Below are 144,179 nucleotides of genomic sequence, written 5' to 3' on the forward strand. Positions count from 1 at the left end.
CTGAGCTGCAGTAAGCACCGACAGCCTGCGACCGGCCCTGGGCGCTGCTGCGGATAAGGCCATGGCCACTGTGACCTACAAGCCTTTAGCAGCGCTCCCGCCGCCTACAGACACGAACAGCCGCTTGGAGGCAGATGTGACTCAGCTTCCCAGGGCTTCAGGCCACGGCCACAGCCACAGCCACGCTGCGAGACCCCTGCCGACAAAGCGGCAGGAAGGACCCGGTAATTTAGATCCAGAGCCCAGGAGCCCCACGCCGCAGCAGCGCCGCTCGTCGGACTCACAACTTCCACCGCGGCGAAGAACAGACTCTCCGCGCCCTGATTGGACAAACACCCTCCAGGGCTCCCCGCGCCCCGATTGGACGAACTGCCACGAAGGGGCGGGGGTGCCTCACGTGAGCAAGGATGATGGCCTCCCCTGCCCGCTGGCGCCCCCTGGGGGCTGCTGGAACCTTTCGCCACCTCTTGCCGCGCTGGCATGGAGCGGAGCTGTGCAGTGTCTGGCAGCGGGGCCGCCGCGGCCCCGGCCCCATCCCCGTCCCCGGAGAGTGAGAGCTGCGCAGGCCTGTGGGAGCTGCCTGTGGAGCACAGCGAGAAGAGACCGGAGTGCCCGCGCTGCAGGTGACGCGCGGAACCCATCCGCCCCGGAGCCACCAGGCCCTGCGATCCTCCCCGCCCCGCCCCCGGCTGCTGGAGGCTGCGCTCAGGCGCCGGGCCGGCGGGGCGAGGTGATGGAGGGGTGGGGGCCGGTGCAGTGGAGAGCTCATCATGAGCGTGCTCCACTTGCGTAGTAGCAGGTCTGGCAGGGTACATTCAGAAAGAAGGGAAGAAGTGAGACATAGACGTAGAAGCTGGAGTTTGGCGGAGCGCTGGCGCATTTCTGTGTGAGACGCGCTGTGTCTGTGGCCGAGGAAACAAGACTCGGCGAGACGTGTGTCCGTCCCTCGGAGGCGGAGCTGGCGGTAGACTAGAGTTGCGGGCACTTGCTGGCAGTTTGGTCCGAAGGGCCCCCCTGTATTTCGCGGGGCGGTGAGAGCGCTTCATCAGTGCTGGGCGGTGAAGATGGTGGGCAGCGGGCAGGTGGGGAGTGCTTGGGGGGTATCTTGTAGAGACCAACAACCACTTCATATAAAGTTGTGGGACTTGGTTTTGCTAGGAGACTCAGGTTGTCATCAGGCGTGTGAATGTAGCCGCACTGGGTTAGAGCTCAAGCCTGTCTTTGCAAGCCCAGCCTGCCTCTGCGGCACTGGACTAGGTGTGAACTGTTCCCTGGAAGCTATGGAAGGTGGAGGGTACAGTGTGCCCTAAGTGCCGTGCGGAGATCCTGCGAACTCACTACGGCTTTGGTGCTTTGTGGAAGGAAAACAAGAAACGAAGAAGCTCATCCAGCAGCTGTCCAGAGAATGTTGAAATACGTTCGAGCCCTGGGGAATGGAGAGAGTAACGCAACTCGATGTTAACCTCGGGGTGCCTTTTTAGAGCAGCCTGCGAGTTTGGTCAAAAGAGAACTTCTTGAAACCTGCTTTTCTGTAGATACCTCTCCTGCCAATAGAGTGAGATGACAGTCAGTTCTTGAAAGGTTTGTGCAGAACTGCCCCCAAACGGAGTCTCCTACGAAGGTGATTTGCAGGATAGTCATCTCCTTGCTTGCTTTCTTAGTAACACCTGAGAGAAAGCATTCCCTCAGCTCCTCACCACGATGTTTTATTAAAACACGTGCTTCTTGGAGAGCGCTAAATGACTTGCACTTGGTGTGAGAAGCATGGGTACAGCAAGAGCAGACACTGAAAGGCCATATAGGGGGCAGAGAAACTAAGAAGTTCAAAAGGATTGCATTCTTTTAAGAAAGAAGAAATGTGTCAGTGTTTTCATAATGGAAATTCTGATGGCAGATTCTGATGCAAGAGTGAATTGTGCACTTGGTCTGTTTTTGCAATTTATCCTGTCCCTTCTTCAGGAATGGAGCTGAGTTGTGCTTGTCACTAAACACATCATTCTGTGGTGTGACTTGCAGTGCAAGTGAGTCATTGAATGACAGAGTACATATGTGAAGCAAATTGATGAAGCTTGGTCCTTACCCTGGACGTTGTCTCCTGTTGACGTTGGTGGGTGGCAGGTGTCTTTACGTGAGTTCCGTGATTTTCTCAAGTGCAGAGCAGATTTTTACTGCAAAGCACCCTGATGAGTATGATTGTGAAGTATTTGTAATAGTTCCGAATTCAGTAAAAAAGCACAGAAGAACGAATTCTCCTTACCATCATCTGGTGATTCCTCATGGGAACCTACAAGGTTTTGTTTTGTTTTTTTTTTTTAAAATGGCAAGCTAGCTGATTTGACAGCTAACAGGTATTCACTAAAGATAAGAAAAAAAATGTGGGAGTAAGGTGAATAAGTCTTAATTTTGGATAATGTGGATGACTTGAGTGTCCTGAGGGAGTGGAATGTTTCTGTTACATGTTTGAGATGTAATGGTGCATGTATAGTGCATGAAGCAACTGTAAGCATGTGCAGTAGCTTGTGGTGGACAACTTGGAGGTAGTAATATAAAGCAGTTTTACATTGTGAAGGTTTTTGTGTATAAGTGCTAGTTTAAACAAAAAGGTGGGAAACAATCCTCACATTTGGTGTTTGAGTTGGCAAATGGCTGATGCAAATGTAGTACATACAGTTGACTTGCTGCTGTTTTATTCCTGAGGCCATGGTTTAATATGCATTCTGTTTTTCTGCCCAAGGTTAATGGTGTTAAATTTTGTATCACTGTTGGTGATTTGAACAGTTCTTAAGGCATGGCATTCTCAGCTGGCTTAAATGCTTAACTTCCTCTGAGAGTTTAAAGCCCAACACTGAACATTAAAATTGGAGAATAAGCTGAAGGTAGTGCTGAAGTTGCTGTTAGCATGGAAAACAAAAGGAACAGGCCCCACAGCTGCAGCCTTATAGGACAGCAATTTAATTTTGTGGTGTTACACTCTTGGAACAATACAGCACATGGAGTTTGTGTCCTTATGTAGGTCAGAGTTGAAAAAGCCTTTTTGGCAGTACCAAAGCAGTTAGTGCTCAACGATCAGAGCTATTGACTCTGCACGTGCATAGTGTTCCTGTAGCAGGAGAACTGCCAAGGAATGTTTTCAGGAAGAACTGAGGTTTTTAACTGAGAATCATTTCTAATCTATGAATATTGCTCAGTCCCGTGTGGGCTGTCACAGATCTGCACTGGAGACAGTACTCTACTTTGGGAGGATTAATTTGTGTGGTAACATTAGAGGAAGAGGTCCCTTCCGACCTAAACTACTCTATGATAAGAGCCTCTGGTGGGTGCTGTTACAGGGCATTTGTGTTTTAAGAGTGAAAAGCTAGGGAAGGAGTAGCTTTAATCCTTGAATACCAATGCTGCCTTTGCCTATATCAAGGATATTAGATACTCTGCTTAATCTGGGTACTGAGTGCTCATGATTAAGAGGTTGATGATGGCACATGATAGCATCCTGCTGCTTCTTTTGCAGAAAAATACCTTATAAAGGCTGAGTCTGAGGACACAGTGTTGTTTACCTGGTGAGACCTCATCTGGAATACTGTGTTCAGTTTTGGGTTCCCCAGTTCAAGAGGGACAGGGATCTGCTGGAGGGGATCCAGCGAAGGGCTACGAGGATGATTAGGGGACTGGAGCTGGAGGGCATGGCTTATGAGGAGAGGCTGAGGGACGTGGGACTTTTTAGTCTGGAGAAGAGAAGACTGAGAAGGGATTTAATAGATGTTTATAAACATCTGAGGACTGGTGAGGAGGGGGTGGACAGGCTCTTCTCACTTGCTCCCTGTGATAGGACAAGAAGCAATGGATGTAAGCTGCAGCACAAGAGGTTCCACCTCAACAGAAGAGAGGCCTTCTTTACTCTAAGGGTCACAGAGCACTGCAACAGGCTTCCTAGAGAGGTTGTGGAGTCTCCTTCCCTGGAGACTCTCAATGTCTGTCTGGGCATGTATTCCTCTGTGATCTGTGCTAGATTGGGTGATCCTGCTCTGGCAGGGGGGTTGGACTTGATGATCTCCTTGGGTCCCTTCCAATCCCTAACATCCTGTGATAGAGAGATGCTTCATAACCACATTGGCATTGTACTGAAGCACGAATGTGAATTTTAATGTTTAGCTATTGGAGAGTGTGATAACAAGCATGCATTAATTCTTTTAGCAACGCCTGATACAAGGTGATAGCTTCATAGCCTTTGATTTATTTGATATTCTTAAAGATCAGTTCTAGGCTTTTGTTTTCACTGCTGTAAGTGTATTGAAGTTTTTCAGTACTTTCCCTGACAGTATTTATTCGTTATCACTGCTTAAATGAACTTCTGTGACTATATTGCCCTGTGGTTCATGTCTTGTAAGAGCTTACAGACTGTTCTGTAGGATATTAAAAAAACCCTCAACTTTCCCACTTTTCCTATTACATTTGCATTGAAGAAAGGAAAAAAATACCACAAGGCTAGGTGACAGGCATCACTTGAGAGAATGTTACTCCAGGTTCGTAAGTGGGGTATCTAACTTTTTTTTTTAGGAATTGTATTAGAAGGTTTAAAGACTACTGAATGAGAGTGATATTTTTGCTGAATTTATTAGTTTTCATTGAAGTGAAATGCATAGAGTTGGTTTACAAGTGTATCAAACCCCCAGAAACTTAACTGATAGACAGCTCAATTCCTGCCTTTAATGGTACAAAAGACCCAACAACTTTGTGACTTACTGATATTTAGTTCTTAGACTTGTCTGTTTGTGAAATATCAGAATAAACAAGCTTTCAAAACTCCCAGCTTTTACAGCAGCAAAAAAGCTTATTTATTTCAAAAGACAGCTAGAAATTTCTTAAGGGCCACAACTTCAGGAATTGTCACTGGCAGCCGTGTACAGAATGTTTTTAATGTCCGGACCAGATCTCACAGGTCCCAAGCCCACTGCATGGACTATTTCTCGCTTGATCTGATCAAAGGCTGCTTGTTGTTCAGGTCCCCACTCGAAATTGTTTCTCTTACGAGTCACATCATGCAGAGGTTTGACAATCTGACTGAAACCAGGAATGTGTAGTCTCCAAAATCCCACCACACCAAGAAAAGAAAGTGTGTCCTTCTTACTGGTGGGAACTGCCATGGTAGAGACTTTGTTGATCACATCCTGAGGAATGTAACGGCAACCATCCTGCCACCGCACTCCCAGAAACTGAATTTCTTTGGCAGGTCCTTTGACCTTGTCTCTCTTAATGGCAAAACCTGCTTGCAACAGAATGTCAATGATTTTGTTACCTTTCTCGAAGACTTCCTCAGCAGTTTGGCCCCACACAATGATGTCGTCGATGTACTGGATGTGCTCTGGAGCTTTACCTTTCTCCAGTGCATTGTGGATGACTGAGTGACAGATGGTTGAGCTGTGTTTCCACCCCTGAGGCAAACGGTTGAACTGGTACTGGATTCCTCTCCAGGTGAATGCAAACTGAGGCCTGCACTCCTTTGCTATGGGAATAGAGAAGAAAGCATTAGCAATGTCTATGGTTGCATACCATTTAGCCTCCTTCGATTCCAGCTCGTACTGGAGTTCCAGCATGTCCGGCACAGCTGCACTCATGGGTGGCGTCACCTCGTTGAGGGCACGAAAGTCAACTGTCAGTCTCCAGTCGCCCGTAGGCTTACGCACAGGCCAGATGGGACTGTTGAAAGGTGAATGAGCTTTCTCGATGACAGCCTGACTCTCCAATTGACGAATCAGCTGATGAATGGGCAACAAAGAGTCACGGTTAGTTCTGTACTGCCTATGATGAACAGTTTGAGTTGCAATTGGCACTTCCAGGTCCTCTATGTCATGATGTCCCACAACTGCAGATTCATCAGAAAGTTCAGGTCTAATGGACAATTTCAATTTATCATCCTCAATCTCTACAGATGCTATTCCAAAAGCCCATTTGTGACCCTTAGGATCTTTGAAACAACCTTGTCTCAAAAAGTCAATTCCCAAAATGCAAGGCGCATCAGGACCAGTTACAATAGTATGTGTCTTCCACTCTTTACCAGTTAAACTGATCTCAGCCTGTATCTTAGTTAACTCTTGAGATCCACCAGTGATTCCAAAGATAGAAATTGACTCTGTCCCTTTGCAATTAGATGGCAATAAAGTACACTGAGCACCTGTGTCAACTAAAGCCCTGTATTTCCGAACTCTTGAACTGCCAGGCCACCTAATGAATACATTCCAATAGATTCGGTTCTCTCCACTATCCCTTTCCTCCTCCTGGCTGGAGGCAGGGCACCCCTAATGCTGAACATGGCATGTAGGGTGTACACAGTGATTGGTGTTGTTGTGAGAGGAACTGCAACTGTTGGATTTCCATGTAGGCAAGTGTTTGCACACTCAAGAAGTGTAGTCTGAATGGTCAGGGAGTGAGGTGGATCGTGAAGTACTTGAAGGCAAGAGGTTGGAATGTTATGGTCAATAAGACAGAGTCTAGTTGGAGGCCTGTATCCAGTGCAGTCCCTCAGGGGTCAGTTCTGGGACCAGTACTATTCAATATATTCATTAATAGTGTGGATGAGGGCACAGAGTGCACTGTCAGCAAGTTTACTGATGACACACAACTAGGAGGAGAGGCTGACACCAGAAGTCTGTGCTGCCATTCAGCAAGACTTGGACAGGCTAGAGAGTTGGGTGGGGAGAAATCTAATGAAATATAACAAGTGTAAGGTCCTGCATATATGAAGGAACAACCCCTTCTCCTTACACAGTGTAGTCTGGGGATTGATCTGTTGTAGGGCAACTCTGAGGCAAAGGACATGGGGGTCCTGGTGGATGGAATGATGACCATGATCCAGCAATGCCAAGAAGGCCAGTGCCATTCTGGTGTGTATTAGAAGGGCTATGGTTAGTAGGTTGAGAGAGGTTCTCCTCCCCCTCTGTTTTGCCCTGGTGAAGCCACATCTGGCATATTGTGTACAGTTTTGGGCCCCTGAGTTCAAGGAAAACTGGGAACTACTTGAAAGAGGCTTGTACAGAACCACAAACATGATTAGGAGAGTGAAACATCTCCCTTATGAGGAAAGGCTGAAGCCATGGCAGTCTGGTGAAGTCTCCACTGGCTGGAAAAAGGAAACATAACTCCTATTTTCAAAAAGGGTAGGAAGAAGGAGCCAGGGAACTCCAGGCCAGTCAGTCTCACCTCGGTGCCCAGTAAGATCATGGAGCAAATCCTCCTGCAGGCACTACTGAGACAGAAGAATAGTGGGGGAGGGTGACTGGCTACAATCAGCATGGCTTCACCAAGAGCAAATCCTGCCTGACAAACCTGGTGGCCTTCTATGAACAGGTCACAACATTCATAGATGAGGGGCAGGCAACTGATGTAATTTTCCTGGACCTGAGCAAGGCCTTTGACACTGTCCCACACCACATCCTGGTCTCCATGCTGGTGAAACATGGGTTTGGTGGGTGGACCACTAGATGGGTGCAGCCATCAAGCCAGTTCTGTATCCAAAGAGTGGCTGTCAGCGGGTCCATGTCCAAGTGGAGGCCAGTGACAAGTAGAGTCCCTCAGGGATCAGTCTTGGGACCAGTCTTGTTCAACATTGTTGTCGGTGACATGGATAGAGGCATTGAGTGCACCCTTAGCAAGTTTGGTGATGACACCAAGCAGTCACACTGGACGGAAGAGATGCAATCCAGAGGGACCTGGACAGGCTGGAGAAGTGGGCACAAGCCAACCTCATGAGGTTCAACAAGACCAATTGCAAGGTCCTGCATCTGGTTCAAGGCAATCCCAAGCACAAATCCAGGCTGGGCAGTGACTGGCTGAAGAGCATTCCTGAGGAGAGGGACTTGAGGGAGATGGTGGGTGAGAAGTTCAGCATGAGTCAGCAGTGTGCACTTACAGCTCAAAAGGCCAACCAGATCCTGGTCTGCATCAGAAGTGTGGCTAGCAGTTTGAGGAAGGTGATTCTCCCACTCTACTCTGCTTTCATGAGAGACCCCACCTGGAGTACTGCCTCCTGTTCTGGAGCCTCTATTGCAAGCGGGATGTGCTGGAGCGTGCCCAGAGAAGGGCAATGAGGATGATCAGAGGGTTGGAGCACCTCTCCTATGGGGACAGAATGAAAGAGTCAGGCTTTTCAGTCTGGAGAAGGCTCTGAGGTGTCCTTGTGGCCTTTCAGTATCTGAAGGGGGCCTACAAAAAAAACTGGGGAGGGACTTTTGTTTTAGGAAGTGACAGGACTAGTGGGAATGGAGTGAAGCTGGAGATGAGTAGGTTCAGGCTGGATGTGAGGAGGAAGTTCTTCACCATGAGAGTGATGAGAGCCTGCAATGGGTTACCCAGGGAGGTGGTTGAGGCCCTATCCCTGCAGGTGTTTAAGGCCAGGCTGGATGGGGATCTGGCCAGCCTGATCTAGGGTAGGATGTCCCTGCCCATGGCAGGGGGATTGGAACTAGATAATCCTTGTGGTCCCTTCCAACCCTGACTGATTCTATGATTCTTTAGCTTGGAGGAGACAGAGGGGTGGCCTCATTAATGTTTATAAATCTGTAAAGGGCAAGTGTCAGGAAGATGGAGCCAAGCATTTCCTCAGTGATGTCCAGTGATAGGACAAAGGGCAGTGGATGCAAGCTGCAGCACAGGAGGGTTGACACAAACTTAAGGAAAAACTTGTTCAATGTAAGAGTGACAGAATACTGGAATAAGCCTCCCAGAGAGATTGTGGAGTCTCCTTCTCTGAAGACATTCAAAACTTGCCTGGACATGTTCCTGTGTGACCTAGTCTAGGTGATCCTGTTCTGGCAGAGGGGTTGGACTACATGATCTTTTGAGGTCCTTTCTAACTCTTAATATTCTGTGATTCTGAGATATTTTTCACAAGCAGTGAACAAAATCCTGCAAATAGAATTGGCTCAAAACAAATGAAAAGCTGTAGATATTTGCCTTTTCAACTGCAGAAGTTAAACCCTGACAAGGAGGAGTTTTACTTTGGCAGCATGTGGTGTGTCCTTCCACAATTCTTCCTTATAGCTTTAGCAGAAAAAGTCTTTTTTTCTGGTCTTCAACTCTGTCTAAGGGTTCTGAGTGCATCTAGGGGCTGAGAAAGTGCTTGGGGATGGGCTGCCAGAACTTCCTGGGAGAGGTTCAAAGACAGGTTGGGATAGGGCAGTCTGGTCTAGTGAAGGGTGTTCCTGCTCATAGCAGGGAGGCTTGAACTGGATGATCTTTGAGATCCCTTCCAACCCAAACCATTCTATGAATCTGAGAGCCTACATGTCAAAATTATGTGGTGTGGCAGGTTAGAGCAGATCTCTCCCCCAGAAGAGTAAGTTCACTACAACTCAAAATTTCAAAAGTTAAAAAAAAAAAAAAGTGTAATTTTTTACAGTTTAGTTATAACAATATAAAGGGAATAAACTACTACAGAACATAATAAAGAAGATGGGGATGGGGTCAGGTGACAGTGAAGCAGCAAAGCAGTAGCCAAAAGAGTGGCGGGGGAGGGTAGTGGTGGGTGCAGTAGAAGCAGCAAAGGGGAAGATATGAGCTGTGCTTCTGGAAATAAAGCTTTTGTTGCTCTGATGAAATTATATTAACTTGTCCATTATTGCTATTTTATGATCTATCTCTGGAACGTTTACCTCTTCATTCAGAGACTCCAATCCCATTTTTTGGATGTCTGAGCTAGAAAACTAGCTCAAATGGCCACACATGGATAAATGAGGTTATTCTGCAGAATATAGGAACTAGCTGTTCAAGGCAAGGTTGGACGTGGCACTTGGTGCCATGGTCTAGCCTTGAGCTCTGTGGTAAAGGGTTGGACTTGGTGATCTGTGAGGTCTCTTCCAACCTGATGATACTGTGATACTGTGATACTTTTGTGTCAGAAAGGAAAAAGCTGAGCAGATGAAACAAAGATCAATTCACCTGCATGTTAAGTTTGACAGTAGCAAAAACCAGGTTGTGCCAGTAACAGTTTTCCTTCAGCAGGAGAGGTGGTTTCACTGTGTGACTGGAAAGACTCTTACTCTTCCAGGGTTTTGGGCAGGAGTAGCTGTCTCATCATTAGGGATCAGCATGCACATGAGGGGCACTGCTGTGGAGTGTAACTATCATGTGGTCTGTGGGCATCTCTGTTATTTGCAGTTGATGCAAAATGATAACAAGACAGCAGTAATATACCTTCTTCTCCAGGTAAGTGGTGAAGCGGAGCACTATTTCTGTCTCATATTTTGCGGTATTTTTTTTCCACTATAGGTGTTTTGTCTTGCTATGTCAAGAGAAATACATGCTTCTTATCTGGACAGAATTGTCAATAACCACTCTCACAGTCTGGCCAGGGTAGGGTTGTCAGCTCTGGCTGGAGTCACTGTCACATCACGGAATGAAAGCATGGGTGAGGTTGGGAGGGAACTCTTGACAATCATCTAGTCCAGAGTTCTGCTCAGACAGGGTCAGAGCAGGTCCCCAGGACTGTGTCCAGTTGATGGTTTTTTTTTGTCCTTTCTCCAAGGACAGTGACACCACAACCAGTCTGAGTTCTTCTTCCAGTGTTTGACCAGTTACAAGGTGTTTTCCTATATTCAGGTGTAGTTTAATGTGTTTTGCCTGTGCTCATTGCCTTTTACTGTAATAGCAGTTGATTCTGAGTGGCGTCTGGCTCACATTTCCTCTGTGATGGTTTTGGGGCCTACGTTCCTTTAAAAAGACCAGCAGGACAAAGTCCTCCAAAAAGAGATAGAGTCCCAGGGGACAGACCTGGTCGTCCCAGGGTACTGTTACTCTATTCCACTTCTGGTATCATAGCTCATAAAGCAATGCCTAGCTGGTAACCGTTGCCTTCTGCTGCCTTCACTTCTTTCTGTCTGGGAAGAGACTGTGTCCCTACTTACTTCATGGTTTGTGTGATGGCTTCTAGCCATCAGGGAATGTTGAGATGCATCATGTGGCCTGCTGGAGGGCAGTTTTGGCTTACTCTTGGGCCTCCTGAGGTTGAATGGGGTGAAGGATTATAGAAGGTTTTAGTCTGATAGACTTGGCCTAGTTTATGAATGTATTCATTTTACCTGAGTGCCTTCTATACATATGTACTTATAAATAGAATCTCCCTTTAAACTTCCAATCAGTGTGCAACATTTTCATTTTTATTCCCCAAAAGGAGTAAATATAATCTGTTCCCTCCAGTCCTGGGCAGCTCATGATCTTAAACTGGGACACCTTCCTAAAAGGGAATTAATACATGTGGATAAGGTCCTCCTCAGCCTTCACTTTTCCAGGCTGAAGAATGCCATCTCAGCTTTTTCTTACACATGCTCCAAATCCTTAATGACCTCTATGTGCTGGACACCCTCCATTAAGTTTGCCTTCTGCTGAGAAGCTCAGAACTGGATCCAGCACTCCTGACATGACCTTACCAATGCTGAGCAGAGAGGAAGGATCATCTGCCTTAACCTCTAGGCAGTTCCTCCATCACCATGCCAGGAATTTGTCATCAGTGTACTCAGGTCTTCTAGACTGCTCGAGCTCTGCCATGTTATCAAGTCCTGTGAACATAAAACTTCTTAAAGCTTTTTGAGGAAAGCTTCACCTACTTCAACCTTATCCAGAGGTCTGAAGCAGATATTCATGGTTGATATCCACCCTTGTTGATCTGGCTGCTGATCTTGACACATATACTCTCATGTGATTCCTGCTCTGTTCCAAGGCTGTGCTCAAGGCATTTCAACTGGTGTCCCACCTAAAGGGGAGCTTGCCTTCCTTGGCTTTTGAGCATGTCCATCCTAAAAAGCCCATATTCCTCCATCACAGGACGCCAGTCATGTAAGATATTACACTATTTCTCTGTGATGCCAGTGAGGCTGTAGTCTTGTAACTGCAGACCGACTTCTTTCTCTCCTACCAGCAGATCTAGGGAGGTGATCATTCCTCTCAACTCAGCACTGGTGATGTTTGTTGCCAGAATCTAGAAGCATTCCAGAGAGGTGCCTGAGTGTGCTGATTTCCCTGTACAGACCCGTCAGCCTGACCTCAGTGCCAGGGAAACTGATGGAGCAGGTTCTCTTGGGGCCAATAACTGCGCACCTGAGGGATGGCAAAGATCTCAGGTCCAGCCAGCATGGGTTTAGGAAGGGCAGATCCTGCCTTTCTAACCTGATCTCCTTCTATGATCAGGTGACCCGCTTGGTGGATGTGGGGAGGCCTGTGGATGTAGTCTATCTGGACTTCAGCAAGGCCTTTGACACTGTCCCCCACAGCAAACTGCTGGCTAAGCTGTCAGCCCGCGGCTTGGATGGTAACACTCTGTGCTGGGTTAGGAACTGGCTGGAGGGCCGGACCCAGAGAGTGGTGGTGAATGGTGCCACATCCAGCTGGCGGCCAGTCACTAGTGGTGTCCCTCAGGGATCAGTGCTGGGCCCCATCCTCTTTAACATCTTCATAGATGATCTGGATGAGGGCATGGAGTCAGTCATCAGCAAGTTTGCAGATGACACTAAGCTGGGGGCAGAAGTGACTGAGCTGGAGGGCAGAAGGGCTCTGCAGCGGGACCTTGACCGCCTGGACAGATGGGCAGAGGCCAATGGGATGGGGTTCAATAGCTCAAAGTGCAGGGTGCTGCACTTTGGCCACAACAACCCCATGCAGAGATACAGGCTGGGGTCGGAGTGGCTGGAGAGCAGCCAGACAGAGAGGGATCTGGGGGTACTGATTGATACCCGCCTGAACATGAGCCAGCAGTGTGCCCAGGTGGCCAAGAGGGCCAGTGGCATCCTGGCCTGCATCAGGAATGGTGTGGTCAGCAGGAGCAGGGAGGTCATTCTGCCCCTGTACTCTGCACTGGTCAGACCACACCTCGAGTACTGCGTTCAGTTCTGGGCCCCCCAGTTTAGGAGGGACATCGAAATGCTTGAGCGTGTCCAGAGAAGGGCGACGAGGCTGGTGAGAGACCTCGAGCACAAGCCCTACGAGGAGAGGCTGAGGGAGCTGGGGTTGTTTAGCCTGGAGAAGAGGAGGCTCAGGGGTGACCTTATTGCTGTCTACAACTACCTGAAGGGTGGTTGTGGCCAGGAGGAGGTTGCTCTCTTCTCTCAGGTGGCCAGCTCCAGAACAAGAGGACACAGCCTCAGGCTGCGCCAGGGGAAATTTCGGCTCGAGGTGAGGAGAAAGTTCTTCACTGAGAGAGTCATTGGGCACTGGAATGGGCTGCCTGGGGAGGTGGTGGAGTCGTCGTCCCTGGGGCAGTTCAAGGCAAGGTTGGATGTGGCACTTGGTGCCATGGTCTAGCCTTGGGCACTGTGGTAAAGGGTTGGACTTGATGATCTGTGAGGTCTCTTCCAACCTTGGTGATACTGTGATACTGTGACTCAAGAGCCCTTCTTCGTATTAGGCTGTTCTGCAGGCATCTTCTACTTCCCATGCCTGTCCTCACTTCAGGATTGGGTTTTTTGGTTGCTATATCCCTTCTGTTCCCATCACTGTAAGGCTTGCCTGCCCAAATTCATTACTTGTTTTTGAGGAATCAGTCACTAGCCTGTAATTTCTAGTTTAAGGCTCTCCCTAGCACTGATTTGGTCAGCCTGCTGGTAAAGATAATTTGCCTCATTTAGTGAATAGGTCCTATTTCTTTCAAGTAGTTATTGACTCTCAAAGAGGATTCCATTCTTGTAGAAACAAAAATCCTGCTCCTAACAGCAGCTGCACAACCCATTGATAACCTGTAGGGTCCATGGAATCCTTCTGAGACCCTTCTCCTTCACACCTGCAAGATTGGCAGGAACACTACCTGTTCCCTAGACTGCTGTACTCAGAACTGGAGAATTGATGAGACTTTCGTAAGATGCCTCCAGCATAGGTGAACCTGTTAAAACAGCTATAGGCCTTATTACCTTCAAGTTGTATTTCTTCAGAAAGTAATGAGAAGCATTGGCAAAGATTTCTTATCTCCTTACTCTGAGTGTAAAGTGTTTACTTCTGACATTTAGTCATTTTGATAGAAATAGTTTCAGATGTAATTTAGTCCAGAAGGGTAATGATGTAAACATATTTCAGTTTCCCGAAGTGTAGGTAAATAGGCAGCTGAGAAGGTAAGAGAGATGTTGGTTTCATTCCAGTGTCTGACCCCATTTTAGGTCTTTGTCAACCTTGCAATAAACATGAGTGGCATGTGAGGAAGATTATTGTTGCTAAGACTGTATTCTTTTGATGCTTTATTGCTGTGTCCATAGCCCGCTTACATGTCGGTGTATTTGCATGGAGAGATCTGAAGCGGGGCCTTTAGTAAGGCAGAAAGTGAATTAAGTTCTTAAGCAAGAAGGTACTATCGATGTGCCAGCCCCTGGATTTGGAGTTGGTTGTACTTTGCTGCCCAGCCACAAGACCACATAACAAATTATTATTGTGAATTGTATGTTTAAACACATGTGCATCAGGGGAAATCTCATACTGACCTTTTAAGTTTCACAGTATCACCAAGGTTGGAAGAGACCTCATAGATCATCAAGTCCAACCCTTTACCACAGAGCTCAAGGCTAGACCATGGCACCAAGTGCCACATCCAAGCCTGCCTTGAACAGCTCAAGGGACAGTGTCTCCACCACCTCCCTGGGCAGCCCATTCCAGTGTCCAATGACTCTCTCAGTGAAGAACTTTCTCCTCACCTCAAGCCTACATTTCCCCTGGCATAGCTTGAGGCTGTGTCCTCTTGTTCTGGTACTGGCCACCTGAGAGAAGAGAGCAACCTCCTCCTGGCCACAACCTCCCCTCAGGTAGTTGTAGACAGTGTCATGGAGGCAATAAGGTCTCCCCTGAGCCTCCTCTTCTCCAGGCTAAACAATCCCAGCTCCCTCAGCCTCTCCTCGTAGGGCTTGTGTTTGCAGCCTAATGCAGAGATGTTTCTTAATAAGTGCTTATTTTGGCAACTGCAAGAAGTTATTTTAGAAACTGTGAAAATTTATTTTAGTATTAAGTAATTATGTGGATTTTTCTGCCATACCAACAGTGATATTTATGCAGTAAGGTGCCAGCCCTTCTGAGGATGCTAAGGAGTTATAGTAGGGCTGAAGGTGTGGTAAGCAAGAGTCTGGAAGACTGGCATTTGAGAATTACCTTTTCCAAAGACATATATGATTTGTGAGTTTTATTTTCAGTAGAAGATTTTCAAGGAGTTTTAAAGAATGTTGAGAGGAGCTCATGAAACTATACTTAATAGTTAAATAGATGCAGAACACACCGGTTACACTAAATTCTGTGGCTTCTTTTGGTTAAAATTATAAACATGAAGCAAAATATTGGCTAGTAGTTTTCAGTTATGTAACTACATTTAGCAGTTAATGTATCCAGAGCAGTTTCTCATGTTGTTGTTTCTTGGACATGTATTAGGAGTAGTGAGTGGTGCCAAAACTGTGGGTGAATTAAAAATTGTAATGATTTGTATGTTACTTTTTTTTACTGGGCTAACTATCAGAGGAACTTGTTCGTTTCCTGTTATATTGTTATTACATTAGTGAGTAGTGGCCTTTTTAGGCTACTTATTTTGTGCTTGAATGAGTTGGTTCTCATTCATTTTGATCTACTGGCATTACAGTTGCAAAAAAAAACCCAAACCCAACAACAACAAAAATAAACAAAAAAACAACCCCAAAACAATGGTTTATCAGGCTGGCCACATCATTTTGACTATGGACAGTTAGTAGCCTAGAAGGAGCATAACCACAGATGGAGTACAGCACAGAATGATCTTGCTGATTGAAGCAGCTGTAGTACATTTGGCCTGCTTTTCTGTAACTGTGCTAAATACAACTTGGCCTTGGGGAGAGTAGGGTATTATAAGAGAAGCCAGAGATGCCTCAACATTCATCAAACCTTCCCAGTTTAATCACAGAGAATGCCCACAGTACCAATAGTTACTTTACAAGAATTTCTGTTCACTTTTATAAACATAACACAAAGCAAATGTGAACCAGAAAAAAAACCCAACAAACTTCTCACTTCTCATGCTGCGATTGTTACAGAAGTAAATGAGAGGTGAAGTCTGTTACCCACAAACCCAAATAAGAGTTGGTTTAACAGAGCCAATCCTGCATTTTTTCTTATTTCTAAAGTTTGCATCAGAGATTGGCACAGGTGAGTTTTACCTGGACTCTGGTGCTGTGAAAGGGAACCACTTTGGCTTGCAAGGAAAGGCAGCCTTGGTATATCCCAGAGTTGTCAGTGACCTGGAAGTACTCAGATGATGCTTCTTCAGCTGGCTGTGTGCAAGGCTGGTGAACATGTTTCTAGTGATCATATTGCTGGGGTGGAAGGCATACACCAGAAGCAGGTGGCACCATTGTGGAGGCAGCAGCTGTTTTAATACAGGAGGACAGAGCTACCATTCAGAGGGATGTTGACAAACCGTCTTGTCATTAGGAATCTAATAAAATGCAGAGAATTCCAAGTCGTGTACCCAGGGCTGACCATGCCCTGGCAGCACTGCAAGCCTGTGTACTGGCCTGCAGTGGAGCAATTGTAGCAAAGAACAAGGGCACCAAGGTAGAGGGCAGGCTGAACAGGGGCTGCCAGCATGCCATGGTGGCAGAAGAGGTCCAGTAAGTCGTGGCTACTTCAGCAAGAGCATTGAGGCTCTTTGAAAGAGTGGTTAAACGCTAGAGCTGGTTGCCTAGTGAAGCCATGTAGCCTCTGTCCTTGCAGGTGATAGGGTCAGGTTGTTCAAGGCTTTTGAAGTTGTTCCTGCTTTGAGCAGGAGGCTGGCCTAAATGTCTTCTGGAGGTCCCTTCCAATCTCAGTTACATGATGAGTCAGTTTATATCTTTGTACTCTGGTGCTGTGGCTGAGTTAATAGCAGAGGTCTCAGACCAGGCAGTGATAGCGTTCTCAGTGCAAAATCTTGCTGTTGTGATCCATCTCATTCTCTTAATGAGGCACTCAGGTGCAATCTGACCTTGTTTTTCTTATTTTTTATTAGTGTACTTGCCAAATTAGTGCAGAACTGGTGTTTTAAAGTTAGGCAGGAAAGGCTTATCTATGAAACTGACTTCTATCTTATTCAAAAGCAATTATTATTGTAAGGTATATTTCCTAAGAAATGCTTTCTGCAGAGCATCTTGAATGGCCATTACATACAGGTCAGTATGGTTCTGGGGTTTGAAATGGTCTCTTCTACATCCAGTATTTAAAAGGCTTTTTGCTTCATTGTGTGTGTAAGAAACAGCATCTTACAATATCCCAAAAGTAATGAACTTGGTGCCTGATTAAAGAAAGAAAATATTCTGTGGTGAGTAGAAGTCAGAGTATTTCAAGGAAGCATAATAACTGTTTGCAGTTTAATAGCAGGTATACTTTAAAAAAGAATACGTTCTTTCAGCATTATATGAGAAGACAGGTTGGCTGCTTTTTAATAAAGTTGATGCCAGATCCAACCCAAAATTAAAGTCTGACAGTGATATCTGCTATTCAGAGAAAGGACGCTAGAGTGTAGTGTAGCCTTACGCTTAAACCTGAGACTTGAGGAAGTCTTCTGAGCTTTGTACACTGCCCTTTTTCATACGGTTTTGCAATGTTGAGTTGCAGTGAAGTTCTCTGTAAAAACATGACTCTCTTCTTCCCCCATCAATGGCAGAAGGAGTTAATAATATACTAGAATACTTAGTTGAAGATTCTGTTTAATACTTCACCATTCTCCTGATGCTGGCGGTTCATCGTATGAAGTTTTGTTAACTGTATTTTTTGCTGGCACTTAACTGAAGACAAACTGTAGAGAGTGGTATATTTTTCTTTAACAGGAATATATGATCTTTAAAGAAGTTTTGTCTGGTAAAAAACTTTTGTGTTAATGCTAAATAGAGACTAGAATGCTCTTTATGTTGTGATTTTATCTATATTACCTACTAAAGGTGATGCCTTTGTTTCATACAGGTTTTTTTTTTTTTTTCTTTTTTTTTATTATATGTGAAAGGAAGAGAGGTTGAATTCCTTATTCTAAGTGACAGGATGTGACATTGTTGCCTGTAGGGATAGATACAAAAACTTAGCTCTTCTAAATTCTGAAAGATGTGCTGGTATTGAACCTGCTTTCATTAGCAGTCAATGTCAGAATTCACTTCTGACTTCATCTGGAGCAGAAATGAGCTTGTAGTTTAACTCCTCTTTTTCATCTGCTTATTTCAAACTGGAATGCAGACTTGGTTTGCCTTAAGCAAGTAAAGTATATCTGTCAATGGTCTCTGTCTTTCAAATACTGTATTGAGGAAAAGTTGCACAGGTATATCTAAATTTCAAGTATTGAAATACCTGTGTGGAGAGAAGTCTGGTTTGTTGATACTTGGTCTGTGTTTTTGGAGGAGGAGAATACTGTAGTTGTGACAAATTAGCTTCAGTTCAAAACCAGAAAAAATCATAAGCTGTGACATGGAAAGATAATGTTAGAAGTTCGTATTCTTGGAAGGTTACACTCAGTGAGAAGTTGCAATTACCTTTTTTTCTTTTTTTAATAAAAAAAACTAACAATGCATAAAGCTTTTGTGCAATTCAACTTCAGATTTGTAGACCACATTTACAGAGCTTCAGTTGCTGTTTAAACCTCTGAATGCAGCTCAAAGGTACTGTCACTAGCTCCAACTAGCAGTGTCTTAATCCCTCAGCTTCATAAGATGCCTTTCCTCATTCCCTCGTTATCCCACATGGGGTGCAAAAGAGCCTGTGTTCTCTCATACCAGTGTATGAGACTGGGAAGGAGAGAAGCAGTTTCTGAGAGTCCTGCAGAAAGCAGTTTTGGGAAGGCATTCAGGGAGCTAGGACGTCTACCAGACCTGAAGGCTGAAGAAAGCACACTGCTCACTAGTCCTGGCAGGTTGGAAAAGGTCATCTGCTGTACGGAAGTCCAGGCTCCATGTGTAATAGTGTATTTTTGATCCTTTCCATGCGATAATAGAAGCTTGGTGCTAGCACAGAATCAGACCTTTTTGCTTTGGAAGAATGCTGCCATTCTGCTGAAAACAGGCTGAGTTAGGAGGCAGAAGCAAACTTCTTTTAGGCTGTGCTTATGCTCTAATTTACCAGTAATGTATGTTCTTGTGTGTGGAAATACAGATGTTAACAATGCACTGGAATGATTTGTATTGTAAATATGTGTAAAAAATGTGATAAAAATTGTCACAATTGAAGCTGGTAAAATGATTTATCATTAAGCTAAAATGAAGCTAAAAATACTACATATTAATGCTAAAACTAATTTATTAATGCTTGCTAAAATGTGATTCCTTAGTATTAAATAATGTGGTGTTTTTTTTTTTTTTTTTTTTTTTTTTTTTTAAAGTTTGGAATTAAGTTTTTTTTATCTGGAAATGCTGAAATGGGAGCATCTGAGGGGTGGTGCATCAGTGAGAGCCTGTCAGTGGTGGTGGATGGCTGGGTTCTGCCTAGTGAGGGCACCCACCACTTAGCAGCAGCAGCCCTTGCTGAGTGCCAGCTTTGTGGTACTTAATAGTTGCAGCAGTTCCAGTCCATGCCTATGAGATAACTTTTAGCTTTTTGGTTTCAGTTCTAGTCAAGAAAGTAAGATAATGGAAGTGTTTTGGACCGGATCAGAACAGATCTTCCTATGTACATGATGTTGCAGATAAGCAGGAAACAACTCTAATTCTAGTCAAGTAATTACACATTTTATCCTTTGTTGTATATAAACTTTTATGAAGTGGAGTAGGTCAGATTGTATAACTGGATTTTGTAAAATCATCCCTACACAAAGTTGAAACTTTGTGTCCAATAAAAATCAGTGGAGAGATGAATTAAGCTATGGTTAGAGATGAAAACATCAAGAGAGTCTCTTTGATAGTTTATATGCACTTTGGCTTGTTGTGTTTGAAATGGTTTGATGTAGCATTTGCAGATGCAGACACTTTTTAACCTACAAGCTGCTTGTCAACTCCAATAAACTGCAGCTGGACTTCACTTTAACACATAAGGCCAAAGGCACAGTTTTGTAATTATTATTTCAAAACCTGAAATAGTAACAAGCATTTGGGGAAAGAGGACTTCAATTTGAGGCAAACATTTAAACAAATGTACTTCTGTAGTGTCGCAGGTGAAGTTTATACTCAGCCAAGAACATCCACAGACCTTCTTTTAAGTTAAATACTAATTTAGGAAATTCATATGCTCTTAAGTTTATACTTGTTAATTCCATTAACTGGAGTGTTGTTCTTTGAATATATACAAAAGGATGAAAGAATCAAGGTGCTGTTTCTGTTTTGCTAGAATTTTGTCCTTGTCTGTCTCTTTTTTCCCTTCTTGGATTTGTGGATACTTCTATTCCCCAGGAAATTCTGAGCTGGTCCAGAAGACATTTTTGGTTATAGAAGTTTTTGATTTGTGTGACAGCTGCTAAACTTCTGAGGGATATTGGGAATTACAAAGCTGGCAATGTAAAATTTCATAGAATCTCATACGATAGAATCAACCAGGTTGGAGGAGACCTCCAAGATCATCCAGTCCAACCTAGCACCCAGCCCTATCCAATCAACTAGACCATGGCACTAAGTGCCTCATCCAGTCTTTTCCTGAACACCTCCAGGGGCCGTGACTCCACCACTTCCCCTAGTCTCTGCTATAAAAACTCTGATGCCATCCTTTATCTCTGTACCTAAAGACAGCATGAAAGAACTGAAGGAGAATCTCAGAAACATTACCAATCTGGTAAAGGATACCATTCCTGCATCATCTGAATGGGTGCATGTTTCTGCCATCAGGAACAGACGCCCACCTCCTGCAAGGCAATTCCAGCCCAGGAGTAGACAAATTCCACCCAGACATCAGCAATCACGTGCGTCACTGTGGATACTTCTGCGTGACAAGTACGATGAGAATATGAACAAATGGGATGGTCAACCTACTTCAGCTCTTTCAAAGAGAGTCAGGGAACTGCAGAGTGGCAGAAACAGAGGCATTGCTGCCTCTGTTTCTAATAAAGTATGTGGTGGTTTAGGTGTTCCCCGCCCCCCCACACTTTAGAAGGTACCCAAACTAGACTCAGCCGGTTCTGGGAATATAAATGAAGCTGTTTATTTACAGCTAGCACAATATACAAGCAGATGTTTACAGTATATATACAGAAATACACAAAAATATACAAGGTAAAATGTAATACAGAAACACAACTCCCCTCCCAGAAACCTGAGTCCCCAGGAGGGGCTCTCAACCACCCCTGCACCTTCCCCCTGCCGCTCTCAACCTTACCTCAGTCCTAAGGAAGAATAGAGGTGCAGCCAAGAGGTTAAGAAGCAAAGGTGAGTGGCAGGAGAAGTTAGGGAGATGCAGCTCAGCCGAAGCCCAGCCCAAAAGTAAAGACAAAATGGTGAATGTGTTATCTAGTGTTTACCCTTCTTGTTCCCATACATCTCAGCGAAACTCTGAAGGAAGGAGACATCACCAGTGTTTTCCTTTCATAGCCTATCATCTAGTCCTTTTCACCAAAACATTCTAGCCTGCTTCAAACTAGCACATTTACCATTTCACCTTCTTCAACAAAACTAAAGCTTTGCTGACTGTCTGGCATCAAGCTGGACAGAGTGCCAGGTATTTTGCCAGACTGTAGAGCCAAAATGCATGAAAATGTCAGCAATCTCAGGCTCATTAGCTTTTGGCTTTCCTGGCCTTTTTGTAATGACTGCAGTGCTGCGTACTCTAAATGCTGGTAGATTTTTAAATTTACTTCTGTTAGTTACAGTGGAAACTAGGGCCAGCTTCAATGTAAACAGTTGAAATAGTTGAATAAGTCTTCTCTATTGATTTGTTAATGCCAATTATTTGAAAGAAAAGATGCTTGCTAAGATCTCCTTCTATGTAACAACTTAGAAATTATACAAAGTAGATAATTTCTTCTTATTATTTTTTTCTTTTCTTTGTATCTTTTCATCTTTTATAGAACTGGAAGATACTTCATGGTTTTAATAGGTTCAGATTATCCTCATCAAGCTGCCATGAACATTCCAGACTAAAAAATCCCCAAGCTTGTTTATTCATATGACTTAATTGGTTAGACAGGAGGTTGCTTGCCTTGGGAAATGGTTGTGTGAGAAGGCTGCACGACTTGGGCTTTTAATAAAGGCAGAGTGGATCTTGCCTGCATTTGGAAATATTTTTATATATATACTTCTACATGAAAATATGTAAAAGAACACTTTTTGAGGACAGCTTGCACTTAACATATGGCATTCATACAGGTGCTGTGCTAATGAAGTGACTAACTTGGTTGGGTAATGTTACCTTCTAATGTCAAAGTTGAAGAATATGTCCAAATTAATTTAAAATACTTCAAATGTAATTGCATGTCACTGTAGTGTTATAAACTTCTCTGTAAAAGCTGCTTCACCTTTAGGTGGTAATTATTAATGATATAATTATTTTTTTCAGCTAATAACAATAATAATTCTGTTTTGCTAATTACTCATAATTGATAAGCAGTGTGAAAAAAATGATAATGCAGAATAGAAAGGAAGCGTGGAACAATACATAAACTGCCATACAAATGAAAGGGAAGTTTTTAGATCTTTTTACAAATACACATTTTCTGGAAAAAAATATATGTATATGTTTATTTAGTTGCTTAATAGTTCAAGAAACATGCCAGCTGATGTAATTTTCCAGAAGACGGGAATGCTGTCCTTAAGGAGAACTCTAGTATCATCATGAAATAAGTGTCTGCTTCCATCCCTTACCTCCAGAAAGTTGCCCTTTTTTGTGTCCCATTTCAGTGTTAAATCTAGGAAGAATGACATCTTGTAATCTTTTAGTAAAGCTTTTTAGAGGTTTTGTTCACATCCAGACTGTTTGACCTTTGAAGATCGTTACAACGTGATGGCTGTTTGGTGCTTTAAAAGAAAGGGTTTGATCGTGTAAAAGTCCCTTTTCCAGTGTCTGGGTGTCAACAGCAGAAAACTCCAAGCTGAAAATCAGCACTAACACAACATCTTCTGTAAGAGTTGCATTGAGGTTAGTTTTGATGATTTTGCTTTTTGAGATACATTTTGCAGCTTGTTTTCAGTAACAGCTTGGGACGTAATTCCTGAAATGTATTACGTTACTCTGAAAACAAGTATTAACATGGCACCACGTGTAGCATGTGCTCTTGTTAACACTTATTTTTGTTTTCTTCCATTGAGTGCAAGAGCTGGATATGATCTGTTACTTCAGTTTTCTTGAAATCTGTGGCTCAGCAACTTTCTTGTATAGTTCAGTAACAGTAGGACAGGTACTCATGCTTAGCGTGAAACACATGAGAGCTGCTTGCAGCTGTATAGCTTTATTTTGGATAGTGCTTTATGCCAGCAAATCATTCTCAGAGCAGATATGTCAGATCTGAGGTTTGTGTAATGGAGAGTTCAACAGTGATGAGCAACAGGTGCCTGGGAATCAGCATGAGTACAGGACAGCTGTGAAGTGGTGTACTTCCTCTCGGCAGATGTTGCTTGATGACTCTGTCAGTTAATCACCTTATTCTTTGGGTTTTCTTAATTCTGTTGCCCTGGGAAAAGGTCCAGGATTGTTTCCAGATTTGCAAGACAGCAATAGTTTTCCAATTGATGGAGAAATCTTGATTCGGTATGATGGAAAGTACAGTCAAGATTGTATTCAGGAGGGTTGTAGCCCTCATTACTGAGTGTGGAAAATGGAAAGAAGAGCAAAAGATGTGTCTTCTCACCATAACATGTAGGAGCAGGAGAACTGCTGAGACCTGGTGCCCGCAGACTAAATGTTGATAAACACAGCTGTGATCTTTTAGGTGCTCACTGATAGTGCATACTTTGTTATGTAGGAAGGGAGATGGCTCTGCCAGCTTTCAGAATTTCTTTCTGTACCTCCTCTGTGATGTATCTCAGACCCCATCCCGTTGCTGCGTCCCCTGCTGTGGATAGTTCCAGCCGTAGAGTTGATTCAAAGGCAAATTTTGCCTAAAAATATTGTATTCCATTTTGAGTGCCTCTGTTATATGTCATGCCTGTTGTCACGCTGGAATATCTGTTCCTCTTGTCTTGCGGCAGGAGGAACAGATGCTACATAGTGTCCGCTCTACAACTATCAGACAAGTCCTCTGCAAACTAACTTGTCAAATACAATGGTAACCTGGTTTTAACAGGTCACTTTTATGGTCATATTAGTCTGGACATTTTTGGTACTGCCTTGAATCTCTTCTGGTACAAAATCCTAAACCTAGTTTGGTGTATTTTAGTGAATTTTAAAAAATGTAGTGCTGTGGTGTCTTTTTCCTGGGACTAGATGGAAACATTTTGAAACTTGTAACAGGTTTTAGTCGATGCAGTGCATGTTTCTGGGAGGATGTTTCTCTGGTTCTGCCTAGCACTGTGGAGCAGTGAAAGGAGGAAGCTCAGTGCCTCCAGCTCATCGGTCCAGTTCAGATTCCATGTGTACTGGTAAATGATCTCCCACAGGGTATAGACACCAAATGACTTCATAGCTTACTCGATGTAGTGGTAGAGTTTGTATGGATTAGGACAAGTATTGTAGATTTCTGATAAACCTGGTTAATTTGTTCCTGTGTCGCATTTCTTGAGGTTGCTGTCTTCAAATGTGTTGAAAAGGGTACAGAAACCTTTGTGCAGAATAACTAAGATTTCTTCAAATACCTCTTGACACCTAAAGGCAGTTTGTTTGGAAAGTAGTTGATGCATTTTGCCAGGTAACATAGAAATATGTTGTGTTGTTGTGTTTTTTTTTTTTTTTTTTCCAATTTTCCCTGTTGTGTGTTTGAACAAAATATCTTTTCTGTGCATATTTTTACAGTGGAGATTAGCAGAATAATTAATCTTGTGCTCTTTAAATGCTTGTAATGATGAAGAGGTTGAGGTGCTGGGGATTAGAAAATGTTTTTGTGTGATTTTTCAGACATACAGGCTGACAGTGGGTGTCATCCGTTTTGATAGCTATGTTTTATTAATTAATATGCATATAAAGATCACCCTTTAAGTGATACACTTCAAATCCAAAAGGCAAAATTAGTGTTCACTATAATTTGTATTAGATGCTTCTCTATTTAAATTTGGCATTTGAGTCAACAAACTGAGATGTATTCCATTATATTCACTGGCTGCACAAGAAAATCCCTAAACAAAACAGACAACCAAAGAAAAAGACCCCAAACAACCAATCAAAACCCAAACCCACCCAACCAGAAGAACCCCAAACAACAAAACTCAAGGAAAAAAAAAAAACAGAAAAGCAAAATAAATTCCCGAAGTCCAAACTGTGCATTTATTTTATTCCCATTTCTTGTGGCAAGCAAAACTTTGATTTTCTTTTGCTTGCCAGGAGGCTGGTGCTACACACATTACCATGTGGAAAAGTGTTTGCTGATTGTTCTCAAGAGTCTCTCCACCTGATACTGTGTTTTTAATTTATATGGCTGTTGATGAATTTAATAAAAAAATAAATCTTTGTGTCATGGACAATGAGATCCAGAGTCTTTTGAAAGATACTGGAGGAAGGGATGGAAGCTGGAACAAGACGGAGTCAAAATAATCTTCTATGTCTATACTTATGCTTCCATACCATGGAACTTGTGTAAGGAATGTTTAAAATGAGCTTGGAAGAAATCTAAGCAGTGCTGATGGCTCCTTGAGTTTCTCTGCTTTTCCTGAGAGTCATAGCATTTCTCAGAAAGATAACTGTGCAAAGCTTACTTTAAGAGAACTTGAAGAGCTGATATGCATGCAATTAGAAAGCTGAGGCTAGAGCAAGATGAGCTTCTGTCATGTTTTATTTATGATAACTTTTTGTTTCTTGTCTGTGGGAGTCAGTCTTTTGTAGGCTAGATGATTTGAGTGGATAGAAGTATAGTGGTAGACTTCTTAAAAGTAAAGCAATGAAAACAGGAGAATGAAAACCACAAAATATGATGACCACGACTTTGATAATTAAATCTGAAATACAGCAGGCATGCTTTCAGCCACATTACCTACAAACTACCTGCTACTGAGAGAATAAGAGCAGCTTGTATTAGTTGAAGGTAAGGGCTGAATTGGCTCATCCTGTTCAATTTTAAAACAAGAGGGAGAACACCAAGTAGTTACTTCATTTATTTTATTTTATTTTATTTTATTTTATTTTATTTTATTTTATTTTATTTTATTTTATTTTATTTTATTTTATTTTATTTTATTTTATTTTATTTTTATTTTATTTTTATTTTTATTTTATTTTATTTTATTTTATTTTTTATTTTTTATTTTTTAATTTATTTATTTTATTTTATTTTATTTTATTTTATTATTTTTTAAATTTTTTTATTTTTTATTTTTTATTTTTTAAATTTTTTTGTTTTATTTTATTTTATTTTATTTTATTTTATTTTATTTTATTTTATTTTATTTTATTTCAATGTTACAGTTCACAGTTTTTGTCTTGCTCATTGGTATAAAAGCATGTGTGATCTTCAGTTAATAAAGCAGATCACAGAGCTAGTATTTTTGGGAAATCAGTTGTGGAGTTCCTACTTTACATACGACTCTCATTTACTAGGATAAGAGAATGGGCAAGTTTTCAGAAATCTCAAGTTTCCTTTGTAGACATAGCTAGAGTGAATGTTCGGCCTGTCTTTAGCATGTGGTTTATCTGGTGACCACGTTAGTTTTGGCTGCTCTTGTAGGATCTATGTATTATCAGCATAGCTACAGAAAATACACATCTTCCTCCTGGCTTGCTCTGGTTCTGGGGTTGCCAGATGGACCGTGGTTCTGTAGAGGATGAGGTAATGCATTACTTCTTTTCCGTGCAAGATAGAGAGGTTTTCATTTAATAAAGATGGCTTCTTCCATGAAAGTTGTAGCAGTTGCATCAGGTCACATACTGTGTAGCCACAGGGCAAGGGAAAGCAGAAACACTCAGCAGTTTATTTTTATGGTGTTGCTAAGGTCTGTCAGTAACAGAAGGCTACCCAAAGGAGCTGCAAGGTTTTGCAGAAATACACAGAAGTACATACAGAAACCTTTGAGATCTAAAATTTTTAAAGATGGAAAATTACAGCTCGGTGATCTCAAGCCAGGGCAATTGAGATTCTATACATTCATTTTAGATGGTGCAGAATGACTTAGAAGAATGGCCATACTATAGCATATCAAGTGTCCATTTGCACAGCATGCTGTCATCAGCCATGAATGGATGTAGCGAGTGTATAGGTATATCTAAAGAAGAAAGATTAAGCATGGTGCTTCTTTATCCATCTGCCTTTAGCTTGGGGGACTCTCTGAGCTGGCTGTGGCTTGGTATCTTCAGTGACAGTGCTTCCATGTCTGATGGATTTTGATTTCACAACATTGTACAGTTTTGCTTGAACCTGTGTAAAGTTCATGTATTTGTAGCATTGGTCAGCAAGGAGATCTGTGACTCTTAGTGTGAGAAATTTCTCCTTGTGTTTGACCTGGCTTCTCCAATCTTTCTAATTTTTTTTTTTTTTTTAAGAGTGTAAATGGAAGGTTTATGTATTGGCATAGTAATGTTCCCTGTTCAATTCTTTCATCTTTGACCTGTGTAGCACTTAGCATCTGATCAGCATTTTTGACAAGTGCCAGGCATTAAACTGCCATTTTCACAGAACTGTTGATCACATTCATGTGTCTTGTATGCTTGGCCGTATTAAACTCAGTCTGAAGGTTTTCTGTATGTTGGGTTAGGATTGTTCCTTCCTAAGTGCATCTTTTTATCTGTGTTTGATTTAATCCACTCATTACTTTAAGACCTTTTCATCGCTGTACTGGTTAAGTTGGAAGATGCAAAATGTAATTATGAAGCCATTTTCAATTTGTCCTGCAACATAAAACTAACAAAAATAACGTGTTTTTTTTCTCTTAGATTTTGTAACATGTCTGGGCTTGTACCTTTAAACTTCCAACACAGCTTTGTAAAACTCCTGAATGTTGTTTTAATGCATGTGTGTAATCAACTTGTGTTAATACAAAGTATACATTAAAACTTTAGTATAAAAGTAACATATGGTAACTTTCTGGCTTTTCTCCAGATTTCTCAGGTGGGTTTTGACCTTTAAACCTTTGGTGTTCGGACTTAAACAGTGAAGAAATCTAATTTACTTGAAGCAGACATTACTGTTTGGGCAGGAATGTTTCTTTTCAAATGTTGCTATAAGTGAGAGCAGTTTCAACTTCCTCTTTGTTATAACCCTACAAGCATTGTTTCTAAAATCCATGTTTGGAATGCTTAGCCTCTTTTTGTAGAAGTGTCTACAAATGCTGAGTGTGAAATGGTGACACTGTTGGATTTTGGTAACTCTGGGTTTCAATCCCAGAATTATCTATCTTTTAGTTTTCTGAATATGGGTGTAAGAGTACACTCCTCATTCTGGAATAATGCCTGTTGTCAGAGGCCTGTGGGACATCTTGTAAGAACCTAAACTCCTGGAGCAAGTGAGGCCATTTGTATTTGTAGGAGCATCATCCAGATCCTTTGGAAAGATTTTCATAACTGGCTCACTGTTTTCCAAGCTGCTGCCTATTCACTTTTAGAATGTCTCTGCCCAGAAATTAATAATTGCATTAAACCTTGCCCCACAGTACATGCAGCATAGACCACAGCCTAGATTAAGTTCTGCCAGGAACACCAGCTCTGGTGTTATTCTGAATATGAGCATCCATAGTTTAGATGTGGATAACAGAAAGAAAGCTATGAGAAGTCTGTGCATGAGCCTGGCTGTCCTTTGCATGTGGAACACTTTTGCAAGGCATGCATGGAATGAATTTTGAATTCTTTCTTCTTTTTTTCCAATCCCACCTATGACAGATTACTTTGGTTCCTTTTTCATAAGTTGTTAAGATGGCAATGCTGTATTGAGAAACATGAGAAACCACTGGGTAGCTTTGTGGTGAAATTGCATATAGGCAAATATAATACTGTAAAAATGATTTCTCAAATCCTAATTCCTATCCACAAACCTTTTCCTTTGATATTCTGAATACTACTGCTCCTGCCTGGAGCAGATTGCTACTTTTTGCTACTTTTATGTCCAGAAATAGGAGAAAATTGATGTTCATCATTAAGTTCCCTGATGTTGCCCCTGCTCTTCTCTATCATCAATGCCTATGTAGGGCAAGACTGCAGCAGATTCTCTAAACAAAAAGAAAAGACAAAAAGCCTTTTCTACCTAGGTGGCCTATCTCTGAGCAAAGGTAACTTTTGTAGTGGTTGAACAGAACTGCTCTTGTTCTGCAGTGCTTCCTGTGCAGCTGACGTGATGGTCATGGCAGTTTCATGTAGGAATAACTTTTTTTTTTCCTTAGCACAATAACCATTTTGTACCAAAGTGAAACTACAGAAAAAAAGTCCTGTGCCCTCAGGATGGGCTGTAAAAGTATGCATTCACTGTAATTAGGTACCTGATTGGGTGCTGAAAGTTAAGTGATGTACATACTTAAGTACTTATATTGGAAAGTATTTTATTTGTCATGGTTTGTGCTCTGCTGCATACAAATCAAATTATAGGTTGAGTTTATTCTGTAATAGTTTTACAATGCTTGCTTTCTGGGTAATTTTTTTGTTTGGTTTTGTGGGCTTTTTTTTTTTTTTTTGGGTGGGGGGAGGTTAACAAAGCTTAAAAAACTACCCATGCAAAATCCAAGCTGGTATGGAGAATGAAAAAAAAAAAAAAAAGGCATGCAATACGAAGCCTCAAAAATAAGTTAATTCTATCTAGACAACTTTGTTAAACACCCTGAGGTCAGAAATCTCTGGGAACTGTTGCCTGCTGCTTATAAAACCTAGCGAACAGTACAGCTCTTTGGATTGAAGTCAGCAGCTCACTGTTTTGGAACAGCTTTTTGTAGTAGATTTTCATGCCTTAATCTCTCAGCAGAAGAAAACGCCATAGTGGGGAGAACATCAACTTCTCTTGTTAGTGAAACCAGCCGTTTAATAATGGGGAGAGGCTGAGGAATTGCACTTAGTGCAAAATTGAGTTTCCACTGAATCCAGTGATTAAAAAGAGAATTAGACTCTACTTAACAATCAGGACACAGGCAACAAATAGCCTCTGGGGGTATTTGCTGTTTCTAGGTTGTTAACAAAACTGTTTTCAGAAATTTCTGCTTAAATTAGTTACATGTGAGGAAGTTTTGGGGAAAAAAAAGAAAATGGTACAGTGCTGGAGACCTTCTGAAATAGGACCTGCCAGACCTGGAAGTGAGGTTGCTTTCAGTTCATTCACAGTGAAGGTCTCTCGAATAGCCCACTGAATAGTGAAATTAATAGCTGCTTACTTTAAATGCAGGTCTTCTGCTAGTCATTTTAAGAGCTATATGCAGGACACCAAAACATTATTTTTTTCCCCCCAGACTTAAAATAGAAGACCCTGATAAGGACTTACTGTTTTTGTACTCCATGTCTGGCACATATTTCAGTGTAGATGTATGAAAAAATGAACTCAATCATAAATACAGTATATCTGGGGTAAATACAGTATATCTGGGGTTTTGAGTGTATGTACTTATAAAATTGTCTATTGTAATTAGTCTATTATTACATAATTATATTTTTGTGTTATTTTATACAATATTATAAAATTATATTAGAATATTTTGTCAGCCTGTTAAAGCACTTACTTGCCGTGAAAAGCAGTAGCAGACATCTATGATTGAGGTATAGATACTAATATGTTGCCACTCTTGCAGGTGATGAAAGGACTTGATAGTGCTTCACCAAACTACAAGAGGGGTCTGACCACTGTTCTCAAAACTGCATTTCGTTGAAAATCTTGCTGCTTTATTTTTAGAAATAGAAGGAATTTCAAGGAAAATTTTGTAAGGGGATATAACGGATTCACAGTGTGTGTCTTGGGTTGCAGTGTGTATTTGTGCAAGTTATTGATACCATCTTTCATAAATTGTTGACTACTTTTGTTGTTCTCTTGCTCCTTTTTGTCGTGTAGCCGTCCTCAAAAGGTGTGTTTATGTCCATTCCTGCCAATACATCCGCTCAAGGTCTCCACCTGCTTGTATATAATTCAGCATCCGGCAGAGGTGAGTAAGGCTGTGGTTAATTACTGCAGTTTAGCTAGAATCTTAATGCAATAAGTGTAGGCAAGAGGAAACAGCTGTGTTAACATCATAAAATGATACTTCCTTTTAAACTTGATTGAAATTCCAGTGCACCTGAGTTATTGTGTCTTTTATTCTGTTTGTCTGAATTATTCTGTCTTCTGAAATCACACCTTACTTCTACAGCTCCCATGCATATGACATCTTGTCTAAATAGTCCTGCTAAAATCTGAACTCCACTTGAGAACAATGCATCTGACAGGAAAGATTTAACTGGCTATACATGGGCACTTGACTTATCAGAGATAAATTTAAACAAATGGTGGGAAGCTAAGAATATCTTACAGTGATCTTTGAAAGTGTTTGTTAGATATCACAGGTGATGAGTTTGACTCCAGAACAGCAAAGGCAAACATGTAAAAAAAAGATAAGTTCCATTACTGTAGCTGCTCATACTTGAAATACCATTAGACTCGAAAGCAGATAAGCCTTTTGGACTGTATCTGATCCTTCAGTCTGCCACTGCATTACAGATACAGCCTTAGAGTCTGTTCCTAGAGTATCTCATTAAGCTAAACAGATAGTGAATGTCTTTCACTGCTGCACATCACTGCCTGCTGGCATCCTCCATGTGCTTCATTATTTATTGTCTTTGGAAGTCCACAGTGTGGTGAAGTAAGCCACCAACTATGGTCAGATGATACTGATGAGACTTGTAGTAGTGCAGGAAGTCAGGAGCAACATTTTCTGTGCTCTGTTTAATGTGACAATGTCTCTGCATTCTTACTATCCAGAGGCCATACTGCCAGATAGACCTGTGCAGGTATCAGGTACTTTGAAAAGGAGAGGAATCATTTAATGCAAGCAATGGATGCCAGGTGAGGAATCCCACCATCCCACTTCCATTTTGCACAATAGGTCCGTGAATTAATTAGCTTTTATTTTGTGAAAGAATGCAAAAAGAATTCAGCATTCTGTGTCAAGGGATAAAGACTGGTTTTTTGAATGCTGTTACTATACCATTGTTCATAAGGAGAGGGATTTAAAAATTAAGAATAGAATTCCAGTATACTAAATTTAGCATCAGGATTGATGCAGAGGTGAAGGAGTCGTTTGTCTAGAATAATTTATTTTGCTTCTTTGAATATAGATATATCTAAAAGTGAATAAAATCTTCTTGTTTTTCTGTCCATGTATGCCTGCTGTGATGAACCTCAGGTCAGACTAGTGGCAGAGCTGTATGAACAAACTCACACACACGTTTATTTTACCTTTGCTTTTTATCATCCTGGATCTCCAGCAGACTGTAGGCCATTATGTACTTTTCAAAATCTGATCTGTATAAACTCAGGACAGAACTCTGAAAGCATAACAGAGGTTTATCTGTCGAGGATAAATATTTGTCTGTTCTTAAGAGACATGCTGCTGCAATGTAAAGTGGTAGTGGATATAGCAGAACAACTTATTTTTTCAGTTCTGTGGTGTTTTATAGAAGGTCAGTAAATATGGATAAGAAAAAGTAAAAGTGTTTTAGGCAGTGGTGATAAAAGTTTTCACAGAACTAACTTCAAAGTGGTTTGGTAGCAAGACAATGTGAGAACTGCAGGTAGCTGCACATTCATCCTAGTGTAAGGAAACAGCCATCTAGAGAAAGCTGTGAGCTAATCAAAGTCTTGTATATTCACAAATCCTGAGTTGTTTCTATATGGCTCATGAATCAAGAGACAGATCAACCTCCTTCTGGGTTTTCATTAATTAATCCCACTGTTTTAGAGATTGATCTTTGAATTTTCATTGTCTGCATCATGAAATATCCAGGTGAGAATACTGTAAGAACTCATTTCTTACTGGGCTTTTGTAATACTGGCCTCTAGTGTCTTGCCTCCTGCCAGATACAGCTAATTAACTTCCCTTGTTTCTCTTGTGATAAACAAATAAACTGAAACTTTCTTTCAGATTTCAGTCTTGGCTTGCTGTCTTCATTAAATACGAGATAAATTTATACTCTCTTTTTACCTTGATGGGAGAACAGAAATTGCCATCGTAAACATTTAATCCCAATTTGGTATACTCGTTTAGACAAAAACTAGTGTTCCCAGATGTGTTAAATAAAGGCCAGAAACACATTTGTGTGTTTGAGTAGGTGGTTTGTTACAGCTGGCAGTACTTCCCTCTGCCTTCGCTTTCTGAATGTCTGCTTTCTTTAATGCTCTTTGAGATCTGAAGAGCCGTTTATTCTCGACTGAGGTCATCTTCCTCACCTGTTGCACAAAGCTGTAAGCAAATGCCTGGTCAACAGCAGTTCCCTTGTCCTGGTCACTCAAAGTGACAGCAGAGTGGAGGTGTTTGTATTTCACTCTGCTCAGATACACATGCGGTGCTTCTATTTGTAGCACTTTGTTGTGGAAATCAAGCCCTGCCCTCATTTTCCAGTATAGAGACATTAGCTCCCCAACCGGTAAGGTTCATGCTCGTGCTGTTTTTTTTTTACCTGCCCCACCCCACCATTGCTGATTATTCTGAGAAGCTTTGATGATGTTTTTATACTGATAGCCTAGTTCAAATTTATGTTGATGATTATAAGTTAGCAAAGACTAAGATCAGTATTGCCAACCAAACCAGTACAATTTAAATCCATTGAAACTGGATATGTTTTCTGTTAGTTCTGTTTTGATGTTGCCTGGTAAGATTTTTTTTTTTGTTTGTTTTTTTTTTTTGTTGGTTTTTTTTTTTTGCATCTGTAGTCAAAAGAGCTTGAAAGCAAGTGGACACATTAACAATTCATAGAAGATCTCCTTGATGGTATTCAAAAATGACTTTTTTTTTTTACAGGAAAGCCGAGTGTTGAGGACAGTGCCTTTGCTGGCAGCTTGCCTCCCTCCAGACAAGTGTAAAATTCTGGTTGGTCGACGTTTCAGTGAGGACAGGTGAGCAGGCTTGCCTATGGTCCTCTAAATGTTGGACCTTTTTTTTTGTGTCCTTATTAATAGCTAAGTGTTCTTAATTTTTGTTTGAAGTGCACACATTCACTTAATGTGCACTGATTTCTAGCTAAAATAAATTATAATAGTCAGAAAACCCTAATATGTCTTCATCTAGATTGTTTTACTGCCTCAATTTTGTAGGCTTGGAAAGTTCAGGTGGTCACTGCAACTTTTAGCTTTCTGTGGTTCTGTCCTTAGCTGGTACTAGCTTTGTCTTGCTGTTCTCTCATTCTTTTTGCATTTGCTTTGTCTAACAAACACTTTGGTGTTACTGAAACGTAAGTTATAGTTATCACTTTGGTGGGGAGGTTGTGCTTGAGAAGGAAGTCCAGGGGTGAAAAATCATAGAGACTGTGTTTTTTAAAATCCTTTCCTCTTTTCTCTTAATGTTAATTCTAGGAATGCATAGCTTTCAGATTGAAAAAAAAAAAATCCTCCTTTTATTTCTCCCCCACAATGTCTTTAATTTTCATTAGATGAAGCTAAGTCTTAAAAACCAATTCTTAACAGAAATGCCAATGAAATTTTATTACATACCTTTTCAATAAAAGCAAATAAAAATAATGAATACTGATGAAGGAAATTAATTCTAAAATTGAGTTTAATCTTTGGAGAAAACGTTTTTGTGGAGTTCAATGAGGAAAAATATCACAAGGTGATTCGAAATGGTACTCCCACACCTTTGTGATGTCAGTATAGTAACTAGAGCATATTAGAAATACATTGCTTCGCTATTAGTCTTCTATGATAATAACTGTAATAATTATCTAAGAAGTTTCAGGCTGCAGGAAAATAGTTGTACTGTCTTCCCATTAAATCTGAAAATAGTACTACTTTTCATACTGATGTGCAAAGGGTGGAACACTATCAGTACAGTCTGCTTCTAGTATAAATCTCCTTAGAATTAAAGAAATAAAAGCTTATTTCAAGTTTGAATCTGGATATATTTCTGTAACCTAAAGGATCCTCTTTAGGTGAAAATCAGTTTTGGAACATGTCAGTCTCAAGATAGTTGAAATAGATTCTTAATTACCTAGTTCCTGAGGGTGTTTATGTTTTGTTTTGTTTTGTTTTTTTTCCATAAAACATACTGAAAATGGTGGGAAAAACAAGGAAGCTTTCCTTAGGTGGGTACACTGCTAAGAGTACTTAAGTAATAGGCATGTCGTGATACAAAGTATCTTCAGTGTGCCAGCTTTGTCCTGCGAATGGGAGACTGCAGAAATAGGGAGTGCTGTCGTGGGGTTCATTCTTACTTTCTTAGGAGGAGGAATGGTGAGAAGGGGAGAAAATTTAGTTTACAGCTGTGCAATGTGATATTTTTATGTTTGGGTTGGGTTTGGGTTTTTGTTTGTTCATGGGGAGTTTTTTGTGGGTTGTTTGTGGTTTTTTTTTTTTTTTTTTTTTTCTTTTCTGGAATTAGGTTACTTGCACATTCTGCCAATGTTTTAATACCTATTCCTCATTTGTCTTAGCATTTCGTACTTGAATAGCTGGTTAGAGGACCATATCACTATTATTTTGGGCTGGAATTATTTCAAGCTATAACCTATGTAGATGCATTCAGAGAGCTCATGTGAATCACCTGGAATGACTTAAGTTTCTTCTCTGTTTCGGAGATATTCTGCAAACAGCATCTGCAGACAGGAATAGAAACATCCCAGCTTTCATTGTGATTTGACAGTGATGTACTAATCCCTGCCCTCTTAGGGTAAAAATCTGTATTAATGGAACTTCTAAAACCTTGTAAATTGTGGTGGTTCAAGCTTATGCTTTGTGGCATATTTGAAAAGGGCTTGCTTTTTTTTTTTTTTAAATTTGTTGTTTGGGCGTTGTTGTTGTTTTTTTCCCTCCCCTGGTTTTATTGAAAGCCACGCTTTGTAAGCAATTTGGTGCTCTGCAAGCAATTTGACCAACATTGGCCCATGTTGGGAGATGACTTCTGTCTTTGTTACTTTGAAGAAATAAGTGATGAAAGAGTGCTTGTTGATATGTGTTAGAAGTATTGTTGTTTAGAAGTGTGTTAAGGCTGTATCTTTGCTTTTTCTTGAAATTATGTGATATTAGTTACATCCTTTGCATCTTCCACCAGAAGTGCATGAGGTGGAAGGGAACAGAAACAGTACAGATTTGTGCTTGCACTGGTGTTGCCTGTGAACAGTGTGTGCATTCCTTTTCTGCTTACAGCTGGAACCCTACCGTGTGACAGATGTGGGAGAGTGATGCCCTTGATGGTTGCTACGTTTGTAAATGATCAGACCAGAATGGGGTACTGGGCATATTTGTATTATCACAAGGTCCAACAGCTCTTGGAAACACTTTTCAATACTTTACCCTCACTCAGGTAGCATAAATAATTGTCCTTACGGGTTTGAGTGAAAATCAAGCACCCATAGCAGCTTACAGTGTTTTCAGGTTTCCATCACAACAGCTCTGACAGTGGTATACTAACCAGCAATCTGACAGTTGTTAGTTTGTAGCCGTCAGAAGAGGTCTTACTTTCAGGTGAGAGTGAATACACCATCTGAGCTGGGTAGCCTCTTAGAGCCTCCAGTGCTGCTCTCTGGAAGGGGAAGGCAAGGCTATTACCCAAGTGTATGTAGATTATTTTTCCTCATACAGTGCTACAGAATTTATTTTTTCCTGTGCTTCATCACTGGCATCCAGAACTAATGAAGAGCACAGAGGAATTTCTTAAGGAACTCCACAGAGAATTGTGTGCTGCAGAGTAACTGGGTTGATTTGAAAGCTTAACATTTAGGCCTCTGATGGTCATCACAGTACAACTGAAAATCAGGACTTGTATTGATTTATTTATTTTTAACTTGCATTTGGGTGAAGGAGTAAACATAAAGGAAATTCTGTTTTTGTTGATTTTTGCTCTATCCAGTTGTGCTTTCCTGGGTCACCTTTTGTTGTGGTGGAAAACTGATGAACAAACTCTGTAGACTACATTTACCTTCATCTGACCTGCATTGCAAAAAAAACCCCAAAAAAACAAACCAACAAAAAACCAAAGGATCAGCTTTCAGGAGTCTTTCCAGAAACAAACGGTTAACCAAACCTTATGAATCATAGAATCAATCAGGGTTGGAAGGGACCACAAGCATCATCTAGTTCCAAACCCCCTGCCATAGGCAGGGACACCTTACCCTAGATTAGGCTGGACAGAGCCTCATCCAGCCTGGCCTTAAACACCTCCAGAGGTAGAGCCTCAACCTCCTCCCTGGGCAACCCATTCTAGGCTCTCATCACTCTCATGGTGAAGAACTTCCTCCTCATGTCCACTCTGAATCTCCCCATCTCCAGCTTTAATCCATTCCCCCTAGTCCTGTCTGATTTGATATCCTAAAAAGTCCCTCCCCAGCTTTTTCATAGGCCCCCTTCAGATGCTGAAAGGCCTCAATAAGGTCTCCTTTTCTCCAGACTGAAAAGCCACAACTCTTTCAGTCTGTCCTCATATGAGAGGTGCTCCAGCCCTCTGATCATCCTCATGGCCCTTCTCTGGACACACTCCAGCATCTCCACATCCTTCTTTGTAATAGGGGCTCCAGAACTGGATTGAGTACTTCAGGTGGGGTTTCATGAGAGCAGAGTAGAGTGGGAGAATCACTTCCCTCGACCTGCTGGCCACACTTCTCCTGATACAGCCCAGGATCTGGTTGGCCCTAGAGTCATAAAATCGGTCAGGGTTGGAAGGGACCACAATGGTCATCTCGTTCCAACCCCCCTTCTATGGGCAGGGACACCCTACCCTCGATCAGGCTGGCCAGAGCCTCATCCAGCCTGGCCTTAAACTCTCTCTGGGCTGCAAGTACATGCTGCTGGCTCATGCTGAGCTTCTCATCCATCATCACCCTCAAGCCTCTCTCCTCAGGGCTGCTCTCCAGCCAGTCACTGCCCAGCCTGGATTTGTGCTTGGGATTGCCTCGACCCAGATGCAGGACCTTGCACTTGGTCATGTTGAATCTCATGAAGTTGGCTTGTGCCCACCTCTCCAGCCTGTCCAAGTCCCTCTGGATGGATCCATTCCCTCCAGCCTGTCTGCTGCTCCACACAGCTTGATGTTGTCAGCAAACTTGCTGAGGCTGCACTCAATGCCCCTATCCATGTCATTGACAAGGATGCTGAACAAGACTGGTCCCAGGACTGATCCCTGAGGGACTCTGCTTGTTGCTGGCCTCCACTTGGACATGGACCCACTGACAGCCACTCTTTGGGTGTGGTCATTAAGCCAGTTCTTTATCCATCTCGTGGTCCACCCACCAAACCCATGTTTCACCAGCATGGAGACCAAGATGTGGTGTGGGACAGTGCCAGAGGCCTTGCTCAGGTCCAGGAAAATGACATCAGTTGCTTGCCCCTCATCTATGAATGTTGTGACCTGTTCATAGAAGGCCACCAGGTTTGTCAGGCAGGATTTGCTCTTGATGAAGCCATGCTGATTGTAGCCAGTCACCCTCCCTCACTATTCTTCTGTCTCAGTAGTGCCTGCAGGAGGATTTGCTCCATGATCTTACTGGGCACCGAGGTGAGACTGACTGGCCTGGAGTTCCCTGGCTCCTTCTTCCTACTCTTTTGAAAATGGGAGTTATGTTTCCCCTTTTACCAGCCAGTGGAGACTTCACCAGACTGCCATGACTTTTGGGATATAATAGAGAGGGGTTTAGCAACCTCATCTGCCAGTTCTCTCCATACCCGTGAGTGTGTCTTGTCGAGTCCCATGGACAGGAACACCTTCAGGTTCTTCAGGTGATCCTTCCAATCCTTGCTTGGGCATCTTCCTTATACACCCCCCAATTCTAGCTGTCCTTTCTTCCATTCCTTGTAGACTTGTTATCTTCAGCATATAATTGGCTGAGTAATGATAAGATGAGAAGTGATTAATCCAGTTGCTTTTAAGTGCTAATTTTTTATTTTTCCCAGTCTTCTCCATTCTCACTGTAAGTTGGCATTTGATTTTACTGTAAGTCAGTCGTGTTTCCATGGTGACTTTATTCATCTGATGACACTCCTGAATTAAGAGACCAGTCCTGTTTATCTGTGTTGTTTTGTGTTTGTTTGGTGTTTTGTTGTTTTTTTCCACAAGTACTCAGAGACTGGTGGCTTTTTTTTATATTGTCAGATGTTAGGGTTATCTTTAATGTGCATGAAAAATTAAGCTAGAAGTGAAGAATTTGGCATGAGAATGGTGGTATTGTAAAAATTAAGGCTATTGTGGCTTGTTAGTATTTTCTGTGCAATTCTTTGTGTAGATTTCCAATGAGCTCAGTGTCTTAGTAGATCATCAGACAGGGCTGAGGGAGTGTGGGGTTAACATCGCTGCCAGATTGAGGATTGAATTTTATGTAAAAGTGTAAAATACTGAATTGTGTGTCTGATGTACCTTAGTATAGATGCTGAGCCTGTTAAATACAGGCACCTTATAGACCTCTACTAACAGGACAGCAGAAGCATGCAGAGGGCTTTTCAAATCTTTCCTGCAAAGCAAGCTTTCTTCCTTGCAGGAGTTTTCGTGTCTGATATTGTGAAGGGACCGCGTGTTTATGTAGCAGATACAGAAGCATTTACTGTTGAAGGATGTCTGTTATGATGCTCTATAAAAGGGGAAGAGTTGGAGGAATGTGCTAATGTCTTTTCATAGCAACTTCAGAGGACCATATTGCAGGATGTTCTTTGAGCAGTAGGTTTGCTCTTCACAGGAAAATACTAGAGGAAAAACATCTGTGGTCTTATATTCATGAAGAACATATAGCTTAGGGGATTCATACTATTTTTAGGCTACTAATAAACTTTTTGCAGGCAATTGGTTTCGATTAGTAATACTGTTTGGTCTGCTCCAGAGGAATTTCTACATGTATTGAGCAGAAGTAGCAACTGTCTCCAGACTAACATGTCAAAAATGCAAACTATTTTAATTTCCTGTTATATTAACAGCCTTGTCATGGTTGTTTTTAAGTTTCGTTTTGTAGTTTCTGACAGTTTGTGAAGAGTGATTTTGCTTTTATTTTGTTTTCTGAAAAGATGATCTTATTCTCAGAACCTCCCTCTTTGCAAATATTCACACTTTGGTAGTTTGCTGATTTTGTACACTAAGGTAAAACTGTGTACTCCAGTGAATGGTTACTAGCACGACCATATATGTGAATATTTCTGCATCCAGCACCTTGATATTTAGGACAGTGAGGAAGCAATTTCAAGTTTATTTGTACTACTCTCTGAAATTGAGCTACACAAATCTCCAGGTCGTTGTGTGCAGTCTAATTGCTGGCTCTGCTTCAGTTCAGTAGTCTAGATCAGAAATTAATTGGGAAGCTTGGGAGAATTTGTAACCAAATGCAGCTTATTTCTCTTAATTCTATAAAGCTGTTTGTGGTGGTTACATACAGCTTCTGTGTCAGTTTTCTGATGCTTGCTCCCGAATAAAATACACTAAGTGTATCAAATATCAACTAACTGAGTTTCACCAGTTACTAAATAATTTAAAACTATTTATGAGATACGATTCTTTATTCAGATAAGTTTCTTGTAAGTTTTTGCCATGGTCTTCAAAGTTTCTTATTTTGAGTTTGTGCCTTTCCTACTTCTTGTCACAATCAGCAATGAGCAGATGCAGCTAGAGATCAGCCTGTCAATTGGTTCTGTGTGTGAAAGTAATTAATGGTAACTAAGTAATGTATTCTTATTTACATCTCAAACTGTATTAAATTTCAGATTCCTCACCATAATTTGGGTAGCATCTTATCTGGCTACTTTTTTAAATTATTGGTTTTTTTTAAATGTTGCAGCCCTCAGCATTGCAATCAGTCTATAGCAGTTCCTCTCTACCAGTCCTCCTCACGCTTCTCTCCTGTTTCAGGACAGATCCTTTCCACTGCTCACACTTCCCTTCAAGGTTTATCTACAAGGAGCAATGCCTGCAGCTCCCTCTCTACTAAAACCTTTTCACGGGAACCCATGGGATCCTTCTGTCAATGTTTCTGTTCTTAAAAGTTAATAGTAGTAGAAGAGAAAGATTTTATATTATGAGCATTTTGTTTTCAGTGAGTACTTCTGCTTCTTGCAGGGAAGGAGATGTGCAAGTGAATGTGGTGACAAATGTCTGCAGCTCAGCAGCTGTGTCAGAATAATGCAGTTGTGTGGATTTGCTTCAGCACAATGATTCTTCTCAGCCTATCTCAGCATCAGCATTGTGAACTAGCACTGGAACTTGCACTGGAAATGTCTCTCTTTTTTTTTTTTTGTTTTCCACATGGAGTAAAAAAGTATCACAGTATCACAGTATCATCAGGGTTGGAAGAGACCTCACAGATCATCAAGTCCAACCCTTTACCACAGAGCTCAAGGCTAGACCATGGCACCAAGTGCCACATCCAACCTTGCCTTGAAGTGCCCCAGGGACGGCGACTCCACCACCTCCCCGGGCAGCCCATTCCAGTGTCCAATGACTCTCTCAGTGAAGAACTTTCTCCTCACCTCAAGCCTAAATCTCCCCTGGCGCAGCCTGAGGCTGTGTCCTCTCGTTCTGGTGCTGGCCACCTGAGAGAAGAGAGCAACCTCCTCCTGGCCACAACCACCCCTCAGGTAGTTGTAGACAGCAATAAGGTCACCCCTGAGCCTCCTCTTCTCCAGGCTAAACAATCCCAGCTCCCTCAGCCTCTCCTCGTAGGGCTTGTGCTCAAGGCCTCTCACCATCCTCGTCGCCCTTCTCTGGACACGCTCAAGCATCTCAACGTCCCTCCTAAACTGGGGGGCCCAGAACTGAACACAGTACTCAAGGTGTGGTCTAACCAGTGCAGAGTACAGGGGCAGAATGACCTCCCTGCTCCTGCTGACCACACCATTCCTGATGCAGGCCAGGATGCCACTGGCTCTCTTGGCCACCTGGGCACACTGCCGGCTCATGTTCAGGCGGGTATCAATCAGCACCCCCAGGTCCCTCTCTGTCTGGCTGCTCTCCAGCCACTCTGACCCCAGCCTGTATCTCTGCATGGGGTTGTTGTGGCCAAAGTGCAGCACCCTGCACTTGGAGCTATTGAACCCCATCCCATTGGACTCTGCCCATCTGTCCAGGCGGTCAAGGTCTCGCTGCAGACCCGTTCTGCTCTCCAACCCAGCCACATCTGCCCCCAGCTTGGTGTCATCTGCAAACTTGCTGATGACTGACTCGATGCCCTCATCCAGATCATCTATGAAGATGTTAAAGAGGATGGGGCCCAGCACTGATCCCTGAGGGACACCACTAGTGACTGGCTGCCAGCTGGATGTGGTACCATTCACCACCACTCTCTGGGTCCGGCCCTCCAGCCAGTTCCTAACCTACCACAGAGTGTTGCCATCCAAGCCATGGGCTGACAGCTTAGCCAGCAGTTTGCTGTGGGGGACAGTGTCAAAGGCCTTGCTGAAGTCCAGATAGACCACATCCACAGGCCTCCCCACATCCACAAAGCGGGTCACCTGATCATAGAAGGAGATCAGGTTAGAAAGGCAGGATCTGCCCTTCCTAAACCCATGCTGGCTGGACCTGAGCCCTTTGCCATCCCTTAAGTGCGCTCTTATCACCCCCAAGATAACCTGCTCCATCAGTTTCCCTGGCACTGAGGTCAGGCTGACAGGTCTGTAGAGTTATCTGGTACTAGTAATTTCTGGTAGAAGTAGTTTTGCTTGGTAATCATCTGTTGTGAATGCTTCATGGTACTAGTGAAATAAGTTGCATTATCCCAAGTTACAGATGAGAAGCAGGAGCATTACTTTCTTGACCACATTTTGTAGAGAAATGGTAATATATGCTCTTTATGTTGGAGGGATATGGCATTTCTCGATAGACTCATAGCTGTTGCTATTTCTAATATGTGTTTAATTTCCTGGTCTTTGGTTTCAGATTCGTTTGGATATTTTGTTATTCAAAAGTTTTCTTCTGAAGTCTTTTCTCTGTAGAATGCTCTGCTTTGTCTTCTTATTGTAACTTGAGATAGAATTAAGATGTGGTGTGACTTTTTCCTGCTATTCTGGGACTGTAGCTTTCTCTCCCCTCCTACTGCCTGGACATAGGAAGGGAAGAAAATTTTTGCCTCTGGTGGTGACACCAAGAATTCATCAGTTTTGTTTCTCCTATTTCAACTTTGTTCCCCTTCTCCGTGAAACAAGCACTTTGAAGAAGCTTTTAGAATAAATGTTGTTAGTATCCTAAATGATAGCAAACAAGTTATAAATAATGCAATATATTACTATGTGGGGAAGTACAGGCTGGATGTTAGGAAGAAGTTCTTCACAGAGAGAGTGATTTCCCGTTGGAATGGGCTGCCCAGGGAGGTGGTGGAGGCACCGTCCCTGGAGGTGTTCAAGAAAAGCCTGGATGAGGCACTTAGTGCCATGGTCTAGTTGACTGTCTAGGGCTGGGTGCTAGGTTGGACTGGATGATCTTGGAGGTCTCTTCCAACCTAGATGATTCTATGATTCTATATGTAGTACAAAAACATTGCTGCTTTCACTTTCTGGGTATCTCTTATGATTCAGTTCTGAACCTAAGGAACTATTTCTGATTGTGGACAGCATCAAAGTTTGGGGTTTTTTTTTCCTTCATTAGTTTTATTACCTTGCAGGAATTATTTGGATTACTATTCCTACAATCTTCCAGGTGTGTTAGTACTAATATAGGTACAGCCCCATGCTTATGACTAAGTTGTAATAGTAAAAAGGCTGAGAAGAACTCAGAAGCCCCCATTAAACTGATGGCTTTCCACAGATAAAAAGTTAGCATTTGTTCTATAATGCTTACACTGTCTGCTACTAAATGACAGTGTGGGATTTAAAAAATTTGAACACCTGCCTTTTGCGCTGACAAAGTTTAATAGATCCCTGTTGACTTAAAACTGCTTAGAGAGTGTGAGAGAAAGCGAGTGTAGAAGTGTAATAAAAATGTTTATGATAAAAAAACCTAGAATATAATGAGACAAGGTAGTGCTTAAATTACACATTTAAAGAGCATGCATCCCAAAAACGACAGAATGCTACTTGTTCTTACTACCAGCATGAGAAGGTATAAATCTGCAATGGCAAAGTGGTTGGGTACACTTCAGGCAGAAATGAAAGATCCAAACTGTTCTGCTTAGCGGAGTTTATTGACAGACTATCTAGGTTGTACAGGCCTGCAGTGCTTGCTGCATACTAAAATTAATGCTGTATGAGAACCAAATACTGCAGGTATTTCTCTTACAGAGATCAAAACCGTAGTTGCACCTTAAAATATATATTCATCATCTTTCTGAGTGTTACACTAGCTGACAGTCATGGAAAGATGGTTAACAGAGAAGATGATTTCTATTGTATTTATAGAAAGTGATTATATTCAATGTTATTTTTAATTGTGAAATTAAATTTAACAAATGTTTTCTAGACTGAGGTGGAACACTGCAACTGTAAATGATACAGATTTACTTTTCTTGGACATTTGCTGAAGCCCACAAGCTGCTAATGAAGACACAGAACAAGTAATATGTGGAAATACAGGAGATACAGCACCAGGAATGAATACTCCTAGGAAAATCATGTGTCATTTAGTGTGTGGAAACATCAACATGTCTGTAGAGATAATATTATGTAAGAGTAGTTCTGTTGCTCAAAGTTATTATATTTAAGAATAAGGTCAACTAAGAGACCAGTGTTGGCATTTCGTATTGACTATATTACATGTAATACATATACACATCATCTTAATAATACATATAAACACACATTACATTCATATTCATTACATTGCATGTAATACATATATATAGATAGATATATACACACGCATATATATGTATCTTAGTGCAGTTGGAGAAATAGGAATGGAAAGATTCTGTAGCTGCCACTGTTACTCCACTATGACAGTGAAATCAGGTCCATGTAGTCATGGTATTAGTACCACGTACAGGAGAGTCTGCAGAATTCTCAGCTGGTGAGGGGCCTGGAACACAAACCCTATGAGGAGAGACTGAGGGAGCTGGGGTTGTTTAGCCTGGAGAAGAAGAGGCTCAGGGGTGACCTCATTGTTGTCTACAACTACCTGAAGGGACATTGTAGCCAGGTGGGAGTTGGCCTTTTCTCCCAGGCAATCAGCAACAGAACAAGGGGACACAGTCTCAAGTTGCGCCGGGGAAAGTATAGGCTGGATGTTAGGAGGAAGTTCTTCACAGAGAGAGTGATTTCCCATTGGAATGGGCTGCCCAGGAAGGTGGTGGAGTCACCATCCCTGGAGGTGTTCAAGAAAAGACTGGATGAGGCACTTAGTGCCATGGTCTAGTTGATTTGATAGGTCTGGGGGATAGGTTGGACTGGATGATCTTGGAGGTCTCTTCCAACCTGGTTGATTCTATGATAATTCTATGACTTACTGCTATTAGAAAACTTAGGAGATTTTGTCCTTGTTTAGCTTGAACCTTTATTACACACTTATACTTGTCTTTGTGGACATAAAGAATAGGTTATTTTCTTCCTCCTGTGGTTTTGGAGACTGTTAACTGTGTTTAACTTTGGCCTTCTTTTCTCTAAATCTTGCAAACTCAGTTTATTCAGTTCCTTAGTGAAGACTTTTATCCATCTTGCTGTTCATGTCAGAAGACCTTTTCATCTAGTTGACAACTCTGTTTCTATATTTGTGGGTTTCCCATTTTTATTTTAGTTTAATTTTTAATGTAAGAAGGGGCACTGTGTTTTAACTGCAGCAGAGAACTTTCTGAGGTAGCCTGTAGTCTAGTCTAAGAGCTGACTGTCTTGTTGGCACTGGTTGTATCACCCACATTATTCCATTTGAAAGGTCAGCTGTGAAATTCAATTTTTGAAGTTTTACTCATTCTTAATTTTATTACTAGGTTTTTGTTTGGATTGCAGACCAGTATGGTCACTCGTGGTTGTTGGAGTTTTTTTTTTTGCTTCTGGTTTTGATTGTTCTGCTTATTTTTTACCTAGTTCTCACTCACTTGTGCTATACTTGTTTAATCATCCTTAGTATCTGTTGTGTCTATATTCATGTTTGCTTATGCTTCTTATATTTCATACTGTTTATGACATCAGTGAAGTGTTCAGTATTTGGCAAAATTTCTCATTGCATTTCTTTCTCACCCTCTGCATTTTGTCCCCTTAATTTGTTGTACTTTCTTTTGTGGAAATAGTATTTTAATTTTTTTTTTTTCCTTTCCTCATCTTTTCATACTTACTATTGCCCATTTTTTCTGTGAACACTTTTTTTTTTCTAAAATTCTCCTGTCTTTGTTTGGAAAGCTTGTTGAAGCATCTCTGTGAGTTTTTAGCCATGTAGAAACGGTTAGAAAAGAAAACACAAAGCCATCTGATTCTTTGTGTGCCTCCACTTTATTCTTTTCCTCTATATTTTTGCCTTGGAGGGCCACAGAGCAAAGAAGAGATCTTGCTCTGCCTTGCAGGCTTCAAAGAAAGTAACACCTGTTTTCACCTGAGTGTATTTTTGAAGCAACTTCTTTTTCTAGTAACCTGTAGCACACACAAATTTAATGCTCTTTTGTTTCCCGTTGTCACTTTTATCACAAAAAATGCACTTTATATTGCTTATTACTCATTTTATAGTCATCCACAAACCTAAATCAGGCATTATAGGCAGCCAAGGCATGTTCATTATCAGATTCTTTCTGATCAACTAAAAATTGTTATGTAAACTGTTACAGTTATAATATCTCCAAAAGGAAAAATTAAGCCTCCTCCTATCAATACCAATTAAGAATTCAGTGAAATGATTGACTTGAATAGGATGGAGAGTTAAAATCTGCACAACCTTTGTCCTTGTTGGGTATATATGAGTAAATTGTGTATATTCATAAATTCATCAGAGATTAAAATATTCTTTTTACTTAAGGATTGAGATTCATGGCTTGGGAGTCCTAATCATGACAGATCTACAGGCAGCTTTGGCTAACTGCTGTCAGTATTGCATGAATTCATCTGATGTGAAATAGGTGGAGAATTTGCTTATTTGATTGTCTTCATGGCTGTGGAATTGATCTACAGCAATTTTGTACTGGAAATTCTTTAACAAGTCCACTTTAGGATTAAGAAAAGTTGTTCATGAAGTACCACGCAAAGCAAAGTAATTCTAAAGCCTAGTAAATCTGATAGTATACTGTGGTGTACCATACCTACATTTAGAAGTAGGTTCTCTTCGCTTGAAGTTTACACCTTTATTTTGCAGGGTCTTTGAGAAAGTCTGAGGAGGAGCAAACTTGAAGAATTTTTTTTCATATGTATCAATGTTATCTTTCTTTTTTACGTCACTGACACGGAGTTGTGAATTCTTTAGAAGTTGACTTCTGATCTGCCTTCTTTTGAAATGTGGTGGCTTCAGCGTCTGCCACCGTCGTGTCTTTTCTAACTGAAATGAAAGGTAAAATTAAGGTCCATGTTAATTCTGTGATGTTTGTCATGCCTCATACTGTGAAAAGTTTCTGCAGAAGTGCTCTGTGAAGATCCGGGACTATGGTGTGGAACTTAAAAGTAGGTTCCTACACTGACTAGCAACCACATTGGTCTTCACCTTCTTACCCTCCCAGTTTAGCAACTTGGGCTCACTACTGTTCCCCTTTACCGTGCTCAGCTTTGGTATTGTCTTTCACACTTCTGCTCCTATTGGGCCACAGTCAGGTTCAACTATTTGCAGGTGAGGTTGAGGCTTCAAAGATGTCAGGAAATGTCAATGTTCTGAACACTTGTGGGAATAGAGACAATTCAAGAGGAAGCTTCTTTAGTGGAATCTTTCTTGAATTCAAGTTGTCATAAACTAGTGGGCAAAATAATTTATGGAGACACGTCATCAGCAAAGCTTCGTTGTGTGGCATGCAGTCCAGCCATCTCATCTGCTGTAACTGTTGCTCTCAGCACAAACATCCACCCTCATTCTGCATCCTTACTGACACAAGACATGTCTTAGTGACGGGCATGTATTTCACCGTGTTTGAAGTAAAAAATGCTGTGAAGCTGTGTACTGCTGTGTCACAAGATGGCAAGAAAAGCAAGACCACATTTCTGATGGTGAGCAGGTGCTGTGTGAAATTCTGTGGTCAACTATTCCTTCACTAGCTTGAACTAGTTTGTTCTGGTGCGACTGCTGGTGCTCGTCTTCCTACCTTGCCCTTGTGCTTACCCTAACTCAGCCTTCTGCACTGATGATTTACCTCTCTGTTTCTGTTGGGTTTAATTTCCCCACATAGACAAGTCTAGCTGAATTACAGAATTGTGTTCCTCACTTTAAGTATAAGCTGTCTGAACTTAAAACGAGCAATAAAAGAAAAAAAACAAACCAAAACTCACACCTAAGGCACAAAGAGCTGGCAGAAGAGTGGCTACAAGCCTGGCAAGACCTACCAAATTCCTCTCTCAGCTTTTAGCAATTTGAAGGACTTGGAATCAGAGATATGTCTTGCTGAGGAATTGCTTGCCTGCGAGCCAGTGCAGTGGTCTAGTGTGTGGCCAGAAATTCCTGTCTAGTCATTCTAAAGAAGGTGGGTGGACTGACAGCTGACCTGGTACTGAGATTTTGACTACTCTACCCTTGTTACTGCAGAGAAAATTTAGGCAGGGATCAAAAGCAAAAATACGTTTTCCTGGATAGCATAGGATTGAACATGGAGCTTCTGCTGTGGCTCTGAGGACAGTTTCAAAACTGCCATATATCCTTCAGTATTTCAGGAGTTGTCCTTAATACAAATATCAGCCTTAATGAACTTGTCTCCTGTATTTTTAATAAGCCATACTATTTGTCTGAAATCACTGTTGTACTTAAACAATTGAATAATTTATTGGCATTAAAAAAAACAAAACATTATAACATTGAGTGTGTAAAGTATGTGCTTTTAGAAGTAAAGCTGTGTGGAGATGAGATCTAATTCCTAGTCCTTTTACTTATTTGCTGTAGTATGCTTCAATATGAGAGCTTCTATTGAAAAAGCAGTTGTACCTTTGAATACAAGTCAGGTTTTCTGAAGAACTCAGCAGACAACAGGTCTGTTTCAGCATTACAGTGAAGTAGCTACTCTTCCATCACTGATCCTGTAAGTTTCATTTAAAAACATTTGACTGTTGTAGAGAAAAATCCTACCTTAATGAAGTATTGTAGAGCAGGGTGTGATTAAATGCATTGTATTTGTAACATTTACTCAAAGCAAGAACATCAGAAGCATCTTCTTGCTAAATAACTGTCAAAAATGGTACTGCCGATACAAAGTTACCTTTTAAATGCTCTGTCAATTTGTTCAGTTGACAGATTAATTTTTATTTACCAGAACAAATTCAGTCTTTTACTGAGACTTTTATTTTAAAGATCTGATTAAATGCAGCTGAAGGATGCACATACAAACAGTTTTGGGGGACAGATTCTTAGTGGTGGTAGTGTGTGTGAATGGAGAAAGTCCAATTGCATGATGTGTCAGCAGCAAACTAACAAGAGACAAAGTCTTATACTGCAGGAAATACAAAACCTGCAGTGACATTCAGAGGATGTGCCTGTCTAGAAATTCAGTCCAAAATTGTTTTGAACTTGTCTGCTACAGACTGTGTCCCTTTTTGAGCAAATAAATGGCTGATTATGTTTATATCATGCCTCCTGTGCTGTTCTAAGGAAGAAAGAATAAGTGTGATTTATGACTGCAAGACATTTTGATAAAGCTACTAATGAGGTCTGTGACTGTCAGTATGAACTGTCCCTGGAGGTGTTCAAGAAAAGACTGAATGAGTGCCATGGTCTAGATGATTGGATAGGGCTGGGTGATAGGTTGGACTCGATGATCTTGGAGGTCTCTTCCAACCTGGCTGATTCTATGATTCTATGAACCATAACCTAGAATGGTTGTGCAGAGTCTATTTCTGAGAACCTGTCTTTATGAAAGAGAGGAGTACCTTATCTCCATGTACTCTATCACTCTAGGATGAAGTCTATGGATAGAAAAGTCTTTGAAGACAGCAGCAATTCCTGGTAGTTTGTAAAGTGTCATGAGTTCTTACAACAGTGAATGCATAGTCAGCCCTCAAATTCTAAGTCGAATTTGCTGGGACAAATTTACAAAATCTGTTTGAACAACTGCCTTGCCTTAGCTTCTGCATACAAACTGCTGTAAACTGAATTGACTGGAATTCTTGGATGTTTGTACACTGAAGACCATGGTTTTCAAGTGAATCATGTTTGGAAAGGTAAGGCTGCAGTTGTAGTTTATAGCATGACCTTTTGGTGTTTCGAAACCATTACAGTTTTAGGTTAGTTTTAAGAATTCATTGCTGTGTCTTTTTTTTTTTTTAGACATCTAAGAGACATTAACAATTTAACAAGTCTGCTGTCCCAGACAGCTATTCAAGAAGATGGGTTCTTAAGACAAACATCTGAGAACAGTGGCTGATTTTCTAGATTTAACTCTTGAGTGTTAGGTAGCCAGTAGAAACAAATCCACTTACAAACAAATCCACTTACTTTTTGAGCTTGTGTAACATGATTCTTGATTAAACTAAAATGATACCAAAATACCATAATGTAAGTCATATTTACAAAAATAGTGGGCAGAGCAGATTCCATCTATTTCTATTTGCCACAGCCTTACCTTATGGGTTTTGTCATAAATAACAGGCATAAACTTGCGTTCATGCAAGTTAAGGCTTTAATAGAGTTGCAGGAATCAAGCAATGTACAGGCCTGGGTGCGTGGGGAGGCTCTGCTCTGCCCTAACGCACACCTTCTGTTTTCAGTCTTCTCTTTTTATATCCTATTCTATTACATATTCATTACTAATTCTAAGAAAAGGTTGGGTTTTGCTTATCAGTTCTAAGAATGGGAGGTGTCTCTTCCACGCATGTCTCTTTTTACTCGGTGGTCCCTCTGGTGGTCTTCAGGGATGAAGTAAGGGGTCTTCAGTGATGAAGTAAGGGATCTTCCTCAAGTGTCCGCTCCTTGAACTCCAAACTAGTCCTCTGTTTGCTCATGCACAAAGGCTGTCTCTTCCACCTGCCTCACTCCTCCACCAAGCTTTCTAGCTTCTAATTATTTATTGCTGTTATCTTAAGCCAAGTGTATGCTTCTGTGATGGTTGTTCAAGGAGGAGTGCAGCTCCATTCAAACCCCTCCTTCCTTCCTGTCTGTGGCCTCTTGCCACAAATCAAATATATATTTCTCACAATCCCCCATTTGCTTTTTGATCAGATTGATTCGTGTCTTAGTTTCAAATCGGGCAATTACTTGCTCTAGAGAGTTTAACTCACTATCTTTTATCCTTTCTTTTGTCGCCTCAATAATCATTATAGGTTGGAGTTTGGTTTTCTCTTCTGGGTTATTAGGTACAATGGTTACTTGCATCCCTTGCACAACCATCGTGATTAGTCTTACAAAACATGGAATGAGACAGGGTACAATTAATACCACAATCAACGCTCCGCCTCCCACCAAAGCCAGTTTAGTAAACCAATCACTTACTCCCAAGTTATTCCACCAGTTCCCTAAGTTTACCCCATTCCAGGTTTGTACCGGAACGTGAGCAGTTTTCTTCATCTCTTTTACCAGTTGGTTAACAGCATTTCCTTCATCATCTATTTCCAGGCAGCAGTTGGTTAGGTTGAATTTCCCACACACACCCCCTTAATGAGCTAGTAAATAGTCTAATGCTAATCTATTTTGATATATAGCAGTTCTCATTTGAGTATTTTGCTTCGCTACCAGGTTCAAGGCATCTCCAGTTTTGTTTACAATTAGTTCTACTACTGCTTGCAGTCTAATTATCCTATTAAGCATATATATTGGAGTTCGATAACCCCAAGATCCATCTTCTGCCCATGTTGCAGGATCATAATAGGCAATAATTCTTTCGGGAGGCCACTCGTTGTCTTTCCAATTTCCTACTTGGAGATCCCTTCTGGCCCTTAGCTCATCAGTCTCAGTGTACAGCTGTACGCCTAACCTTTCTCCCTTGGAGATAGGCAACAGGATGAAGCTGAGTCTAACTGTTCCCAATACACATGATCCTACCCAATTTTTTGGTAGGTGAGCATATGCTATTCTCCCACATATCCAATAATATCCACTCGGGGCTGGCCACCCATTTATGATTGTGCTACCATTAGTCCAGTTTCTCAATTGGAATGGCACTTCCAAAGGAGTGCCCCATCTTTCCCATGTATTTTTAGTTTCATTCCACTCATAACCGCCTTCACATTCCAAATTCCCTACAAATTGACCATCACCCAGTCTCTGCCAACAACTCCTTCCAATTATACTGGTTTGTAGGACCCACTGCTGCTCTCTGTGACCTCTCTCCACTTTCCAGGTGTTAGGATCAGAGATATTCGCTTCCATTGATTCCCAGGGCCATCAATCTCCTTGATTGGTACCTCCACAGACATAACAATTGGTTACATTCAATGATTTTGCAATATTCTCAGCCAAATTTACAAAAAGATTTTTAGCAACTGTTGGAATTTCATACTTAACTCCTGATTCCATCTCATGATAAAATGAATGAAATACTAAATGTTGTGATTTCCCTTCTCTACCCTTTTGTAGGACTTTTACATCAAGCATCACCCCTGGGTCTGACCCCTTTCCTGCAATCCTGACTCCATATCTCGTGTATTTTGCTTTTTCCCATTTTCCTATGTCATATATTGTTAGATTCACTGGATTACAGGTTTCAGCAGTGCAATTTGCTGATGGGATTCCCCTTTTTACTTCTGCTCTTAGGCCTACACACGAATTTGGTCCCTTCTTCCAGGTGGCCCAACACACACAATTCCACCATGTCTCCCCACAATGGTACTGGGCTCTTTCCTGAGCTGACACCCAAGGTGCTTCCACTACATATACAGGTGAATTATGATACTGGCGGCATTGGCCAGGATCCTCTGGGCAAATATATTTTTCTTGCCTAGTAACGTCTCCACCCCATATTCCCACAAGTTGAAGCACCATTGTTGTCAATAGCCTGGCAAGCGTCAAAGGTTACCCACAGGGGCTGACTGCGGTTGGTGATCATTTGGCTTCTTCCTAACAATTTCCCTTTCCCATCATTTGCCCTTATTTCTACCCACCATAGATAGGGAACTTCCTTTGGATCATCCCTCCTCATTACATCTGGCATATTCTGTTTGGTTGTGGTAACAGGGATCTAACTTCTGACCTTTACACTCATAAATTGTATGGTATACCAATGTTTGAGACACTCTTTTTCCCCTCCGAGTTGCAGTGGTACAGTCACTGCAATTCTGCGCTTGTCCCAGGGCCAAGAGACTTAACCCAAATATGCACAGCAGAGGTCTGGTCGGGGCCATGTTACTCGGCGATCACAGCCCAGAGGGGTTTCAGCCCTTGGCAGACCTTCTTCAGCCGCAGCACTGGTTCTCACTCTGGTCTTGCCCTCTTTTTATTTCCTTTGGGTGCCTCTCACTGCCCTTTTGATTTTTCTGAAATATGTGTCTCAAATTAAAATAAAATCTTAAACCAAACAACCAAACAACAAAACCAAACAAACAACACAAAAAAACCCACAAAAAAGCCTATACCAAACCAAACCAAAATCCTCCAAATTTTCCCCACTAAACAATCCCTCTTGTTTTTAACAATTTCAACACCTTTTGTCAGTTTTTAGTACTGGTTCTGAAGCCCCAATTAGTCCCCTAGGAGTGATAAGTGCTTAGAAATTCCACCAGTGCTTATCTTATTGCCTCTTTAGTGTCACTTTTGTTTCTCCTGGGTCCAAAGTCACTTGCCACTCCTGGACAGGTGCTTTTACTCGTGAGACGTGTGTTCATCCTTCTTCTGCTGTTCTGATGGCCGTTTCTGTGGTGAGCAACACAAGAAAAGGGCCTTTCCACATAGTTAACAAAGTTTCTTCTTTCCAAGTCTTTATCAGTACCTTATCACCAGGTTTAATTTTATGGATTGCAAACCCCAGAGGTGGAGTTTGATCTAGCATCCCCCTATTTCTGGATGTTCTTGTCATTCGTTCAACCTTCCCTGAGCTCTGGGGGTGCCCCCCTTCCTCCCTGTCTGTGGCCTCTTGCCACAAATTGATCGGATCAAATATATATTTCTCACAGTTTCCTGTCTATGTTTACACTTTTTTGCTGTTTGTTTTGGAGGGGAAGATCATGACTCTCTTTCAGTGAATGGTGTTGACTGCAATTAACCATGTAGTGTTGAATCAGTTTGCATTTGGAGAATAAGTTTTCTGAAGAGTGACTGAGGGAGCTGGGGCTGTTTAATTTGAGGAAGAGGACACTGTCTACAGCTACCTGGAAGGACATTGTGGAAGGGCTGCTGCTGATCTCTTCTCAAAGACAATTGGTGATGGAACTAGAGAGAATGGTGTCAAACTGCAACTGGGTAGGTTTAGATTGGACATTAGGAAAAAAGTATTTCACAGAAATAGTGGTCAGGCATTGGAAAGGGCCACCCAGGGAGATGGTTGAGTCACTGACTCTGGATGTGTTTAAAAGTCATTTGGATATGATGCTTGGGAATATGATTTAAGGTGAACCTTGTAGAGTAGGGATATTGGCTGGACTTGATGATTCTGAGGGTCTTTTCCAACCAGAATATTTCTATGATTCTGTGATTGTTTGCTTTTGGGGGCAGGCGTGATCAGATACTGAAATACTAGTTCTGGGCTTGGTGATACCCTGAATTCAGTTCCTCTTTCATTTCAGACATTTCCTATATGGTCCTTTATGAGTCTGAAGCTCAGGATCTCAATGGCTTAGGCACTGCAATTCTGTCTGAGCCTATTGCTGATGAAGTTCTATTTTCACATATAATTTCAGAGAGGTATAATGGAGTCCACAGATTGGAAGTAAATCTAATATATGTCAGCTCAAAGCCCACTATTAACCATTTCATTCTTCTCTATTTTTCTTTTTTTCTTTTCTTAAGAAAGGAGATTTTTGCATAAGTTTTGGAGGAGTGGCGAAGTTGCCCAACTCCTGGGGCTTAAAAGACGACATTAGGAAGTTTTCTGTGTGAATTTACTGCTTGTGTCTGTGCCAGTGATTTTACACTGGGGGGTTCTTGGTAGGTAGCATGAAGATCTCACTTTGTGTGCTAGCTATTGTGAGCCTTGTTCTGATACACATTATTTTCTCTATAAGCTGTACTGGTTTTCCTTTCCACTTCAGAGCACAAATAATTCTGTGCTGTTTCAGGTAACTCTTACCAGTTACTCTGTATAATTTCTGAGGTACTATGCTGAAACAATATCTTACTCTTTTTGACATGCTCCATGCAGTCAGCTCTTGCTTTGTGTTTATTCCTACTTCCTGGTTGAGACAGTTCTTAAGACTTGCATGATGGTGCTGCTGAAACTGCTTCAGGACAAGTGATGCAGTCTTTGTTACAAGGCCAGCTTTTAATCAGATTCTCCCTCACTAGTCTAATTAACTAGTGGTTAGTTTTTTGAGGCTTCCAATACTGCCTAATGCATTTCATAGATCTTTGTAAAATAACTTAGAGATGGTGACTGCACAAATGTCAGGAATTTCTGTGTACGTGAGGTGATTACTTATGAGTCAATAGTCCTTTTATTGCTCTGGTGCCACTACAGATGTGAAAGCCAAGGGGACAGAAGAAGAGATGTACAAGTTTGTGAACTGTAACTGTAGTAGTGGTAATTTATAAAAAATATAAACTGGGATGGCAGCATGTTCAGAAATGCCCTGCAAATGTGGGCTGTGAATTGGCCTTTATATATACAAGGTTCAGAATGGGATGATCGCAGTATTTTGGTGCCAAGTGCTTGAACAAATTTCGCTACTGAAGTATGTTAAATTTTGGTGAACAATTTGGAACATTTTTGCTTTAATTAGGTGTTAGAAATGTACTGATTAAAGAATTAGAAAACACTCCTGATATCAAGCTTTCATTGATTACTCTTGTGAGTGGGCTTTCCTCTCTGCCTTCAAGGGAAATTTTCAAGATGTTGGTAGCTGAGCAGAGGACTTTCTTGGAAATTTAAGTACAATTTGGAGATGAGTGGGAATTAGTAACTTGGAACATCTGGCAGCATGCATTTGTCATGAAAAATGTTAATAGTTATTGTAATTTTCTGTATCTGTGCCTTGAAGGTATCCTGAATTAGCAACTGTGTGCAGAAATCCTGGTACACTAGTTTTGTATCCTGGAGCTGAAGCAACTAACTTGGAAGAAGTAGCTGTGATGTCTTCTAGTCCATCTTTTATCATCATCATCGATGGAACATGGAGTCAGGCTAAAGATATATTTTACAAAAATTCTCTCTTCCGGCTTCCTAAGCAGGTGAGTTATAATAGGTGAAATACAGGTGTTAAGTGGTTCTCTTAGATGCTGCCTTCTAGCCATCCAGAAGGGAGTGGGTTGGTTGATTGTTTTTTTTCCTGAAGGATGAAAGTCACTGAAATAATTTCTTTCTTTCTCAGCTGCACTGTCAAGTTAAGGAAAACTTGATCAATTAAATAAGACAACCTCAAGTACTGTGAGCAAGATTAATGTAATTATTGGGGATTTTCACTTTGTCACTTAAAATGTTTTATTTTGCTTGTTTTGAGTTAATGCATCTAACTTCACAGTGGGCGATTGTTCTGCAAAATGTGGAAGTGATCTGTGTAGAAAACACTTGCTTGTTGCCTAACATATGTAGAACATATGCAATAAAAAGTAAGCATTTTCTCCCCTCTGTAAGTATTTTCCATTGCAGTAATCATAACGCTGAAAGTAGCATTTTGTACCCTCTTTACTAAAGTGTTACACGCCTTCCTTCTGACAAACATGTCTTTGAATTCATGTAAAGCAAATACTGGCCATATGTGATTTTGAGGGTTTGTTAGCATTTTATTTGGTCTGTTTTGGGGTTTTGTTTTTTTGTCACATAAGCACAGCAGGGGTAATTTCTTCATATACTACAATGGTGCGTCTGAGTTAAATGCTCCAATCACAGATTTTATAGACAGTGCTTCCATTTTGCACACTGCAGTTTTGTAACTGCATTGGGCATCATTTGTAACCAATTTACAAATCCAGAAGTTGGAAAATGTTACTAGTTAGGGTTTTTTTCTACGGCTTTGAAAGGAAACTTAACTTTATGGGTTTGTGATTTTGTTACATGCTTGTCAATGGGCCATGGAAGAACTGGTCCAACATTTGTCTTTTGTCTGTGGGTGGAAATTGGCTGTAATACCCTAAGGTTGAATTTGTTTGGAAGTCAAATTGATGTCTGCAGTTTAGTACTGCCATTGCTTTAGATTTTCTTTTGTGTTGGTTCTAACAACTAGATTCTTCATTCTGGTCTGACCAGTTGCCCTGCAATCATACTGATAGGGAGATGAGGTGTGACAGAGCACACCGCTCCTGGAAGGATGCAGGGCCCCAGGCCCTTCTGAAAGAAGAGATGTGTGCATCCTTGAGCTGTCAAATGCAATGAACACAGCTCTTGTGTAAGTAGCTGTCTTAACTCCAGTCTTTGTTATAGTTTACAACTACTTTGTAGTTCCTCGTTTATTGTGGTTTGTGACTGGAGACTTTTGGTGTGAATTCCCAAATGAGTATTCTGAAATACTTGTTTCCATCAGCTGGTTTCATTTAAGTGTCTAGAATCACACATAGGAGTAGTTTTGCTACAGATCATAATGGGACAGAATTTTGTCGTGACCACTTAAGTTCTTGTAGATGGCTTCATGTCCTCTCAGGTACTTCTGACTGTTTATTGTTTTAGTAATATGTCTTAGAGGAAACTTTCTCAATGTGTATTGAAAACTCCTGCCCACTGGGTGGCAGAAACAAGAGTTGTGTTCCGATTTCTGAAGTCTAGGAGTATTTGTCCAGACACAGTGTGTTGACAAAGCTGCTGTTGTCTTTCAGGGACATTACTGGAATTATGTTGCAGAAAATGTACTACTGCTAATAGTTTTACTAATGGAAAAAAATCAGTTCATCATTGGATCACCTTTTGTTCAGTGAAAGGATGACTGCTTCTTCAGGAGAGGAGAGGAAATGTCATTTTGCAAACTTGGAAGTCATGCCCTTATGACTAGGATGTTGAATAGTTTAAAAGAAGTGCTGTTAGTCAACATACTGCTGTTTCAAGAGCTGCTGTACATTGTAGAAGTAGTTTGCTTTAGGGGATGAAATCTGTTTTATATCAAAACTGAGAGCTGCTTTTAGGCTTTTATCATAGTGTAGCAATTGGGTTATACTGGTGTAAGTGAAATCGAAGAGTAGATTCTATGTTGGAGTCAGAGGCTTTTGGCCCTCAAAGGAAGATGATAACGTAGATTGCATTTATGTCTAGGAATTCGACTTACTTTTAAGGGAGAAAGTGTTTCCATTAATAATCTCTTTAGTTGGGCCCTACCATATTTTATAGAAAATGTAAAACATCACAAATTCTGTAAACTGGCTCTTCTCTGTGGCAGTGTATACTCCCAAGTTAGAAAAAGCAGAAGAAATGCTCTCCTAATCACCTGTTCACTTGGATGGTAAAAAAAAATGGATCACCATTCCTATCTGTTACTTTAAAAACTTGTGAAAGTTGTTTTACCTATATTAGCCAAAGCCATCAATTATTTAAACATTCCTATTATTTTTCAGCTTTTTTCCCCTCTCTCTACTTTTTTTTAATTTGAGAGAAACAGATTCATGTCTTCAAAGATGAAGTTCAGTGGTCACAGCTAAATTCCAGCTCAGTATTCCATAACATCTCTTTTCTATTAATTTGTACTGTGATTAGTGTTCCTTTCTGGAAAATCAGCTTGGCAAGTAGCTTAGGTGTTTTAGTTGGCCTTCCATTTTGCTTCTTTTTTTTTTCTGTACTTGCTGATGACAGAACATCCTCTCCATGGGTACATGTAAGACAAGTAATCTCTGCAGAACCAGGAGCAGAGAGGAGGGTGTTGCACATTTTCGGAAGGCTTTTTGCTCAGTCGTTTTGGAATGGACAGATTATTTATTTCTGTTTGTGTAATTGTGCTAGTTTGAGGCAAATTGGAATATTTTAGTGAGAAAAACCAGATTATAGGCTGTGAAAAGAAAACAGTGGTGATGTCTGCTTCACTCATAAGCTTGCTGAGATGAATAACAACAAGAACACAAACATAGATAAGACAGTGTGTGTGTGTCTGTCGGAGTCTGTGTTTCTTCCTGGGCTGATTCTGTGTAACTTAATCCTTCTGCTTCTGATCCCCCTTGCTGATCCTCCAAACTCACTTTGTGTGTAAGGTATACTCTGGGATAAGGTAGAGGGGTGGAGAGAAGGTGGAGGGTGGCTGGGACTCCCCCTTTTGGGGACTCTGATTTCTGGGAGGGGTGTTGTGTTTCTGTATTACCTTTAAGTTGTATATTTCTATATATATCTGTAAATATTGCAAATATCTGCTTGTATGTTGTGCTAAGCTATAAATATAAAGCTTAACTTGCATCCAGCTGGGTCTAGTCTGTGTGATTTCATAAGAGGTTTGGGGCAGGTAACTCCGAAAGCATCACAGTAATTCATTGTAAGTTCATTCCCCCCTTTCTTTGTAAAACTGAGACTTCATCATTGCTTTGGCTTTTTTTCTGCTGACAAGGTGTCTTCAGCAGTGGATTTTTTGGTTATTGCAGCATATTCCAGGTGATTACTGCTTTATAGTACTTAACCACTGCTTCTGCCTGACTGTAGTTGTTTTTGGCAGAAAAGGTTAAGAAGCCTTACAATTTGAAAGAGGACTGTGTAGACATCCATTTTGTTGTGTCTGATGTATCTGCGAAAAAATGCAACCTGCTGAGTACTTGTCATCCAAATTCTCAGAAAAGCCTCAGCTATTTCTGATTGCAGTAAGTGTGAGAGGACAGAAGTGAAGTCACTGACTGGTGTGTACATTATCATGATGAAAGAGTTCATTGTTAAACATAAATTCCTTAAAATTACTTTATTTTCAAATTCCAAATAATTTAAACTTTCTACTTTTTGGGTGAAAGTACAAAATGTTCTGTTAGGTCTTTTGGGTGATTTGATCTTATGCTAAGCATGATAGAATCTGTGTGTGATGTTTTAGGTCTAATAAAAGAGAATTATAGAATGGTTTAGGTTGGAAGAGACCTCAGGGATCATCAAGTTCCAACCCCCTGCCATAGACAGGGATACCTCCCACTAGAACAGGTTGCTCAAGGCCTCATCCAGCCTGGCCTTGAACACCTCCAGGGATGGAGCATCCGCAACCTCCCTGGGCAACCTGGTCCAGTGTCTCACCACCCTCACTGTTTGAATCTCCCATCTTCCAGTTTAGACCCATTACCCCTTTTCCTGTCGTTACAAGACCTGGTGAATAGTTCCTCCACAGCCTTCCTGTCGGCCCCCTGCAGATACTGGAAGGCCACTACAAGGTCTCCTTGAAGCCTTCTCTTCTCCAGGCTGAAGGGCCCCAACTCTTGTAGCCTGTCCTCATAGCAGAGGTGCTTTAGCCCTCTGATCATCTTTGAGACTCTCCTCTGGATTCGCTCTAATGGTTTGTTGTCCTTGTGCTGGGGCCTCCAAAACTGCACACAGTACTCCAGGTGGGGTCTGATGAGAGCAAAGTAAAGGGGGAGAATCCCTCCCTTGCCCTGCTGGCCACACTGGTCTTGATGCAGTCCAGGACATGGTTGCTGTCTGGGCTGTGCACGCACACTGCCAGCTCATGTTGATCTTTTCATCAACCCAGACCCCCAGGTCCTTTTCCTAAGGGCTACTCTCCAGGCATTGGCCACCCAACCTGGATTTGTGCTTGGGATTGCACCGACCCAGGTGCAGGACCTTACACTTGGCCTTGTTGAATGTCATGAGGTTGGCCTGAGCCCACCTCTACAGCTTGTCCTCATCCCTCTGGATGGATTCCTGCTCTCTAGCAAGTCAACTTGCATGTGCCATGCAGCTTGGTGTCATCTGCAAACTTGCTGAGGGTGCACTCAATTCCTCTGTCCATATTGCTGACAAAGATGTTAAACAGCACTGGTGCCAGCAACTGACCCCTGAGGGATGCCACTTGCCACTGGTCTGCAGGTGGATGTTGTGCCATTGATCCCATCCCATCAAGTCTGTGTTTTTCCAGTTTGGTGACCAGGGTGTCATGTGGGACAGAGTCAAATGCCTTGCTCAGGTCCAGTTAGATGATGTCAGTTGCCCTTCCCTTGTCTGCTGTTGCTGTGGCTTCATCATAAAAAGCCACTAAATTTGTCAGGCATGATTTGCCCTTGGTGAAGCCATTGCTGGTTACCACCAATCATCTCTGCTTTGTTTCCCATTTGCCTTAGCAGAGCCTTCAGGAGGATGTTCTCCATGATCTTGCCAGGCACAGAGGTGAAACCCCTGAGAGGGTTGTTTTCCTGATTGTCCCTGAGGTATTTTTGAAGCAACTGATGTGTCTGACACAGATCTCAGTAGCCATTTTACCACAGCAGTGTGTGGTGACACATCGTGTGCTTTGTAAACATGATTACAATCCTGATAAACAGTGTCTGAATCCAGTGCTGGTAATCACTGCATGGAACCCAGCTCATTAAATGCTCTTACAGCCTGAGCACTTACTGAAAACTAAAGGATTTGGACTATGTACGCCTGTGTTTCAGCGTTTTCCCTGCCTACATTCTGTTTAGCCTTGTAGTGGGGTGTAAAATGTAATTAGTGTGCTTGAGGCTATTAAAAATGTATGCTTTAATAAAGTAATGGACAGAAAAATTCTGGGTCATCTAGCATAGAAATGATTCTTTTAGAATTCTGAAATCCTACTTAATACAAAATGGAACTGAAAAAGATTTTGAAGTGGTAGGATGATTAACAGTAATTAATGCATTTAAAGTAAGGTACTGACCAAGGAACTCTTGGGAGAGTGAGTAACAGTATTGGCTGAGCTGCACAAAACATTGTGTGCTGTTTAGATAGTACCAGTAAATAGTGATAGAGACAAACTTCAGTGTGCAAAACTGAAACATGAAACATTTGCTGGGTGTTCTTATCAATCCCACTGTGGCTGATGCCTGTATTTGTTCCAACACACCTGCTTGGATACATTTTTTTTCCTTAAAATGATAATAGAACATATATATTTGTTAAAGACCATGAACTGCTTTTTAAGAGTGGAATGATATTAATGATAAAATGACAGGCAGAGAGAGACTGTTAACATTTTGCATGCTTAGACTTGGTGTTCTGAAAAAGTCCAGCTTTCTAATTTGGTTTTGTGGGTGTGAGTGGAATGTGTTTTTTCCACTTCATAAGAATTGCTAGTATTTAGTCAGTATTGTAAAAGTCCATTTAAAGACAGTTTATTACTTTACCTTACATTTAGTTTACTGTAGATTTCACTAAGATGTTAAAACTTGTTTTTGTATGGTGGGAGATGAAAAAATGTTTGCTGTTTGCAAGCAAATCTGCTCTTAGGGTAGGAGGTTATTATATGAGAAGGAATAGCTATAAACCACATCTGCATGTGATTTTGTAGAAATTTAATTTGCCCATCATTTTCCGGATTTTAAAACAGTTTCTTTTGTATGAGTTTTGTAGATGTAGGAGCAGAGGTAACTGTGGCAATGTTAATCTGGAGCACCCTGAACATGAACATGAATAAAAACATGTAATTACTTGACAGCTTTAAAGTAAAGGACTGGTTTTCCAGATGCTGTTTGTTAGCAGGGTGCTGCTTGCCTTCACTCCCTTGCAGCACGCACCTCTGGAAAGGGTTTTAGCCTTTGCTAAAGTGAACTACAAGATACGGTTTATCACTGGAGTGAGTCACAGACTTTCTTCCTGAAGCAGTTCCAAGGCACTGAGTTTGAAGCAGTGATGCAAATGGTCATGCTCTGGGCTCCTGGGGAAAAATACAGCAGGAAGCAGAATTATCAAAACCCTTCCTAGCAGATTTGCTTCTTTGTGTGTACTTACTCTGAATTGCACAGATCATAGCCTTTAACAGTCACAGTTACAGCCTGTCTGAATTAACACTCTGTACTTTGATCTTTTTTTTAAATGAAAAAAAAATGTTCATCTGTCCCTGCCCTGGCTGAAAAAATGCCTGCCAGAAAGGGGCTTGGGGTTTGTAATAGACAGGCAGCTGAATATGAGCCAGCAGTGTGCCCAGGCAGCCAAGAAGGCCAATGACGTGTATTAACAATGCTGTGTCCAGGAGAAGTAGGGGGGATTATTGGCCCCTTGAACTTGGCTTTGGTGATGCCACACCTTGAGTATTGTGTTGAGGTTTGGGCACTGCAATACATGAGAGATGTGAAGGTGCTGGAGTGGGTCCAGAGGAGGGCAACAAAGCTGCTGAAGGCCTAGAGAATAAATCTTATGAGAAGTGACTGAGTCACTGCAGGATCTGAGACTGTTTAGTTTGAAAAACAGGAGGCTGAGGGGAGATCTTATTGCTGTCTACAGCTACATGAAGGGACATTGTGGAGAAGCTGGTTGTGCTGGTGTGAAGCTAGTTGGAATATTTTGGTGAGAAGAGCAAGATTATGGGCTGTTGCGGAGGGGAAATTAATGGATGTGAGATGGTATTTTCCAAAGTTACTATTGTTTATTGGTTTTGCTATTCAGAACTCTCACCACCCCCCACCACTAATTTTAATAATATTTTGGTTCTTACACAGTCATGGAAACGTTCTATGGATAATATCTACATCTAATATAACCAGCAAAATATATAAACATTAATTGAACTGGAAGAGACTATGCCTGTGGTCAAATGTCATTCGCCCAGTAGCTGGACCCAAGCTCTTTCTGCTCTATGACAGAAGGCAGTAGAGAACTACAAAGAAGCATTTAAGCATTTACTCACAGATTGTTAGTATTATCCTCACAGGGGCTGGCCACAGTCCAATCAGTGCCCAGATGCTTTCAGGGGACTCTGTCTTATTGGATGTTGAAGCTTGAATCTTCCTGGCTTCTGAGGAAAGGGCAGAGACAATCTCTGACCTTGCTCTCCTGGCTTCTTCTGGATGATCTGTGTATATGTCCAGGGATTCTAGGCAGGACCTTCAGGTACAGAAGGCAGATGTTGTGCAGTCTCAGCATGATGTCACGGTGGCTACACAGGCTGATTGTGTGCAGACATCAGGGTCTGCTTCTGGTAACTCATGGCAGTGGAGTTTCCCAGGCCAGCAGTAAGGCAGTGTGCAATAGCAGCAGGGCTGGGCACAGCAGAGAGATCACAGCAAAGAGCAGGGAAGCAAAGCAGGGAAGCAAAAGGACATTGCTCACCTGCGTATCTCCTCTTATCAATGTGGGCCAAGATTACCTGCCCCTTAGCCACAAGAATAGCCAATCAGGATGGCAGTTAGCCAAACCATACCATATTAGGCTAAGGCACAGGCTCACTTTTCCCTAATTTGGGAAAAGCACAGGCCTTGCAATGGGCAGGCACAAGCTAAGTGTGTGTACCTTACACCACAGGACCCTGGGCAGGCCAGACTCTCTGGCTTCAGGTTTTGTGTCTGTTTCCCATGCTTGCCTCTCTGGTGGAGCAGAAAACCACACCTAGGCAAGGCAGGACATGTACAAGCCTATTTTGAGCCTACCACAACATAGGCTGTGAAAAGGAAACAGTGATATCTTCTTCACTCACAGGGTTGCTGAGATGTATGAAAACAAGAACACAAACATAGGTAACAGAGTTACTCTCTGGCTCTGATGGCCTGCACTTTTCTCCCTAACCTGCTGTCTAACTAATCCTGCTTTCTAACCCCGCTGGCCAGTTCTCTAAACTCACTTTGAACATAAGGCAAAGTCTTGGGTAAGGTAGAGAAGCGGAAAGGAGGTGGAAGGGTGGTTGGGAGCTCCTCCTGGGGACTCTAGTTTCTGGGAGGGCTGTTGTATTTCTGTATTACTTTTTAACTTGGGTATATCTGTATATATTGTAAATATCTGCTTGTGCTAAGCTGCAAATATAAAGCTTCATTCTTTATTTTCCAGCTTGACTGAGTCTAGTCTGGGTGATTTCCTAAGAGTGGGGTGGGTAACACCCAAACCGTCACACTGGTACTGGTCTTTTCTCACAGGTAATTGGAGACAGAACAAGGAGAAATGTCCTCAAGCTGAGACTGGGTTGGTTTAGATTGGACATTAGGAGAAAGTTTTTCACAGAGAGAGTGGTCAGGCACTGAAATGAGCTGCCCAGGGAGGCGGTGGAGTCTCTGACCCTGGATGTGTTTAAGAATTGTTTGGATGTGAAGCTTAGGGATATGGTTTAAGGTGAATCTTGTTGAATAGGGCTATAGGTTGGACTTGGTAATTTTGAAAGTCTTTTCCAACCTGGATGTTTCTGTGATTCTTTGTGACTCTGTGAAATGCTTTTGGATTCTTAGTGAAAATGAAAACCACAGTGACTCTTGAATTATTAATACCTGTATGAAAATATTTTTTTTTCAACTGTGATGGATAGTTTGGTTGTTACTAAATGTACCAGAGCTAAAATGACTATTTGGTTTGATGTTTATTTTGTATGTTAATTGATTCTTGGTTTTATTCAAATCAGGTGAAGCTGTTTCAATGATAGTATTGGACGTAGAAATAGCTTCCTGCAGGGAAGAGATGTTTTACCGTGTTGAAGTGTGACTTAAGTGGCTTTAGTCACTTAGATGAAGTTTTTATCTACTGTATTTAGTAGTTTGAGTGTTATTTCAGCTTTCCTTGTGCCACCCTGGTAGTACACTCGTGAGTCAGAACTTGAGATGTAACTGCAAGCAGCGTCTGTAAGACAGGTGGTGCTCAGTGAAGACATCAGCTGAGCATGAAGCTGTGCAAAGGCTACATGGAAGTGCTGTGTACATAGGTGAGAATTGAGCTAAGTTTGCTGTTTCTGTACTGAAATGAGCTAAAGGTACTTGTGCAATCCACTGTAACTTGTAAATAGTTAGAATTATCAGTGAAGTGATAGAGGATTGTAACAGAACTCTCTGTAAATGAACACCAGCACCCTTAGGGATTAAATTTTGTTCACGTTGTGGCTCTGTTCTGTTTAATCTTTCCTACTGACCCAGTCAGCATGGGGTCTAGTAGGGGGCTTTTTCCAATTTCTGCATTTTTCCCTGTTTCAAACACCATGGTTCTAATTTAAATACTTTGTAAATGGTTGTGTTTCTGAATAAGGAGGTTTTGTTTCACATTTTGAAAGTCTGGCTTGATAATGCAGTTTTGCAAGATCAAGATGAGGGCAATGTCCTATTTGGAATTGAAAAAGGCATTGTTTTAGTCCCAGAAAGACAATGAGGTAGGCATGACAATATTTAAAGAAAGGTGATCTCAAAGGAAAAGAGGACATTATTGCTTCAGACAGTAACTTTAAATGAAAGAGGAACTGTTGCAACTAAAATTATTCAATGAATGGTGATTTTTAGTTTTTAATCAACGTTCTGTAGGTGGAAAAGGGCTATTTCAGTGATGATGCGATTAGCCATTGATACTACGAAGATGTAATCCTTTGGAGATACTAGAAGATTATGTTTAATTGTGTTCCTTCACAGCTTCATTGATTTTGGATTATACAGATTGCTATATTGAACAATTTTTAAGATTACTGTTGGATATTTCAATATTTTTTTTGTTGGTTTAAATCACTATCAAAATCTAAATAACAAAAAACCATGTATCTATTAAAAAGGTTTAAATTCGTGTGTTGATCCAGAATCAGTCTTATTGTCTGGAATTTTAACAAATCAGGGAACTTGGACAAGCTTTATAGCAGAAACTGATAAGATGCGTGGCTTAAGGTGACTTCAGTAGTTTTCAGTATGTTTACACTGATAAAGTACTCCACAAACTTGCATATCCCAGGGTGTTCTGTGTGGCTGCAACTGAGGAAGAGGCCACAAGCATGAGAGTATGCATTCTTGCAACAGATGTTGTGGTTTGCAAAGGTGATACAGAAAGAGTATTCCTTTCACGTGGAGCAGTGGATGCAATTAGTTTCAAGGGAAAAATGAGCTGGTTTGCACAGCAGGCAGGCTTGGCAGAGTTGGTCTGGTGGTACATTTAACAAAGCAATCCCAGAGCACTGTGGGTGAAGCTGCTTCTGTTCAGGAGGAAATAAACGTAGCGTTGTGGGAACAGATGGTTAGAGAAAAAAATTGACCTTCTACTCCTGCAGCACTAAAAGAAGACTGAAAAAAAATAATGTAGTGACAAACACACATAAATGTAGGAAGGCTGTCCTGAATGCTTCTGTCTTCTCAGAAGTGAATTGGTTTTATTTATTTATAAGTGGTTTGGGGCCCCTCTTGTAAATCCAAGCATCTGCTATCCAAAACCTGAATGGATTATTTCTAACACTTGATATCTTGTTTTCCTGATATCCAAAACCTGAATGGATTATTTCTAACACTTGATATCTTGTTTTCCTGCTATCCAAAACCTGAATGGATTATTTCTAACACTTGATGTCTTGTTTTCCTTTTTGACATAGACAATAAAAATCTCCTTGGGATCATTATGCTTATCCTGTGTACTTGTGGAAAGAAAATAATTATCCATCCCTTAAAAATGTTGAAGAGTGCTACACATTTGATTATAAGAGTGGAGGAGGAATTTGTATGCTGGTGTTAAGTATCAAAACATAATTTAAACCGAGTGTGAAAACTGAATGTTTTCTTGTAATTTTAAGCTGACACCAATCTAGACAGAAGGCAAGAGGAATGTGACTGCAGGCAACCAGGAAATGGGCATAAGGTGTTGTTCACTTTTAAGTTGTTTTTTCTTCCTGCATTGTTATGTTTAATGTTTATATGTAATAAGCTGTAATTCCTTGACATTTTGTAGTCACAAAACACTGTGCTCTCCTGACAGAGACAGTTAGAAAGTATGTTTTCATAAGGTCATAGTATTCCAGTTGTGATGTTACTGTTTGCATGGGTTGCATAAATTTTTGCTTCTACCCATGTCCCATGTAAATATGAGTGGTGTGTCTGCTTGTGCATGACTGGGCACAGTTGGAGGCTGAAGTAGCTTCATGTTCACTTTGACTCTGTCATTCTTTGTTGATGCTCTACTCTGCTACTTAATGGGCATAATAATGTCAGCAGCATAATGGCAACAAATCATCCTGTCTATTCATACATTCATCACAGCACTGCTGTTATTCAAATACTCAACACTTCATTTTCTCTTCCCATCATGCCATCACAATTTCTTGACACTTCTAATTTGTTTTCCTTATACTTTCTTTGTTATCTGAAAATTGGTATCCTCAGCTAGAATCTGGTTTCTCACAGCCAACATTTAACCCGTGAGGTTTGCCATTCAGTTCAGCTTGCACTGCTTACTAAAATCTTCTTGAACAATGGTGTGAGCATATGCTTGCACTGGTGCAGTTTTTTGGTGCATATTTTGATGTCTGACTTAAAGTTATGCTTTGATCTCATTTGCTCATCCTTTCTCTCCCTCCTCGTCCTTCCATCCCTGAGATGGGATTTATTTTCTTTACCAGCTCCTTGGTTCCCAGAATGTGACTTTTAAAAGGTCTGCATGCAGTCGTAGTTTGACTTTTTCAAATATGAATAGATAGCTTTGGAATCAGGAAATCATTGGCAAATTTGACTGTTCAATGCCGTAACAGTTAAAAATTATTTGTGTATTTTGTTTCATGCAGGAGAAGTGAGTACTTAACACCTACTTCACAATATATGGTAGGAACAGCATGAAATCACAAGAAAGCCTGCACAGACTCTCTTGTTCATTAGTTTCAGTGAATATTTAGAAATTTTGGAGTCCAGAGATTTCATTCAGTCCCGAGACCATCTATTTGCAGTAAGGCTTGGAGAAGAGTAACTTAATAGTCACAGCAAAGAAGGCCCTCTATGAGCATTTTGTTCTCCAGGCCCCTTGCTGCACTCTATGCTTGGCCCTTTCAGTGAGGGGAGAGATGGTGCAGGAGGATGGGGTCAGTGTGTGGTGATTTCTCTGCAGGTGACAGTCCCTTCAGCACCCCAACACCTCAACCTCTGCTTGTGTGATTGCTGCTTTGGCAGAGGAGTAGTAAGATCAGCCTGTACTACCATCAGGATCCCATCTTTGCCCATCCCAAGTGTTGGGGTGTCTATCTGGGAGAGTCACCCCTTTCTCTGGCAGCACCCTTCCACCTCCACAGGTTTGGCAGCCGCTTCTCATATGATCCAGCACTGCTGGCTGGGTCCCTTCCAAGCTGGTCCTGCTCCTTCAGCAAAGACTGTTGATTGGACTCCCCAGCTCTGCTAAGTGGTCCTAACCTCCCACAATGATGGTCCAGGCTACCACCAGGGCATTGTCTTGAAGCATTACCCATCCACTGTGGAGCTGTCTGGGACCAGCTATGCTGGAATTAGCAGTATGAAATGGGTGGCATGCATAGTTGAGAGAAACTGAAATTAATTCTGGTTTGGGGTTTTTTTGCTAATTATGGGTACAGTCATAAATGAGTCAATGGACAATCTGTAATAGTTAAAGGTATTTGAGCAGCTCCATTAATGTGTTTTTTTGACAGAAAGTGGGGCTTGTGGTCAGTCAAGTCCTCTGCTATCTAAAACTTTATTTAGGAATTAATTGTTTTCAAGCCTAGAGGGTTAAAGGGGGAAGAGCAGTTTGTTACTGAAAACAAGTCCAAAAATGAGAAGAATTTCTTTGCTGGTAGATTTTTAGATAAATTTCTTCAGGGGGAGGTTAAAAACTTCTTTCTAGTGCTCACAGATAGAAGTGTGAAACAGTTTAAAACAGGCAACTCTCAAAACACCCTGAGAGAGTATTGCATTTATTGTAAAAATAATAAAAAGAGAAGCATGTATTCATCTGCCTATAAAGAAGAGCCAGAACAAAAGAGTAAGCAAAATGGGAAGAATCACTACTGTCATCTGGCTGTATCTGTTTACTTCTGTTCTGATGTTTTTTCTCAAGTAAGTTTTACAAAGTCTGCCTATTCATTGAGCCAAGGAGATGCCAAGAAAGATACATTCTTTTGTCCTCCACAGTGGTGGGACTTAGGTAAGTGCATGTGTGAGGCCCAAGTAGTAACTAATGTCAGGCAGTAATTAGAGAATCACAGAGCAGAGACCTCCTGAGATCATCTGATGCAACCCCATGCTAAAGCAGTTTCACCTAGAGAAGGTTGTACAGCAATGCATCCAGGTGTACTTTGAGTATCTCCAGAGAAGGAGACTCCAGTGTCTGTAGGCTGCACTTCTCTCTCTAACCTAACCTGCCATCTGTGTGACTAGTTCATCTGCTTCCTAACCCCCCCGGCTGACCCTCCAAACTACCTTGAGAATAAGGTAAAGTCCTGGGTAAGGTAGAAGGGTGGGAGAAAGGTGGAAGGGTGGTTGAGAGCCCCTCCTGGGGACTCAGGTTTCTGGGAGGGCTGTTGTGTTTCTGTATTACTTTTTAACTTGTATATTTCTGTATATATTGTAAATATCTGCTTGTATACTGTCCTAAGCTGTAAATATAAAGCTTCGTTCAATTTCCAGAGCCTCTGAGTCTAGTCTGGATGATTTCCACAGTGTGAGGGGGCAGGTAACATCCAAACTGTCACAGTTTGTGACTTGTGTCACTGTTTTTAAATTGTATTGTTTTTGATGCATCGGGAAAACTTATTTTCATGAAGGAAGCCACTACTTCTGTCTTCTCTATGGTAATCTGAAAGATAGTAACTAAAAGATATTACATAGTCTGAAATGTTCGATGCGTGCAAGTTTTAGCATCTGTCTCATTACAGCTGAAATGCTCAGAAAAGTATTTTGTACCCTAACAAAGTGTCTTATTCTGGGACTGCAGAAATTGCCGTTTGAGAACATCATGGGGAGAGAACAAAGAATCGATCAGGTTAATTTGAATGACACGGGTCCACTTTGACATTTTTTCTGGTCATAAGTATGTATTTATTTGCTCTCAATGAAGTGACATTTTCTTTATGACTGAAAACTCTCAGGTAATGGGCCAGATGTCAGAAGTGTATACTGTTTTCGCTCTTGCTTTTAATTTATTTCCTTGTCATTTCTTCCATAGTTATTGCCAAAGTTGTTGCTGAATACTTGAATATCTCAGCTAGAACAATTTGGGAGCAATTTCAGGTCCCTATAGGATGTAAGCCTTTTTTAAAAATGAAACTAGAAATAGATTTAATTTTGATTGCACTTGCTTTCATATAACTAGATTAATGAAGGCTTTTTTTCTTTGGTCTTTCTTCACATGTTCCCTTGTTCCCTTGCCTAAGTTCTTCTCAGGAAATATTTCCACTGCTTTTTCCCCACTACTGCTCACATACAGTAAGAAAAAAAAGAAATCAGAGAGCAAAAGTAGTTAGCAGATTCCAAAGAGCAATATCATTTCATTGATGCTACTTCCTGACACTGAGCTATTTAATTTTCCTTTTAAATTTTCTGATATTTGCAGGTAATTAAAGTTAAATGGCTGTGACAATACATGTAATTAAATTTTCTGCCTTCATTTCGTGACCCCATTCTCTAGATCCATACACTGCTCACTGACTGAATTGACTTGCAGCACTTTACAGTTGTATTAATTATTAAAATAATAGTGCTGCATAAAATATTGATGTTGCATTCATTTTTTAAAAGTAAGCAGAGCAAGAGACATATTACCAGGAATAATGCCTGGATCTTTCTTTCAATAAAGACAAAATATTTCAATGCATGGAAAAATAACTAAAAATGCATAGTCATTGTGTGAAGTGCCAAGTGTGTCCTGGATGACTTGCAGTTTTACATATCATAATGGCAGTGTTAACTCACTTTACTCCTTAGTTACAGGTAAAATCCTACAGTGTCAGCACACAAGATCATAGCAGATGGTATTTCAGTTATTTATGCAAAACATACAGTTCCAACATTACTAGGTCAGTCCTGTCTTCACTTACACCTTAGCTGTGAGGACTTTCCTTTCCTTACAGTTGCACTGTCTGTTAGCTCTTAATTTTGTATAAACCATCTGGGCCAACTTCAGCCTCCTTTCTTTTTTACAGGAGCCTCAACTGTTGGCTTCAGAACTAGAGATTGCCTGCACTTAGACTTTATTTCACTTATCTACTTGAGCTGAAAGCCATACTCTAGTTTTATAAGGATAGTAAGGCCCTAAAAGTGGGTTTTTTGGTAGTGTTTCTTGTGCTTGTAAATATTTGTGCAAGAAAGGCAGAGGAACTATTGAAGGGAACCTTGATTTCCTTTTATCCCTTTATAAGACAGATTGACATAATTCTTGTTTGCTTTTTTTTCCCTTGGCATATTCATAGATTTTCTAGAAATACATTGCACAAAGGTATCAGCGGGAAGATACTCTTCTTACTCCCATAACAGGTCTTACTGTTTCTGATTCATCTGCATCTTCTCCATCATTCCTTCCAACAGTCTTCAAAGTGCTTTACAGCACTGAGTAACTGTAATATTACAGATAGAGACCTTTGGAGCTCAGAGAAGAAAAGTGGTTTGCCTAAAGTTGCACTGTGGTGTACTCAGTTCAGATTATTTCCTGACATCAAGCCCAGTGTCCTGTCTTCTTAGGAAGCAGGAGCCATGCATACAAACTTTCTTGAATCTTTTTCCTGCACTGGAGGCTGATACTTATCTGTCACTGTCAGTACTCCTGTCTTGACACCTTAGAAAATACCGGTTTCGATGACGTCTACTGGTGAACACTTTCTTTAATGTCAAAGTTCATGTTGCTTACCTGTTGAGTTACCTACTTTCTGCAGAGCAGACATACTGAAGAGATTACTTTAAAGAAAAAATTACTTACTGTTTACATCTTTATTTACCGTAGGCTGGGATATCCTGTGTTGTTCTTTGAAAAGGAAGTTCTCAGGTTGGCATGAGGAGTCTGGTTTATTTTAACCCGAAGCTTATTAGGTATTTTGTAAAGGTTGGGTTTATTTTCCAAAGTCCTCTTGGAGTGGGCACTTATTTGAAGCCATATGCTTTCCATGTATGGTGTAAAAGATAAAAAACATGATAGGAAATGGTGTTGAGGTGCTGTAATTTTCCTCTTGTGTGTTGCATGTGGCATTGATTCAGAGTATGCAGATGGGCACAAGTGTCTGAAACAGCTTTCAAAAACATTTCTTACTTTGATACCTTCATTCGCTATTGGAGTGGGCTGCCCAGGGAGTGGTTTGAGTCACCAACCCTGGATGTCTTTAAAGGTCATTTGGACGTGGTGCTTGATGATATGGCATGAAGGATTATGCAAAAGTAATAATCTGTATTAATTTTGATATCCAGGCAATGATTCTTAATAACTATGAAAACTGTTTATTAACATTGAAACTCACCAGAAACTTATTCACAGGTTCAAAAAACAATGCACAGGTTGGAAATTTATACACACAAGGCACAGACAAGACTAGATCACTTATTTCTTAAAGTGGCAAACACAAATATTATACTGGAAGAGTCTTTTAAGTTATTTACTCACAAAATTATAAATCAGACAGTACCCAAAGCATGTGGAAGTTTGTCTGATTGGCTGTTGAGATGATTTCTCCCAGGCTTCTGGAAAGGTCGACAATCTCTGACCTTGTCCCCACCTCCTTTGGATGATCTGTGTATCTCCAGGACTTGTAGTCTTAGCAGGAAGACTTTCAGGGGCAGGCAGGATGTCTTGAGGTGTTCACGGTCTCAGCACAGTGCCATGCCAGGGGCTATGCAAGGTGACCACATGCAGGCATTTGGAGCTTGTTCCTGATAAGCTCTCCAGGCAAATTTGGGATGCAAAATGAGGCGGCAGCAGCCTCGTGCTACCTGCTCATCCCTTTTTATCAATATCTAACCTGTGACTAGAGGGGCATTGGACATAGATTAGCCAATCAGAATGGCACTTTGCCAGGCCTCACCATATTGGGCAAAGCCAGGGCTTTCACCCTCCCCTCCTGAGGTTGCTTCCCCAGCACAGAATGAGGGGAGCCAGGGGCAGGCAAACACGTCTGCGCATGAATAAGCCCATGTTTGCTCCATCAAGCCTACCACCACATGTGGTTTAGGGCTGAGCCTTGTAGAGTAGGGTTGTTGGCCAAACTTGGTGATCCCAAGATCCAACCTGAATGTTTCTGTGATTCAGTCCCCCTGCTTCCCCCTCTCCCTCTAAGCTTCTAGAATTTGCAGGTGTTTCTGCTACCTCATTTGCAATCTACAGAAGGGACAATTTTATTTGACTTTGTAAGATGAGAAAAACACCTTGAGAAGATGCTGAAGACTTGAATTTTTATGAACAATGAAATGACAGATTCTTGGTTAAAACATTTCAGAAATTATTTCATAGGCAGAGGAAGGATCTGTTTGAAGTAGTTTGGTAAAACAAATGAAACGCTAAGGCAACCTCTGCAAATGATTCCATGTTTTCCTGTAGATCTTTGATTTCAGGGTGCATTAAAGAGAAAAGTATGTAGCCTAAGGAATTACCAAATAGTTGTTGGACGTTCTCATACAATCTGCATACATTATTTTGTATCTCCTGTAGAAAGATTGTACTTTGGAACCTCAAATTCACCTTAATTTCATGCAGGATCCTGTGTTAATATGATCAATATTTAGGTTACAGATGTATTTTAAGAAGTGAGGTATCTATTTTGGTTGCTATTATTAAACTTTTATTAGATATTTAGCTTGTAGTTCTTTCAACTGAGAATTTTATGTTTATGTATCAAATTTCCCAGTAGACACAAGCTAAATTACAAAGTGAAAAGTGTGCTGTGTGAGAAACTTAACTTTTCACTAGTAAATGGTTCCATTGGACATGTTTTCCATTTGCATTGTTTTTTCCTGCCCTGATTAATATATCACCATTTTTTACATGTGGAAAATGTAGTCATAAAATCATAGAATCAACCAGTTTGGAAGAGACCTCCAAGATCATCCAGTCCAACCTATCACACAGCCCTATCCAGTCAGCTGGACCATGGCACTAAGTGCCTTATCTAGTCTTGAACACCTCCAGGGATGATGACTCCACCATCTCCCTGGGCAGCCCATTCCAATGCAAATCACTCTCTCTGTGAAGAACTTCCTCCTAATATCAAGCCTATACCTCCCCCAGCACAACTTGAGACTCTGTCCCCTTGTTCTGTTGGTGGTTGCCTGGGAGAAGAGACAGACCCACACCTGGCTACAGCCTCCCTTCAGGTAGTTGTAGACAGCAATGAAGTCCCCCCTGAGCCTCCTCTTCTCCAGGCTAAACAACCCCAGCTCCCTCAGTCTCTCCTCATAGGGTTTGTGTTCCAGGCCCCTCACCAGCTTTGTTGCCCTTTTCCGGACACGTTCCAGTATCTCAACATCTCTCTTGAATTGAGGGGCCCAGAACTGGACACAGGACTCAAGGTGTGGCCTGACCAGTGCTGAGTACAGGGTGAGAATAACCTCCCTTGTCCTGCTGGCCACACTGTTCCTGATCCAGGCCTGGATGTCATTGGCTCTCTTGGCCACCTGGGCACACTGCTGGCTCATGTTCAGCCTATGATCATAAGAGCTTTATATTTATTGTGATTTTTTTTTTAAAAGGCAGTATTTCATTTTTATGTTCACTGCATCCTTGCTTAGCATTTTGGAACAGATTTGGCTGAAGCATTATAGCAGCACTCTGAAAACGCAGCTTTTCAAACAGAGGTGGAGTGGAGAAAGTGTCAAATTGGAAGAATCTCTGTCCATGAAGGATCTATTCCTTTTGCAGTTTAATTTCTCTTCCTGTCAATCAGCTGTCTGAAAGTGGAAGCAAGGAACACAGTAGAGAAATGTGCTGTATAATCTGAGTTATCCTCATTTAAAAGATACTTCTTTAAAAAGGGTCAGTATATTGGGAAACAATGATATTCCTGCCCAACCCCCACCTTGTACTTATGGCATTCTCAAATAGTTTTCTGGATATAAATGACAAGATACTTGTTTTCTCTCAAGCTTCTTTCTGCAGTAACTGGAAAGACAGTTAATGAAATACAGAGATGGTGTTCTTATAAGAGGTGTCATTTGACATAGCTGTGGAACAAAGTGACATGGTGTAGGATTACGTTCAGATGATGAGCATTAAGTTATTCAGTGAGTAGCTCTGCTGATTTCTTCTGGACCATTTATCTTTAACATGTAATACCCCCACACCAATAGTATCTGGTTCCAGCAGCAAAGAAAGGGCATTCTTGGAAGTGCATAGAATTTTAGTATATCTTAATACCTTAACAACGTATTTGAAGACAGAAGTTCTGGGCAGTGTCATACACAGGCACATTTTATAAGGATGCAAAAAGGCATCTGGTTGTGGCTCACAAAAGAGGTAGGTTGGGTTGCAACTCTGACTTCAGGTTCATCTGTACAGGATGTAAGGATCTTAAGTAGGTAGGTAGAACCTACATTCAGCCTACTGTTCAGCAGAAACAATTCTCCTTCGCCTGTAAAGACAGAAAATGAAATTTTCTGCAGTTTCATTCCAGCAACAGTGAGATATCCTGGGGCTGCTTTTAGTGATGCATCTAGCTTGATGCCATAAACTACCTGAGAGGAGGGGTTTGTGGAATACCCAAAAAAAAAGGTTTGGGGGTTCACTGGTAGACAAGGTACAAAGTATCTTGTAATTTCATAGAAACTGAACACATTTATTCAAGTTTGCCCAAAAATCACAATGTAATGCGGGACTTGTTTCACCATTTTACAGGAAACATACACAGAAATGTGATGGCTATGCCTAAATATTTGATCAAAAGACATGTGAAATGAGCAGAGGTTTTTGTGACATGCCTGTAGTTTTCCAGGCTGTTCACTTGTGACAGTTGTATGTCAGTTATTCCCTCCAGTATTTGCAAGCAGAATGCTCTTAAGATGTCACTTTAAATTAAAGCCAAGATTTTGAACAAAATAACTTATTTATATTCTTGATTTAATTTCAGTAGCGTGCTGAGACTAAATTTATTCATCCTGCATTCACAAAGGTGATTTTATGTAACCACATGAAATTTCTATAACATATAGAAAATATACAGATCAAAGGTGCTTGTGCCAACTGGATACCGAATGGAAGATCTTTCCCATGCCTGACTCCCTTTTGTGCCTGAGGTTGTTCATGGAGAAGAACACAGAGAATGCTTTTCAGCACCTTGAAAGCATTTTTTTTCTTGTAGAAATTATAGATGCAATAGGTGGAAGTGATTGTACTCTTTGGGTTTTTTGGTGCCTTTCAAGTTCTTTAAAAAATACAAAAGGCTTATGATACCTTCTCTGGAAGACATTTATTAAATTAACAGTGCATATGAACAGTAACTGCTGCCTGTCTTAAGCAGGATAATGCTAACTTCATTCTCTGAGAGCTGAGCAAATTAATTCCCAAACAGAAATTCAGATTTTATAATGACACTATCAACCTCTGTAAAAGAGAAGGGAATCTTGAAACAAGTACTAGATTTTTCATAGAAGCCACAGAAGAATGTGTTGTTCCACTGCCTGTTTTGAGATGCCTGAGGTCTAATTGCAGAGAACAGGGCAGACAAAACACAGAGTTGTTGTGTGTGTCCTGTGAGACAGGTTTCCTAACTATAATTTATAGTCTTTCTGTGCTTGTGAGGATGCAGTGTCTTACAAACACAATTTTGCATAATGATGGATTCTGTCTGGGGAGGAGAGCTTGTAAGAATAATAGTGGAAAAACTGGCAAAAGAAAAGATAGAGATAAGCTTATTGACAGTAACAAGAGGAGTGAGGATACTGCTTAGTGCTTTCTTCAGGACTCCAAGTCGTAATATTTAAAGAAGGGCAGAAATCAGTTCCCTGTCCTTCCAGACTTAAACTTTAGAATTTCAAATGGCAGGTGTTTCACCCCCAGTCAAGGGAATGCTTTTGCTTCTGTTTACTGTGAACAGCTGAACTGGGTCTGATGTGTCATTGCCTGGGACATCTCCAGAGGGGGCCCTGGAAATGGAACTCAGCCCTGTGAGAAATGCTGAAGGGCCACTGTTCTTACAGTAGTTCAAATCCTTTGTAAATGCCCTAAGTAATTTGCTAAGAGGGTGGTGTGTTGGCAGAGAAGCCAGTGTTTATTGAGGTAATACGTTAGAATTGTTGGTGCTCAGGCTTTTGGAAACCCTGGGGAAACTTGATTGTGTGTGTTTCTTCATGCTTCTGATGGCTTGGAAACTAAGCTGTGAAACTCCTTTGCTCTTACAAGGAGAACAGATACACTTATTTCAGTGGCTTGGCTAAATTCCAGTGAGTAATTGCGTTCAGCTTATCTAAATTTCTCTCTGTAGTTTGAACTCATTGAGATAGTTTCTATCTTCTGTCTCATGCTATTATTTATTTTAGTGAGTGGTGTTAAATAGACTGCTGTTTTTCTACTTGACATTCCTGTGTTTTGTTAGCAACTGAAATTATTCCTAAGTGTGTATATGACTTGCAAATTACTCTGACAGCTGAAAAAAAAAAGTAAATAGTTGTGTCATGGTATCTTTATCATCTTATGGAAGAAAAACAGGTATAAAATATCATGACTGTTATTTTGAAATGTGCTTAAATAGGGTACTTGTATGTACTCACTCTGAGCTTTTGAAGCATAATGTAACAGATAGACATTTCAGGTTTTTTACTTTAACTGTGGAGAAGCATTTCTGCTGCTCTGAGTTAAGCTTCTTCAGTTGGATTTGGGATATGACAGGTGATAGACAAGGAATCAGTTGACCTAGGTACAGCAGAAGCTTTGGTGAGACAGTTGCGGTACCCTACCTCAAACAATAAAAGGCAAGGAAAGTTTTAGACCTGTTGGCTGAAGATGAGTGAAATTACCCCATCCCTTTCCAGAACGGTAAATATTTAATAGATCTAGGCAATTTCTATTTGCTTTTTTTTTTTCCCAAGAAGATACTCTTCACATGTCTGGGATGCATGTGAGCTATATTAATTTGTTCTGGCTTGTGTACTGTTTCGGCTTTGTTTCACCATTGATTTTATTCTGTAAGTTCGTAGAGCTCCTCATCATGTGTTTTACTCATTCAGTGAGTGTATGTAGTTTCTGATAGATTGCCAGTCATTTGGTGAGTCTGTCTAACTTGTGATAGGCAGTGGCTACCCTGACTGTATTTCAGGTGTCTGAGTATCACTTAGCTACTGTGCCACACTGGACTGAAGGGTAAGTAAAATGTGTTTAAAGACACCTAAGAGACAGACTGCAGCAGCGAAGTGTCCTTGTCAGGTATTCTTTTGATGTCTGCTGGGATGTCTGTTTGTGATGTTTTTATCTCATCTCAGTGAATATGTAACTTTTCAGAAGAATGAAGGGTAAAATATTTATTTCCATCCTCTTCCACTCCTCCCAGGATAAAGGAAATGTGGTTGCTGCTGCTGTTGTTGTTAGAAAGTTGCCCCTTTGTACCTTGCCAGCTGTTCGAGAGCTGCGCACCACAGACTGTATCTTGAGTGCAAGGCAAAGTGCAGGCAGCTTTCTTTCATACAAATTGTCTTGCGGTCATGACTAATATTCCTTCCTCTGAGGTCATCTAATTCCAACCCCCTGCCATGGGGAGGGACACCTCCTACTAGACCAGGTCACTCGAGGCTCCATCCAATCTCATTTTCAGGGTTGGAACCTCCATGGCTTCTTTGGGCAACCTTTTCCAACGTGTTACCACCCTCATGATGAAGACTTTCTTCCTAATGCCTAGCATAAGATTATCTTCTTTCAGTTTGAAGCCATTGCTCCTTGTCCTATCACTACATGCCTTTGAAAAAAGTATCTCTCCAGCTATCCTGTAGGTCTTCAAATACTGGACATTCACTATAAGGTTTCCCTGAAGCCTTCTCTTCTCCAGATGAAAAAAGCTTCAATTCTCTCAGCCTGTCTTCATAGAAGAGGTGCTTCAGCCCTCTGATCATCTTTGTTGGCCTACCTCTGGGCTGGCTCTTAACAGTTCCTTGTTGGTTTTGTGCTGGGGGCTTCAGAGCTGAATATAGTATTCCAGGAGGGGTCTCATAAGAGCAGAGGGGAAGAATCACATCCCTGGATCTGCTGGCCATGCTTCTTCAATGCAGCACAGGGTTCGGTTGGCTTTCTGGGCTGCAAACACACATTGCTGGCTTGTGTTGATCATCATAAGCACCGCCAAATACTTTTCCTCGGGTCTCTTCTTCATCTATTCTCTGCCCAGCTTATATTTGTGGTTGAGATTGCCCTGACTCAGGTACAGGACCTTGCACCTTAGTGAATGTTGTCACTGGCCCAGGTCTCAAGCCTGTCGAGGTCCCTCTGGATAGCATCCCTTCCATGCAGGATATCATCTGCATCACACAGCTTGGTGTTGTCAACAAACTTGCTGTGGGTCCATGCCTTGTGACAAAGATGTTAAAAAGCACCAGTCCTGGTACTGATGCCTGAGGAACACCACTCATCACTTGTCTCTGCTTAGAGCCATTGACCATTACTCTTTGAGTGCAATCTTTGAGCCTTTTACTTATCCATTGAGCAGTCCACTCATCAAATCCATGTTTCTCCATTTTGGAGACCAGGATGTAGTGGGGGACCATGTCAAACATTTTGCACAAGTCCAGGTAGATGGCATTTGTTGCTCTTCCCTTGTCCATCAATACTGTTATCTTGTCATAGAAGGCCACCAAATTTGTCAGGAATGTTTTGCCCTTGGTGAAGCTGTGTTGGCTGCAACCATTCATTTCTTTTTTTTTTCACATGCCTTAATGGAGCTTCCAGGTGGAGCTCCATGATTTTCTGGGCACAGAGGTGAGACTGGCTGGTCTGTAGTTCCTCAGGTCTGTGTTTTTTCCTTTTTTTCCAAAGTGGGAGTTTCCCCTTTTCCAGTCAATGAGACCCTTGAGATGTGATGGAAAGGCAACATGGCAGATTCATTTGCCAGTTCCTTCAGAGCCTGCAGATGGATCCTGACAGGTTCCATGGCCTTGTGCACCTTTGGGTTTTTCATGATCTTCGCTTACAGTGGGCGCCTTTTCATTTTCTCAGTTCTTGCTTTTACCTTTGTAAATTGGTTGGTGTGGTTAGAGTTCTTGCTGGTGAAGACTGGGGCAAAAGTGTAATTGAGTACCTTAGCCTTCTCCTTGTCCCAGGGGCCCAGGTCCCCTCTTTCTTTTCAGAGAAGATCCAGCTTTTTATTTCATCATTAACATGCATATGGAAGCGTTCTTGTTTCCCTTGATGTCCCTGGCCAGACTTTTTTCTGTCTGAGCATTTGCTTTGCTGTCCTGGTTTCCGTGTACTCAGACTACTTCTCTGTACTCCTCCCAGGATTCTTGTCCTTGCTTCCTATCCCTGTTGAAGGTCGTGTGTTTCATCCATGCAGGTGACCTAGTGCTTTTTGTCTATTTTCCTCTTTGTTGAGATACTGTGATCTTGAGGTTAGAGGAGATACTCCTTGAATATAACCTGGCTTTCTTGGGTCCCTTTGCCCTGGGACTATATCCCACAGTACTCCTTCTAGCAGAAGAGGGTAATGTCCACTCTTTTGAAGTCCAGGATAGTGACCTTGCTGGTCACTCTCCTTGTTGTCCTGAAGATCGTGACCTCTCCCATTTTGTGACCACTTCAGCCACATTCTAGCTGCAGCTTGTTGGTGAGAACAAGGTCCATCACATCACCTTTCTTCCTTGGTGTGCTAGTTTGAAGCTAGCTAGAATGTTTTGGTGAGAAGAACTAGATTACAATCTGTGAAAGGGAAACAATGGTGATGTGTCCTTCACTCATAGGCTTTCTGAGAGGTATAAGATCAAGACTGTAAATATGGATATGACATTTGGTCACTGCCTGGGCTTTGAGCTGCATTTCTCTCTCTCTAACCTAACCTGATTAATCTACCTGCTTCCTAACCCACCTGGCCGACCCTTCATTCTTCCTTGGGCACAAGGCAACATCTAGGGTAAGGTAGAGAGGGGTGGGAGAAGATGGAAGGGCAGTTGGGAGCCCCTCCTGAGGACTCAGGTTTCTGGAAGGGCTGTTGTGTTTCTGTATTATCTTTTAACTCACATATTTCTGAGTATAACTGTGTATGTTGTAAATATCTGCTTGTATATTGTGCTAAGCTGTAAATATAAAAGCTTCATTCAATTTCCAGAGCTGCTGAGCCTAGTCTGGGTGATTTTACGAAGTGGGGAGGGGCGGGTAACACCCAAACCATCACACTTGGCTCCTCAACCACTTGAAGAAGGAAATTGTATTGTCATCAACACATTCCAGGAATGACCAAGATTGCTTGCGCTTTGCTGTGTTGCCTCTCCAATAATCACTGGGTCCATGAGGACCAGGGCATGTGAATCTGAGACCACTCCTGTCTGTCTGCAGAGGGCCTCATCCTCTCTCTTTTCCTGATCAGGCAACCAGTAACAGACACACACTATAATATCACCTGTCTCTCTGCTCTGGCTTTAATTCTGACCCACAAGGTCTCAACCATCTCTTCATCCATCTCCAGGTGAAGCTTCATGGAGTGCAGCTGTTCACTGACATAGAGGACACCCTCTCCTTGTCTCCTCAACCCATCCTTCCTGTAGAGATTGTAACCCTCCATCCCAGCATTCCAGTCACAGGCTCTGTCCCACCACATCTCAGTGGTGCCACCAACATTGTGGCCTTGCAGGCATGGACAAGTTTCTAGCTCCCTTTGTTCCCCGCACTGTGTATTAGCACAGAGACCTTTATGTTGTGCCCCTGTTGAAACTGACTGGTTAAAGATCCTTTCTGCTGCGTTTCAGGTGCTCTCCTGCTGGCCTCCAATCCTCCTCCAGGCTCTAGTCTGGCTGTTGCTGGCATCTGTTGCTGGCACGACATCTGTTGCTGCCAGAGTGATGGTCTTGAAGATCAGCTTTGATCTTAAGTTTTTCAGCAGGAGATCCAAGAAATGAAGTACAGAAACCAGCTGACAGAACTATTCCCTGCTCCCACAAAAGAACAGCTTTAAGGCACTGTTGTCTGTGTCTGAGGAGGCAGAAGCCAGTGGGTCTGGAGGTAGTCCATGAGGTGATGTCAGCCTTTGTATAGAGACTGAATGAAGAAGGGGGCTGTCAGCTGTTACGAAAACAGATGTGTAGGTGTCTACTCTGCTGCTCAAGATACGTGCTGGAGAAACAAAGGGCTGAATTTACCTTGGTTTTGAATGGTTTTGAATACTTATCTAATTTTAAAGTAGAGACTAAAAGCTCACTCCTCTATAGACCTTGGAATACTTGAAATAACTGTCCTTCCCACTCTGCCATGATGGAGATCCATCCATGATCCTAGTAAACAAAGCACACAAAAAACCCCAAACCTGGAGAAACAACTAATGACAATGTAAACTTAATTTGTATTTTCTTTTTTGTTCCATCACATAGACTGATGTCCAAAATCTGTTTTCTCTCCTAGACCAATTTACCTTTTTTTTTTATTATTTATTTTTATTTTCCCTTGTGAAGTAGGAGGAGACAGTTGATAAAGACTAGTTTAAAGTGTGATGTATATCCACTAGCTTATATCATTTGTTACTGTAGCTCATTACAGGGGCTTTGGAACTGAGTGACATTTAAGGTCCCTTCCAACCCAGTCATTCTATGATTATTAAATCTGCCCTAGTGTTCCCCAGAATATAGACTGAGTTTACTGTTGATTATCCAAGTAACTATTAACATCTGTTATCTGCAATGACTGTAAATTCAGGACTGTATGATAGGTGTCTAGCAGAATGCAATAGCCAGCATAATTTGCTAGCAAAGCTACAGAGATAGAGACTAAAGGCTGAGTTTGCAGGCATGGAATAATCAACTCCTTCAACTATCCCAGCTTATCAGATTTGACTTTCTAATTAGTAATAGGTATTCTCTTACATTGTGCCAATTCATTTGCACAAGTAAGCTGAATAGCTGCCGAAAATGAAAATGAGTTTTAATTAGAGGTGACCATTGTACTTGTGGGAAATAGCTCTCTGTACCATCACCTGCAACCATTAATTTCAAATACCTCAGGGCAGTTATGTTCAGGAGAGAGAGGCATTCAGATGTGCCTTGAGACCACCACTGCATTTGCACTATCAGTGCAGATGGTAGTTGTATAGCCTAGTTCTAAATCCAGTGCATTCCAGGTAGTTATCATGGTAAGCAGCCATAAAATAGCAAAAGCTTTGCTCTTCACCGAAGGGGAGAAAATTAATTTTGGAAGATGTGATTTCAAAATGATTTGATTAAAATGACAGCTCTGCTGCTGTAGCTGTACAAAGAACGCGAATGGCTTCTTCTGTAATGCAAACATCACACTGTTAGTTTGCTGTCTTCTTTCCATAAACAACATAAATTCATCCTCTTGATTTCTCAACCCAAGTGTCTGTTCCTAGCTGTTGAAAAGGACCTCTGCAAACTAGCTAAAGAATCCTTTCTGGAAAATGTTGAAGTATTCTGAAGTGTGCATATTTTTATCCTTAGGGACATTTGTAAGAGACTTCCTAGTCTGGTGCAGCCATTAAACTACTACCCACTGCTGGTTATTCAGACTGGGAGTAAAGGAGAGGAGTATAAAAATGATTTTAAAACACTTCGGGGCTTTGAGGAGATTACATGAGGGCTGGGAGTGCAAGTGGTATTCTCCTCAGTCACTCCAGTGATAGACATATTGAAGGAAGGAAAGTGTTCCATGTGATTAACACATGGCTTAGAGGTTGGTGCTGCCAACAGAATTTTGGGGATTTTTACCATGGGGATATTGTTTTGGCACTGGGTCTAGTGGTGGCAGATGGAATTCGTCTGTCCCATAAGGGAGAAAGAATCTGTGCACATGAGTTGGCTGGGCTCATTTACAAGGCTTTCACCCTGCTATGATGGGGTCTGGGGATGTAGCTGACCTTGTCAGTGAGAATTCTGGGTGTGATAGCCCAGCACTTGAGTAGCAGGGTTTTGTCATTTTAAATAACCAGAGGGTCTACCCCCCTTCAAGGCTGAAAACTATGTACTCAACTCCATCCTTGAAATGTTTATACACCAGTGCACACAGTATGGGGAGTAAACAGGAGGAGTTAGAAATTCATGTGCAGCCACGAAGTTATGACCTGGTGGCAATCACAGAGACATGGTGGGACAGCTCACATGACTGGAATGTGGTTATGGATGGCTGTGTCCTTTTTAGGAAAGCAAGGCAAGGTGGTGGAATTGCTCTTTATGTGAAGGAGCAGTGAGCATGTCTTGAGTTCTGTCCAGGGGTGGATGAGAGGCGAGTTGAGAGCTTGTGGGTGTGAGTTACAGAACAGGCTAGCATGGGTGGTACGGTTGTGGGTGTCTATTACAGGCCACATGGTCAGGATCAGGGAGTTGATGAGGTCTTCTACAGGCAGCTAACGGCAGCCTCACAATCACACACCCTGGTTCTTGCTGGGGAATTTTAACTATCCAGATGTTTGCTGGAAGGGCTACTCAACCAATTAGCCACAGTCCAGGAGGTTCCTCCAGTGCATTGATGATAACTTGTTGATGCAAATGGTGGAGCATCAACTAGAAGGGGAGCACTGCTGGGTCTTACTCTCACCAACAAGGAGGGTCTGGTCGAAGCAGTGAAGACTGAGGGCAGCCTTGGCCTTAGTAATTATGAGGTGGTGGAGTTCAAGATCTTGTCTGGTAGGAACAGGATATCGAGCAGGACTACAACCCTGGATTTCAGGAGAGTCAACTTTGGCTTTTTCAAGCAACTGTTGGGTGAAATCTCATGAGACAGAGTACTAGAAGCCAGAAGGGTCCATGATAATTGGTTAACATTTAAGGATCTCTTCTTCCAAGCTCAAGATCAGTGCATCCCAGCAAGTGGAAAACTGAGAAAGGGAGCCAGGAGACCTGCGTGGTTAAGTAAGGAACTGCTAAATAAACTTAAGTGGAAGAAGAAAGTCGACAGATTGTGGAATGAGGGACTGGGCACCTGGGAGGAATACAGGACTGTTGTCAGAAAGTGTAGGGAAACAACTGGGAAGGCTATGACCTCATTAGAACTCAATCTTGCAAGGAAGGTCAAGGATAACAAAAAGAGCTTCTTCAAATACATTGCAAGAAAAGCTGATGTTAGAGGGTGCTGAGAGAGCTGGCAGCTGAGCTGGCCAAGCCACTCTCTATCACTTTCCAGCAGTCCTGGCTCACCGTAGAGGTCCCAGGAGACTGGAAAGTGGCCAACGTGGTCCCCATCCACACGAAGGGTCAGATGGAGGAACCTGGGAACTACAGACCTGTCAGCCTGACCTCAGTGCCAGGGAAACTGATGGAGCAGGTTATCATGGGGGCAATAACTGCACACCTGAGGGATGGCCAAGGGCTCAGGTCCAGCCAACAGGGATTTAGGAAGGGCAGATCCTGCCTCTCCAACCTGATCTCCTTCTATGATCAGGTGACCCACTTGGTGGATGTGGGGAGGCCTGTGGATGTGGTCTATCTGGACTTCAGCAAGGCCTTTGACACTGTCCCCCACAGCACACTGCTGGCTAAGCTGTCAGCCCATGGCTTGGATGGCAACACTCTGTGCTGGGTTAGGAACTGGCTGGAGGGATGAGCCCAGAGAGTGGTGGTGAATGGTGCCACATCCAGCTGGCGGCTGTCACTAGTGGTGTCCCTCAGGGATCAGTGCTGGGCCCCATCCTCTTTAACATCTTCATAGATGATCTGGATGAGGGCATCGAGTCAGTCATCAGCAAGTTTGCAGATGACACTAAGCTAGGGGCAGATGTGGCTGGGTTGGAGGGCAGAAGGGCTCTGCAGCGGGACCTTGACCGCCTGGACAGATGGGCAGAGTCCAATGGGATGGGGTTCAATAGCTCCAAATGCAGGGTGCTGCACTTTGGCCACAACAACCCCATGCAGAGATACAGGCTGGGGTCGGAGTGGCTGGAGAGCAGCCAGACAGAGAGGGATCTGGGGGTGCTGATTGATACCCGCCTGAACATGAGCCAGCAGTGTGCCCAGGTGGCCAGGAGAGCCAGTGGCATCCTGGCCTGCATCAGGAATGGTGTGGTCAGCAGGAGCAGGGAGGTCATTCTGCCCCTGTACTCTGCACTGATTAGACCTCACCTTGAGTACTGTGTTCAGTTCTGGCCCCCCCCAGTTTAGGAGGGACGTTGAGATGCTTGAGCGTGTCCAGAGAAGGGCAACGAGGCTGGTGAGAGGCCTTGAGCACAGGCCCTATGAGGAGAGGCTGAGGGAGCTGGGATTGTTTAGCCTGGAGAAGAGGAGGCTCAGGGGTGACCTTATTGCTGTCTACAACTACCTGAGGGGTGGTTGTGGCCAGGAGGAGGTTGCTCTCTTCTCTCAGGTGGCCAGCACCAGAATGAGAGGACACAGCCTCAGGCTGCACCAGGGGAGATTTAGGCTTGAGGTGAGGAGAAAGTTCTTCACTGAGAGAGTCATTGGACACTGGAATGGGCTGCCCGGGGAGGTGGTGGAGTCGCCGTCCCTGGAGCTGTTCAAGGCAGGATTGGACATGGCACTTGGTGCCGTGGTCTAGCCTTGAGCTCTGAGGTAAAGGGTTGGACTTGATGATCTGTGAGGTCTCTTCCAACCCTGATGATACTGTGATACTGTAATGCAGGCCCTCTGCTGAATGAGATTGGTGCCTTGGTGACAGAGGACACAAAGAGGGCAATGTTACTCACTGCCTTATTTGTCTCTGCCTATACTGCTGGAGACTGTCCTCAGGAGCCCTGGAGACCTGAGGCACCAGAGGAAAGCATGACAAAGCAGTCTTCTCTGGTTGGTGAGGACTGGGTTAAGGAACAGTTGAGTAATCTGGACATCCATAAGTCCATGGATCCCAGTGGTCTGCACCCATGGGTGCTGAGGGGCTGGCATAGGTCATTGCCAGACCACTGTCCTCCATCTTCAGTAAGGAGTGATGGACAGGAGAGGTGCCTGGGTACTGGAGGAGAGCAAACATCACTCTAGTCTTTAAAAAGGGTAAGAAAGAGGACCCAGGTAACTATAGACCAGTCAGCCTCACCTCCATCCCCAGAAAGATAATGGAAAAAATTATCCTCAATGCTGTCCTTAAATACAGTGGGGTCATTAGGAGCAATCAACATGGTTTTACCAAGGGGAAGTCATGTTTAACCAACCTGATAGCCTTTTACGAGGACATAACTATGACGGTAGAGCAGCAGATGTAGTATTTGACAGTGTCTCACACAGCATACTTGTAGCTGAACTGATGCAGTGTGATCTAGATGATCAGGTAGTGAGGTGGATTGTTAACTGGTTGAGAGAAAGGAGTCAGAGAGTTGTGGTCAATGAGTTGGAGGCCTTTAACTAGTGAGGTCTCACAGAGATCAGTACTGGGACCAGGTCTATTCAATATAGTCATCAATGACCTGAATGAGGGCACAGGGTGCACTGCTAGCAAGTTTGCTGATGACATCAACTGGATGGAGTGGCTGCCACACCAGAAGGCTGTGCTGCTGTTCAGTGTGACTTGGACAGGCTGGAGAGTTGAGCAGGAAGAAGTTGAATGAAATTCAACAAGGGAGAGTGTAGAATCTTGCACCTGGGAAAGAACAACCCCAGGGATCAGTATAGGCTGGGGACTAATACTTTTGTATAGGGTTAACACTCCTGGGGGAGTGACCCTGAACCTGACCCTAGGGGTCTTGGCCCCTCCTCAGGGGTGGGCCACACTCCAGGTGATGGTTAGCCCACTCCCCCCACTTCCTGTGGTATAAAAGACAGGAGTTCTCCTGTCTCTTCCTCTCTTTTTCGCCCTCTTTCTCCCTACCTGCGTTCATGACCGCACACACACACTGATACTGCATACCAGCCACGAGGCAGAGACACCATCACACTACTCGGGTTGTATCCATCCCTGTTTTGTATTTTGCTGTTTTCCCTTCCTTATCCTTTGTAAACTCCCCTACCTCCAATCCCTTTTTCTAAGTTATTGTTAAACTTTTCCTTTTTAACTTCCAAATCGAGTGAGATTGATTTATTGGGGTGTCCCTACCTTTTATCTCTCCCTGTCTTTTGGGGGAAGGAGGGGGAGGAGGGGAGGGCACTCTATAAACTCTATAAATTCTATAAATTGTCATTGGGTCTACCAAATTTATAAGAGTCTCTGGGAACTTGCATTTGAACCCAAGACAATTTATTTGGCGTCTCAACGTGGGGCTAGGTAGAAAGAATTCTTTCAGAGAAGATTTGGAAGTTAAAAAATGGATATTCTGAAAGTCTTAATCATTAACGCATTTGCATGGCTGTTGTGGGGCTGGCTGTTAAAGTTTATAAGTTACCATGTCTTCTGGATTGTCATTGATATGCTCTGGGAATATTCTAAGCATTTGCCTGCCCGAGTCTATGCCTATTTCCTGAATTCTGTTAGTAATATCACTGTGTTTAGAAATGTTTCTGGAACATGGAATCAATCTGAGTATATGCATTGGAGCACAGAAGCTCCAGATATTTTGGGGGAAAAATGGTACTGGATAGCTGTTATTTCACTGTGTGTAAATTTGGGTTTGGGAATTAATAAGATAGCGGTGAACTGGGACACGTGGAAATATCGAGTGGGCGCCGCCATTAGGGTGCTTAGGGGGAGGGGTGGTCCTCACTGCCCGAGCTGCAGCTGCGGGGGTTGGGCGACAGGTCAGGCCGTTCCGGCCGCCCCCAGCGCAGGCACCGCCCCTAGCGCGGCTCCGCCCCGAACTCCGCCTCCGGTCCCGCCCAGGGCAGCCCCCCGGACCCTGCCCCCTCAGCCCAGCCCCCTTCACCTGGCGCCAATTACGACGCGGCCAGCAAGATCAAATCAAAACCCTCCCGCAGATACCGATCCAGGGCAAGGGACCTCTTCGGGAACCAGCACCCCCCAGCAACAGCAACCAGCTGGAAATGGACCTGATAATGGAGTGATCCTTATCAGCTCCACGCCCAGAAAGGAAATCAGGCACATAAGGCAGGAGTATGCAAGGGCAAACGGACAGTCCCTTTTAGCCTGGCTTTTGAAATGCTGGGATGCAGGAGCAGAAACAGTGGACCTAGATCACAGGGAGGCGAAGCAGCTGGGATCCTTGTCGAGGGATGGAGGTGTGGATAAGGAGCTGGGAAGGCTCGATGGTACCCACTCACTTTGGGCCAGGCTTCTGATAGCTGTGAGGTACAGGTACCCGACTAAGGATGACATGATTTTCCATCCCCTTAGATGGACAGATATGGAACAGGGTATCTCATACCTGAGGCAAATGGCGGTTCAAGAGATAATTTATGGAGCCGACCAGAGGCCCTCGGACCCTGATGATGTCCGCATGAAGCCAGCCCTCTTAAAGAAACTGACTCAGTGTGCCCCTTCCACATATGCCCCCACATTGGGAGCACTGCTGCTGGGCAGAGACCCCAACAACCTTCCCACAATCAGGGAGTTTGTGAATGACCTAAGACAGTTTGAAGACAGTTTGTCAAGGAAAACCTTAATTGCCACTGTAGAGACCCTCACCCAAGAAATGAACGAGCTAAAAGCCTCTTTCTCTGAAATGCAGAAGGCAGAGGATAACTGCTCTTCACCTTCAGAATGGGTGCAAGTCTCAGCTGTAAGGAACACACGCCGCCGTGCTCCTCCTCCTCCTCCCCGCAGGAGACCAGCCCAGAGCAGACAGGGTACACACAGGGGGTCACTCTGGAGAACACTGTGTGACCATGGGGAAAACATGGATAGATGGCATGGCCAGCCCACCTCAGCTCTATCGGCCAGGGTAAGGGAACTGCAGGGGACAAACACAGGGAATAACTCCTCCAGAAGAGGGGTTGCCCCAGTGTCCCGCAGGCAGCGCTCTCGCTCAAGGGGTGGTGAAGCCAGTAACTCAGGTCCATGTGCCTCATGCAGTCACACTGCTCAGAATTAGAGGTGCCCTGTCTCCAGCCAGGCGGAGGCCAGGGATAACAGAGTATATTGGGACGTGTTTGTGAAATGGCCTGGCACTTCTGAAGCCGAGAAGTACAGAGCGTTGGTAGACACCGGTGCCCAATGCACTCTGATCCCCTCCAGCCACAGGGGGACAGATACTGTTACAATTGCAGGAGTCACAGGGGGGTCTCAGGAGTTGACTGTGCTGCAGGCTGAGATAAGCCTCACCGGGAATGTGTGGGAGAAGCACTCCATAGTAACTGGCCCTGATGCACCTTGCATCCTGGGGATCGACTTTCTCCGGGAAGGGTACTTTAAAGATCCGAAGGGGAACAAGTGGGCTTTTGGCATAGCAGCTGTAGAGACTGCAGACAAAGAGCAGCTGTCTATCATGCCTGGCTTGTCAGATGACCCTTCCGTGGTTGGTACCCACAAGGTGGAAGATGTCAAGTTACCTATTGCTTCTCGTGTAGTTCATCGCAGGCAATACCGCACCAACAGAGACTCCCTGCTACCCATACAGCAGCTGATTCGCCGCCTGGAGCAGCAGCTTGTCATCAGCAAGAGCCACTCGCCCTTCAACAGCCCCATATGGCCAGTGCGAAAGGAGACAGGGGAGTGGAGACTCACGGTGGATTTCCGAGGCCTGAACGAAGTGACTCCTCCAATCAGCGCAGCCGTGCCTGACATGTTGGAGCTGCAGTATGAACTGGAAACGAAGGAGGCCAAATGGTATGCCACAATTGACATTGCTAATGCTTTCTTCTCCATCCCCATTGCAGAAGAATGTAGGCCACAGTTTGCCTTCACCTGGAGAGGAGTCCAGTACCACTGGAACAGACTGCCTCAAGGGTGGAAGCACAGCCCTACAATCTGCCACAGCATCATCCAGACTGCACTGGAGAAGGGTGGAGCTCCGGAACATCTGCAGTACATCGATGACATCATTGTATGGGGTGAGACAGCAGAGGAGGTCTTCCAGAAGGGTGAGAAGATCATTAATATCCTGTTGGATGCAGGTTTTGCCATTAAGAGAAGCAAAGTGAAAGGGCCTGCCAGAGAGATCCAGTTCCTGGGAGTTCGATGGCAGGATGGCCGACGCCACATCCCTATGGATGTGGTGAATAAAGTGGCCACTATGGTGGAACCCACTAACCGGAAGGAGACACAATCCTTCCTGGGGTTTGTGGGCTTTTGGAAGATGCACATTCCCGGGTACAGTCAAATTGTGAAACCCCTCTTTGACGTTACAAGAAAGAGGAATAACTTTGAGTGGGGACCTGAGCAGCAGGTGGCATTTGACCAGATCAAACGAGAGGTGGTCCATGCCATGGCCTTGGGACCAGTTCGAACCGGCCCAGAGATTAAGAACATTCTCTACACAGCAGCCGGTGAGAATGGTCCTAGCTGGAGCCTATGGCAGAAAGCTCCTGATGAGACAAGAGGCCGCCCACTCGGGTTCTGGAGCAAGGCGTACAAAGGCTCAGAGACCAAGTATACCCCCACAGAGAAAGAAATCCTAGCTGCCTATGAGGGAGTTAGAGCTGCCTCTGAGGTGATTGGGACGGAGTCACCACTCCTTTTAGCTCCAAGGCTTCCAGTCCTGACTTGGATGTTTAAAGGGAAGGGTTCGACTCCGCACCATGCCACAGATGCCACTTGGAGTAAGTGGATGGCTCTGATAACTCAGAGGGCTAGGATGGGGACTCTCGAGCGTCCAGGCATTGTAGAGGTCATCACCAACTGGCCAGAGGGCACTGACTTTGGAAAGCCAGCAGAAGAGAAGACAGTGACCCGTGCCGAGGAAGCCCCCCCATACAGTGACCTCCCTGAGGAGGAAAAGGCATATGCTCTCTTCACAGATGGATCCTGCCGCCTGGTAGGCAGCAAGCGAAGATGGAAGGCTGCCGTCTGGAACCCTACACGCAGGGTTGCAGAGGCAAGAGATGGAGAAGGCGAATCCAGCCAGTATGCTGAGGTGAAAGCCATCCAGCTGGCCCTGGACATTGCAGAACGAGAGCAGTGGCCAATGCTATACATCTACACTGACTCATGGATGGTAGCAAATGCCTTATGGGGGTGGCTGAAGGAGTGGAAGAGAAATGATTGGCAGAGAAAAGGGAAGCCTATTTGGGCTGCTGATCTCTGGCAAGACATTTCTGCACGCCTGGACAAACTGCCAGTTAAAATCCGCCACATCAGTGCTCACATCCCAAAGAGCAGAGCCACTGAAGAGCAGCAGCATAACCACCAAGCTGACCAGGCTGCCCACATATGCCAGATTGACCTGGACTGGAAGCACAAAGGTGAACTGTTCTTAGCTCGGTGGGCACATGACTCTTCTGGTCACCAAGGAAGAGATGCCACATACCAATGGGCCCGAGACAGGTCCGTGGACATATCCATGGAGGCCATAACTCAGGTTATCCATGAATGTGACATCTGTGCCACCATAAAGCAAGCCAAGCGCATGAAGCCTTTGTGGTACGGGGGAAGGTGGTCAAAGTACAGGTATGGGGAGGCCTGGCAGATTGATTACATCACTCTGCCTCGGTCTCGTAGTGGCAAGCAGTATGTGTTAACCATGGTGGAGGGAAGCACGGGGTGGCTGGAAACCTACCCAGTACCTCATGCTAGTGCCCGTAACACCATTCTGGGCCTGCAGAGCCACATCCTGTGGAGACACGGTACCCCAGAGAGAATAGAGTCAGACAATGGGACCCATTTCAAGAACCACCTTGTAAGCAACTGGGCAAAAGAGCATGGGATAGAATGGGTTTACCACATCCCATACTACCCACAGGCTGCAGGAAAGATTGAGCGACACAATGGTCTGCTGAAAACCACCCTGAAGGCTATGGGAGGTGGAACTCTCAGAAACTGGGAGAAGCACCTTGCAGAAGCCACTTGGCTGGTGAACAGCAGGGGATCAGTTAACAGAGCTGGTCCTGCTCAGTCTGCCCTACTGCCCACAGTTGAGGGAGATGGAGTTCCTGTGGTCTGTGAAAGGAATCTACTGGGAAAGACTGTGTGGGTTGCTCCTGCCTCTGGTGGGGGAAAACCCATCAAAGGGGTGGTATCTGCAGAGGGTCCTGGTCACACATACTGGGTGATGATGGAAACTGGTGTTATCGAGTGTGTCCCTCAGAGAAATCTCTCTTTAGCTGAAAAGGTTTTGAAATCTCAGAGTTGATTCCATGTGTTCCAGATACTTTCAGGTTATCTTGTATTATAGTTGTATAATAGTTGTATCATAGTTGTGCAATACTTGTATCATAGTTCATAAGGGGTTACAAGTTGTTTTTGTAGTTATACCCTCACCACTACACGGCGTCCAACAGAACCTACATCACACCAGCAGCTATCCAGAGTCCTACAGCATCGCATCACACCACGGCGTCCAACCAGAACCCTGCATCTGATTCGTCACTGATGCCCTGCAGTGAGAGACTGTTCCTGATTTCCCTCCAGAGGATGTCTACAGCCATCTCATCTACACCTGTTCCCCTGATGCCAGACATGAAGAGACTGTTCCTGATGTTTTTCTTCGCAGAGGGAAAAGACTCTTTTTCCTGAGTACCAACAAGAACTGTTCCTGATTCACTGACTTTTCTTCCGTTCCTGCCCTGCTCACATCTCAGCAACCTGCACCGGACCAGAGGAACACATCGCCTTGGGATACAGCCGGGGACCAAGAAGGACTTCACGAACTCTTAACCCATGGACACTTTTCCCATCTTTGGAGAAGAAGACTGTTCTTAGGAAGGTGGAAGTGGTCTAACCAAGGGGTGGAATGTATAGGGTTAACACTCCTGGGGGAGTGACCCTGAACCTGACCCTAGGGGTCTTGGCCCCTCCTCAGGGGTGGGCCACACTCCAGGTGATGGTTAGCCCACTCCCCCCACTTCCTGTGGTATAAAAGACAGGAGTTCTCCTGTCTCTTCCTCTCTTTTTCGCCCTCTTTCTCCCTACCTGCGTTCATGACCGCACACACACACTGATACTGCATACCAGCCACGAGGCAGAGACACCATCACACTACTCGGGTTGTATCCATCCCTGTTTTGTATTTTGCTGTTTTCCCTTCCTTATCCTTTGTAAACTCCCCTACCTCCAATCCCTTTTTCTAAGTTATTGTTAAACTTTTCCTTTTTAACTTCCAAATCGAGTGAGATTGATTTATTGGGGTGTCCCTACCTTTTATCTCTCTCCCTGTCTTTTGGGGGAAGGAGGGGGAGGAGGGGAGGGCACTCTATAAACTCTATAAATTCTATAAATTGTCATTGGGTCTACCAAATTTATAAGAGTCTCTGGGAACTTGCATTTGAACCCAAGACAACTTTGGAAGGCAGCAAAGGCCAAAAGGATTTGGGAGTCCTAGTTGATGAGAGGTTGACCATGAGCCAGCAGTGTGCACTCATGGACAGGAGACCCAATGCCATTCTGGGGTGTATTAGAATGGCTGTGGTTAGTAGGTCAAGAGAGGTTCTCCTGCCCATCTACTCTGCCCTGGTGAGGCCATATCTGGAATATTGTGTTCTGTTCTGGGCACCCCAGTTCAGGAAGGACATAGAATTTCCTGAGAGTTTGGCGCAGTGCCACAAAGGTGATTCAGGGAATGGAACATCTCTCTTACAAGGAGAGCCTGAGAGAGCTGGAGCTCTTTAGCTTGGAGAAGAGGAGACTGAGAGGTGACCTCACCAGTGTTTAGAAATATGTAAAGGGTGAGTGCCAAGAGCATGGAGCCAGGGTTTCGTCTTGGTGATGCCTGATGACATGACAAAGGTCAATGGGTGGAAGCTGAGCCATAGGAAGTTTCATGTAAACATGAGGAGGAATTATTTCCCTGTGAAGGTGACAGAACACTGGAACAGGCTGCCCAAGGTGGCTGTGGAGTCTCGCTTTCTGGAGATACTAAAACCCACCTAGAAACATTCCTGTGTGATCTGGTATAGTTGATCCTGCTCTGGCAAGGAGATTAGACTGGATGATCTTTCAAGGTCCCTTCCAGCTCCTGACATTCTGTGATGCTGTGACTACCTGGTAACAAGACTGTCATTTAAAAAAAACTAAAAAAGGTCCCTTTGAAAAACATCTGGGGCCATCTATCACCAACATACATTTCCCAGTTTTTCCCTGTATTTGAGTATCTTGATCTTACATAGATAACTTACTGTACTTGCTGAATTAATTTTTCTTTTTGGAAAACCCTCTAACTTGCGAGATAGTGGAGAGTGGTCATCACTTGAGACAGAGCCTAGGAATCATTTCCTCATTTACCTGAGCAAATAGTTGTAGTGAGCAACCTAGTACGTTGTTTGGATAAGTGTAGCTTCCAAAAGTCTTTTCACTTAGGACTTGACAAAGATCATTTAACCAAGGTGAATAATGTCAGTGCCTGTTGAGTGATTTGTACATTGTACGGGATCGTGTGTGTGTGTGTGTGTGTGTGTTTAGAATGCAATAAAACAGGTATAGGTGGGCAGTTTTGGTTTTGTGGCAGGATCTCTCTGGCAACTGCAACTGGTTGCTAAACTTTCAGTCAGTCTTTCTTTAACCAACTGTTGTCTTTTCTGTACCTGTCTGCAGCCTAACAAATGAGCAGTTCTTGTCTCTACTGGCAGCTTGCAGGTGTGATGGTGTTATACTGACAGCAGCATGAGGTCATTGGCTGCTTGGGAGCCAGAAGGGCAAAAACGAAAGAATGCTGCTGACCAGAGAAGGCAAGGGGCTGTGTTTTGCTTAGTGCAGGGAATAAATACCTTTTTTTTTTGATATTTATTTTAGCTGAGTGTTCTATTTTTCAGGTGCAGTTGAAAACCAACATTTCAAGTCACTATGTAATTCGTACACAGCCAACAAACAGCTGTCTGTCTACGCTAGAATGTGCAGCTGCTGCTCTCTCTATCATGGAGAAAAATAAGAGTATACAAGAGGTGGGTAATTCTTAACACTTGAGTTATTAGTTTGTGAAGAGTAGAGGGTCACTTGAAGGTACTTAGCTATTGATGTCACATTTGGCTGTCAAAATCTTAACCACATTGCAATGGTTTTTCTGCATAGCAGACTGAGACAAGAGGGTACCAAGAGGCACTTTTTCATCAATTATTTCTTCTTTCTTTCTTATGTTCTAAATGACTTTGTGGTTGTCCTGTTCTTTATTCAACATTGCTGTCTGATTACTGAGGTAACTGATTACATACAAGTATCTCGAATGATTGTCTTGCTCTTCTTCTTTTCAGTATTTTAAATTCAGTATTTTTTTGTTCTCTCCCACAGTGGAACTGGACTAGCTGTTTTGTCACAAAACATTGTCTGATGATAAACCTGGGCAAGATTCACAGTTAACAATCTTGATTTGATGTTGTTTCAAGTTCCAATTATGATCAGATCATGTTTTGTAAGAGACTGTTTAGCAGGCTCTTATCTTACAGCCCAGTTATACCATGGTAGGCTGTTTGTGTGTAAAATGGTAGCTGGATTATTGAAAACAAATGCTACCTTCCCAACACATCTACTCAGTCCATTGTTTGTTGCTTTTATTTTTTCCTCTTTTCTTTAGTTTAATGATTTCCCCAGGCACTTCCACTTACACAGGTTTTTAGTGTGCAGACTTCAGGCTCGTGTGTCTGAGTTGGAGATTTTTCTCCTCTACTTGTTCCTCAGGCTCCTTCTCTTCCTTTTATTTTCCCATTTGCCTTTTCTGTTCACTTTTTCTCTCTTGTACCTCTTAAAATATTTAGCTTAGCAGTCCTGCTGTCTTCCAGTTGCTTCTTTCCTTCTGCTTCATTCTTCTTTCCTATCACATTTTCTCATGGTGAACTACTGCCTTGCACACCACTTGCTGTTATTCTAAATGTGTTTTCCTCCATTATGGCAGAGCTTTGAAACAGAGACTGTATACCAGGCATGTATACTAATATACAGTATTCAGCTGTGCAAATATAACAGGGTGGATTGATTAATTTTAAACAGCTTTCTTTTGTTTATTTCTTCCTGTTTTGACAACATGTTGAAAACTGCTTTGGTCTATGTGCTGTGTTAAATAACTGCAACTAACAGTTAACTCTTGACAGCTCTTCAGTTGCTCTAAGATGTGGAATCTACTTTCTGCGGTCTTATGTTACCAGAGAGGAACTCATTCTAAAGTGTGCTCAGTATTTTGTAGAAAAGGAAAACGTGGCTGAGGTGATGGCATATAGTCACTCTGATGTTTAAATTTGATGAAAGCAGAAGAGTGTGATGATTATTCAGTTGATTATTGAGTAATTGGTGCTGAATAATGTGGCAAGGAGCATTTGAATTGGTATATTTGTGCTGGGTCTGGAAGGCTTTGGGCTATCAACTTTCTTGTCCTTTTTTTCCTCTTTCCTTATGAGTAAAACCTGAATCCATAAAGTCAGGAGAGTTTGTTATCCTCTGGTAGATGTTAGGAGGCAGTGTGTATGTATACACACCTTAAAATGCTTATTAACCTCATCTGGGAACAAAATTACCATAGAAACATTCAGATATTTTCACCAATCTCTTTTGAGGATAGGAAGGCTCACCAAAAGGATCTGCACAGGCTGTATTGATGGGCTGAGGTCGTTCACAAAGCCAAGTGCCAGGTCCTGCACATGGGTCACAACAACCCCATGCAATACTACAGGCTTGGGGCAGAGTGGCTGGAAAGCTGCCCAGCAGAAAAGGACCTGGGGGTGTTGGTTGAGAGCCAGCTGAACATGAGCCAGCAGTGTGTGCAAATGGCCAAGATGGCAAATAGCATCCTGGTCTGTATCAGCAGTGGTGTAGCCAGCAAGAGCAAGGAAGTGATCATGCCTTTTTTCACAGCACTGGTGAGGCTGCACCTCAAATACTGTGCTCAGGTTTGGGCCACTCACTACAAGAAGGATATTGAGTTACCAGAACAGGTCCAGAGGAAGGAAAAAACTATTGAGGGAGTGGAACATCTTTAGTTTGGAGAGGAAGAGACATAGGGATGACCTCATTAACTTTTCGAAATATATAAAGGGTGAGTGCCAAGAGGATGGAGCCAGGCTCTGCTCAGTGATGCCCAAAGACAGGAGCAGGGACAGGAAGTTGAGGCATAAGAAGTTTCATTTACACATGAGGAGGATTTTTTTTCCCTGTAAGGGTGACAGAACAATGGAGCAGGCTGCGCAGGTTGATCGTGGAGCCTATCTTTCTGGAGATATTCAAGACCCACCTGGACACATTCCTCTGTGATGTGGTATAGGTAATCCTGCCCTGCAGGAGGATTGCATGATCATCTGAGGTTCTTCAAGCCCTTAACATTCTGTGGTTCTATGAAAACTGGCAAAGGGTCTAGAGGGCAAGTCTTATGAGGAGCATCTGAGGGAACTGGGATTGTTCAGTTTGAGGAAATGGCAGCTGAGTGCAGACCTTGTTGCTCTTTACAGGTACTGTAACAGAGGTTGTAGTGAGGTGGGGCTCAGTCTCTTCTCACTATTCCCTAGTATTAGGCAACAAGATGAGAGGAAAAGGTCTGAAATCATGCCATGTGAAGTTTTGAGTGGAGAAGTTTTTTTTTACCAAAAGAGTGGTCAGGTACTGGAATAGGTTGCCCAGGGAGGTGGTGGGATCACCATGTCTTTAGGTCTTCAAGAAACAGGTGGATGTGACACTTTGGGATATAGTTTAATGTCCATGGTGATCTAAGGTTGACAGTTGGATTGGATAATGTTAGAGGTCTTTTCCGTCTGAAACAATTCTATGATACAAATTCTAAAAGTGGGGAATAGTATTACTAAGCTTTGGGAATTTGTAAAATACCTTTGGGTATAATTTGTTAAAAAGGAGAAGCATTTCCAAGGTGTGAGAAACCTAAGAAAATGTTATGATTAGTATTAGGAAAGTTTCTCTCTCTTACATAAGATATTAGAGTATATAAGTACCTTTAAATATGTGGTTAACTTTTACATTTAAGATACAAATTGAATATCACTGGGCTGACAAATGTCATTGACAATAACTGGTGCTGACTCTTAAGAATTTTGATGTTCATTTAGGTAGAATCAGTTTCCTTTTTAACATATATTGGACAGGGAATATTTACTGGAGTGAAATAACAATTTAGTATTTTTAAATGATCCTTCAGACCCAAAGCACAGCAGAGTGATTTTTATGTCTGGGAAACCCGGAAGCTGACCCAATGCCAGACAGACAACTGAGTGTATTCCTGCATTGGAAGTAGAAGCTTGTTTTCTGCAGAAACTTTCTCCAGAAAGTTGGAGATGATCTGAAAACCTCCTAATAGCTATCTTGAAGATAAAAGCAAGCTTGTCCCACTGACCTCCTGCAGCCAGGGAATGCAGCCCACTGGGTTATGTCTTTCTTCCAGCCATCTCACAACTCTTGTGTGTCATTGCAGGAGCTTGGGACTTGAGTTTAAGTTTATCTCAGTTCAGAGAATACTAATTGGACATTAACCTTTTCATTACAAGTTGTGATCCCACTACTCTGTGATGGAGGAGGTTATTAAGCTAAAGTATTTCTTGATCTTTTGTTGCTGACATTAATAATATCTTTTGAAAAAGGCCTATGTGTAGTTTTGCATTGCAGACCCAGATCTGCAATTTAATTGTGTGTCCTGCATGTAGTAGAGAAGAGAGATTGAATGTTCATCTATGTATTCACTGCATTCTAGTGTGCACCCTGGGGTACTCATATCCTTCTTCATCAGGTAATGAATATTTTAAGACTTGACCTCCACCTGTTGAAAGAGGTTCCCAGATGACAAATTGCATCTGCAGTTGGCATGGTGTAGAGCAGTCACCTCCGTGTTTTCCTCTGTGATACTTGAGAGTCAATGCAACATTAAATCATTTAGAACTAGACTGGGATTAAGTGTGTTGGCTGCACAATAAAACATGTCTCAGAAATTGCAATATTGCATAAAGAAACTTTTCTAGAAACTTGTGTATCTTTGTGACAGTGCAGCTATTATTTTTTTTTCTGCTAAAAGAAAGTGATTACTTATTGTACAACTTCAACCCCTGAAAAATGAGAAATGATAAAGGTGAGTTTAAGTAGCTTTTTTGTTTGGCATTGTGAGACAACTTGGGCGTATTTTCCCCTCTGTGTTATTCAGGACCAGAGTGACTGTTGTGTTAGTGTCTACAGTTCCTGGTCCCATATTCAGTTTCATCAGTACCATAAGAATTGGCAGAGCCTGCTTTACAAAGGCAAAATTATCCATTTTTAAATGGTCCTTCGGTAACTGCCACAATGTCCAACAGCTTTGTAAACATTGGTGTTGGTTTTTGTGTGCTCTGTGAATTGAGTTTTATTTCCAGCATATAAGAGTGGAAGTTGTGAGCTATAGAAGTTAAAAATGGGTACTTAGTTTGCACTGAGTGTAGGTCACTTGATTTTCCTGCCAGCTCAGTAGAGTCACCTTTTACTTTGTGGAAACTAAGCTCCTGCTGACTGCAGTTATGCTTGTGATTGCTTTACACATCTGCACATGAGGCCCCATGAATCTGAGTCAGGCAACCAGAAAATGAAGAAACTACAACTGGCAGGCACTTGAGATAAATTTGGTTTGTGTGGCTTCATTAGCCCCACGTAATATCACTGGGTGGAATCAGTGATACAGGCCAATCTCCAGGATAGCAGGCCAGCTGCCCTGATCACGAGTACCTTTCTAAAAGCCTGCCTCAAGGTATTTTCATGCAAGCACAAACAGCTTGGTTATTGTTACTTATTACAGCTTATTCACTAAGCTGTGGTAATTGGTTGCAGTTCATTGCTAAGGTCAAGTTAAAGCTGTAACTTAAAGTGATGTAGCTGGGGCTGAAATTAGAATTGAGTAGGTCCAAGTAAGAACTAAGGGACAGCAGCAGTCAGATGAATGTATGCCTTCTATGTGGCTTCTTTGTAGCACATCTCTTACTCAGCTGTGCCCTTTGTGTCTCTAAAGGTTATGTTTTATCAGCATTTATAATCCAAGTAGTATTTTATCAATATTTTAAAGTAATTCTTGAATACAAAACCTGGAATAATTGATTTCTTCAAAGTAGCTTACTAAAAGGCTGGGGCTTTGTGTCTCCCTGAACCCTTTTATCTTTCTGCAGACTATGATTCGTCCACTTCAAGCTTTATGCTCTTTCCAGCTTCAGCATGGTGCCCAGGTCCATCACAGCAAGGAGCATCTTCTCAAAAATGGATTATATGACAAGCCAATGCCAAAGAACAAGCGCAAGCTGCGAAGAATGGAGCTTTTGGTGAACAATGTTAAAATATAAGAGAACTGTACTGGCAGTACAGTGGGATTTATTTGCAGCTAACAAATATGAATCTGCATTTGATCCAGATGGTTGACTGTACTGCAGTAAAACAACTTTTAGATCCCTTACAGGCAACAGTTTATCTACCCATGCAACAAACAGTGATGGATAAGCATTTTCATTTTTAGTGGGCTAGGTGCCTTTTTTCAGATGGTACAAGATCTTCTAATTTCCTGTAGGAAAGAAGAGAAAGACTGAGCATCATTTAGAATTCTGTTATCTCTTGGGTGACAGGTATGATCCTCAGTATGACTGGGTAAATTTAGTTTGGAGAAACATACTGGTATGAAAAGACAAGAAATGTGAATGTAATGGAATGGCAAGACTTCGGTATTTAGATGTATATTGATTTTCTGCTGAGCATTTTAGCTTCTATATCTAATTACAGTAGGTTTTCAAACTCTAATTCTTTGTATGGCTTGGTTGAAATGCGCGTAAGGCGTGCTTTTTGTATAGTGGTTTTTAATATAGAGATTGTTTCTTACATGACTAGAATTAGTTTTTCTAAGTTTATATCCATTTTACAATGCAGCCAGGTTTAGTTTGTCTCTCAGACTTAATTTTTAAATGAAATCCACCTATGTTTTTACCACAGCCTTAACACTTGCAGCTTAAAAAGGTAAGGAAAGTGAATGCAGAGCAATTATTTTGGGAATTATAACTCAGGTGCTTCACTTCTACTTGAGGAAAAACTACTCTTCTGTACAAGTGGATGTTTCTTACTTCATACCCATACTTTGACATACAATGATGATGACATTAAAAGAATTAAACAAGCCCAATATAAACAGCTCTGTAAGAAGTATGATGCAGTGGCGAGTGATTATAACTGGGTACCGCTTACTAACATGATTGCAGATCCATTGGATTTACATCTCTTCTCTAATTAGTTCTTCTTTTCTAACAGTCATTTAACTATACCTCTTTCAAAATTGAAATCACTAGAAGCAGAATAATTGGGTATTTGTTACAATCCTGGTGACATAATATTTTATGATCTGGACGAAAAAGAAAAAATTAAATAAAACTTTTGATTTTCCTTTCTTCATGTTCTTAAGTGTCTCTTTCATGAAACAGGTTAAAATGGTTAATGATTGTTTTTGCTGTTGCTTCCACTCTAGGTAGTAAAATGAAACTAATTGGGTACTAATTAGTCGTAGAAAAAAGTATTTTATCTTTAATTTATGAGCTGCAAGGCAGGAAATTAGGGAAGTGGGAGGTGTAAACACAGCTGGCCAATATATTAACTGAAAACAATTCTGCAATTAACAAGAGAGGTCAGAAACTGGTCAGAGATTAGCTAAGAAGTTTTAGTTAACCTTGAGCTACTAGTGACCTTTTGTTTAGGAATGGATTAGCAATTTAATTTGTCTGCTGATGTTAGCAAAGTTTATGTAACCTTTTTCTCTTCTCCTAGTCTAGATAAATCCTGTATCTGTCTCTAAATTCAGCAAACCTGAATTAGTTTTGACAAACCTGAAGTAAAACAGTCTCATATGATTAATGATAGTGTGGATGCACTTTTGTTCACATTGAAACAAGGAAAGGGCATGTTTATTCCTCTAGCAAAGCACAGAGCAGCAATCTCCAGGCTAGCTTGGAGTCTGAAGCTGCAGTGCTGTACGGCTTGCGTGCATAGCCTTGTGTGTGACGCTGCCTCCAGTTCTGGGTTGGCATGACTCGTCTTGGGTAGGGAATCCTGTTTCCCCTGTGATCTGGGTATGGTTCCAAGCATTCCTTGAGAAAACGTGGATGTCAGTTGGGCTTTATTGTTAGTGCCATACAGAATTACAGATGTTAGGGGTTGGAAAGGACCTCTGGAGGTCTAGACCAACCTTCCTGCTAAGTCAGGGTCACCAGGAGCAGGCTACACAGGAACCTGTCAAGGTGAGTTTTGAAAGTCTGCAGAGAAGGAGACTCCAAAATCTCTCTAGGCATTTTGTTCCAGTTCTGTCCTACCCTCACATAAAATAAGTTAGTTTAGTCAGAACTTTCTGTGTTCCAGTTTGTGCTTGCTGCTCCTTGTCCTGTTGCTGAACACCACTGAAAATTGCCTGGCTGCATCCTCTTGCCACCTGCTATTAAGACATGGATGAACATGGATGAGATTCCCTGTCAGTATTCTCTTCTCTGGGTAAACAGCCCCAGATCTCTCAGCCTTTCCTTATCAGAGGATTGTTCCAGTCCCCTCAGCACCTTAGCTGCACTGATAAATCGAATATTGCCAATTATTATAGAATGTACTCACTTACTAGCATAAAGTTAATTTTATGCATATTTTGAACAGGGAAATTAGTTTCAGCAAATATTTTTGGTAGTATATAGGGAAGTATTTCTCTACAAAATCATAACCTAAGTTTAATTGCCTTGGGCATAAATCATAGTTAAACAGCAAGTGTATAACACTATCTTACACTCTGTATATTTATGTACTACTTTTTTTGATTAAGGCAACAGCTCCAGGTTATCAATGACCAATATGGACATGTAGGAATGATGTTCACATTCAATGTTGCATATATTACTTTACTTTATTTTTAGATTCATATAGAACAGTAGGCATATCTTTCCAAGAGCCAAGTATAAGTATGTCTTTTCATAAAATGTGAGTATTTTATTATGGAGGACAGAAAGAAATTTTTATTACAAACATCTGCAAAATGCCTTAGAATATCAGGATCAGAGAAACAGTTTTCTTGATTGAGTTGTAATCCTCCATTGAATACTCTTGTGCATGCAATCTGTGCAGAGTTTTAATCTTTTTCAGCAAAGGAAGAAATCCACACAGCTTACAGGAAGCACTTCCTAGTTTTGTGGATTCTTCTGGTTCTCCTAATTTTGGTTCTGTGGTTAACAGGATTTGTAGGATCTAATGCTGAATGCATCGAAGTCTAATTGCTAATTTCCTGTGTTGTTCAATGCAGCTTATCATTCACTGTGCAGAAGTTGTTGAGGAAATGAAAGACAATTCATTGCAAGCCTCCAGGCATTTTAGTTTTTGAGTTTTCTGTATCTCCCATTTCAGCTACAATTCAGTGATCATTTAGATGCAGCTCAGCAGTTACATGAGATTAGTTTGAGAGCATTGAACACAAAATGCAATCCTTTTTGATGGAACTTGCATGGCTTTAGAAGTTTACACAATGTAAAAGTAAGAGTTTAGAAGGTTTGTTTTTAGACTTTCTGGATTCAGAATTTATCTCAATCCAATACCTCAAAGAAAAGCGTTCTCTGAAGTCCAGACTCTGCTGACAGAAGTTGTGTGTGATGAAGCAGCACTCTTTGCAAGCAGTTTCATTAGCATGAGTTTATTGATCAGTCTGTTTCATTAATGAGTGAAACTCGTCTGTTTAACAAGATATTGATCAAAAATAATAAGTTTGTTTCTAGTGTTTGGTCCTTTGTCCTCATTCACTTTACAAAGCGGGACGTTAAGTCTCAATATTTTTATAGTCTGTGAGACAAAGTTTAACAAAAAATACAAAGTTAGAAAGCTTTCAAAACAACACAGCCACTCCACACCTTTTTGTTCAGAAAGATTTCAAATGTAAAGAGAAGAAATTCTATGGACAAATACAAATTTTTTATTTTCTTCAAGATTTTACTGTTTTTGCCTTGTAACCCCACTGGCATTCCAGCTGGAAGACAGTTTTACTACCAGTAAATTGCTCCTCTATATTTTTTCTTGATATTAAAAGAAAACTTTTCATCTGACTTCAAAAGGGGCATAAATTAATTTCAGACCAAGTTTGTTTTTTTTTTCTGAACTGTTACAGTAGATAAAAAATTGCTTATGCTGCATTAGTTTCTAAGACTTTCCAGCTTATTTCAAAATTTAATTAAGAACTGAAGTTTTAGAAAGGGATAGTGGTTCTTGCTTTTCTCTTGAGGTTTATATTTATTATGCTTACATACATGAGTGCATATAAATTATGTATTTGTTTCTGCTTTGAAGCAATGAAAGATCTAATTTTCTGTGATCATGTTCCACCGCTCTCTACAGTACTGCGTTTGTTTGCATGTGTTGGTATCACAAAGAGGTAAGCCTAGTCCTTTTTGGTGCCTTTTAAGAACCACTCAGTGAGTTAGTGAAGAGATGCAGCTTTTCCAAAGCCGTTTGAAGTAAAAGGTTACTTTGTTATCCATTCCAATATGAATGAAGACTGAACTGCTGAGGCAGTTTCTCAAGTATTTCAGTTTGGAAGCCCCTCTCCTCTCTTTTTGCAGTAATGAGTCACTCCTGTTTGCAACCTGAACAAACATGCACACCTTCCCACACTCTAGCATCTCCCACGTACTGCATCTCCAACTCAGTGCCCTAGTGGAAGTAAAGATCTGAACAGCCTTTATCTCCTTCCAGAAAATGCTACACTCTAAACAAAAACGTTGCCCTGTTCTTACTCATCCCTTCTTCATCCCTCTGCTGCAAGACCTTTGCTTTTAGGGACTTAGATACACCCTTATTTACCAGGCTTGTTCCTTGTGTTTCTTTTTACAAGCCCTCAAAATCCTCAGTGCTTCATGTCCTGGGAGCTGCTGCTTTTGTGGTAGGAAACATCTAATGTGGGGAAATAAAAAGGGGGAAAGAGAAAGGTCTATGCTTTAAGAAGTTGAATAAGGGATGGAAGTTGTTTCTGTATGGCTGCTGTGAAGCTTGATGTTTGTCTTGGTGTTCACTTAATACCCAGATTGTCCTCACAGTTTGACTTCTTTGTAGAGTGTATCCTAGGGCAGATGCTTTGTCTTATTGATGTAAGGTTCATTAAATCCTCCTTTGGGTCCCTTCATATTTTCTAAAGGATGCTAACTATTTTTCTGTGTGGGAAGGTACTTTTACTGCTAAGCAACAGTAGAATCGCTACACCTGTAGCATAGCAATGCTTGCAGGACAGTCAGAGTTTAAGCTAATGTATATACACTGCTTGAGCTGATCAAACCATGCATACTGCATTTCTTGTGTCATGGATGTAAGAGGCAGCAGATCCTCATTTGGAAGTAGCTTTGAACAATTATCCCTGCCATGTAACCAATAATTAAAAACCTCAGGAGCTGTAACAGACCATATGCTATGCTGTGGCCTGCAGTGTCTGTTAGGACAGGTAACATATTTTAGCTTTTGTAGCCGAACTGAAGCAGGCACTTTGTCTAGTATATGAAAGATTTTTGAGGGGGTTTGAATAGTAGGGTTTACTTCCATGAAGAAGGTGTATGAAGGGGTATACAAAAAAGATTTAAAGGACATTAAGACATATGTACTTCTCTGTGTGTTGGTGGAACAGAACAACACAGAATATTTATTACATAACATAACATTTACATGTATGTAAATGCAGATGGTGTGTTCACAATATACAAAAATGTTACAATAAGCTTTTGCTCTTTAAGTCTGCCCCATCCCATCCTCTTTAACATCTTCATAGATGATCTGGATGAGGGCATGGAGTCAGTCATCAGCAAGTTTGCAGATGACACTAAGCTGGGGGCAGATGTGGCTGGGTTGGAGGGCAGAAGGGCTCTGCAGTGGGACCTTGACCGCCTGGACAGATGGGCAGAGTCCAATGGGATGGGGTTCAATAGCTCCAAGTGCAGGGTGCTGCACTTTGGCCACAACAACCCCATGCAGAGACACAGGCTGGGGTCAGAGTGGCTGGAGAGCAGCCAGACAGAGAGGGATCTGGGGGTGCTGATTGATACCCGCCTGAACATGAGCCAGCAGTGTGCCCAGGTGGCCAAGAGAGCCAGTGGCATCCTGGCCTGCATCAGGAATGGTGTGGTCAGCAGGAGCAGGGAGGTCATTCTGCCCCTGTACTCTGCACTGGTTAGACCTCACCTTGAGTACTGTGTTCAGTTCTGGACCCCCCAGTTTAGGAGGGACACTGAGATGCTTAAGTGTGTCCAGAGCAGGGCGACAAGGCTGGTGAGAGGCCTCGAGCACAAGCCCTACGAGGAGAGGCTGAGGGAGCTGGGATTGTTTAGCCTGGAGAAGAGGAGGCTCAGGGGTGACCTTATTGCTGTCTACAACTACCTGAGGGGTGGTTGTAGCCAGGAGGAGGTTGCTCTCTTCCCTCAGGTGGCCAGCACCAGAACGAGAGGACACAGCCTCAGGCTACGCCAGGGCAGATTTAGGCTTGAGGTGAGGAGAAAGTTCTTCACTGAGAGAGTCATTGGACACTGGAATGGGCTGCCCGGGGAGGTGGTGGAGTCGCCGTCCCTGGGGCTGTTCAAGGCAAGGTTGGACGTGGCACTTGGTGCCATGGTCTAGCCTTGGGCTCTGTGGTAAAGGGTTGGACATGATGATCTGTGAGGTCTCTTCCAACCTTGGTGATACTGTGATACTGTGATACTGTAAAAGCAAAATTAAGTATATGTAAAGAAAGTCAGTGGTTCTAGTTCCTTGTTTTCCTGTGTTACTGAAAAAGTCATATTCATGCAGCAAATGGTACTAACGTTTTACTATGGCATTTATATTTTTTCCCCATACCTTTTCAAATCCATGTCTAGAGAAATAAACTGGTTGTGATTCATCAGGTGGAGAGCAGTGAAGGGGAAGAGGACCTGGAGGTCCTAATGGATGGAAGATTGACCATGAGTCAGCAATGTACTTTTGTGCGCAAGAAGGCCAATGTCATTCTGGAGTCTATTAGAAGGGCTGTGGTTGGAAGGTTGAGAGTGGTTCTCCTCCTGCTCTGTTCTGCCCTGTTGAGGCCACATTTGGAGTACTGTGTCCAGTTCTGGGCCCTCAGTTCAGGAAAGACCTCAGGGAACTGCTTTAAAGAGTCCAGCACAGAACCACAAAATTGATTAAGGGATTGGAACATCCTCATGAGAAGAGACTGAATTATAGAATGGCTTAGCTTGGTAGGGACCTCAAGGATCATCTAGGTTCAACCCCCTGCCATAGGCAGGGACACCTCACACTAGAACAGGTTGCTCAAGGCCTCATCCAACCTGGCCTTGAACACCTCCGGGGAGGGAGCTTCTACAACCTCATTGGGCAACCTATTCCAGTGTTCACCACCCTCACTGTAAAGAACTTTTCCCTAACATCTACTTTGAATCTCTCCTCTTCCAGTTTCAACCCATTGCCCCTCATCCTGTCATTATAAGATCTTGTAAATAGTCTCTCCCCAGCCTTCCTGTAGGCCTCCTTCAGGTACTGGAAGGCTACTATCAGGTCTTCTCAAATCCTTCTCTTCTCCAGGCTGAAGAGCCTCAACTCTCATAGCCTGTCCTCATAGCAGACAGAGTTGCTCCATCCCTCTCATCATCCTCATGGCCCTCCTCTGGACTCGCTCCAACAGTTCAATGTTCTTCTTGTTTTGGGGGCTCCAAAACTGCACACAGTACTCCAGGTGAGGTCTGACAAGAGCAGAGTAGAGGGGGAGAATCCCCTCCCTTTCCCTGCTGGCCATGCTTCTCTTGATGCAGCCCAGGACACGGCTGCTGTCTGGACTGCACACCCACACTGCAGAGCTCATGTTGAGCTTTTCATGAACCCGGAGCCCCCAGGTCCTTTTCCTCAGGGCTGCTCTCCAGGCATTGACCACCCAGCCTGGATTTGTGCTTGGGATTGTTCCGATCCAGATGCAGGACTTTACACTTGGTCTTGTTGAATGTCATGAGGTTGCCCTGGGCCTACCTCTCCAGCCTGTCCAGGCCCCTCTGGATGTATCCCTTCCCTCCAGCAAGTTGACTGTGCCATGCAGCTTGGTGTCATCTGCAAACTTGTTGAGAGTGCACTCAGTTCCTCTGTCTGTTTAACAAAGATGTTAAACAGCACTGGTGCCAGCACTGACCCCTCAGGGGCGCCACTTGTCACTGATCTGCAGGTGGACATTGTGCTGTTGATCACCGTTCTGTATGTGATCTTCCAGCCTATTTCTTGTCCAGCAGTGCCCCACCCATCAAGTCCATGTTTTCTCAGTTTGGTGACCAGGATGTCATGTGGGACAGAGTCAAATGCCTTACTCAGGTCCAGGTAGATTACATCAGTTGCCCTTTCCTTGTCCACTGTTGCTGTGACTTCATCATAAAAAGCCACCAGATTTGTCAAGCATGAATTGCTCTTGTTTAAGCCATGCTGGCTATGACCAATCACCTCTGATTGTTTTCCATTTGCCTTAGCAGAGCCTTCAGGAGGATCTGCTCCATGATCTTGCCAGGCACAGAGATGAGACTGACTGCTCTGTAGTTCCCAGGGTCATCCTTTTTTCCCTTCTTGAAGATGGATGTCATGTTTGCCCTTTTCCAATCAGCAGGAACCTCAGTCTGCCAGGACCTGTCAAATATGATGGACAGTGGTTTAGCAACTTCATCTGCCAGTTCCCTCAGGACCCCTGGGTGGATCTCATCAGGCCTCATGGACTTGTGCATGCTCAGATTCCTTACGTGGTCGCAAGCATGATCTTCAATTATAGTGGGCAGATCTTCCTTCTCCCAGGCCTTACTTTTGCCTCTGGGACTTGGACATTGTAGTTGAAGCCCTTGCCATTGAAAACTGAGGCAAAGAAGACACTGAGCTCCTCAACCTTATCCATATCCCTTGTCATCATCTCTCCATTTCCCTTCTGAAAAATTCCCACTTTATCTCTAGTCCTCCTTTTCTCACTAATATACCTGAAGAAGTTCTTCTTGTTCCCCTTAATGTCCCTAGCCAGATTTAATTCCAGCTGTGCTTTAGCTTTCCTAACTTGAGCTCTGGTTGCACAATTTCTTTGTGTGCGCTTCAGGTTACCTGTCCTTGCTTCCACTCTCTGTAGGCTTTCTTGCATCTAGGTGTGTTCAGGAGCTCTCTATTCATCCATGCAGGCCCCTGCCGTTCTTACCTGGCTTCCTCTTTTATGGGGTGCGTTGCACCTGGGCCTGGAGGAGGTGATCCTTGAACATTGAGCAACTTTCCTGGGTCCCCCTTCCTTTCAGTTTTTCCCATGGAATTCTGCCAAGGAAGTGCCTGAGGAGGTTGAAGTGTGCTCTTCTGAAGTCCAGAGCAGCGAGTTTGCTATGCACCCTCCTTGATACCTTGGGGATCTTGTCTGCTATGATTTCATGGTCTCTGCAGCCAAGGCTGCCTTTCAGCTTCACTTCCCTCACCAGGCCCTCCTTGTTGGTGAGGACTAGGTCCAGTGTAGCACCTTTTCTTGTGGAGCTCTGAGGGAGCTGGGGCTCTTCAGCTTGCAGAGGAGACTGAAGGGTGACCTTATTAATGCCTGTAAATATGTAAAAGGTGTGTGCCAAGAGGAAGGAGCCAGGCTCTGCTTGATGATGCCCAGTGACAGAACAAGGGGCAATGGGTGGAAGTTGAGGCACAGAACGTTCCATGTAAACATGAGAATTTTTTTTGTCTCTGTGAGAGTGACTGAACACTGGAACAGGCTGCCCAAGGTGGTTGCGGAGTCTCCCTCTCTGGAGATATTCAAGACCCACCTGTATGCACTACTATGTGATCAGGTATAGGTGATCTTACTCTGGCAGAGGATAGGGCTAGGTGATCTTCCAAGGTTTCTTCCAGCCTATAACAGTCTGTGATACTGTGATTTGTGGTCATTCACAGTACTTTGCCTTCTGCTAGTACTTATGAAAAAGATTAAATGAGAAAAAGGTGATACTCTAGTATCTTAATTGATGGAATTAGGGAAGTTTATTGAAGTTGTCCTCTAGTGGTTTTTATTTTTATACAAAATCAAATTCTATGTTTTCAGGGATTAGAGAAATTGTCTTGAATTAGTTCTAGATGTGCTGCTGTATGCCAAATAGAGAATAGGTACTGTGAAGACCACAAAGTTAGATGAAAAGTTCACTTAATATAATTTTCCTTAGAAAGGTTATTTGAATTTTATTTTTCACTCACAGTATCTGTGGAATAGTGTCTACATATATATTTTTTTTTCCATTTTGCTATAGTACAATTATGCAGCAGTGGAATCTTACTGGTTATTCTATTTCATTTTGGATTGTATCAATAGTGGATTCGTAGTCAGATACTATCAAAAAGAATATTGAACACTTATAATTTGTGATCCTTGCCATTTTCAAGTACATTATCTTTTTTCTTTGAGCAGGCATTTGTAATAGACAAAGTATGTACTTCAGCCAAACCTGAAAGGGTTAGAGTCTTGATCTGCTTGGTTTTGTTCATCTGCCTCTTCCTAGGCAAACAGCAGTCCTCCCCTCTGGGAGTCCTGCTGCTGGTCACTGAAAGTTTTATGTCCTTTAGCTGTGCACCTCTGCCTGCAAACCTAAGTTATGCTTGCCTCTCTGTTCAGACAACAGTCGTGTTTCCTTTTTCACCTTAACACCATAGCGGAGTCACCAGTTATATTTTACAGAGCTGTTCTGGCTCAATTGGGGCATTTTCTACTTTAGTCCTAGTTTACCACGGTCACTTCCACACAGAAGTGAGGGAAAGTAACACAGAGACACATGCACAAATCTAGGTTGAGATAAAGAGTTAAGAGTTTAATATAAATAAGATAACGTAATGCATGACTACATTACACTATTTGCAGAGAAAGCACTACAGAAAGTAGTGAACTAAAATCCCAAGCCAGGGAACTACTCTGACATTGCCTCCTTGTGCAGATGCCATCCTAGTGAAAGAGAGCCAACACCCAAAAAGCCACAATCCAAAGACAATAGCAGAAACATGAAGCCTCCCAAATTACTATATGGAATTCAAGCCCCAAAATACTTTGCTACACCCAGCACTTCAATTTTGAAGCTGGCTTGACAGCAGCATGGGGTTGAGTATCATCAGCAGATTCAACATAATCCATGACAGCTTTTGATATGAGGAGAGAGAGCAGTGAGAACAAAGTGTGAATGTCAGTTTCTGTTGCAGTTACTGTTTACTGGCGACTTACCTGAAAGGGAAGAAAAACCCTAAAAAACCCCAAACCGAACAAAGTCAATATTTGTTCAATGATAAAGGGTAAAAGATGAAAGTGAAAGGGGCAGGTAACTGAAAGTCCTTACTCATGCTCCCTTCACAACATGCAAGGAGAATCTCGACTCTTCTGTTCTCACTTTCTGTCTTTAAAGGCATGCATTACTTCAAAGACAGGGAGAGAGGCTTGACTATTTTATATCTCAAAGTTGCTGTAACACTGTAAATTGCCACTATAAAAGGGAATGCAGCCTCTTCTTTAGGGCATGTTGACTTCTGAGGTTTTAAGGACTTTAAGGGGAAGTTAAGGGTAGTTGAAAGTCAAAAGAGATGTGTTCAATTACCTGGCAGCAGTTTATATCAGACAGGAGCTGATCAGAGTTCTTGTTGTTGCTTTCACAGTATGTATATGAGAAAATGGTAACTAATTTAAAGTGATGGCAAAGTCATGAGAAGGGGAATTGGGTGTTGCCAGGTTTGCTTGGATTTTTTTTAAGATAGCTGTAACATTAAGGAATGAAAGGGAAATTGTTTGAGGAATTGGATTGGATTGAATTGGGGAGGTGTGAGTTACAGAATCTGAGAGGTTAGACCCTGTAGTCTGTATTTGCTCTTACTTCCTAGCACTTTCAAATGATAAAATATTATAATGTGAATGCTCTAACCTTTCAGAGAACTAAGGCAGTCTTCATCATTATATTCTGTTGAAAGATTAAAACATAATCCTGTGCTGCCCTTAGCAGAGGTAGCAACTTTGCCTTTGTGAATATTTACATTAAACTTTGGTGATACAGATGGAATTTGCTGCAAGTGTTATTATAATTCTGAATATTTTTTTTGCCTGTAAAATACTGAATATGTTCTGCCTCCAAAACTGCTGAAGCAACTATGGGAGGTGGAAACCTAGCTGCACCTTGTGTTTGTATTCTGGTTTTGTGGTGAGTCATCATCTTCCTCAAAAAAATAGTATGAATTCTCTCTATCCAGTGGCATAATCTGATCACTTTTAAAAGTTCATCTTAGGTTATTAGTATCTACCTATTAGGTTTTATGAAACAGATTTTCTGCACAGAAATCTGTTCAACAGATTTCCCGCCTTTTGTGCTAAGGTGCTGTTTCCAGTCTGTGGCAGGCAATAGGTGTTTATGAAGAAGTGCTTCATACACCAATTCTTTCGGGGTGGAGGGGAAATGTAATGCTTTTGATTAACACTGGAACTTAATAAAGGGGAAAAAATAAAATGTGACAGGAGTGTTCTCTTGAGTGATTTTTCCAGCTTCGTTGATGATTTCTACAGGGAAATGCCTCATGAATAATTCAGGTAAGATGGAAGCAAGTGCCTCGCTGGCCAATGACTTGGTGCAGAAATCATGTTGGAACCAAAGCACCCTATGTAAAATGCATGATAATCTTAATGCTGATGTTTAAGTATTAATAAGTTTTGTCCTGCAAGATAGCCAGAGGTGCTGTAGTGTTGAACCCCAAACACCACTTGAAGTTGTCACAAATGCTCTTTTTAGAAATGGAACAAAGTGGATGGTCAGTGCTGCCTCCAGCAGCACCATGCTCTGGTTCTCAGGCAAGCTGAACTGGTTTTTAAAAGAGAGCATGGTGACAAAATCTTACAGGTGGGTATGGAATAGTTACAGGGAAGAAGAAGGTACTCCACTCTGTCTTACTCTGCTTCACGAAGAGTTAAACTTCTTTGTGTAAATAATCTAAAGCAGGAAGACAGGGAAGCTTTACTAGAAATCCAGTGGCTTTTGAAAATGAACTCATAAAAGAAATGCATAGTAAATACCAACTGTTATGTTTTCATTTCCATATTTATTAAACAAATATGTTTGTTGTGCAAATATGCCCCAGTTGCGCATGCAGGCTGTACGTGCTTGAGTTACACAGAGGATAATGATTGTTATCTAAGAGTCTTGGAAGAGTTTAAAAAGGTTCCTCAGCTTCTGCATTTTCATTGTGATGCCAAGACCTTGCTAATAAACTTCATGCTCAGGAGCTTTTGAAAAGTTGGTGGGTCAGTTGTGCCATCCCTGTGAATCTCTTTCATTAGTGATGTTTGGTAAGGCTAGAATTCGTCCTGCAGCCATTGTGGCTTTTGAAGGCTTCTCTAAGGTGCAGCTGAAGACTTGCCTCTGCCTTGCAATCATCATGGCGTTACACACTGGCATAAGGACATCACTGCAGCATGCAAAATTAGTTTCAACATCTTGGAGCTGAAAATACGTTCAGTGGAAATGAAAAATATGTGCAGTGGCATTCAGAAGATCAATGCAGTACTTGGATAGCTACTGCAGAAATTTTTACCCCTTCTGAAATACATATTCACAGAGACTTTACAGGCGTGGCTGATGGACTCAGCCTTGGCCAGTGCTGAATTTATCTTGGAGGCATCTGGAACTGGCTCTGTTAAATATGAGGAAAGCTTCTGTCCTCTTCCCTCAGAAGCCCCCTCTGCAGCCACCCCTCTTCTCCGCAAACATGCCACACAAGCTCAGTGTACATTCCACATAAACACAGTGTGCATGCCATTGCTGACAGAACAGCTGCAGGACAAAGCTTCTAGGCCAAGATCTGAACACATGACACCAAGAGGCAGATCAAGAACAAAATGGTGCTTTTATTGAATGCAGGGGTGGCTGAAAGGGGCAGTGCCAGTGTCCCCAGGGGAAAATTTCCTTCCTGACTCCAGACTCAGGGCACCAGTAGTGCCTTCATGCTGCAAGAGCAGCAGGAAGGAGCTTGGCCAGAATGGTTCAGCCAGAGGCCATGGTCAGTGCTGCAGAGGAAAGTTATAAACCCACAGAGATGAGTTCAGATCTGCCCCAAAAATTGCTTCCTGATACCAAAAGGTGCTCCTTGAGCACATGAGCAAGACCTGCCTGTTGGGGCCACTGAGTAGTCACACCTATCAGGGACTCTACTACTGCTCAGCTCCTTCCCTTATGCACCCCAGATCTATCTTGCAGACTTCCAAGACTGGCAGAAAGCATTGAAGGTGAGAATCCTTCCCATGCCCAGGAGGACACCAGTGGATGCTCCAAAGCACTGAGGATACAGTGTTTGCAATGCATTCTTTAGGGCCACTGTCACTTGCTCCGTAGAGGATGAGGACTACAAGCTTTGCTGTGCTCTTCAAGCACCAAGAATGTGTTCATGATCTTGATTGGCCACCAAGTCAACTTTTGCCACTGAAAAGGCCTGACAACTGTGGGCACCTCCAAATGTTTGTGGTGCTTCTCATCGCCCAAGGAGCATGTTTCCATTCACCAAAGCAAGGATGAAACAATACTTTCATCCAGTAAATACAGCTTTGTACATGTCCCTGCAGGAGCTGGAATTATAGCAGATAATCTCCAGTGTGGAAGAATTTCTCACCAGTCGAGGACATCAAGTCATAAACATGGGTAACCTGCGCTGAGAACGTCCTTAGTTCCCAGCGAGGCTAGGAAATCAAGATGTAAACAACTGAGCACCCCACACACAGCTGCAGTGGGCAGAGACTAGATAACCAAGGGGGCTGGAGTGGGTGGCCTGGAAGGCTGACCCTTAGAATGTTGTGATAAGTTAACCTATGTGCACATTACATATAACCTTTCAATTATCACCTGTAACCAATCTTAAGCTGAGCACGCCTCTTGCTAGAACGCATATAAGTCACTGTATTACGGAAATAAAGTGGATTTGACCATCTAACCATATTGGTGAACAAAGAGTCATCTTCCATTGTGCTCCACCGAACGTGTTCTCCAACACTCCAGCACCTTCATATAGCCTCAAGTTTTCCCTCTGCCCACCCCCTCCCATTAATCTTACTGGGCGTTCAAGCAGTAGAATGATCCCTGGCAAGTTCTATGCCAACTGTGCAGCCTGTCAGGCTGGTGGTGTGGTGTGGGAGTATGTCCCTTTTTTTTAATCCTGCCCATGTGTGATGATGCTCTGTTGCTAGATGGTGACAGGATGACATGGGAGTTAGTGTGGCCTCGCCATGTCACAGTGGAGGCCCATACAGGAGGAAAGCCTTTGGGTTCCTGACCTTTAAGATATTGCTGTGCTTATGAGCTTGAAAGTGTCCTTGGTCTTGGTGGCCATGCTCTGGCACAGCTGGGGGTAACTGGGCTCAGTGATCCGTAGAGGTTCTGTCCTAGTTGTGATATTCTGTGAATATATGACTCTGCCACACATCTAAGGTAACTGGTTGAAGTATATTAGATCACTATTTCCCCATTACAGTGAATCTCAACATCTTGCTGTTTTTAATTTCTGCTTGATAACTTTTGTTAGGAAAAAAACCAAACCATTGTGTAGAGCTCTTGCATACTGTCCTTGTCTCTTGTAGTGTGCTTTCCAGGATACAATATGTTTCATTTAATTAACTAGTCTGGAAAAGAGGAGACTGAGAGGGGATTTATTAAATGTTTATAAATATCTGAGGGCTGGGTGTCAGGGTGGGGGGGACAGGCTCTTCTTACTTGATCCCTGGGATAGGACAAGGATCAATGGATGTAAGCTTCAGCACAGGAGGTTCCACCTCAACACAAGAGGAACTTCTTTATTGTAAGGGTCATAGAACACTGAAACAGGCTCCCCAGAGAGGCTGTGGAGTCTCCTTCCCATTGGAGACTTTCAAGACCTGCCTGGATGCGTTCCTCTGTGATCTGAGATAGATTGTATGGTCCTGCTCTGGCAGGGGAGGTTGGACTCGATGGTCACTTTTGGCCCCTTCCAACTCCTGACACCCTATCACCCTGTGAACTAATCAATTTGACAAAAACTGTTGTAGTGATGCTCTGTAATGCCAGAGATTTTATATTTAGTGGTGCTCGGTGCACATGGACTCATGAAACTGTTATACTATGTTCGTAACTCAGTGTTCCTTGACTCAAAATCTGTTTTAATAAAAATGACACAGTATATGAGACACTATGATACTTAGATCACTGATTCTTCAGGCTTCAGAGAACAACATGGCATGATTTCAGGACAGCAGATGTGATTCCACAGAAATTTAATGACAGTTTTAGACATCATGTCAATAATTTAGGATCCCTAACACTTTTGATCTCCATTTATGAAATTAACTTTAAAACATTTTAATTCCAGGTAACAGGTCAGATTTCAGTTCAGCAAATAAAACTTAAAAGGTACAGGTAAAAATAAAATATCTTCAAATATTTTAGTCCTTGTGCCCCTAATTGCATGTGGTTGAGAATGGTTTTTATTTAATGGTATGAGAAAAAATATTTCAGGTAATATAGACTAATAGTATTTGTGAATGAGATGTGGTCACTGCTCATGTATGTCCTGCTGTAGTGTAGAGCAGTTAATGTTAAGCACAGTTAGGATGTTAGCATCTTGTTTTGTCAAGTTGGTGAGCTGTCCAGGTATCTACAATACTCAGTAGAGAACTTCAGCATTAAAAAAAAAAAAAACTTTTACTAAATGTAACTTTTCCTGTTCTCTTACTCGAGGTTTGTCTCATGGAAACAGAAATCAGGTCTGTAGCCAAGTACTGTGCTCTGGAGTTGTTAGACAGGAATGGAGAGCAGAATATCCCTTCTGTACTCCATGAGGAAGTAGTGACTTGCTGTGCCACTTAGAAACTAACAAATCAATGGATCTGGGCAGCATTCATCCTAGGGTGCTTAGGGAGTTGGTGCAAGAGCTGGCTAGGCTGCTCTCCATCACTTATCACTGATCCCAGCTAAGTGGGGAGGTCCCAGATCATAGAATCATAGAATCAGCCAGGTTGGAAGAGACCTCCAAGATCATCCAGTCCAACCTATCACCCAGCCCTAACCAATCAACTAGACCATGGCACTAAGTGCCTCATCCAGTCTTTTCTTGAAGACCCTCAGGGACGGTGCCTCCACCACCTCCCTGGGCAGCCCATTCCGATGGGAAATCACTCTCTGTCAAGAACTTCTTCCTAATATCCAGCCTATACCTACCCTGGCACAACTTGAGACTGTGTCCCCTTGTTCTATTGCTGGTTGCCTGGGACAAGAGGCCACCCCCCACCTAGCTACAATGCCCCTTCAGGTAGTTGTAGACAGTAATAAGGTCACCCCTGAGCCTCCTCTTCTCCAGGCTAAACAACCCCAGCTCCCTCAACCTCTCCTCATAGGGTTTGTGCTCCAGGCCCCTCACCAGCTTTGTTGCCCTTCTCTGGACATGTTCCAGCACCTTAACATCTTTCTTGAATTGAGGGGCCCAGAACTGGACACAGTACTCAAGGTGTGGCCTGACCAGTAACCTCCCCTGTCCTACTGGCCACACTGTTCCTGATGCAGGCCAGGATGCCATTGGCTCTCTTAGCCACCTGGGCACACTGCTGCCTCATCTTCAGCCTGCTATCTACCAGTACCCCCAGGTCCCTTTCCTCCTGGCTGGTCTCCAGCCACTCAGTCCCCAGCCTATAGTGCTGCTTGGGGTTGTTGTGGGCAAAGTGCAGAACCCTGCACTTGGCCTTGTTAAATCTCATCCCATTGACCTCTGCCCACCCATCCAGCCTGTCCAGGTCCCTCTGCAGGGCTCTCCTACCTTCCAACAGATCAACACCTGCTCCTAGCTTGGTGTGATCTGCAAACTTACTGATGCTGGACTCAATGCCCTCGTCCAGATCATCAATAAAGATATTGAACAGGACTGGGCCCAGCACTGATCCTTGAGGAACACCACTAGTGACTGGCTGCCAACTGGATGTGGCACCATTCACCACCACTCTCTGAGCTCTGCCATCCAGCCAGTTCTTGATCCAGCACAGAGTGAATCTGTCCAAACCATGAGCTGCCAGCTTGGCCAGGAGCTTCTTGTGGCAGACAGTGTCAAAGGCTTTGCTGAAGTCCAAGTAGACTACATCCACAACCTGCCGCACATTCACCAGGCAGGGAACCTGATCATAAAAGGAAATCAGATGGGTGAGGCAGGACCTGCCCTTCCTAAACCTGTGCTGGCTGGGCCTGATCCCTTGGCTATCCTGTAGGTGCTTTGTGATGGCACCCAAGATGACCTGTTCCATGACCTTGCCTGGCACTGAGGTCAGGCTCACAGGTCTGTAGTTTTCTGGCTCCTCCTTACGACCCTTCTTGTGGATGGGTAACACATTGGCCAGCTTCCAGTCTTCAGGGACCTCTCCAGTGAGCCAGGACTGCTGATAAATGATGGAGAGTGGCTTGGCCAGCTCAGCTGCCAGCTCTCTCAGCACCCTAGGGTGGATCCCATCCGGTCCCATGGACTTGTGAGGATCCAAATGATGCAGCAGGTCCCTTACTGCTTCCTCATGGATTAGAGGGGGACTGTAATGGTCCCTGACTCCATCCACCACTTCAGGAGTCCAGCTGTCCTGGAGACAATCTGTCCCACTAGTGAAGATTGAGGCAAAGAAGGTGTTAAGCACCTCTACCTTTTCCTCATCCTTTGTCACTATGTTCCCCTCTCTATCTAGCAAGGACTGGAGGTTGTCCTTGGCCCTTCTCTTGCCATTCATATATTTAAAGAAACACTTTATATTTTCGTTGACAGCCGTGGCCAGCCTGAGCTCCAAGTGGGCTTTTGCCTCTCTAATTTTTCCTCTACAAGACCTAGCAACTTCCTTGAACTTCTCCTGGGACACCTCCCCTCTCTTCCAAAGGTGATACACTCTCTTTTTAATCTTTAATTCCTTCAGCAGCTCCCTGCCCATCCAGCCTGGCTGCCTCCCTCGTCGGCTCATCTTCCGGCTCAGTGGCACTGCCTGCTCCTGTGCCTTCAGGAGTTCTTTCTTGAAGCAGGTCCAACCTTCCTGGACCCCTTTGTTTCTAAGGGCTATTTCCCAAGGAACTTTCTGAATTAGTTCCTTACATAGGCTGAAGTCTGCCCTTTGGAAGTCCACTGTGGAGGTTCTGTTGATGCCCCTCCTGGTTTCTCCATGTATTGAAAACTCAATAATTTCATGGTCACTGGACCCCAGGCAGCCTCCAACCACCACATCCCCTACCAGCCCCTCTCTATTTGTGAGCAGCAGGTCAAGCAGGGCTGCCCCCTGGTAGGCTCATGTAGCAGCTGGGATAAGAAGTTGTCTTCCACACATTGCAGAAACCTTCTAGCCTGCTTCTTCTCTGCAGTGTTTAAGTCTTAGCAGATGTCTGGTAGGTTAGAGTCGCCCACCAGAACAAGGGCAGGTGATCTTGAGGCAGCCTCCAGTTGCTTAAAGAGCAATAAATCAACCTCTTCTTCCTGGTTGGGTGGTCTGTAACAGACTCCAACCAGGATATCAGCCTTGTTGGCCTTCGCCTTAAGTCTCACCCATAATGACTTAACTTGATCATCTTTGATTTCTACCTCCATGACATCCAGAGCATCCCTAATATACAGAGCCACTCCCCCACCCTTTCTCCCTTGCCTGTCTCTCCTGAAGAGTCTGTAGCCATTGATTACAGCACTCTGTGACTGGAGGTTGGCCAGTGTGACACTCATCCACAAGAATGGCCAAAAGGAGGATCTGGGGAACTATAGGCCTGTCAGCCTGACCTCAGTACCTAGCAAGGTTATGGAGCAGCTCATCTTGAGTGCCAACAAGGGTTTAGGAAAGGAAGGTCGTGCCTAACCAGTCTGATCTCATTCTATGACTGGGTGACCTGCCTGGTAGACAAAGTAGATGTAGTCTATCTAGACTTCAGCAAAGCCTTTGACACTGTCTCTCACAGCATCCTCCTGGCAAAGCTGGCAGCCCATGGCTTGGACAAGGTTACTGTGTGATGGGTTCAGAACTGGCTGGATGGCTGTGCCCAGAGAGTGGTGGTGAATGGAACCACATCCAGCTGTTGTCTAGTGACCAGTGGTGAGCCCCAGGGATCAGTCTTGGGCCCAGTTCTATTTAACATCTTTATTGATGACTTAGATGAGGAGATTGAGTATACTGTTAGTAAATTCATGGATGACACCAAGCTGTGGGGGAGTGTCAATCTGCTGGAAGGTAGGATGACACTTCAAAGAGACTTGGACAGGCTGGGTCAATGGGATGAGTCTGTTACAAAATTAATATGGAATATTAATTATGAATATTACTTTTATGTACTAATATAAAATATCATTTATTAATATTCAGCAATATAGAAAACCCTATAGGATTAATTTGGATTTTTGGTCACAAATAAGTGGTTGCACACAGGGTATTTATAAACATGGAATTAAACAGTTTAAACAATCAGAATATGGAAATTAGGAACATGAAACCAGAAAAAATTCTAACTATGCTTATGGAGCTTTAGCATTAACTCTGGCATATATACTCACGAGACATTGATGCCCAAGTAAATTTCCTGTACAAAGATGGTTCCAAAAACTGTGATTACAATCACAAATGTATTCCAGGCAGAGGGAAGAAGAGAAAAATGGAGTTGCTGCAAGCTACAAACACGTTGCCACTGTGAGCAATGCTTTCTGCAGGCAGGATCTAGCTAAACAATCCGCTAATGAGGCTGAGCATGGCTGGAGAGAAGCTGTGGGAAAGTCCCATTTTCACATTGTTCCCTTGTTAAATACACCTTTAGAAAGTAAAACTGGCAAATAGGCACATGCATCACTTGTTTTGGCCAATGAACTCAGAATTTCATGCCTGGTGTAACTAGAGGGGCACCAGTGGAGGGGCTGCACAAGACACCTGGCAAGTGGTGTTGGCTGCTAGCCCCTCAAGGCAGCTTTCCTGAGGCAAGTTCCCATTCTTTAGTCTGCTCGTAAACTCGACTCCTGGACCCTGACACGGGAAGAGGAGTGACCAAAACCAGTCTGGCAGGATTTCTGCTCCACCAGGACAGAGGCCAATGAGATAAGGCTTGACAAAGCCAAGCACAGGGTCCTACACTTTGGCCACAGTAACCCCATGCGGCGCTACAGACTAGGGGGTGAGCTTGTATCAGGAACAGTATGGCCAATAGGACTAGGGATGTAATTCTGTCCCTGCGCTCAGCACTGATAAGCCCTCACCTTGACTACTGCTTGCAGCTCTGGCCCCTCACTTCAGGAAAGATATGGAGGTGCTGGAGTAGGTCCACAGGAGGGCAATGAGACTGGGGGAGGAAATAGAGGGAAAGTCTTACAAGGTGTTGTGGAGGGGTTTTCTCTGTTCCTCCTCTGTTAGGGGGAGGTGAGAAATTAATTTGAGGCAGTTTTGAATTTTTATAAAATTCTTTATTAAAATTAATATTTACAAACTTGTACCACCCCCAACCACTATGAAATCCAGGTTCATATTGCAAGTTTATGAAAGTAGCTTGGGATATATTTACAGGGATTGATTATTAAGTGGAAATATCAAATTATTAACAACTATAGACAGAGAGAAATTCCATTAGGCTTAATGCCTCTTAACAAATCTAGTGTCTGCCCAGCAAGGGCTGAAACTGTGTGTACTCTTCAGATAGAGATAACTTATATTACAAAGGGATTAAAGCTTGTTAAGATGTGTTGCTCTTGAGTATTAATCATTAATCACCCTCCCGGGATTCTGTCTCAGCATGTGCCCAGTATCTGGGGTCTTTGCAGCTGGAGTCTGTCCCGGCTTGCAGGAAATTATAAGGGTTCCCAGTCTCTGGGTTAAATAGAGTTTTCTCTAACCTTCTCTCCTGGTGTGATCTCTGCCTCGATGTTGCCTTTTCTTCTGGATGCTGTGTCCAGGGATGATCAGCTGGCAGGATTCCCAGGTGCAGGAGAAGGATTTGTCTGTGTAGCTTCTGACATGGTCTCACAGTTAGCAGGCTGCGTTTGCAGGTTTGCAGACAGTCTGAGGGTCTGCTGGGCTCTGGGTCTTCCCAGACTTACAGAATAGCTGGCTAGCAGGTTCTATGCCATGCTGCAGAGAGACGAGCTCCATAGATAAATCAAAATAGCTCTAGGTTTTGGCAGGGGGTTCTGGGCTCCCCATATATGTATGGTGCAGGCATGAATGTGCTCTGCTTCTCAAAGGGCTCGCAGACAGCTTAACTGCGCCTTGAGATCAATGCATGAGGTCTGTGCCTCAGTAATGCTTGCAAGTGAGTAAGGCCTGATCCTTTGTCTAGGCCATGCAAGCAAGTCAGGGCAGCAGGGTGCTGCTGTGGATCAGAGCTGAGTCTAAATGCTCTAAGCTTCTGAACGGTTTGAACGGTCTGGACCGTCTGACCACGTGGTGCTGCTGTGCACCCCTCTTTATAGACTGTGGCCAAGATTCATGGCTCGTTGGACATCTAAAATGACCAATCAGGTTGGCAGTAAGCCAAATCTTACCCCAATAGGCAGTAGAGATATGCCTGGACCCTCTCAATAGGGGATTACCTGTCTGAACCTCAGGGGCACACGGGCTGTGTGTGTGTGTGTTACACAATTTGTCTTCTGCCTCGTGGGTCCTGGTAGAAGAACATGTCCGGGCATGTAGAGGCATGGTGAAGCCTCAGTTTTGGGGCTGCTCCCCTCCACCACACAAGGAGAGGCTGAGGGAGCTGGGTTTGTTCAGCATGGAGAAGAGGAGGCTTAGGGTGGACCTTATCACATTCTAGGACTACCTGAAGGGAACTTGTAGTAAGGTAGGAGTTGGGCTCTTCTCCTGGGCAACTTGTGACAAGATGAGAGGGCATGGCCTGAGGCTGCACCAGAGTAGGTTTAGGTTGGATGTTAGGAAGCACTTCCTCACAGAAAGGATAATTAGACACTGGAATGGACTGCCCAGGAAGGTGGTGTCACTGTCTCTGGAGGTGTTTAAGGAAAGATTGGGTGTGGCACTTAGTGTCATGGTCCAGTTGATGTCATGGTCTTAGGTCATAGGCTGGACTTGATAGATCTCAGAGGCCTATTCCAGCCTCAATAATTCTGTGACTCTTGCCAGAGGTTTCTCACTCAAGCCACAGTGATTGCAAACATAGTTTACAGTTTACAAATGCAGTATTTCATGCTAGGTTTTCCTGAGCTTTTCAAGTTCCTCTGTTGTCCTCTTGAGGTTCAGCATCTCCTTTATGCTAGGAATTAAATTCTAAACTCCCTAGTGTCTCTCTTCACATGATGCCCTCTTCCCAAATCAAGGAGTGTGCTGACCCACCTCTCTGAAAAGCTGTGTTTGAGTATCTTTCCTTAGGCTTTTGTCTTACTAAACCCATGAATATCAGTTTTCCCAGCTAAGAAGTGATTAGATCCTTTATCTTATTTTTATAAGCCAAGCCTTTGATTGGACAGACTCCACAACTACTGCACATGTAAATTTGTTTTTTTCATTTGCCTTACTGTACTAACCACATTCTATTAATGTTGCTTTTAAAGATCCATTTTCTTTGCTCCAAAGACCTCATATCTCAGCATGAGATTACCACATTTTATGGTTCATAAGGTTGTATCTTAGACTAACAATACTACATACAATTGTGTGCTGTCATGGTGTCTGCTCTCTATATGATGCTAAATTTACTCTTCAAGATCTCAACATTTTTCTCCATTTGGAACTTCTTTGGCCTTCGTGTATGCTGACTAACACTCTATCAGATCATAGCTTCCTACAGAGCACTTACTGTGCTATAAAATACAAAAGCCAGCTCAAGACCAGTTAACTGCCTTATGGGAGATGTGTGTGGGTGTGTTCATAAGTTCATAAGGCCATGTTGGTGGTCTTCTGACTTCTTATTCAAACCCTGTTCCTTAGTCATCTGTATATTGGTATACACCAGCCCTGAGCTTTATGATGAAGTGGTAGCACTGGAAGCAAGCCTTCCATTTTCCATGTGGACACAACTATGCATTCTGCAGGAGTGTGAATTCTACTGTGGTGGCATTGCACTTGTGCTCAGTGAATTTAGCCACAGAGGTGTAGCTATTTGTCACGGTCTTTCAAAGGTAGCTTTTGTGTCTGCTCAGTGCAATCAGTGAAAGTCTAAGTACCTATGGTGTGGCCTTCCTGCTCTCAGAGAGCTTCGCATGCAGTATGTGAAAGGACCTATGCTGTCTACAACTACCTGAAGGGAGGCTATAGCCAGGTGGGGGTTGGTCTCTTCTCCCAGTCAACCAGCAACAGAACAAGGGGACACAGTCTCAAGTTGTGTTGGGGAAAGTATAGGCTGGATGTTAGGAGGAAATTCTTCACAGAGAGAGTGATTGGCATTGGAATGGGCTGCCCAGGGAGGTGGTGGAGTCACCATCCCTGGAGGTGTTCAAGAAAAGACTGTATGAGGCACTTAGTGCCATGGTCTAGATGACTGGATAGGGCTGGGTGCTAGGTTGGACTGGGTAGTTGTGGAGGTCTCTTCCAACCTGGTTGATTCTATGATTCTACGACCAAAATGATTTGTTTTCCCAGTGGTGACCACGGGCTTTAGGAAAAGCTCCGTTGTAAATAGTTGAACTTCAGGCAGGTCAGATTGTGGAATCACAAATCTGAATGACATATGCTACATAAAATGAGGGCTCCAACTCTTCTTTCTCCTGGAAAACCCAGAAGGTTATTCTGTTATGGCTCATTCCCTACAAAGAACACCACCTAGTCCAGAGGACAGAACTGCTCCTCAGACTCCGCCTGCACCATGTGAAGAAGCTGAGATGATCTGCTTTCAGCACACCCATACCACAGGCTGTAGAAGGTAAAACTCTCCCAGAAGCTCAGAATCAACAGCTTCATTCTGGCTCTTTCCATAGCAGAAACCAGCAGATGCTTCCAGGATCATGCTTGGAGTACTTAGTTACATTCTCAGTGCCTTGATGGACTCAGACTCTGTTGTCAACAAATTCTCCTTCTCTGGAGACTTTAAAAACCCATCTGGATGTGTCCCTGTGAGGAGGCCTGCCCTAGCTGAACCTGCTCTGGTGGTGATGTTGGACCAGAGGATCTCCATAGGTCCCTTCCAATCCCTACTATTGTGTCAGCCTCTGAACCCAGTACAGTGGGAAATACTTGATCCTGATGATATGCACAGCAGGACCTTGGTACCTCAAGGCATGAATGCTGAGTGTTTCCTCTTCTTCTAAGTTTCCCCCTCTGTTTTTGTTATGCTCTTTTGGACAATGAGACAAAGACTGCCATGGCCAAATGAGAGACATCTTAAAAGACATTCTCTCAAACAGAATTTTATTTGATGTAAAACTTTACTGCATCAGAGGTGACTGGAGTATGACAAACCCAAAGTTATTCTTTCCTTAGGAAGGAGTTTAAACATAATTCATGTTCATTGATTTTAATTTCTGGCTATGGGTAATAGGTGCATAGGCCTCTGATGTTCACTCAGTTCTTGTTGGTGCAATCTTATAAGCAGTTTTTCAGTGGAATGAAAAGTTTCATTTGGCCAAGGTGAAACTTATGAAGTTCAACAAGGGCAAGTGTAGAGTCCTACACCTGGGAGAAATAACCCTATACAGCAATACAATTTAGGCAAAATATGGAAGTGACATATTTCATCTTAGTATTCATGAAACAATGGTCTGCCATCTAGGTGCAGATGGTAGATAAGATAGATGGAAGTGTGAAAGGAAGAAGTGTGGGTGTAAGTCTGATGTAATTAACCAATGTAATTAGTATGCATGGGTAGTAAAGGGGGTGATCTGAAGCCTATCTGTAGATTGCCAAGTGAATAGAACTGGAAGTGTATATAAGAAAAACAAGTTGTGCAAATAAATGTTGTCACTTGGAAAAACCTGTGGAGTTTCTACACCACCAACTGCTACAGGAAAGGTGCTAGAAAGCAGTTCTGCAGGGAGAAAACATGAGAGTCCTGGTGGACAACAAGTTCATCACAAGCTAGCAATGTGTCTCAGTGGGCAAGAAGGTCAAAAGTATTCTGGGGTGCACTAAGAAGAATGTGTCCAGCAGGTCAGGAGAGGTTCTCCTGCCCCTCTTTTCTGCCCTGGTGAGGGTAGAAAATATCCCTTCATCTGGGATATTGTGTCCAGATCTGTGTTTCCCAATTTGGGAATAACAGGAAACTACTGGAGAGATTGCAATGGAGAGACATGAGGATGCTTATGGGACTGGAGCATCTCTGTTATGAGGAAAGTCTGAGCGATCTGCGTCTTTTTAGCATAGAAAAAAGAAGACTGAGAGGGCATCTTTTCAATGCATATAAATATCTAAAGTGTGGAGATCATAAAGATGGGGCTGGGCTCTTCTCAGTGGTGGCCAGTGGTGGGACAAGGGACAATAGTTTCAAAATAGATGACAAAAGGTTTCACTTGAACTTAAGGAGAAAATTCTGTTCTTTGAAGGTGTCGGAGTCCTGGACTGGGGCTGTCCAGAGACTTTCTGGAGTCTCTTTCTCTGAAGACTTTCAAAACCTACCTGGATATGTTCCTGTGCAACCTGATCTAGGTGTACCTGCATTAGCAGGGGTGTTGGACTAGATGACCTCTGGAGGTTGCTTCCAGCCCATCACATTTTGTTGCAAGTTAACCTGATTTAAAAAGTCAAACTAGAACCTCCTCGTGCAAACTAATTCACAATACTGACACTAAGAAGAAGTTGATTATTAATTGAGATAACTCACTAGAATATAGAGCAGGAAAGTGTAAAAATCTCTTTGGGTCCTTCAACTCATTACAAGACAGAGAAGGAGCAGTCATTTGCTAATAAAGTGAAAGCACTAAGACTTCTAGGCATTTATCTAGACTTCTGTGTAAAAGTTGATTATGCATGACAATGCTAATCATTTCAGACCAAGTTTGTTAAAGATCTTTAAAACCTGTCAGTGGACCTTGAAAATCTTGAAGTTGTATATCGCTTTTTGAAGGCTTCATGTAGTTATGACCCACAAAGCTGAGGGTGAAACAGATCTGTAAGGCTAATAGATTGCTCTGGGAAATGAATCAGGAAAATCATTACACCTTGCTATTTCAAGAAATCTAACTTTGCTATTTTCCTACTGTCTGCCAGAAAGCACATAGGAGGAAAGATTTTTGTGACTGTTTTTTTGGTTGTTATTTTTGTTTATAATTCAATTCTTGTTCTTTGCACAAAACCTGTTTTGTTATAACATCTTTACTAGTACCCAGTAGAGTTCACAAGCAGCTTGTAAACAATATTTTTTTTCCCCCTGAATCTTTATTTTGTCTCTGTAAATACCTTCAAAACAAAGGTTTTGTCATGGTAGAGTGGAACTGCACATAGCAGAAACAACCATTAGATCTCAAGACACACTAATTAGATATCTGCCTTTTGCTATGTAATATTAAGACTTAAATTCTAGCACACTTAAAGTTCATGCAATTTCAGACATCGGTCAATTAGGCAAAGGAAAATCAGGTCAATTTTATTAAGCTCTGTGACTCTGGCAGTTGATTATACTGAGAAAACACAGGACTTGGTGCTTTAGCAGAGGGTTTGCTTTTGTAATTGACTAAGTGCTGCCTTCTGCTCTACTGACCTTCACTAATTTGTAGTATTGCCTGTCATTCCTTATCTGCAACCAAGTGGGAAGGTTCATATGTAAACATCAACATAGTTAAGGTCAGGGGGGACTGCATCTGTCTCTGTAGCCTGTTATTTTAATTGTGTGTATATCCAGGCTGCAGACTTTCTGCCATTTCGTTCCACCAACCTATCTGAAAATCTGCATTCTTTGTTACACTGTCGTAGTAACAGTGAAGTGAATAAAGAGAATAGCTGCGGATCGTTTAAAAGCCTTGGGAGCCTCTGTTAGTATGGTCTCCATGCTGCCAGCACTGCAGGAGGGTGGCATGGCCTGGGACCAGCACGGCCGGGGAAGCAGCTGTCTCCATGTATAGGGAAAGCTGTTTTGCTTTGTGTGGTATGGCAGATTATCACCAAGGAAATCTATCCTGTTGTCGTGGTTGCTGTGAGACTCTCTTTCTTCAGCACTTCAATAGGGAGGCTGAAATTGGGAGAAAACTGCCTGAAGCTTTCACTCCAAAAGGTTACACAAGTATCCTCAAGTCGTACTTCTCAGTGTTTTGGACACATGAGGTGAAAAAAATGTGTCAGTGATTACAAGGGCCTGTGAAGATTCCAAATCTTAAATAAAATGGTCACCCTTACTACCACTGCAGCATTAAAGCGTTTGTGGCCTCTGAATGCACCGGTAGCTGGTTAGAAACAGCGTGACAAAACCACTGTCGGGTAGCTGGCGTTTGGTAGTTTCTGTACCGTCTCATTTCTGCTGCAGAATTATTGCATATAAAAATAACACTTTCCTCCCTCCCCCTTCTTCTTCTACTCTTTAAGTTTCAGATCTGTTAGTGATATTTCTCATAGCCTGATGTACTTTTAGCACAAACTATTTTGGGTAATAGCCGTATTAAATATCCTTATTTTAATTTAATCTCTTTGTTCAACATAGCAAGCTTCCTATTTCAGCAAATGATTGTTTTTCCTTTGATGTTTCTCCCCCTTGGATATTTGCATACACTTAGTTTATTTCCTCCTTATTTCACCTTTGCTTTGCTAGTGTTTATGATCATCTTTTAAGAGATACAAGATATATCTTCTGGTCTCTTATGCTCGTATAGCTTAATCTGAGGCTTTCCCTAAATTATCTTAGATAAATGCCTAGAAGTCTTAGTGCTTTCACTTTACTAGCAAATGACTGCTCCTTCTCTGTCTTGTAATGAGTTGAAGGACCCAAAGAGATTTTTACACTTTCCTGCTCTGTATTCTAGTGAGTTATCTCAATTAATAATCAACTTCTTCTTAGTGTCAGTATTGTGAATTAGTTTGCACAGGGAGGTTCTAGTTTGACTTTTAAAATCAGGTTAACTTGCAACGTTTTTTGAGTGTATTCCAAAGTTTACCTGTTTTTAAAACAATCTATGTATGCACTTACAACTCCTCCTGACATACTACCAATCAGGACTAAAACTGATGCATTTTCTTCCTGCTAATGACCAGAGAATCGGAATGTTAATTAAGTATGTTTTCTTTTACCCTAATTTGAGCAAGAAGTACAAAACCAAAGGGAATAGAGGCTTCAAGCTCTGGTTGTGAAGCTGTCTTGAATGCATGGAAAAGTAGTGAGTGCATTAATGAACAATCAGCAATTCTGCATTGGTGGAAAGTCAATGAAAATGTGTTTAATGACAGTGACCTACCTGATCCTCCCTCCAGCCTTGCTACTTCAAAATGATCTTCAGCAACCAGTGCTAGCCTGTACAGAATGCTGAGAAGTGCTACAAGTAATTCTACTTGTCGTGATGACTAATTGAAAGAAACAGCTTGATGAATTTTCTAGTTCAGTAGTCCGGCTGTTGTAGAGAAACCACATTTCTGAAACACAGCAAGCTGAGACCAAGAAATTATTGCCTCTAGCAGTGGATCTTTGATCTGCCTCTGACTGATGTTGCATATCTATGAATTCCTCAAGGTGACGCAACATCAGTTCTGAGCTGTATTACTTGCAGATCTGGATGATGAAGCAGAAAAATAACCTGTGTACATATTTAACCCTACAGCTGTCTTACACTGCATTTCCTTGAGAACAAGTTCATGTTTATTCCTGGGATTGCTTTCTTAAGGAGAGCAGTACTGTCTCTGTATTTGAGAGATGGTGATTAAGATGGTGATATCTCTTCTGCAGTGTTGACTAATAATCACTCCTGCCTACCAAGAAACTGTGGATGAGAGAAAGGAAGCTAATTGATGCCTCTGGGAAATGACAGTAAAATACCATCCTGCTTTGTAAAATTTGCACTTTACAAAAGCGTTAAAAGAAAGCAAGCATTACACAGCTCCAGCTGAGGAGATGGGGGCAAGTTCATTCATGAAGGATGATGTAAATTCCTCATATGGGTAGTGGGAAGAATGAAAAATAGTTTGTGTCCTAACAGCTGCATATAAAACCTGTGCACTTTTTTGGCTGTTGTTTTCCTACAACTGCCAGATGACAGGTCTAACTCCCTGCCTTAGAATCATTACTGTAGTGATGTGCAGATGACGAGTGAAAGGAAATGAGGGCAATGTCAGCCCCAAAAGGAAAAAGCATTGTTTCCACAAGGCCTTTATTCCCAAGCAGAAAGGAAGGGTTGTTTCCTTTAAACCGTGTTTCATCTTGGTGAGAAGTGACTGAAACGAAGAGCAAAGCAGAGAGAGAGTGGTAATCAATTCGATTTGACCTATGTTTCTCTCATTTGATCAAAGACTGACTGAATAATATAAGGAGAGTCATCTTTTTGTTTGGTTTGTCTTGTTTGAAAAAACCCAAACAAATACAACAAAAAAATTGCCAGCTTCTAAGAAAATTGCCCCAACTCTGCAAACTTAGGAAATGTGTGGGCACAACACTGATACAAATTGTAAACAAATAATGCACTATTTCTGCAGCCCATTTCATCTGAGTGATTTCAGAGTACTTCACAAATGACTGTGGCATTTGTACAAACCAATGAAGTGGACAGCAGAAGCCAAAAGAGTGTAGTGCCCATCTTAGAAAATCACTTTGAAATTGCCGGTAAGCAAAAATTGTCTTTATTAGGTTATGCAACAGAGGAATGAATGAATGGCTGATATTTGGTATTAGAATCTTGGAGAATGTAACGGTAGTGTAGCTGTGCTCTTCTCAGTTGAACAAAGCTCTTTATTACTAGGATGGAATTCACTATCCTGCATTATTGGTTGAAGAAGTGTGAAATTGTGTTAGCAGATTCATGGAGAAGCATTCATATACTTACAGGTAAAAGGGCAAAAAGTGACTTATTTGAAGAATCTGATAGACTCCATTAGAGAGGAGTCACAAAACATAAACCTCCTAGGCCCGCTTTTCTGATTCTCATTATGTTGATTCATTAAGTATGCTGATTTCCCCTTTTCTCATTGTCTGTTAGGAATTTTTCCTTATTACATTAATAATTTTAATGCATTCAGGCCAGAGATTCCAAATCTCTTCCAAATGAAGGAAAACACTGATGCAGAGTGCTGCATAAGTCAATGACTTATTTTGGAAAAGAAGGAAGGAAGGAAGGAAGGAAGGAAGGAAGGAAGGAAGGAAGGAAGGAAGGAAGGAAGGAAGGAAGGAAGGAAGGAAGGAAGGAAGGAAGGAAGGAAGGAAGGAAGGAAGAAAGAAAGAAAGAGAGAAAGAAAGAGAGAAAGAAAGAGAGAGAGAAAGAAAGGGAGAAAGGGAGAAAGAGAGAAAGAGAGAAAGAGAGAAAGAAAGAAAGAAAGAAAGAAAGAAAGAAAGAAAGAAAGAAAGAAAGAAAGAAAGAAAGAAAGAAAGAAAGAAAGAAAGAAAGAAAGAAAGAAAGAAAGAAAGAGAGAAAGGGAGAGAGAGAGAAAGAGAGAGAAAGAAAGAAAGAGAGAAAGAGAGAAAGAGAGAAGGGGAGAGAGAGAGAAAGAGAGAAAGAGAGAAAGAGAGAAAGGGAGAGAGAGAGAAAGAGAGAAAGAGAGAAAGAAAGAAAGAAAGAAAGAAAGAAAGAAAGAAAGAAAGAAAGAAAGAAAGAAAGAAAGAAAGAAAGAAAGAAAGAAAGAAAGAAAGAAAGGAAGAAAGGGAGAAAGGGAGAAAGAGAGAAAGGGAGAGAGAGAGAAAGAGAGAAAAAGAGAAAGAAAGAGAAAGAAAGAAAGAAAGAAAGAAAGAAAGAAAGAAAGAAAGAAAGAAAGAAAGAAAGAAAGAAAGAAAGAAAGAAAGAAAGGGAGAGAGAGAGAGAGAAAGAGAGAAAGAGAGAGAGAGAAAGAGAGAAAGAGAGAGAGAGAAAGAAAGAAAGAAAAAGAAAGAAAGAAAGAAAGAAAGAAAGAAAGAAAGAAAGAAAGAAAGAAAGAAAGAAAGAAAGAAAGAAAGAAAGAAAGAAAGAAAGAAAGAGAGAAAGGGAGAGAGAGAGAGAGAAAGAGAGAAAGAGAGAGAGAGAAAGAAAGAAAGAAAGAAAGAAAGAAAGAAAGAAAGAAAGAAAGAAAGAAAGAAAGAAAGAAAGAAAGAAAGGGAGAGAGAGAGAGAGAGACAGAGAGAGAGAGAGAGAGAGAGAGAAAGAAAGAAAGAAAGAAAGAAAGAAAGAAAGAAAGAAAGAAAGAAAGAAAGAAAGAAAGAAAGAAAGAAAGAAAGAAAGTGAACTCAATTGACCAACCAACCCTCCTCCCCAGCCAATAGAAAATATACAGGGAGATTATGAGCCTGAAGAGCAACCCTCAACTATACTAGCAGGTTTTGGTTTTTTGTGTGATTTTTTTCTAGTATATGTGTTGTTTTGTTCAGCTGGAATAAATGTGATATGGTATGGCACAATGAAGTGGTGCTTCTTCTTTTATAGAGCCCAATATTAAGTGTTCTGCTCTGCTCCTATGACCTTCACATCCCTGAACAGCTTTTGAACAGAGCAGCCAGCCATGGCTTTGCCTGAAGAACTCAGGTTTCCTGAGGATGTGTTATAACTGTTTCACAATGTCAGATATACCCAAACTACTGAAGAGTTCCCTAAGAAAATAAAGGCAACAGGAGCTGTTGAACACCACTGGAAACTATTTGGTCTGCAGTGGGAGAAACTGGATGCTACTGATGGCTTTGGTTGTAGGGATGGCTGTACCTGTGGTTTTTCCACTCTCTGTGGGTCTGTTTTTAACTAAGTGGGACACTTTTTTTTTTTTTTTTTTTTTTTAAAGATTACATGTTCAGCTACAACCCAGGCCTTGTCCAACACAATCAAGTGGGACTGATGAATAGAAAGGTATGCCATCATGCGCTTACCATTTCTGTTCATTTATAGTACAAGAGTGTCCTGAGAAATAAGTGCAGAGGAGGGCAACAAAGCTGGTGAAGGGCCTGGAGATTAAACTTTGCAAAGAGCAACTGAAGGAGTGGGGGCTGTTTAGTTTGAAGAAGAGGAGGCTAAGGGGAGACCTCATTGCTTGTTGCTCTCTACAACTACCTGAAAGGACCTTATAGAGAGATTGGTGCTGGTCTCTTCCGACAGGAAATTATCAATAGAAGAAGAGAGAAAATGGCCTCAAACTGCAAGAGAGTAGCTTTAGACTGGATGTTAGGAAAAGATTTTTTTCACAGAAAGAGTAGTCAGACACTGGAATAGGCTGCCTAGGGAGGTGGTTGAGTCACCGTGCCTGGATGTATTTAAAGGTCGCTTAGATGTTGCACTTGGGAATATGATTTAGGGGTGAACTTTGTCGAACTGAGTCAATGGTTGACCCTTATTATCCCAGGGGTCTTTTCCAAACTGAATGATTCTGTAATTCAATTATAATGTGCAAGAGGTCTAGGACCTTTAGTGGTTTTCCAAAATATTTTTGTTTCTTTCGAATTTCATTTTTCTGACTAGAATTCTACAATTTTTAGTTTTAGCCTGAGTCACTAGTGTCACATATCTGTATTTATCATAAGCATTTTCTCTGAAGTTCAGTTTGGGTTTTGCAGAGGATAGAGATAGATGCAGTGATCTTAACAGCTCTTGTTCAAAGAGACCCCACATCCTCTTCTTTTATGGGGCAATAATCCCACCTGAACCAGATGCAGAATTTCAAAGGCAGGAGTTCATGTGCTGTAATACAGTGATCACTCAGAGGCATTCTTGTTCTTACCATTGTTCAGGCACCACCCGTGAACAAGCTACACTGGCTTACATGGCAGCTGATGTCATGATAGTAATCAAATGAAAAAAAACATGTGTGAAATTCTTTATCTTCCTCATCACAAACCTGCATTTGTTCTGTGCTATTTAATGACTAGTTTTGCCTCATCGTGTTGGTGAAATCTCTGATGCGCTGCTAAAGGTATCAAAGATTTATTCTTTTAGCTTTTTGATCTTCCCTGTGAGGGCTAGACTTGATGTGACTTGGCAGATCTGGGCAAAACAGAGATCCCTCTAGTTCGGTACTGCCATCTTACTGGATGGGTGGTTCTGTGGTACCTATTCCATTCAACACTGGACCTGTCATTTTCCTTCTGTGTTTCATTCAAGTTCTTAGTCTTTTCTGGTCTCTTGCAGGCAGACTTGAGATCAAGGCTGAAAATAACAGTGTTGTTTGTCACTCTTTACTCTTTAGTGAAAAAGCACAGCTAGTAAAACACACATTTGGGTTGGGATAAGAATGCACTTTAAGGAGAACCTGTTTTTTCTGTATTTACAGGATTTAGGAAGTCATGTGGGAATCGTGCCCAGCGCAGTGCAGTAGGGTTGATTATCCAGAAGGTGGCAGCTGAAGTATACCGATGCAGTAACAGCAAAAAACAGCTTGAGCTACCTGCAGCTTCTGTCTCTTTGCAGGAGGAAAGGCTGTATTTGGTTAAATACAGCAAAAGAGAAGAAAAAAAAATAAAAAAGAAAAAGAGAGCATCTACGACTCCAGGCACCTATCTCAGCCTTTGAATTAATTCTGAATATTGTTGTCCAGTGGTACTCAGAATTATTTTAAAGCTTGGGAAAAAAGTGCTTGCTTGCCATTTCACACCTGTTTATTGCTGGACAAATTCTGGGGTTTTGGAGGGTGAGGAGAAGCATTATTTTAGTTTCTTCATCACCATTTGTTTGATTTTTTTTTTTCCCCAGGGGCTCATGTCCAAAGTCATTGCACTTGAAGTGCTGTAGGCAGTCAGAAAAGAATTTTCATCAATAGTAATGATTTTTATCTTTCCAGATGGGTTATTGTGGTGCAAACACAGTTTACAGCCACCTAACAATCTAGTATATTTATAAATAAATAGATCCAAAATACATACTAAGTCTACAAGGTAATTTTAGTAAGGAGACATCAAAGCACAACTCTACTCATAGCCCCTGACTATGTTATCCCTTATTGAGGAAAACCTTTATAGGAGAGGACATTGCTGACTGGCCTGCTAATGCTATGGAGAAGATGACTCTTTCAGCCACTTGTGTTAAGTGATTACAAACCAGCAAGCTACAGATGGCCCAACTTCTTTTTAAGAAAAAGAAATTACACAGACAGCTGTAATCATAGGTATTTCAAACATTTTCACTCTTAATAGGCTGGAACAGCTATCTGGGGATTCCTAGCTTTTGATTAAGTCTTTGTAGCAGCCAGCCCTTCACTGTACAGCTTCCAAAATGGCAGGTGTGGAAGTTTCTCCCTCAGGCATCTAATGGAAATGCACTTGTATTCCTTATTCAATTCCACATGGCAATAAAACCAAACCCCAAACCAAGCAAACCCAAATATTGCTATTTAAAGCAGAGCCTGCACTTCTTCAACCACCTGACATATATCATGCAGCTTCTAAGAAGGAGAACTTCTGTCCTTTAAGGTCCTAAGCACACAACACAGGCCATGTGAACACAGGCCTAAGGATGTGTTTAAGCATTTTCTACTGTGGAGTGTGATCTCTTTCTGGTATACCTGCACATCAGGGATAACGTATCTGTGCTGCCTTATACAGGATGATAAGTCCACTGCAATGGATGCAGCAACAGCAGTGCACATTTGGAGAGATGTACTACTCAGTCAAACATCTTTTAATATCAAAGTCTTTGTGATGACAACAGTATTGGTTTAGATCTTGAGAGTAAAGGTTAGATGAGGAGGAAACACATTATTCCCTCCACATCAAGTTTCTCAGTCAGTTACAAGCAGAGTGTGCTTGTTCTGACCTCAGTAATTTGCAAGTATTCTTAGAAAAAACTGTTTGAATTAATTAGTATTGAATCACAGCTTGCCTGGTTTAACAGACAAACTTTTGTTAACTTTTCAAAATTCTTTATAGTTAATTTTTAAAGAAGAATATCTACCTTCAAGGCAAGAGTAGTCATTAAATCTCTCCTGGTTTCCATTTGTTTTATGGTTATGCCTGAGCCTTCATCCAGTGTAAATGGGTTTTAAGTAAGAGTCCTAAGGCCAGTTCAGGAGAGAACCACAGATGTATGCTAACCTTCCTAGGATTTAGGTATGTGCCTAGGTCACTCTTGGGAAAATACTGGCAGATAGATACAGAAATGGGTGAAGTGTGCTCCTAGAAGGTGTTTGAATTCGAAGCTTACATTTCAAGGGTGTGTAGAATCATAGAATGTTAGGGGCTGGAAGGGACCTCAAAAGATATCCAGTCCAACCCCTTTGATAGAGCAGGATCACCTATACCAGATCACACAGGAACATGTCTAGGTGGGTTTTGAGTATCTCCAGAAAGGGCAACTCCACAATCACCCTGGGCAGCCTGTTCACTGTTCTGTCACCCTCACAGGGAAAAAGTTCCACCCCATGTTTACCTGAAACTTCTTATGCCTTAGCTTCCACCCATTGCCATTGGGCATCACCAAGAAGAGCCTGGCTCCATGCTCTTGACACTCACCCTTTACATATTTCTAAACACTGATGAGGTCACCTCTCAGTCTCTTCTTCTCCAAGGTAAAGAGCTCCAGCTCTCTCATGCTCTCTTTGTAAGAGAGATGTTCCATTCCTTTAATCATCTTTGTCGCTCTGTGCTGGACACTCTCAAGTAGTTCTACATTCCTCTTGCACCAAGGGGTCCAGAACTGAACACAGTACTCCAGATGTGGCCTCACTAGGGCAGAATTGAGGTGCAGGAGAACCTCTCTCAACCTACTAGACACAGCTCTTCTAATATGTTCCAGAATGGCATTGAGCATCCTGTCCACAAGTGCACATTGCTGACTCATGGTCAACCTCCTACCAACTAGGACCCCCAAATCCTTTTCCCCTCCACTGCCTTCCAACAGATCAGTCCCCACATACATGGGGAAGTTGAGGGTTGAGCAAGCTGGTGCATTATATCTTCGACACTCCATCCTCCCCAGCACTGCCCAAGAGTATTCACTTAAAGCAATGGAGCCAGAAACATCAAGTATACCTTCAGTCCCAGATCAAACTTTTATTTGGGTGAGAAGAGAGTTTGAGCTGCTGTTCTGGAAATGCATGAGCTCAGAATAAATACCTGGAAATACCTGTTCAATCAAGAGAAAATTCTTCAGACTAATAGCCTGTTTTATCTTTAAACTATTTTTCTATTTGACAAATACTAGTAGAAGAAACACTTTCACGTAAAACATCTGTTGAAGATGGACAGAAAAGAACCAGAATAATACTGTAGCAAATCTGTCAAACTTACTTTCAGTAAATCTTTCTTTGAAGTGTGCTCCACTAAACTCGTCTTGTTGCTTTGACTCTGCTAACTAATGGTAAAACAAACAAACAAAAATCCCTCCAAAAGCATCTTCCTTGCCCCTGCTCATAGCTGCTGAGACTGTCCTGATGTTAGCGCAGCATCCATCAGCATAGAAGCTAATTTCTTTCCCAGTGAGGCCATCAGAGAGGTTGAGAGACAATTCTGGTGCCATGCTGACATCCTCTCTAGCCTGCTTCTTTATGGTGAAGTGGAATTTGTATGTATGTCGCAAATTGTCCAGGGAGTGAGCTGCATGTAGCTCCAGAGCACTTGGAATACACGTCCCAGTCAGCTTCATACGAGTCCTTTTCAGTGCTGTTACAACATCAGCGCACGGATAGAAACAAGCAGGTCACCTGGGGGCGCCATTGTAGCCAGATGCTCAGATTTTGTGTCATTTGCATTTGACACTTCGTAACAGGAGAATATACTTCTGGTAAAGTTTCCTTTCCTCCCAGAACTGCCCTTTATCAGGAGACTTTTAACTCAGCTGCTGCTAACATTTTTTAACGATCTGTGCCACTGGGTGGATAACAACTGCAAAAAAGGACAAATAAAGAAACTTTGTTTCCTAGGTTGCTTGCTGTGGAAGTTTACTTCTCTCCCTCTCTCCCTCTCCCTCTCCCTCTCCCTCTCCCTCTCCCTCTCCCTCTCCCTCTCCCTCTCCCTCTCCCTCTCCCTCTCCCTCTCCCTCTCCCTCTCCCTCTCCCTCTTAGCTAAGCCTTACTTTATCTTTACAAGATTTCTACAAAAGAGTAACCATTTTCTTGCCAGTTCTGCCCAAACAAATATTTCAATATATTTGAATCATTTTGCCTTGTCAGGTAAGCTGATGTTCCACTTGCTTGTTTCTATCACAAAAAGGCAATCTGTATCCAAGATGAGTTTCCAACATCCACGCTTTGCTGCAAGAGATAGCAAATGCTTTGAGTGTGCTTATTACACTCATTTCTGGAGGTAACCTTTTCACCATAAGTCTGTATTTAGTTTTATTTTGTGTTGGTTAAGTGGAAAAAACAATGAAGAGAACCAATTTTTGTTGTGTGACATTACATGTGTGGTAGGGTTATGTGACATTACATGAGTGGTAGGGTTGCAGTGAAATAATAAATCCTGACAAAATGAAAGCTGTGTTTTTGTGACATCTCATATGCTGGGCAGATTGTTTTAAGCACTGGAAACTCTATCGTTGGTACCTTATGAACATCTTATGCTCGGAGAAGTCAGGTATCTATCATGGTGTAATGCCAATTCTTGTCCTCTTCTGTAGTTGTAAAAGCCACAACTTACAATGAAAATGTACAAAATGCTTCTCTAGAAGTCTACAAAAACAAAGATATTGTAAGTATTGCAGACATCATCTGTTACTGCAAGCCATTTTGCCTTTCTGCAAGGAAGAACTGCAAGAGTGGTAGGATTAGTGAGTAAATGTTTGCCGCATGACTTGTTACTTGTGGCCTTTTGTATTATCCCTTTAGCAGTTGCTGCATGACATGACCTTTTCAGCATATTTATCAGTCTCAGGCTTATAGATGATGTAGAGTTGCAAATGTTGTCACTAAGGGGAATGACCATTTCTAGGCAACAGCTCCAAAATCAGGTTTTGATGGGAGTGTTTGGCAATGCTTGTGTCTTGGTGCATGGACCTGATTTCTCTTCTGAAGCTCTAACATCCAAGTAGGAGACAGAGCTCTAATTCCACAGCAAGAATTATGAGAAGGAACATAAAAGTAGACTGAATAGCAAATAGGTTGCATCTGATGAAGCACAAGTGTTATGTTCAGTAAAAGATGCAGCATCCTACTTTGTGTTTTTGTATTACATATATATGTGTGTGTGTGAGAGAGAGTCTTGTTTCCATGGCAAGAGTACTACAAAATAGTAAGAAATGTGACCAAGTTTCTGAGGAGAAACATGAATTTAGTGGTTTAGGGGCTGAAATAAATACTTGTGATGGAATGCATTGCCCATGTTTCCATCGAAACAACTTTTGATTTTGTTAAAAGTTCCCTTTTTCCTTTCTTCACACCCACATTCCCCCCCCCCCCCCCCCCCCCCCCCCTCACAGGCATGATGGCTCTGTACTTCCTGCTGTAGGGAGCCTTATCTTTGAAAGGCAGAGGATTTGATATTTGAGCAGTAAATTATCCTTGAGGAATATGCTGAGTTATTAAATTGGTTTCCTGATACATCACTGTGGCATTTCTTGCATTCATGTATGAATTTTCAGACAGCACCAGAGTATGCCTTGTACAATTGAAATCAATGACAACACTTCTGTTAATTTCAAAGGTGCAGGGTCAAGACTTGCATGAACTGCTGTACTGAAGCAGCAGTTCTGCTCCTTTTGCTCTTGAAAGACGACCCACTGTGTTCCATTCACACAAAACACCGAAATATTTCTGTCTACCTGCATTAATCCATAATCAGAAAAAGTAATAATGTATGCATGGAAGGTCATGAGTTAGATTCCTGGCACTTGCTGGCAGATTCTACACTCCCTCTTGAAACTTTCAGATCTTCCACTGATAGATAGGAATAAGCAAAGAAAGACTACCTGAAAGGAGGTTGTAGCCAGGTGGGGGTTGATCTCTTCTGCCAGGCAACCAGCAACAGAACAAGGGGACACAGTCTCAAGTTGTGCCGGGGAAAGTATAGGCTGGATGTTAGGAGGAAGTGCTTCACAGAGAGAGTGATTTGCCATTGGAATGGGCTGCCCAGGGAGATGGACTGGCTGAAGCACTTAGTGCCATGGTCTAGTTGACTGGATAGGGCTGGGTGCTACGTTGGACTGGATGATCTTGGAGGCCTCTTCCAACCTCATTGATTCTATGATTCTATGACTATAACCAAAAGTCAGATGGGAATGGAAGAGGAGAACACCACGATCCACTGTTTGTGATGCTGGAATAAGGAAGAAAGTGATGATTAGTTGTCTAATTTTAACCTGCAGTTTCAAGTAGAACAATTTTTTGTGTATGGTGTCCATTACTTTAGTATTGTGGTGTGGACTTATATAAAGTTGTTGTAGCTGACAATTTTCTGACAAATTATATAGTTTCTTACTGTGCCTTGGATTTTTTTTTCTCATCTTTTTTTTTTTGAAGGCTACCCTGCAGGGCTTGAAATTTCCACTGTGACTCAATTACTGGCATTAACACTGTTATAGAACCTGGAGCATTTCCTGGGCAGGAATTTATTTTGTAGGAGGTGCTGCATGACACGGCTGCACACCTGGAATTGGAAGAGCAGATAAATTCTCTTAGTGTGCCTCCCTAAAGCTTTTATTTTGCTATTTATGATGATAAATAATGTTCCTTATTGGCCAGTGGCCTCACATTGCCAAATTTGTTTGAAGTCTGTTAAGGCTTCTGCTGACCATGAGGATGCTACCTCTGCTGTGGCCTTTCCCAGCTTGCTACTAGGACTTGCTGTTTTGGAAGATAAGCCTAAGATGTGAAATGGGCTGTATTTGAGATGCACTGGTTAGAGAATACAGCGACTTTCAATTTTACCCTAGCTCTAGCATGTGCTTATGTTGATGTGTTCTGTCATTGACTCCTTTATGCATGCATTGGAATTCCTAGTTGTCTGTTGTCTCTTATACAATATGCTATGCAAATGATTTTGAAAATGAGCAAACCTATGATTTTTTTGGTTGTTTTTTTTTTGGTTGGATTTTTTTTTTCCACATGTACTCTGCCAGCAATGTGAAAATGAACAGATCTCCAACGACTTTGTGTTCAGCTGTCCAAAATGTCTGAGGTTCCTTGGTCCAGGTTTACAAGAGAAGATCAAGTGAAAAAGAACATGAAGACCTGACAAATTTCTGGCTTCATGAGGTGAGGCCCATAGAGAGGGAGTCATGCATTAGTGAAAATGTACCAAATGATGAAGTACTGCATAGAGCATAGGATATGTTTAAAGAATGACCTCTAGTAAACTTTTATAGACAATTCCTCTATTTGTCCAGAACTGCTCTCTGAGGTATCATTCAAAAAGTCTTGCCAGAAGTAACAGATTTGAACAGCAGACATCTGATTCTAAACATTTCACAGCTCATAAACAGAGCTACCTCCATGAGAAGCAAATAATTTCCACAGAGACTTGCCACAGCTTGTGGCATTATTTGAACTGTAGCAATGCTAAGGTGCTTGACGGCCTGCGGTTACCTCCTGGTTTAAGCCATGCCTGCAGAGAAATTAATTCTACAGCAATCATCAACGTTTTCAACATCACATGAAGAGACAGTGATAGATGTGTGCCAAAAGTTTAGGAGGCTACATCCTGTTGTAATTTTCAAATCACAAACTTTTAAACTTTTTGAGGATCTGTAAGTTTATTTTATGGAATGGTTGTTCCCTGCTCCCTTTCCCCACCCTTTGTTATGCTGAAATAAGTTCTCTTGGTTCTAGTAGATGCTGATCTGGACTGGAGACAGTGCACTGAAGGAGTCCAGCAAAAAGAGGTGGAGGTTGAGGGGAAGGAGTAGAGGAAAAGTGGGAGAAGGTTGTATGGTACTGTACTACATTACAAAGACCAAATTCAAACAAGCCTAGTTCAAAAAAACAACCAACCAACCAAATCAAAACAACACCCCAAGCACTACCAGATACCAACTCTGGTGTTTTTAATTTATTTGTTTTCCTTAGCAGTGTCTTCCTGTTTCTATGAATGAGTTGAGTCAAATAATTTTAACGAAGACCACAAAAGTATGTGGAACTGTGAAAAAAGTCTCCAGGGATTAAAAAAAAAAAAAAAAACAACCCCAAAAAATGCAGATGGATAAAATGTTCTACACTTTACATGGTGTGATAAAGAAAATAAAATAGAACACTTAGATAAACTCAAGAACTTATGCTGAATTTATGTGTTTTCTAACAGTGTCATAAGTTTACATTTTTTGTTTTTTCTTACACAGTTTTCAGTTCCATTAAAATAAAGAGGGGCAGGAATGTGAGAAGTGACTTTATACTTGTTTACGAAGCAGAAAAAAAGTGTAATCCATGTTAGATGGGAAACACTTTCTGAGAGCAGCTGCCAGAGTGGTTAGATACAACCACTGGAATGGGCTACCCAGGGAGATGGTGGAGTCACCGTCCCTGCAGGTGTTCAGGAAAAGCCTGGAGGAGGCACTTGGTGCCATGGTCTAGTTGACTGGATAGGGCT

General features: G+C 42.3%; 1 protein-coding gene across 1 annotated transcript; it reads left to right on the forward strand.

Moving 5' to 3' along the window:
* Positions 1–411: 411 nt before the first annotated feature.
* On the forward strand, positions 412–103,163 carry DTWD2 (DTW domain containing 2). The gene is made up of 6 exons (XM_064140415.1): positions 412–623; positions 30,938–31,028; positions 33,879–33,973; positions 56,126–56,315; positions 96,615–96,743; positions 101,907–103,163. The coding sequence occupies exons 1-6, from the start codon at positions 481–483 to the stop codon at positions 102,075–102,077; spliced, it is 819 nt and encodes a 272-aa protein (XP_063996485.1). The 5' UTR covers positions 412–480; the 3' UTR covers positions 102,078–103,163.
* The last annotated feature ends 41,016 nt before the right edge of the window (positions 103,164–144,179 follow it).

Source organism: Pogoniulus pusillus, chromosome Z (assembly GCF_015220805.1).
Source record: "Pogoniulus pusillus isolate bPogPus1 chromosome Z, bPogPus1.pri, whole genome shotgun sequence".
Taxonomy (NCBI): domain Eukaryota; kingdom Metazoa; phylum Chordata; class Aves; order Piciformes; family Lybiidae; genus Pogoniulus; species Pogoniulus pusillus.

What these genes read in the sequence shown, in the direction of transcription:
- DTWD2 (XM_064140415.1), top strand. Translation starts at nt 481, where the DNA reads ATGGAGCGGAGCTGTGCAGTGTCTGGCAGCGGGGCCGCCGCGGCCCCG. An exon ending in TCTTCCGGCTTCCTAAGCAG is followed by an intron (nt 56,316 to 96,614) that starts GTGAGTTATAAT and finishes TCTATTTTTCAG; the next exon opens with GTGCAGTTGAAAACCAACAT. An exon ending in AAAATAAGAGTATACAAGAG is followed by an intron (nt 96,744 to 101,906) that starts GTGGGTAATTCT and finishes ATCTTTCTGCAG; the next exon opens with ACTATGATTCGTCCACTTCA.